The sequence below is a fragment of the Xenopus laevis genome, chromosome 5L, assembly GCF_017654675.1.
Source record: "Xenopus laevis strain J_2021 chromosome 5L, Xenopus_laevis_v10.1, whole genome shotgun sequence".
Classification (NCBI taxonomy): Eukaryota; Metazoa; Chordata; class Amphibia; order Anura; family Pipidae; genus Xenopus; species Xenopus laevis.
Window position 1 is genome coordinate 54,633,154 of NC_054379.1, and position 113,725 is coordinate 54,746,878.

The following is a 113,725-nucleotide window of genomic DNA, read 5'->3' on the forward strand; positions in this document are numbered from 1 at the left end:
CGTACTCCAAATAAGAGGAAATATTTGGAAGGAATGCAGTAAATACCAGTGACACATATTTAAATGTACACATATTTATTGATGTATCAATGTTTTTTGTTGTTTATTAAAACAAATAAAACATAACCTTTAAAAAAAAAAGATGGCAATGCCTTTGTTCAGGAATGGAGTTATTTATCAGTTATATGGCTGATCTGGGGTTGTATGTTATGTCCTTCATTATTGCTTCAATATCTGTGGCTAATCTAACAAAATCATCTCAAACTTTTGACCCCAGTTGTACATACTTTATAGTCCTCAAATAGTCCCTCAATATACTCGTCATAGGTGGATTTGTTTCACCAAGACTTCAGAATATGAATTTTAAAGGGATTCTGTCATCGGAAAACATGTTTTTTTCAAAACGCATCAATTAATAGTGCTACTCCAGCAGAATTCTGCACTGAAATCCATTTCTCAAAAGAGCAAACAGATTTTTATATATTTAATTTTGAAATCTGACATGGGGCTAGACATTTTGTCAATTTCCCAGCTGCCCCTGGTCATGTGACTTGTGCCTGCACTTTAGGAGAGAAATGCTTTCTGGCAGGTTGCTGTTTTTCCTTCTCAATGTAACTGAGTCTCAGTGGGACATGGGTTTTTACTATTGAGTGCTGTTCTTAGATCTACCATGCAGCTGTTATCTTGTGTTAGGGAGCTGCTATCTGGTTACCTTCCCATTGTTCTTTTGTTTGGCTGCTGGGGGGGGAGGAAGGGAGGGGGTGATATCACTCTAACTTGCAGTACAGCAGTAAAGAGTGATTGAAGTTTATCAGAGCACAAGTCACATGACTTGGGGCAGCTGGGAAATTTACAATATGTCTAGCCCCATGTCAGATTTCAAAATTGAATATAAAAAAATCTGTTTGCTCTTTTGAGAAATGGATTCATTTTGAAAAAAAATGTTTTCCCCATGACAGTATCCCTTTAAAACTCAAACTGTTTCAGAAGTTGTGGTCAAATGTGGTCTTTTGCTGTTTTAACAAGAGCATTTGATCTATCTGCCCTTCCTATCTGGTCAGTCTATAAGGCTGGAACTACACAATGCATCTTCATCAGATTCGACAGGATGAGAGGAAACGGGTGCGATGAGACGGATGCAACAAAAATAAGGTAAGTAATAGAAATGTCGGACCTTGTCACTGTGTGCATCCGACACAACAGTCGGAAGCGAACACTGCACGATGCGCCTTCATCCAACAGTCGTGTCGGATGTACCTTATTTCCGTTGCATCTGTCTCGTCGCATCCGTTTCCTCTCATTGCGTCGGATCTGATGAAGACACATCGTGTAGTTCCAGTCTTATGTGGGGAGGACATGATTAGATGCAGTGGGGGCTCATTTATAAACACTGTGCAAATCTGCACCTGGGAAGCAACCCATGGCAACCAATCAAATGTTCAACCAGTAGCTGCCTATAAAATGCCAGTCACTGATTGGCTGCTATGGTTTACTGCCCACGTGCAAATTTGCCTATTGTTTATAAATATGCCCCGGTGTGTGCAAAGAGTTAATGAATCTGGTTACCAGATAGCATTACAACATTAATACTAAGGAATAATTTATAGAATGGGAACAAACTCTGCATCACACTGGAAATATTCCCCAACATGTGACGTAACAGAAATGTAGTGTGCAGGTCACATCAACTTGCCAGGCAAAAAAAATAGAGATGGCCTAATAGTGATTCCCCCAATCTCAACAAAAAGTCCTGAAATGTGAATGCACTACCCTTTACAGTTGAATGAGTATTAACATATCAGGGAAGATGATATATAGGGATGTAATTAACAGCTATTATGTAAGTAGTAAGGATGGGAGTCTTGGAGAAAGGGTATGGAGACCAAACCTGAGAGGGCACAGGGTCTATTCTTGTCTGATTAATGTGTGATATTTTCACGTAATGTAATGGGATAAACACTTTTAATTGCTATGGTGTGCCGAGAAGAGACCAATGGCTTGACAAACCCAATCATATAATCTGCTTCAATTAATTTTCTTATCACTTACAGAATATAGTCCTGATTTAGCCGGTGTCTGCCTCCCCAAACCAAGATTTGTATAGCATTTCATAGGAATATTATTTATTAGATTTATGCTGCTAACTTTTTTTTCATGCACTCAGTCTGTCCTCTCAATCTGCCAAAGTTTCACATTCATGCACCAATCATATAGATTTATTCCAATGATGTTGCTGGTTACTGCGAGGGTTGCGCTGGCATGTCAGTGGACAAGACCAAATTTTAGGACTATTGGGAGAGGGTTTTGTCTGTAAAATGCAAAGACTGTCTAACAAGCCGACTAAAGCACAAAGACACTGCATGGATGGCTATCCAAGGTAGCACCTTCATGCATGAATGTAACCTGTGCAGGTACCAGTTATTGGCCATGGTACATCATTAATGAACAGTTTTGTACAAATTTTGGGAGTACCCATTTGCACATGCCCTGCTTAATGCACTGGAAAATGAACTCAAATACTGGGCCCTAGAACTTTCTCACTTACTATGCGATATTCTATGAAATGTTTCAGGGCACCCATATGGAAGGAGCAATCCTGGCACTTAGGAACTGTGTTAAGAACATTTTGTGGTTTTCCAGGTAATTCAAAGGAGAGAATGACAATCCAAGACTGCCACAGGCTTCTTGTGAATGAAAAGGACGTACCACCCTGTGCTTCTGCCATACTTCCCTTGTTGTGTGTTTATTTAGAAATATAGCTGCGGGATGGTGAACTGCAATATCCCTTCGTTACTTAGCTCTCCCCATTCACTACCCATCCCTCTAGCTTTATTTTGTCTACAACATTGTACAGTGGAGTAGAACTGCAACACAAAAGTATTTGTAATGTCTTATCTATATATCTATAACACATTTTTTTTTTCAATAAAGAATAAAATGCATGGGAAAAAAGGAAATTAAATATGACAGACATCATGACTTTAATGCCGTGATACAGGGATATTTATAAAGCTGTATAATAAAAGCTTAACTTGGGGAGTAAAAAACAACATACTTATATAAATCAGCCCTACTTTGCTTCTCATGGAGTAATCATGTGGCTTTTGTTTCTTTTTTTACTAAACCCGCTCAGTTCCTTTTCTTATTGTTGATTATTTCACTGCACTCCAACAAACAGACAAATTATAATACGGCATTAGCCATTTTATCTTCTCCCGTCATACCACCCGCATTCGCCTTGCCCTTTACAAAGATGGCGGAAGCATATACCCACAATACTTGTTTTTATGCATGGGTGCCACCATGTAACCGAGCTTGCTATTATCTCCGATTTTATACTCAGTCTTAGATTAAATAAATCAGTCTACGGCGATTTGAGTGGCGTACAGCGAGTCTGGTTACGCAATAAGATAAATATATAAAATGCGGGTACTTTTCGAGAACTTTTAGTAAAGGAACGCCAGAATAAATAATTCGTAGCACTTGCCGTTTAATAGAGAAACCTAATAAACTCCTTACAAGAATGTACGTAGGCATTCCATATACAGTAAGTACGCGAAGCCGAGCTAAGCGGAGTCCATTATGCTCCCAGTATCATGAGAGCTTTTCCCCCTCCTCTGTGCGGCGTCACGTTCCCTTGCTCTTCCTTCTCCCTCCCCCTCCATCCTCCTCTCACCGCCACTTCCCCCAAACAACACGGCGATTCTACATTAGCCGACAACATGGATGCCGTCAAAACCTTTAACACCGAGGTCTGTATCCGCACACTTTGCTCATATTCTACTAATTAATTGATCAGAAGTTGCCGCCTTAAAGAGCTAAATTCTAATTTTTTTTTGTAGCGACGTGAGGCTTCATTTCCTCACCGAGCCTTTCCTCTCCTGCTCTATCCTCCTGACCGTGGCACTGCGTTTGAGCTGTTTAATAGGCGCCCGTGCAGCGTCTTGGAGCAAAATAGCCATTAGGATAAATGTATATTTTTCTAAATTTGCGCATTTTCTTAACGTGTTAGCTCATCCTTCTCAGCAAAAAGCGGTCTAGAATTGAAAGGTGTAGTAATACTAGACTTTTTGTCCTCTAGAGGTCTGGACTATTTTGATCAGGCCTATGGGCTGTACTGGGAAATGATATGACATGGCTCATTTCATTAAATCAAGGCAAAGTTTAAACTTGAGGGATTTTCTTTCAGTTTCTAGCAAAGAGAGAGAGAGAGAGAGATAGTATTTAGAAAGTTGCTGTATAAAAATAAATATATTTCTATCATTAATAGGCAACATAAAGTGACATATTCAAAATGCTTCTTTTGAGACAACAGGGCAACTATATGATCAGTTGTAGGTCCTACTAAACGTTAACATAATAAGTGTGCTGTTTCTCATAATTAGCCCCCTGCTAAGCATACACTAATGGCCCTTCTTCATATAACAGCTACATATAGAAACGGATCCGCACACACTCAAGTTAATGCAGTCGGGGAGTATCCCCTTTTATTTAGCCACCAAACATTCAACGTTTCCCTCAGGTCCTGATGAAGGGAGGGAGGGTGTTCCCCCCCGAAACGTTGAATGTTTGGTGGCTAAATAAAAGTGGATACTCTCCGACTGCATTAACTTGAGTGTGTGCGGATCCGTTTCTATACGCATGCGTTGCTAGGGGACCCAGCCGGGAAAAACTACATTGTATTACCGTATTCATATAAAGCACCAACACATGAAAGAATGCTGTACAAAAGAGGGGTGTATACAGCAGAAAAAATGTAGTGGGTAGTGGCAGATTAGTCGCCCAGGATAACGGTTTTAGCAGAGGTAATTCTCAGCATTGTCTATGGCAGGGTATTTTCTGGCATTGTAGTTGCTACTAGTAGCTCTGTGTGTCTTAGGGTGGTGGCAGATAGGGAATTTCCTCGTGAGGCAACTTCAGAAATCTGAAGCGATTTGTATGCCATCCCGCTGGCGACTCGTATTCTTGCCAGTGGGAAGGCATTTCAGGGAGATTAGTCGCCACAGAAAAGAAGATGTGTCGCTGGGAGACTTAAAGAAATCAACTCTTTAAGAAAAAATCCCGTACCCCCCATCCCACGGAGACCCCCATCTCTCCTGCCCCCCCCCAGGGAAATGCCCCATACTTTATACTTACCCCTCCGCGCAGATTCTGGTATCGGAGTTCCACTCAGCCATCTTCCAGGTCTTCGGGAAGCTGAGTGGGAGATCACATGTTGACGCATGCACAGTTGGAGTAGTTTGGCTGTCTGCAACAACTGCGCATGCGCCGAAACTCATGAAAATTGCCGAAGCCCTGGAAGAAGACACGAAGACCCGGAACATGGCTGCGTGTAACTCCGATGCCAGAATCTGCGCCAAGGGCTAAGTATAAAGTATGGGGCACTTTCCCCGGGGGGGGCAGTTAGGCTGGGGGGAGGAGGGAGAGGGGGTTTAGGTGGGGTGGGGGGTTAAAAGTTTTTTTCTTAAAGGGTTGACTTCTCATTTAAGGGTGATGGCAAACTGTCGTCCGTGGGAAATCTGCAGATATCACGGTTGACAAATCATTTGTACCTCTGCACCCAGAACATTGTAAATCACTGTGGGTAAATCTTATCTTGGCCATACACGGGCAGATTAAACGGTCCTTTAGACCGATTCGGCAGTTTATCTGCCTGTGTGGGGGCGTTCCAACTGGTCTCTCTGATCGATATCAGACTAAAAATCGGGCAGATACCGATCAGGCAGGTTTGATTTTTTTTTTTGCTAATCAAGGGCCGCATCGGCTAGTTGATGCAGTCCTCATCCCGTTGGCGCCCATTTCCTTAGTTGTAATTCGATTGTTCGGCCCTAGGGCTGCACGATCGGATTAACCCAATATTGCCCTGCCTCTGGTGGGCATATCGGGTTAAGATCTGCTTGTTTGGCGTCAATCTTATTGTGTATAGCCACCTTTAGTTTGATTTATTTAATAAGGCAATCCGTGCAAAGTTTCTAATTAGGGCAACTTTGAATGATTAACAAATGGATGTTTTACTCAGGCAGTTTCCATTGTTCTTCAGTAGATCTGTTGCTCCTACGGTAACATGTTTCTTGTGCGCAACAAATGTCCTGTGTAGCATCACCCTAATGTGTTTATTTTCAACAAGGAAAATGTCCTTTTTGAGCACTGGAGACCAAAACTGTACAGCATATTCTAGATGGGGCCTTACCAGTGCTCTATACAGTAGAAGAATGACCACTTCCTACTGTGAATCTATGCCCCTTTTAATACAGTTCAAGACCATATTTGCCTTTGATGCTGCTAACTAGCATTGCTTGCTACAGCCAAGTTTATCATCTACAAGGACTCCAAGGTCCTTTTCCATAATGGATTTACTTAGTGCAGTCCCATTGGATATTTTTACATCCCAGGTGCATGAATTTATCAACATTGATAAATGTTGATATTGCCAGGTGTGTCATCTGCAAACACTACTTACAATGCCCTCCCCATAGTCATTAATGAACATGTTCAATAAAACCGCACCCAATACCCAGCCCTGAGGGACCTCACTAAGAACCTTACTCTGAATAGAGAATGTACCATTAACAAACCACCCTCTGTAACTGATCCTGTAGCCAGTTTCCTATCCATGTACAAAAGACTTCATTAAGCCCAACAGACCTTAGTTTAGTTGTTTGTGGGGCACAGTATCAAACGCTTTGGCGAAATCCAAATAGATCACATCTACTGCCCCCCCCACTGTCCAGCATCTTACCTCATCATAAAAAAATTGTCTGATATGACATAAAGCCATGCTGATTTCTGCCCATAATGCTATTCACTAGAACAAAACGTTGAATCTGATCAAGCCTTCAAATAATTTGCCCACCACAAATGTCAAACTTACTGGCCTATAATTGCCAGGCTGTGATCGTAATACCCTTTTACATATTGGAATGACATCCGCTTTTCTCCAGTCCATAGGTACCATACCAGATGAAAGCAAATCGGAGAAAATAAGAAATAGGGGCCGGTCTAAAACGGAACTAAGCTCTCTTAGAACCTGGGGGTGTATGCCATCTGGCCCTGGCGCCTTGTTTACATTAATTTGTATTAAAGCTTTATGAATCATAACCTGAGTCAGCCACTGACTAGATTGTGCTGAGCCATCAGTGCAGCTATGAAGTGAGCCTGGGAACTCTTCTTGACTCCTCTATTGTATACACTGAAGAAAAGAACTGATTTAGCCTTTTCTGTAGCTGTTACAACAATACTGATACCATTATTTAAAGAAACTCTAAACCTGCATCTTTTTACTATTAATATACTTAAAAAACTTTGTGGGGTTAGTCTTAGCCAAGACTAACCTAGAAAAGTTGGTTCAGCGAGGCACTGAAACCTGCTGAAAAAGGCAGAATCTTTGCCGAATCCTGGATTTGGTGCATCCCTAATTCCCAGTAAACATAGTTAGCATAAATAAAATATTTGGTACATTTTTAAAGAAAATCATGACTAGAAATATCAGGAATTTGTAGTGGTGTATCTGTAGTAAAAGCATAACATAGTTGATACATAAACATGCAGATGAAATCAAAGGGATAGAAATCAAAACAAGAGGTAATGTTCAACTGAAACCCAATGGAAGTAACTTCAGAGATGCTATACAAAAGGTCCTAGGGATGAGTAAAGTTTGTGAAAAATAATTTGATGCTAGTTTACATATGTAAAGTTGTGGTGGAATAATAGGTTGCTTTCCAAACTGAAGTAATTTATACTATATGGTAGAAGGGATCAGGTGTAAAGCCAGATACTGATAATGAACGATGAAGGGTTGGTGTGTTATGGCAACCATCTAGTTGAATTGTGGCTGAGGAGTGTTAATTTCATGGCATTTGTGATAAAAAATGTATTCAGAGGTGTTATAACCCAGTGACCAATTATTCACACAATTTGCCCGATATAGTCCTTTAGTCCTATGAAATATCACAACGATCATTACAAAATGTTTAGAAAATTATTTAGAAAGGTTTGTTGTTTTTTTAACACCTGTCTTACCTCAGCAACATTATTTTAGTAAAATGGACAGATTAAGAGAACTACAGCCTAAAAAGGAATATGACGAAACGCATTGAAGTCAATGGGTGTCAAAATTATTTTGACGCGCGTAAATTTTGTCCAAATGCATTAAAGTCAACGGGCATCCAAAAATTTTTGACGCGTGACATTTTTATGCGCACAACTTTTCTGATGAGTTTTGCGAATTTATTTGCTGGCGTGAAACAAGGAAATTCGCTGCGAATTTGCGACTGGCGAATATATTCGCCCATCACTACTAGTGTATAATAAGTTACCAAAACAGTAGCAGAATGTAAAGTTGATGGATGATGTGACCAGTGCTAATAATGCTAATATGTATTTATAAAGCACCCAACATATTCAGCAGTGCTGTACAATTAATGGGTATATACATAGAACATACAGAATTGGATACAAAGCAACCAATGACTGATTCAAGAGGTGAACAGAGCTCTTCCAAAATAGCTTGCAATCTAAAAAGTCGACTCTTGATATATAGTTTTCATGCTCTTGTAAAGTGAATACTACATGAGCATGGGCTGTAAATCATGAGCAGAAAGGAAGGAGAGCTAGTATGGGCATCTTTAAAAGCATAAACATAAAGTGGTGAATTTTCAGCTCTTATTGTTATTTAATTTATAAAGCACCAACATATCCTTTAATGCTGTACAATAGAAGGAGGGATACATAACGATCAGATCCTAACGATGCCCAAACGGGCGGTCGGATCGCGGGACCGCATCAATGAATAGATGCGGCCGCGATCCGACGGGATTATCAGTCCCATCCGATCGAGACGGCCAGATCTCGATTGGTGAAGCCCGTCGGGGGGCCCCATACACGGGCCAATAAACTGCCGACACGGTCTGTCGGCAGCTTTTATCGGCCCGTGTATAGCCACCTTTAGAGGAGTGAATCTGCTCCATGCCCCACTTAATTTGCACCTCATTGCCTTGCATGCTTATTGCCATAATTGCACTTTGTAAAAGATATTACAAACCTACATGTAAAGAAGACTTTTTGTTTTTATATATATATAGTTTTTAATATCAATTTAAAGGAGTAGTTTTTTAAGATCAACAATCAATAATATTGAACCCTAATTGTTAATATAAGTTGCTGACTTGGTCTGAAGAGAATAAATCAGCAGCTTAATCGTCCTGGGAATGGCCACATTTAAGAGTGGATAATTTAAAGGAGAACAAAACCCACCACCCTTTGGCCACATAGTCAAGTTTTCCATGGTGTCCATTGCAAAGCAATGTGTGTATGCTACTACTAAGCTGCTGCTAGGGAACCTGACTCCAGGGGGCACATTTACTTAGCTAGATTGAAGGATTAGAATAAAAAATACTTCGAATTTCAAAGTATTTTTTTGGCTACTTCGACCTTCGACTTCGAATCGAACGAATCGAACTAAAAATCGTTCAACTATTCGACCATTCGATAGTCGAAGTACTGTCTCTTTAAAAAAAACTTCGACCACCTACTTCGCCACCTAAAACCTACCGAGCACCAATGTTTTCCTAGCTTTTTTTGATTGAAGGAAAATCGTTCGATCGATGGATTAAAATCCTTCGTATCATTCGATTCGAAGGATTTAATCGTTCGATCGATGGAAATGCGGTAAATCCTTCGACGAAGGATTCTACTTCGACGGTCGAATATTGAAGGTTAATTAACCCTCGATATTCGACCACTAGTAAATGTGCCCCCAGATGTTATTTGGCCGACAATGGTGGCTTTTGTCCATTTTGTACAGTTTTGCATTTGGAAACCAGGTACAGGGCACATGTGGAGGTTTAATCAATGGCAGACATGTTGTTGGGAAGGGGGGCTAACACTTGAAAAAGAGAAAAAAATGCGGGGGTTATTATTCCTTTAAAGGGTAGGTTCACTTTTAAATTAACTTTTAGTATAATGTAGAGATTAATGTTTTAAGAGCATTTCCAGTTGGTTTACAAAAGACAAATAATTCAAAAACTATTTTTAAAAAATGAAGACCAGTTGAAGAGTTGCTAAAAATAGGATATTCTATAACATACTAATAGTTAACAACCCCTTTGAGACTAATTACACACTGTTTTCTGCTGGCATGAAGCTGATACTTTTCACTCATGCAGGCTCACAATAAATTCCATGGCAACTGCAGTTTGATTGTATACATTGGGTCAATTTTCATTTGAAACTGTACACAAGCAATTTTGGGTCAAACTCTGCCCATGTATGCAGTCACAGGCTGTTTCTGTCAATGGCTGCCTGTATGGGTGACTTAGTGTTTAATTGCCAGTGGAGACAATTCTGTGTTTGACATTATTCTAAACCAGTGATCCCCAACCAGTAGCTCATGAGCAACATGTTGCTTACCAACCACTTGTCTGTTGCACCCAGTGGCCTCAAAGCAGGTGCATAATATTGAATTCTTGGCTTGGAGGCAAGTTTTTGTTTCATAAAACCAAATGTTCGACCAAACAGAGCCTCGTGTAGGCTGCCAGTACACATAGGGTCTAAGAAATAGCCAATCACACCCCTTATTTGGCACCTCCAGGAATTTTTTTCATGCTTGTGTTTCCCCCAACTCTTTCTACAATTGAATGTGGCTCAATGGTGAAAAAGGTTGGGGACGCCTCTTCTAAGCTGCATGGCAATGACAATATAGGAACATGATAGCTGTAGAAAAAAAGACAAGAGCACACTAGTTCAGTCGTACAAAAACCCTGTTTATTTCAATCTCGAAGAACTGGAACATAATAGTGAGTTCTGTCATCAGCTTTTATTTGGACTTTGTGCCTACGTTATATTAGCATATAAATGATACAGATACGTTTCTGTAACAAATTAAACATGTCAGTATTACCTGTAATAAATCACAGCATTGTTCTTTTTTAGACACCTGCCCCCAACCCAGCACTATTTACCCTTCACATTTCTCACCCAGTGATGAGAAATTATTCTGTAAGTCTCTCTAGGCTGAAGGCAGTGTGATCTTTGAATAAAAGCACATGCGTATAATGTGCATGTCTCGGCATTCGCTCATCATACGTCTACCCCAACATGGCCACTTGTACTGGGCGTGCCCTCCCTGTGCTGATGGCATAGCACTGGTAGGGGGAATTTAAAAATAACTTTATATTGATTACACAGTAGTGTTTTTCAGTAATTTTCAATGAAAAATTATTATTGGTAAGTAACTGAATAAGTACAGAAGAAAGTATGAGATAATAGATTTATGTACAATATGTTTAAAGGGATACTGTCATGGGAAAAACATTTTTTGTCATAATGAATCAGTTAATAGTGCTGCTCCAGCAGAATTCTGCACTGAAATCCATTTCTCAAAAGAGCAAACAGATTTTTTTATATTCAATTTTGAAATCTGACATGGGGCTAGACATATTGTCAATTTCGCAGCTGCCCCAAGTCATGTGACTTGTACTCTGATAAACTTCAATCACTCTTTACTGCTGTACTGCAAGTTATAGTGATATCACCCACCTCCCTTTTTCCCCCCAGCAGCCAAACAAAAGAACAATGGGAAGGTAACCAGATTGCAGCTCCCTAACACAAGATAACAGCTGCCTGGTAGATCTAAGAACAACACTCAATAGTAAAAACCCATGTCCCACTGAGACACATTCAGTTACATTGAGAAGGAAAAACAGCAGCCTGCCAGAAAGCATTTCTCTCCTAAAGTGCAGGCACAAGTCACATGACTGGGGGCAGCTGGGAAATTGACAAAATGTCTAGCCCCATGTCCGATTTCAAAATTGAATATAAAAAAATCAGTTTGCTCTTTTGAGAAATGGATTTCAGTGCAGAATTCTGCTGGACTGATGCGTTTTGAAAAAAACATGTTTTCTGATGACAGGATCCCTTTAAACTAATTTGAGAGTCAGCAAGTCTTTCAACAATGTTATTAAATCAGGAAAGAAATGTGCTTGTTTAAGTGAACAGTTTCAATGTCTAATCAAATGTGTCATTTTTTCTAGGGTCGACATCAGGGTATAGAAGTGCCCCTTTATCGTACTAGTCAGGTTTGAATATTTAATAAGAAACCTGTGACTTTAATGATTACTGCATGTCATGTTTTGTGAAGATTTCATAAAACAGTAATGTGATGTTATTAACCAGTTACATTTTAGAAGGTCTTATCATTATATCATTATAGTGTGCTGTAGGCTTCTTTTGTTTTTGGTGCTGAATTGGTTTCACCGGTTTCCATTAGAAGGTATTCGGAAATAAGCACATATATTCGTGATTGTTAAATACTTTTGTATTATTATTTTTTTTATTCTTTTTTGGAAGCTGTAAGTGTCGGATACATTTTGGAATGATTGTTGCTATTAGAAGTTATTTGGAATATAACTGAAATTGTGTTTTATGTTGTGCTACCAATATGTTTTTTCTTGTTATGAAAACTTGAGAATCATCTTACTAGTGGTCAAAGATGAGTTTAGGTTTATGCTATTTTCAATTTAAAGAAAGTATGTGCAATGAAACAACCACTGTGCCTAAGTAAAATTGAAATATGTTGCTGTTTTTAGGATTGGTACCGCCTTAGTGTTTCCATGTGCTTTTGCCATACAGCTGTATAGTCAAACCGCAACCTCAGGGTATCTGTAGTTAAACCAAAACTGACCAGGCAGTGATTTTGGGTTATCCGCTGCTCTGGTTTGCAGGTTGTTGGGCACCAAATCATAGATGAATCGCAAAAAGTGAAAGGCAACAACTGTGTTGTTGAATACGTATTTCTCTTACTGTCTAAAATGTTCAATTGCTTTTCTCAATTGGAAATCAAAACACTATAATCCAATGAGGGCAGATCTATATTTTACACTGTATACTAACAATATCTCTTAGGCCATTGTCTGTTCTAAATAAGCCAGTGGTGTTTTTGTGCCTTCTTTCTTTAGTTTTCCTTGAATTCAGATGGAGTAGTATCATTTCTGCATTATGCAGCAGCAGTTAATACAAGTTGTTCTGTGGTCTTGCCATCCCGATTCTGATGTTTTAGTTGCAAATGAAACATTTTTCAATATCTGAAGTGGCGTGGACAGCCATGGGTTATTTTAAAATTAGCAAGATTTGTGCACTCTATATGCTTCTAGGATTTAGATTTGTGTTGTTATGAATTCTAACTAAAGCTGGTTGTTATTTGATGCTGACTCTTTAACAGCAAATTCTTGAATTATTTTGCAGCTTATTGGCTCATTTAAGGGGCTAAAATTATGGCCACTCCTGTTATATAATTGGGGTTTGGCCAGATATTTATTCAGAAGGCTGGACCCATGAGACCATTGATGGCAATTGTCTTGAGACTTGCAAAGGCTTCCTGTGGGATATTGTCCATTTTCAGTTTATTTTCCCAACACTTAGAAGAAATTCCATTGGACAGCACTCAAACATGATTTATAAAAGTGTCTATTTTTTTATTTAGTCTTACAGCAGATAAAAGTGCCTATTTTTAGTGGAAAGGACATGGGACATTTCAAGCCTACATGGCTCTGTATAGTGCTTGATAAGAGCCATATAAGCTTAAACTGCTGCTTTTCTGTTCAATTTCACTCAGTCTGGGCACTTCATATATTTCATTTTTGGAGTGTTTTTCTTTGGAAATTCTTTGGAAAAACACTTTGTTGATGTGGCGACATCAGAGACAAGCATCAATGTAATTAGCTAGTGAAGGTGTGCATGTGGGTGAGCCAGACAGGCAAGCAAGTGACTCTACATAGGTATGTAAGTAGGGATGCACCGAATACAGGATTCTGCCTTTTCCAGCAGGATTCGGATTCTGCCGAATCCTACTGCCCGGCTGAACTGAATCCAAATGGGTGTTTTGCTAGCTAACAAAAAGGTTATTTTGCACGGGCAAAAAAAAGTCCAGTTTGCTGTTAGTCTAAGGGTGAGGGCATGCACGGCACAGTCTTAGCTTCTCTCCACCCGAGTTTTTTCTGCAGGTGGAGAGCAGCCTGTCCGCTCCCATCTGCTCAGCTGTTCTTCTGCACTGACAGACACAGCATTGGCCTGCAGCAGACACACTGAGCGCATATCAACACAGGAATGTGGAACTAAGTAAATTTGCTCTCCGTGCTCTTCTGAGCACTTTTGCAATTTATTTTAATTTCCTTTTTAAATTATAGGACCTTGGGCTCAGCAGTTCTCAGTCTGGGATGTTGGACTGGCAGTCCCAGAGTTAATCCAATATGGAGACAAAGTCTCCAATGGGATGACACTATCCATACAGCCATCTGTATGTGCTGTGCTAGCAGACAGAGGAAAGTAGCTGCAACTCTTCAGTACAGCACAATTCCCAAGTTGCCTATTTGCTAAGTATATGGTTTTGTCAGATATCTGACATTAACCTGGATTAATTTGCTAACTTATCTTGGGAAAAGTATTTTTTTTCTTGGGTAAGTACATGAGTGCAGTGAGCCATCTGCAGAACTAATCAGCGACATAACCTGCACATTCAACTGATCCCAGGATGTCAACCACTCTGAAAAAGAACTCCTTAATTTAGTAATCTAATTTAGTAGAATAAAAATGCTAATAACAGCCCAATAAAAAAAAAAAATGTATTTCAATTGTTAAATGCTTTGAAGAGTACTCTAATGGGCATAGTTATTAATATTGGAGACAAACATCACCTGTGATATTGCCTATAGCCACCAATCAGCATTTAGATTTGAACAGTCACCTACAAGTTAAAAAAAACAGAAGCAAAGATGTGATTAGTTGCTATGGGCAAGATCACCGATGCTGTTTGTCTCCAATATTAATAACTATGCCCCTTAAATTATTCTTCAAAGCATTTAACAATTTAAATACATTTTTTTGCTTTAAGCTGTTATTAGCAATTTAGATATTGTGTCATAGATATGAGGAAGTGTGAATTAAGGGTGTGTATATCATGCTGTGTAAAAAGTGGAGTGAAGCATTACTGGTGATGTTGCACAGAACAACCAATCAGCAATTTAGATTTCAACAAACAAGAGCAAAGATCTGATTAGTTGCTATGAGCAACATCACCGGTAATGTTTCACTCCACTTTTTAGACAGCATGATAAATTTACCCCTTAGGGTCAGTCCACACGAGCAGATTCGGGGACATTTAGTCGCCTGGCGACTAATCGCTTCTTCTTTTGGGCGACAATCTCCCCGAACTGCCTTTGCGTGTCTTCCAGTCCCCTATGATGAAAAGTCGGCTACGCTAAAGCACAGGTGGCGCTTCGTTTTCCGAAGTTGCTTCACGAGGAAACTTCAGACAACTTCGGAAAATGAAGCGCTGCATGTGCTTTAGCGCAGGTGACTTTTCATTATAGCAGACGGGAAGACACGTGAAGGCCGTTCAGGGAGATTGTTGTAAGTATTGATATTGGCCAAGGACAATTTCCATCAGTTTTTTCTTATTTCCACCATAGGTCTATATGACACATAATACAATGTCTACATTTAATTGTTGTCAGAATGGGCCCTCTGTAAAGCTTCTCTGCTCTGTTCTATTCCATGTTGCCAGCTTAGCGAATAAGGGGAATGGTCTCCTTTAGTATATTAATTTGTTTCAAAAGAACTCTGAACAATCTAACAATCTGGGTGTAAAAGGGATACTGTTTTTTTCAAAATGAATCAGTTAATAGTGCTGCTCCAGCAGAATTCTGCACTGAAATCCATTTCTCAAAAGAGCAAACAGATTTTTTTATATTCAATTTTGAAATCTGACATGGGGCTAGACATATTGTCACTTTCCCAGCTGCCCCAAGTCATGTGACTTGTGCTCTGATTAACTTCAATTACTCTTTACTGCTGTACTGCAAGTTGGAGTGATATCACCCCCCTCCCTTTTCCCCCCCAGCAGCCAAACAACAGAACAATGGGAAGGTAACCAGATAACAGCTCCCTAACACAAGATAACAGCTGCCTGGTAGATCTAAGAACAACACGCAATAGTAAAAACCCATGTCTCACTGAGACACATTCAGTTACATTGAGAAGGAAGCCTGCCAGAAAGCATTTCTCTCCTGAAGTGCAGGCACAAGTAACATGACTGGGGGCAGCTGGGAAATTGACAAAATGTCTAGCCCCATTTCAGATTTCAAAATTGAATATAAAAAAATCTGTTTGCTCTTTTGAGAAATGGATTCCAGTGCAGAATTCTGCTGGAGCAGCACTATTAACTGATTCATTTTGAAAAATGTTTTTTTTTCCCATGACAGTATCCCTTTAATATTAGCCTTTTTTAGGCTTTGTAGCTAATTGTGAAATATTTGTATAAGTTTAAATTAATTTTGGCAAATATGACGTGGATTTAAATTAAAACATGGGAATGACCTACTTATAGTTCTTCATGGGGCTCATTTACTAAGTGGAAGGAAGGGTGCATAAAATGAGCTCAGTCTGTCACTCCCTCTTGCCCCCCTACTTGTCCCCTAACTTACTAGAAACACTAGATTGAGAGAGACAGTAGGCATGGCCGGATTTACATAGCAGGAACCCCAAGCCCGCTATTGTTTGTTGCCTCATCCCCTCCCTTTTATTCAATCAAATTTTCTTCATCGGGACCAGAGCAATGGGGATTTGTTCACAGGAAATTTTAAAAACTATTTTATCTCCTGCGCCTCCCCAGTGTTTCTAAACCAATGTGTGTGTGGTTGGGCAGCATGCTGCCCCCTAAAATCCTTCCGCCCTAGGCCCGGGCCCTGGTGGCCTCTCCACAAATCCTGGCCTGGCAGCGGGCACAGGCTCCGCACATTGAATTTGTTTCCATGCATGAGCACCAAGGGGCACCCACTTGAGTTCTTGCACTTGTGCCCTCTTTTTAAATGATCCCTTAAATGTTTAAGGAAGCAGAATTTGTTTTTCTTTTCCCTCCGAGTTACAATCTATGTATTTTTTTTGTTTGGGTATTAATACTGCTATGTGCTACCACAGCTTTACAGGGACAATATGTTCTCCTTTTCTGAGGCATCCTCTTCATACTACAAGCAGTATTTTGCTGGCCTAAGCTGTCGCTAACTGGCAATGAACTGCAACAGTTAAGTTATAAGTACATTTACTTATTTAAGGGTATAGTAGCCCACATATTTTATAACCTAAAGGTGACCCCTCCCCTGGATGCTAGATCAACCACACTGGCAGGGAGAGATCATTATGGCCACCTCATGGGGGAGTTTTTTGGGGGGAAACAAAATCAATGGCTTCCCCTAACTGCTGTATTTGTCTGCACCTCCAGTGGGGGAAACAGTTTTGGGGTGACAGTTACCCTTTAAATAGATTTTTGTGCATGTTGAAAAAAAAAATACAAGCAACTTCTGAAAATACATTTTTAGTAGTGTTAAAGGTAATAAATAATAATTATTAATTTGTGGATCTCCTCCAGGTGTGTCAATAAAAATTTTAACATTTTAAGTTGGCCAAAACGTTATAGTCACAGTTCTATCACACAATATCTAAATCCTGCAAAAAGTGCTGGTCAAGCCTTGAATAAAGTACTGAATTCAATGTACCCCTGGTAAATAGCTATTTATTTTTAAGCTCAAAATGTCCATAAAACCATATATTACCGTATATACTCGTGTATAAGCCGACCCGTGTATAAGCCGAGGTACCTAATTTTACCTACAAAAACTGGGAAAACTTATTGACTCGCGTATAAGCCTAGGGGTGAGAAATGCATCACAGGGTGAACAGCGCAAAGCAGGGTGCCGGGACGCACATGGGCAGAGAGTGCAGCCTCATACCCCCTTAATGGACACACAAGTTGTAGTGACTATAGAATGAGAATTGAGGGGACAATGGTGATAATATGACAGTGTTTTTCTGGGCTGCTCTGCAGGACTTTACTTTTATATGTAAAACTACAGGTCAAGTAGTGGCAATTAGTAAGGAGCCCATTCACATGCCAGCCACTGGCACAGCATAAATGCAGGCACATGAGCTTGCCCAGTCAGCTTGCAATCCTGCAACGTGTGTAGCCCATTATTACAGGAATGCTCTCTCCCAGCATCTTCCCTCCTGCTTGTCTCTTCTCCCTTCCTCCTTCTCTTCTCCCTCCCTCCCTGCTGCTCTTCTCCCTTTCTCCTGCTCGTCTCTTCTCCCTCCAGCTCATAATCTTTTAGTTGGGCAGGAGCCAGGGTGTACCCCTCCCCCAGTACCTGATCGTGTAGTTGGGCATGGTGCCAGACACACAGACAGGGAGGTGGACTTGTCGAACACCGCTGTCCATCTCCAGCTCGGACTGCAGCTCATCAGGGGCTTCCCCGGGGCGTTGAGGAGCCACACGGAGCAGAACATGGGAAGTGCCTCCCCCAGACTCCCTCCAGCAGGCGGCCGACTGTGCGGTTCAGCAGCAACTCTTCTTAGTGAGCCACCGCTGGAGCAGTGCTGCCGAACAGCAAAAGGAATACGCAACTCTCCTGTGCTGCAGCCGCCAGCTCTGATTTTAGGTAGTCCCGCAGGAAGGCATCGGGCTCCATGGGCCAGAGGGGGGTGAGAGAGGGGTTCAGGACGGCAGCGGTATAGCAGGAGGACACCGGAAGTTGTCATTTGTTCTGCACTTCCGCCTCCAGCAACGCGGCACCTGGCTGGCCCTTTTGGAAGTTCGTTTGGGATGCGAAAGCAGGTATTTCCAAACGCGTTTAGCCTCGCACTGCGTGCTGCCCTTGTTTTGGAGTCAGAGTCCTCAGCAACCTCGACTCCAACAAAAGATATTTTCCCGGTGCCCTTGTAGCGCTGCCATTGACCCGCCTATAAGCCGAGGTAGAATTTTTCAGCACATTTTGGGTGCTGAAAATCTCGGCTTATACGCGAGTATATACGGTAATACATAATAAAACCTTTCTCAGATACTCAGATTCTTCATAATTATGTAACATGTTGAAAGGAAACTCATATCCAATTCTGTTTCTTTCATACAGATATATACTTTACCTTCCAAAATGTTAAAGAATGTTAAGAACAGTAATAAAAATAATTTAGTGTGTTATAGATGGACCTGTTTTAAGCAAATTTTCAAATGGTCATTATGTATTGTTTCTGTAATATCGGGATCCCTGTTTTGCCTTTTCCCAGGCATAAAGTTTTATTATTATTCTGATTTGTATTGCTTCCATCTCAGTCCTTCTCCTATTAATCTTCCATTTCATGACTTATGTGCTGTTGCTGATTTGCTATTCTAATTGAAACCCCAACAACCAAATACAGTTGTAATTCCAAAACAGAATTGAAAAAATAAATGATTTAAACCCCCCACCACCCAAAAACAATGAAGATTATTTGCAAATTGCCTTTGAATACTGCGTTCTATTTCATACCTAAGTTGATATTAAGGTGAACTGCTTGCATTTGCTTGAGCCTACTGTAGATATCCATTCAAAACATCTTAATGTGGCCCCACACATAACAAACTATGGTACACCCAGCTGATCCATTGCCTGATCTTGATTAGATCAGGCAAATTAGTATGCTGTAGAGCAGTGGTCCCCAACCAGTAGCTCGTGAGCAACATGTTGCTCTCCAACCCCTTGGATGTTGCTCCCAGTGGCCTCAAAGAAGGTGCTTATTTTTGAATTCCAGGCTTGGAGGAAACTTTTGGTTGCATAAGAACTAGGTTCACTGCCATACAGAGTCTCAATGTCTGTTGACAATCCACATAGGGGCTACTAAATGGACAATCACAGCACTTATTTGGCACCCCAAGAACATTTTTCATGGTAGTGTTGCTCCCCAACTCCTTTTACTTCTGAATGTTGCTCATGGGTTCAAAAGGTTGGGGATCCCTGCTGTAGAGGGTGGTATTTTGAGACAATTTGTATTACTTGTAGTTTTTGAGTTATTTAGGTTTTAATTCAGCAGCTGTCCAGTTTGTAATTTCAGCAATCTAGTTGCTAGGGTCCAAAGTACTGTAGCAACTATGCATTGATTTGAATAAGAGACTGGAATATGGATAGGAGAGAGCCGGAATAGAAAGACAAGTAATAAATAGTAGCAATAAAAAAAAAAAAAAAAGCCTTACAAAGCATTTGTTTTTTTGTTTTTTTAAAGATTTTATTTTTTCAATTTTCAAAACATTAAGTTACAATAACAAGAAAAGAGACGTAAGAGAAGATTGAAACGGTTCCAATTAATTAGTGACTAGGTATTACTCAAGTTTCATCATATATTTTGTAGGTTCAGCCAGGTCCTCCATATAGCTTCAAATATCTTTGGGCTGCTAAAAGCTGCCGACAGTGTGGCTCCCCCGATCAATATCTGGCTGAAAGCAGGGTTAAAAATCCCGTCTGATCGCGGCCGCATCTGGTTCATTGATCCGACTACCCGTAGTGCATATATTATAATCCAATTGTTGGGCCCTAGGGCCCACGATCTGATCAGCCTGATATCGCCCACCTCAATGTAGGCATATTGAGGAGAGATCCACAGATCTCTGTGTATGGCCACCAGTGATACTGACACTAAATATTTGAAAATTTTAATCTACATTAAAAGTTACCTATAGATCATTTTTTTGCTGATAGTTCTACTTTTGCATGTAATTGTTATTCGAAGTTCCTAAGACTGTTTTGCCAACCTGACTGTCCCTTCTTAGCTTGTCAGAGTTTCTAATGCTAACAGACCACTGCTGCACAAATATGACAGCCCCCTCATAGAGGAACAGGGTAGTAAGAAATGTAATGTAAAAGCATCAAGCCAATACTTTTATGGCAAAATTATGAATAGAATTCAAAGCAATGTTATGATAGATATTAAAGGGGAACTCTTTGTTCCAAACCAAAATTTGTTATAAAGGGCCCATATAACACAGAAACCCCTAATATAGCCATCACAGTTACCTGTTTCTACAAAAAGTATGAATAAATGCCATTGCCAGCAGGAAAGTAGGGGGCTAGGCTTAGGTTATTGTTCCAAACCATTAAAAACATGAAAAATCTGCATATTTTTTAATTTATGTATATTGCAAAGTTGTTTGAAATTATGTTTACTTTTTAAAAAGCTTAAGTTACATTTTTGTGGAATTCCCCTTTAAAAACAGTTATTTTCTGATGTCAGTATCTCTTTAAGTGAGTTTCTGAGGGAGGGAATCGTTCACCAATTTCCTCCACAACTAGAGAGAGGGGGCATCAACGGATTTCCAACACATTAGGATTGCCTTCTTTGCATAATATAGCAATTATAGGTAGCACAATTAGTTTAACTAGAGTTAGACTGGAGCTGTAGGTCCCCTGGTAGACCCAAAAGACAGAGCTCTGGGGAGCATGTATTTGGGAGAGCAGATATTTGGCAGAGCAAGTTTATATACTGGAGAATGTTACTCCAGAATCCCTGTATTATCGGGCAGTTTCAAGATACATGAAACAAAGAGCCCACCTCAACTCTGCATTTAGGACATTGATCAGAAACATTTTCATCGATTTTTGCTAAACAGTAGGGGGTTAAATATACTCTGTTTAAAAGCTTGATTTGCACATACCTATCCTTCATAGAAATGAATAGCTCTGGGACCAACTTCAGAGCAGCCTTCCACATCTCCTCGTCTAGCTCATGGATATCCCTTTGCCATTTCACCCTAGTTTTTTCTAAGGGTGCTGGGCCCAATGTGGCCAGTATAGTGTACGGCAAGGTTTGGTCAGGTCTTGTCTGTGTAGATATACCTCAAGTGTTGTTTCCACTAAATTTACGGGCCTTGTGGGGAATCGTACAGAGAAGGCATGTCATATCTGCAGATATCGTAGCCTCTCTGGAGGTGGGCGGATCTCTGTTCTCCATTAGAAGTATTGTCCCCTAGAATTTTAATTCCCATCTGGGACCATCTAGAAATATCTTGTGTGGACTGGAAGTGTGGGAGATGGTTATTGTCCCATAAGGGGTTGGGGGGGGACGTTCATCTGAGACATGTAAAAGGCCTGTACAACCGTTGTCATAGGAGTAACATCATAATGAGAGTAGGCTCCACGGTAGGGGAGTTTTGCGAGGGCTTCAAAGGAACCTACTAAGCAACTGAAGTACTTTAAAATGTAACCGCGGATGCTCCCCTGCCCATAAGAAGACCCTAATTATTCTTTCTATTCCAGCAAACCACTGTACCCGAGGGGTAATGGTGGCGTTGTGCAGGACATTAGGGATGTACCGAATCCAGGATTTGGTTCGGGATTCGGCCTTTTTCAGCTGGATTCGGATTCAGCCGAATCCTTCTGCCAGGCCGAACCGAATCCTAATTTGCATAGGCAAATTAGGGGCGGGAGGGAAATCACGTGACTTTTTGGCACAAAACAAGGAAGTACATTTTTTTCCCGCTTCCCACTCCTAATTTGAATATGCAATTAGGATTTGGTTTGGTATTCAGCCGAATCTTTCACGGAGGATTCGGTGGGTCGGCTGAATCCAAAATAGTGGATTCGGTGCATCCCTACAGGACATACAAAAACTTTAGCAAGAAGATCATCTTAGAGATGTTTATCCTGCCAGGAAGAGTGAGTGGCAGATCTTGCCAGATTGAAACTTTATTGTTTAGTGAAAACTTCAATTTCAGGCAGGCACCACTCCAGAACACCAAAGTCAATGAGTTTGTAGAATCCAGGAGACCAAAATTTAAATAATACAAACCTTTATTTCACATTATGTATAAAACAAAAGCCTTGCGTGTTTTGTGTCCTCCAAGGACACTAATCAAATAATTATTGCTTAGTGCCTGCACAACAGTTTAGCTGTTTATATCTATAAAGGTCCATGTGAATCATTATGCCCAGATATTTGAAATAATTCAAAAACTATAAAAAAAAAAAAAGCCAATTAAAACGTTGCTTAGAAATTACCATTCTATAACATACTAAATGCTAACTTAAAGGTGAATCAACCATTTAAAGGGAAACACTTGAGAACAAAAATGTAATAAAAGCTTCATATATGAAAATAAGCACCTTTAATTTTGTGTGCCATGCTTTAGGTTTTATTACATTATTTTTAGCTAACCGAATTTGAAGATCATATATCTTAGTTATTTATATTATTCTTGGATTTTGTACAAATTAGGCACATATTTTTCCACCCTTCCCCTCTATTAATGCCACACAGCTTCCTCAAACATACTCTATAGAAGATTAAAACAGTTTTCCACTTCTTGTCCTCAGACTCTGGAATATACACATACATAGATGAATATAGCAACGTGCATCTAAAGCTGGCCATAGATGCAAAGATCCGATCGTACGAATCATCGTACGATCGGACTTTCCCATCTCCCGACCCGCCACTACCAATTCAGATCAAAGTCTTACCAGTCAGATTAGTTAAAGAACAGATCAGCAATGTTCTGCCCCTGACAGCAATCGTACGATATCTATGTCCAACCAAAGCTAGTGACAGTCTCCCACTTGTAAATCGTACGATCGGCAATACACGCAGAGATATTATCGACAGCTGACAGAAATTTTCTAACCTGTCCGATCGACCAAACGACCGATCTCCGCCGGACGAAAAATGTCGGGACTCTCCACACACGGTTTGAAAATCGTACGAATCCTCGATTCGTACGATCAGATCTTTGCGTCTATGGCCAGCTTAATACAAGACTTTGTAGAAGTAGACAGTTGGAGATAAATATTAGTGGTGCTGTTTCCTATAGTTTTTTTTTTTTTTTTTTACAAATGGAATTTTTCAGGTATTCCTCCTCAGACCCTGATAAAATACACACACATATACAGTATTTTCTCCAGAAAAAAGTAACTGAGCTGCAGGGGATATCATTTTTCCTTTCCTCTTCTAAAACAATAACTAATAGGACTACACAGTTCAGTAAATATAACACACAGTCCTAGTTGCTTCTGTAAGAAAATTTCTCTGGCTCATTATGTGGGTTCTGGAATGGGACCAGTTGATGTGCCTGGGAAAAACATTGCATATGAATATATTGATGAGTATATTAATACTCAAATACTCTGCACAGAAGGAAACTAGTTGTCTTTAGCATTCCTTAAATAATAATATAACCAAACAAAGTAATGCACCATTCTAATTCATTGTACTTGAACATGTTGGCAATACACTCAATACTGTGTGATTTGTCATTGTAAGATCACTGAAAGAGAGCTTTACAAATTAAATTTATTTATGATAGACCTGTTTACTCATTCCCCTCCCCCCCAAAAATACAGAGTGCCAGAAAATGTGGTTGTTTAGTTAATGAAGTTTAATTTTCGCTCTTAGCTCCCTGCTTTTAAGTCTCAGCCAGATATGGTTGCCAGTCATAGGGTTCTTGTCTATTTGCACTCAAACCATAAAAGGCATAGCATACCCAAGAAACAAACTCTACTTGCAGATCAACTAAATTAATCTGTTACAGTCACATCACATGTGCTGTGTGCATAATCTAGTGGCTGCATCTACGTAATACATCTATTAGGATTTCAAAATATTTTAGATCTATTTTGTCTTAAAGGAGAACTCAACCTGTGGGGATAAAAACCCGTACCCCCCCTGTGTAATTCCGCGCATGCACAGTTGTCGCATACCGGCAAAGTGCTCAAACTGCGCATGCACAGAAATACCGATCTCCCAGTCAGCTTACAGCGGAGCCGGAAGATGGATGCATGCAATTCCGCTGTACGCAACTGTGTTATTTCCAGCTATAAACATATCTTGGTTTCTAAAAATGCTACTTTTGCTTTGTTAACTTTTAGATAGAAAGCTCTGTTGGGCAGGGCCCTCTTCGTTGTATAATCAGTGTATAAACCCATTTATTGTAAAGCGCTGCAGAATATGTTGGTGATTTATAAATACATAATAATAAGTAAGAATAATAATCCCTTTAAAACAGACTCACTCAGAATCAGAAGTGGAGTTATACTGTGTGCATGTGGGCTATCATAAATAACCAACTCCATCCATTTAAAGGAGCAGTAAATCTACCTTAAAATTTTAAATATACTAAACAGTGTTTTAAATCCCTGTTATTTTTTTTACCATCACAGTGTTTAATGTTAGCTTAGTTAATATCGAGTACAATTAAAAGTATAGGATCTATTATCTGGAATGCTTGGCACCAGGGGGGGGTCTCTGCATAAGGGATCTTTATGTAATTTGAAGCACCATCCGTTAAAGGGGACCCGTCGCCCAAAATAATTATTCAAAAACCTATTTTATCACATTAGTCAAGCAAAATGAACTTTAATTACACTATATAAATTATTTGAATCTTGTTTCTTTCAGTCTGGGAATTCATAATTATAGCAAGCAGGCGGCAGCCATTTTGTTGACACTGTTATTAAGGCAAGTCTTGTATCATCTCAGAATCTTGTTTGTGCACCAGAATGGGGGACCAGATGTCCATCCCCATGCCCTGGCTACACACTTAAATGGTAAAGAGTACGGGGGAATGTGGGGAGAGCAGTGACATCTAGGGAGTGCTGAATGGAAAGTGAAAGTAATTGTCTGCCCCGCCTCTATGCCCATGGCATAGAGGAGGGGTAGACAATATTTGATTGACAGCTGAGATTTTTACAGCTATGAATGCTGGTCCACTTTAAAGGGGTTGTTCACCTTCCAAACGCTTTTTCAGTTGAGTTGTTTTCAGATTGTTCTGCAGAAATAAAGACTTTTCAATTGCTTTCCATTTTTTAAAATTTTTCCCAAAATCTAAGTTTAAAGTTTGAGGTTCCTGTTTGGTTTTTCAGTATCGCAGCTCAGTAATTCAGGCGCAGACTCTAAACTGTTACAATTTTGCAACATTTAGTTGATACATTTTGAGCAGCATCTCTGGAGTAATAGCAACTATTGTATCAATTATAACCACTATGTATATACTAAATGTATCAATGTAGAACAGTTTACAGTAGGTGTGTCCATACTTTACTAAGGTCTACTTTTAGTGATGTTGTCCCATTATGATCTACATTCATAAAAGCATTGTTAGAATTTTGTTCCATGGAAAATATTACTTAAATATTAAATTGATGTATGAGAGAATTTATATTACTATATTTAACAACTATTTCTTATTTAACATTAACATAAGAAATATCTGAATGAAAAGCATGAATAGGAGGGTGATTTAGACAAGCTGTTTGTTGACATTGTCTTTAGATCACCAATTAAAGGTCTGCTGGTAGATCCTGATCTACCTTTTGTAGATCCCAGAGATGATTTAGAAGGTGGAAAATTACACTTTACACTTTGATATTATAAAAACGGTCACACATAGAAAAATAGAGTAATTGGAAAAGGCTTAATTTCTGGTGAATAATCTGAAACCAACTGAACTGAAAAAGTGTTGGAAGGTGAACAACCCCTTTAAGTCTGCTAAAACTATTTAAACATTAAATAAACCCAGTAGGATTGCTTTGCCACCAATAAGAATTTGTGCTGTCTAGTTAGGATCAAGTAAAATGTAATGTTTTATTATTACAGAGAAAGATTAAATCATTTTTAAAAATTAGAATTGTTTGCTTAAAATGGACTCTATGGGAGATAGCCTTCCCATAATTCCAAACTTTCTGTGTAATGGGTGTAAGGAATCCTATACATTTTCTGTCTAATCATTACAGCGATAAAACAAATATGGGAAAATGAAGAATCACTGCCATGCATGGGGTGAATGCTTAAAGGAGAAGGAAGGCTACGGAGGCATTTTATTGCCAATAGATTAGCTGCAATAGTGCAAGCTAGAATGCTATATTTATTCAGTAGACTGTTTACCATACCTGAGTAAAAAGTTCTAGAAGCTCCCTGTTTGTTTAGGATAGCAGCTGCAGTATTAGCTTGGTTTGACATCACTTCCTGCCTGAGTTTCTCCCTGATTGCTTATAGCTCTGGGCTCAAATTACAGCAGAGAAGGGGGGGGGGGAGAAGAGCAAACTGAGCATGCTCACACCCGGGGCAAGGAAGTTTAAGCTGAAGGCAAGTAATCTGATACAGAAGCCCATGTGTACACAATAAAAGGAAAGAAATGCAGTGTTTCTTTTGACAGAGCAGCACTACCTTTAGGGTTTACTGGTGTATTTATATTTACCTTTCTGATAAAGCTTACTTAATTTTAGCTTTCCTTCTCCTTTAATATGATATGATGACTTGTTTTCACTTTAGAACTCCCATGTCACGATAGAAGGGGAAATGAAGGTACAAAGTAGAGACGTTTTAAGCATTTTTTTTAGGACCCCAGTCCTTCAGTATGAATGGTAGAAAAGATTGATTCAGGGACCAGGCCCTGGTAAAGTTGTCTCCACACCCCTGCTCAGTTTGTCATGAGTTTATAGGATGCCTTAAATTCTTAATAACTGTGTGTCCCACAGGATAGTACATACAGAGTAAACAATGGACCCCCTCTAGTCAAATCCCACCCTCTGCATATGGTAATATTAAGGACACCTAGGGACACTATTAACCAAGTATCCTCCTTAGTGGCCAGGGGATGAGGAATGAACAATCTATTATTTAGTGGGGTTATTTTATTACTTTGAGAATTGATAAGAAATAGAGCAAATCATGATACTCATTTACATACTCATTTGATTTCATGGTAAAAAAACATTTGAAGAATCTAGACCTGGGCCACAGGGCATTGCTAAATTTCTTCTGATAAATGGATTAATGAACGAACTGACAAATTCAGACAGGTGACATATTTCAAGATGATCTTGTGTAAATATTAATATTTTGATAGTAATCTGGTTTGAGAGTAATCTGCCAAGTAATTATTTGTTTGTTTTTCCGCACCAGCTCAGTTTTTTTCCCAACCTCCCATTTTTTTTCTGAGAACATTGAGCTGAATGCCCAGGGCATTTTTAAAGGAATTGTTCCGTATAAAATTAAAAACTGGGTAAATAGGCTGTGCAAGGTAAAAAATGTCTTCAATATAGTTAGTCAAAAATTGAATCTATAAAAATAGAGTGAATGGTTGTCTAACCTACTAGCCAGAACCCAACTTGCTGCTTTACATAGTTAACATAGTTAAGTTGGGTTTTAAAAAAACCAAAGCCCATCAAGTTCAATCCCTCCAAGTGAATCCCAGTGCACATACCAACACACACCAACTGAAACTATATATACAAATATCTGTAATAATTGTAGATTTTTAGTATCACTATAGCTTTGGAGAGTATGCTTGTCCAAGAAATCATCCAAACCTCTCTTAAGGGTATTAACAGCATCAGCCCTCACAGCATAATTCGGCAGGGAATTCCACAACCTCACTGCCCTCACTGTGAAGAACCACCTATGCTATTTCAAATAAAAGTTCTTTGCCTCTAGTCTAAAGGGATGGCCTCTGGCCCAATGATCATTTTATAGAAAAATAGATCTCCCTCTAGCGGTCTATAATGCTCTCTAATGTACTTATAAAGAGTTATCATGTCCCCTCGCAATAGTCTTTTCTCCAGAGAAAACAACCCCAATCTTGAGAATCTACCCTCATAATTTCTATCTTCCATCCCCTTAACCAGTTTAGTTGCACGTCTCACTCTCCAGTCCATTTATATCCTTTTTAAGTGCCGGAGACCAAAACTGCACTGCATACTCCAGGTGTCCCTTAAAAGGGACCTATAAAGAGGCAAAATTATGTTTCATTCCTTTAGTTAATGCCTTTCTTTTATGCAAGACAGCACTATTAGCTTTAGTAGCCAAATAATGACACTGCCTGGAATTAGACAACTTGTTATCTACAAAAATCCCTAGATCCTTCTCAATTAAAGGACCAGTAACATCACATTTTTTTTTACAAAAATTCATTAGTAAACATCAAAAAATAAACACCAACACAAATTAAACTTTTAAACTGTAAAGCCTTTATTAAAAAATAACTTACTGAAACTCCACTTCCGTTCTTCTTGAGAAAAGGCGAAAGGGCGACCATCCATCCTGCAGCAGTTGATTTCTCCTCCCTGGCTATCTCTCCCGGCCGCTCTGCTCTGCCGGCAAGATGGGGCAGCACTTCTAAGCGATACACAGACATGTATCCTCCAGCCGACGTCGCCATTGCCTGCCAGTTGCTCCACACCACTTTGCCTGCCAGTTGGTCCACACCCTGACTTTTTTTTTCTTTGCAGCTTCTTGCCTTGCTTCTCAACAAGTTGCGCACACCCGTGTCAGTAGATGCTGTGCGCACTCGCACCATGACTAGTGCGTGTTCTAAGTTCTGACTCTTGCCAATCATACCTGGCATCTTTGTGTTTCGTTAGGGGTGGGGGATATTTATTCAGAGGCAAATTCGCAGAAGGTACAGAGGTAGAAATGTAGTGTTTGTACTGAAAGCGCAGTTTAAAAAAAAGTTCCCTCGGCGATCCTCTTCTGACTTTTCACTTCAGCAGCCTCTGCGGACAGATGAGCAAATGTCAGGGCTGCAGCTCTCTCCTGGAGGCGGAGCCGGGCTTGTCGAGCAGCAAGGCAAGAAGCTGCAAGGTGCGAAGGAAAAAAGAAAGTCAGGGTGAGACGGAGGAGCAATACTGTGTAGAGGTGTGGAGCATCTGGCAGGCAATGGCGACGTCGGCTGGAGGATACATGTCTGTGTATCGCTTAGAAGTGCTGCCCCATCTTGCCGGCAGAGCAGAGCGGCGGGGGGAGATAGCCAGGGAGGAGAAATCAACTGCTGCAAAATGGATGGTCGCCCTTTCGCCTTTTCTCTAGAAGAACGGAAGTGGAGTTTCAGTAAGTTATTTTTTAATAAAGGCTTTACAATTTGAAAGTTTAATTTGTGTTGGTGTTTATTTTTTGATGTTTACTAATGAATTTTTGTAAAAAAAAATTTGATGTTACTGGTCCTTTAAGGAAACCCGAACAAACAAATTTTTCAGCTTGCTGCCCAGTTTTCTAATCTAGTAAAATCACTCTGCAAAGTGGCAACATCTTGCATGGAACTTATAGTTCTGCACAATTTAGTATGTTCAGCAAAAATAGAAATAATACTAACAATGCCCATCTCCAGGTCATTACTAAACAAGTTGAAAAGCAAAGGACCAAGTACAGACCCCTGCAGTACTCCACTGATTTGTTTGGTAAGATCAGTTATGCATAAAATCATCCTGGCACAAACTCATAGTATTATGATTTGCAATGAAGTCAACTATTTTACCCCTTAATACACCTTTGAAAAGCTTTCCTACCACTGGCGTTAGACTAACAGACCTATAGTTTTGAGGCTGAGAACTGGACCTCTTTTTGAATAGTGGCACCATATAAGCAATTCTCTGGTATCTCTGCACCATGCTTTGCAGCAATCTTGGTTTCCACTGATTGGTTACCAGGCAGCAACCAATCCGTTTTTTTGGGGGGAGGGGCGACATGGGTCCTAACTGTTTGCTTTTGAATCTGACCTGCATGCTAAGGATCAATCACTGACTTAAGGTGGCCATACACGGAGAGATCTGCTCGTTTGGAGATGTCGCCAAATGAACGGATCTCTCCCCGATATGCCCACCTTTAGGTGCGCAATAACGGGCTGATCCTATCGTGGGCCCTAGGGCCCAATGATCGAATCCTAACGAATGGTAAAGGGCAGTCGGATCGCGGGACCACATCAACGAACAGATGCGGCTGCGATCCGACGGGATTTTTAATCTCGATCGGGGAAGCCCGTCGGGGGCCCCATACACTGGCCAATAAGCTGCCGACTCGGTCTGTCGCTTTTATCGGCCCGTGTATGGCCACCTTAACTCAGAGTTAGAGAGCTGAAAAGCAGGAAGTTGGGTTCTGTTATGTTAAGATAGCCATAGACTCAAAGATATAGTCGTAAGAATCAGAATTCCATATGATTTTCAGACCGTATGTGGATTGTACTGACATTTTTCATACCATGGCGATCAGTCCTTTAGTTGACCGGACAGGTTAAAAGCCCGTCGGGGGGCCCCATACACGGGCCAATAAGCTGCCGACTCGGTCTGTCTGCAGCTTTTATCAGCCTGTGTATGGCCACCTTAACTCAGAGTTAGAGAGCTGAAAAGCAGGAAGTTGGGTTTTGTTATGTTAAGATAGCCATAGACTCAAAGATATAGTCGTAAGAATCAGAATTCCATATGATTTTCATACCGTATGTGGATTGTCCTGACATTTTTCGTACCATGGCGATCAGTCCTTTAGTTGACTGGACAGGTTAAAAGATTTCTGTCGGCTAACAATAATTACTCTGCATGTATTGCCTATCTGATGATATCATCAGAGTTAGTTATTTTATTAGTTTATTTAATCTGAATGGTTAGTGGTAGGTCGGAAGATTGGGAAGTCTGATCTTTCGTCAAATACAAAGGTAAAATCTGCATGTCTATGGCCAGCTTTAGACTTTCGCTCACTCCAGCCTTTATAGATTACATTTTTGCCTAACTAACCATATCAGGAAATTTTTTTTAATTTTGCACAGCCTATTAATTTAAACAGTTTTTATTTTTACCCTGAACTGTTCCTTTAAGCCGTTTCTCTTCGATTCACATTGTTGAAAACAGGAGGGAGCAACCATACTGGCCTGATGGCCGAGTCGATTGTTGCTTATGCACCAGGGTTCCTCCTGTCTGAAACTCTTTGTGTGGTGGTTATATATAAAGGTGTTACCATTGCTGGAAGGTTAAAGGGAACAGATGGAGATGGCAGAGCACTGCTATAAGATGGAATGTAGAACTAACCCAACCCCAACTAAATAGGAATATATATAAATATATTCAAATAAAATTATATTTGATCAGAGTGATAAACTGGGGAAATCCTTGCTTGATTAACAAAATCTAGAAACTCTGAACCCTAGAATTAGATGGACATGGGTAATTGGTTACTGAACATGAGGATATACCATATGCAGTGGCTGACTGCTATCAAAGTATTTATAGCTCCTGATGCTTCTGTTTTACTTCTGGCTACCAATGATCTGCTGTATACTCCACACTGATCCATTGATTCAGTACCCCTTGAGAGTTAAACCATGGACATAGACATGCTTCCTCTCTATCTACAAAGCAGTCTTAGTCAGATAGGTAGGGTTAGTATGGACACAAGGGGTTTACACTCATATTACTTAATCAACTTGGAGGTCAAAGTGTTAGCCAAAATTATTGACAACGACCTGGCCGTAGTGAAGTGGGACTCATTTTTAAACTCTGGGCAGATATGCACCTGCGCAGTAGCCCATAGCAACCAACCATATTTTTTATATCATTGTTTTACTTGCAGCTGAATAAACAATGCTAATCACTGACTGTTTGCTATAGACTATTGCCCAGGTACACATTTACCCAGAGTTGATAAATAAGTCACACTTATTCAGTAATATTCTGTAATGACAACTGTACTGCTATCTCAGTCAAGTTCATAACCACATCCCAATTAACCATCGTAGTGACTTTGAACTTGGCTAAGGCTACATGAAATGGCCCAATCTATGGGCTGTGATGTCATGTTTTGGATTCAATCCAACTTTACTAGATACTTTACTAGGTAGATCAGACTCCTATACAAAACAAATTGCATATTTTTGCCTTTTTACAGCAAAATCCACTCTGTATGTATATACACAGGCTGATGGTGTGCCTGTCAATGAAGAAGCAGATGGAAGTGCATTTCATTTTCTTTTCTTAAAGGAGAAGGAAACCTCCAGGGCGAAAAACCCCTCCCCTGTGTTGCCCCTCCTCCACCCTGGCCTACCTGTCCCCCTGGGCAAATGCCCCTAACTTGTTACTCACCCCTCTGCGCAGGTCCTGTCCACGGAGTTCACAGTCGCCATCTTCTCCCACGCGTGTCTTCTTCCTGCTTTGACCGGCGTCTTCTGGCGCCTGCGCAGTAGGAACAGTTACCGGTACGGATCTACTGTGCATGCGCCAAATGTCACAAAGTTTTCCAATTTCACTTCGTGACATTCGGCGCATGCACAGTAGATCCGTACCGGTAACGACTGTGAACTCCGTGGACAGGACCTGCGCAGAGGGGTGAGTAACAAGTTAGGCGCATTTGCCCAGGGGGACAGGTAGGCCAGGGGGGAGGAGGGAGGGGGGCAACACAGGGGAGGGGGGGAGGGGTTTTGCGCCCAGGGGGTTTCCTTCTCCTTTAACCCCCTAGAGAACACTCTAGCCCTCTATGTTCAGTTATATCCCACTATTTCCAGGGTTGGACTGGGGTGTTGGGGCCCACCAGGACTTCACCTTCAAGGGCCTCCTCTCGGTGTCCCCCTTTAAGTACGCCACTTATTTCCATCCTTGTGTTTGTGATCTGGGGAGAGGGGACAGAGCGGCAAGGGGTGTGGGTCTCAGTTGGTGAGGCCCATAAAGGCTGGGTCCCACCAGGTATTTTCATGGTGTCCCGCCAAACCAGTCCGATACAGGCTACTTCTACTCCCTTTTTTTGTATGGAATAGTGCCTATAAACTGGCAGGTACAAGCACTTCACTCCTTTTCCCTTATTTTTCACTGTGGTGGAATTCAAACCTTCTCCACTTCTTCAGCCTGCAAGATATCCACTATTGTAGCACTGGGTTTCATTGGAGGAAGTGCAAATTAGTTTGCAAGTTCTCCCTGTAGTTGCTTGGGTTTCCCCAGGTACCCCACTTACCTCTATAAGATCTCTGTGAAGCCATGCAGAATATACAAACACTATATACAGTAGAGTAATAAAAATGGGTCAAACCCCTGCCACAGGTGCAGAAATGGTGACTCACATTTTAGTTATATGTTATAGGAATGTCCATCAAGTTCTACGTATTTGCACCAAATAATAAGATACTTAAATTACCTTCCCTGGAGAGTATAAGCTGTCTGTTATTGTTAGTGGATAGTACACAAAACCATAGTGTTAGTTAGCTCAATGCCATGCTGCTGCCAAGAAATAGATTATTATGAGATGGCTTTAAATCCAGCCATCAACAGTAGGCACATGCTTGATTGTCCTTAAAGGAAAATGATACCCCTAAAATGAATACTTGAGCAACAGATAGTTTATATCAAATTAAGTGGCATATTAAAGAATCTTCTCAAACTGGAATATATATGTATTTCAGTTAATATTGCCATTTTACATCTCTTGCCTTGAACCACCAATTTGTGCTGCCTCAGAGATCACCTTACCAGAAATACTTCAACTCTAACTGTAACAGGAAGCAAAAGACAGAACTCTGTCTGTTAATTGGCTCGTGTGACCTAACAAGTATAGTTTCTTTGGTATGTTTGTGTGCACAGTGAATCATACAATCCCAGGGGGCTGCCCTTATTTTTTTAAAACGGCAGTTTTCTATTTATGATTTCCCAATGGCACATACAACTAAAAAAAGTATATTATTATGAAAATGGTTTATTTACGTAAAGACCTACATTGTTTGAGGGGGGTATAGTTTTCCGTTAATCATATATTGTTTGAATTACTAGACGAGTTTCGTAGACTTTTTTTTAGAGGTCTCTCTGCATTTCTGCTTGCAGAAGGGAACAGTCCTACCTGCTTTTGTAAGGTGAGCAAAGTTGGGCATTCCCCACCACCACCAGGTTACATTTTAAGCCCATTTTCTTAACAAGTTTGCTACATATGGTTATTATCCCTTATTGCTTAGCAAGTCTGCTACATAGGGTTCCTTGAGCAAAACTGTCAAAAAAAAAAAACTTTCAAAACCAATTTTTTTGAATTGAAGGTATCCCTTTCTGCATATTTACTTTATTTTTAATTAATCTTTAATATGTGATCAAACTGAGCCGTTATTTCATGCTCAAGTATATAGATAACATTATAGATACTGGTTATGCTGAACTGTTTAACAAGCTATCTATAAAAATTAGCAGATTTTATAGAGTGGCAAGCAATATTATACCTACCTTCTGAGGAATGTCACATTTTGCATAAAACATTTTGGCAACGATGGATTAGTAAGTCTAAGTAGTAGGGTGCTTGTTTTGGTGATTTTTCAGTAGAAAACTATGGCAAGAAATGTATTATTTTCTTATGCTACAAACATTTATGGTGCTTTGTGACCATGGTTTGAGACCTACAGTAAAACTGCCGAACATGAAATATCCAGATTGTGGGTCAAATCAGACTTGCTGGGGCAATAGCATTTGACTGTCCATGTATAGGTGATCATATGGCAGCTGTCCATTCAATGCAGGGGTCAATAAGTCAAATACTTTGAAGGGTTAGCTAGATATGGGGACTTAAGGGTAAGGCCACACGAGGAGATTCGGGGAGATTTTGTCTCCTGGCAACTAATCGGCACGTCTTTTGCGCGACTATCTGCCCGAACTGCCTCTGCTTTTTTCCCCAAAGGCTATAACGCAGAGTCGCCTGCGCTAATGCACATGCGGCGATGCGTTTTCTGTTGCCTCACTGAGGTTACCCAACCCTAAAGTTGTTTATGTAAATATGGCAGTCTGTCTTTTGCACACTTTTTAGAATGTTGTCAGCTTCACCCTTGTACATTATGTTTCACCTTTCATAGCCAATTAAAGTGGATGTAAACCCCAAAAAAATCAATTGATTTTAGACTTTTCCCCTAATCTCTTTTGCAATTTTTTTTTTTTGCAATTTGAAAAGTCCTTATTTTTTTGTTAATACCCTAGGATTAACCGATTACATGGAGAACAAAGAAAGAGCATAGATAGTTAGGGTCGCTAGACCCTGGAACTCCAAAAGGCTGTTGAGCTAAAACCTGTTAATATAAAACTGTACATTAGAATTAAATGTAAATTAATGTAAATTGCAAAGGTGCCGAGAGGACCACTCTGAATAAGTTAAAATTTATTTTGGGGGGTATAGATCCCTCCTTGCTATTCTGTCTTTCGTCTTCTCTTATTATGACTCATTTTCTCCTTGTTTCCCAATTTATCTTTTCTTATTCTTTTAGGAAATGTTGCATCTACAGCTCTTTGACCTACAAAAATAAAATCAGGAGAAACTGCTGAGTTACTTTTTCTGCAGATCTCTCTAAATTGTTGGCAAAACTGAAGCATTTCAGACAAATATGCAAATATTTTATAATTAGAATATTTGCCTTTTTATGAAAATATACTGTTTACCTGACCACAGGATTGTAAACTGTTTTCTATTTATTTATTGAATTTTTAATTCAAACAGTAACAACTGAATCAAGTACATGTATGGGACCGTTACCCAGAATGCTCGGGTTCTGGAGTTTTCCAGATAACAGGTGTTTACCGTACTTTCTGTAATTTGGATCTTCATAAGTTATATCTACTAGATAATCATTTAATCATAAAATAAACCGATAGGCTGGTTTTGCTTCCAATAAGGATTCATCTTAGTTTGGATCAAGTACAAGGTACTGTTTCATTATTAAAATGAAAAAGGAAATAATTTTAAAAAATTAACATTGTTTGGATAAAAATGGATTCTATGAAAGACTGCCTTTCCATAATTTGGAGCTTTCTGGATAACAGGTTTCCTTATAAAAGTCCCCATACCTGTATTTGATTTTTCATGTTATGTTAGATTTAATATTTAACCTAGATTTTAATTTTTAATATAGCTGGACAAAATAGTTACAACTAAGTAAACAATGCATAGTTTATCAAAGTTGTGAAAATTGGTTGCTCATCTAAATAAGGCATGCTGGCTTTCTCTCAAGTTTTTATCTGTAAAACAAGCTAGGAGTTGTTAAAATACAAAATGTTCAGTTTATGTTCCATAAGACTTTATAGAGGGTATGCTCGAACACTAGCATAGAAAATTTCCTGGAGTCCGCAGGAGTAAAAGAAATTACCCGGCCAGCTCCCCAGAATGGGATTAAGACTGAATTGGGCAGAGTATTGCTTTGGAACCCCATTTTTCCAAGTTCAAAAAGCCCCCATAAGTATGTAGGCTTCTTGTACACAGGGTACAATGATTTTGCACAAAAAGTTGTTGTCCTCTGTTTTTGGGCATACCGTGCTGGCACATATCAGTAGTGGCCTGGCATAGTGAAGCACAAAAATGAAATCTGGGGCAGGTAGCAGAAATCGTATTTCCTTGAGGTCCGTTAATCTGCTGATGCCTTCTACGTTGTTTCAGGAGTATCAGACGGTCAAAGATTCTGTCTTCAATAGCAAATGCATTTACAAATAATTTAACTGCTTAAAATACATAATATATATTGGAAAGTTTCTAAAATATATGTCCTTTAAATATGTATACACTTTTTGAACATACTAAAGTTTTAAGTTTAATACATAATACCTAAAACAAAAGGGGAAAAATCAATGTCAGATTTGTAACTTTACATGCAGCTAGCCAACTTTTATTGGTTGCCTTTTTACAATATATGTGACTTAATTCTAAGTTTGATTGTATTCTGTTTTGTTATTGTATAAGCATCTGTCAGTAGCTAATGATCATTTTATATATTTAGATCTGGGGTTGTGTGATTCTTCAAAAGTGCACTTAATCACTTTGCTTACCATGATTCTGAAAATTCTGTGTATGTTCAGGGTAGAGGTATATGGTATATGGCCAAAATTAACCAGACACTCCAGCTAAAAAAACTAAAAGTTGGAACACTCACTGCTGGGTTTCAGACTGTATCAGTAAAAGAATATTAGGAAGCATTGGTTTTTATGGGTCAGTAGAGGCCAATAAATCTAACCGTGTGTAATGCTATACATCAATAACACCTGGAACAGTACAAACTCATTGTCTTGATGGTGGTATGCCACCACCTGGCAGTGAAGGAAAAGTCTGAGTTTGGCAGATGCTAGGAAAACACTTCTACCTGTTTACTTAATTCAATGGTACAGTTTGGTGGAGGAGGTATCATGGTCTGGGGCTGTTTTTCAAGGTCTGTGCTAGGGCCTCTGGTTCTGCTGAAAGCAAACCTTATCACTACAGTGTACAACAACATTCTTGGCAATAATAGTTGCTTACATGTAACAAAACCCTCTTGATTCACAAACTATTATGTGAAATACTATGATGGAATTTTTTGATTTTTGTGACTAGTTTTAAAAAAAAAAAAAAAAAAAAAAAAAAAAATGCCATGTATTATTTGATGATCACATTTCAGTGGATGGAAACTTGATAGACTTGCCACTCACACCATGACTTAGATTAGAGGTTCTTATAATTACTATAATATTATACTTAAGATTTTAGTTGTTTATAAATATTATCGTTACATGCATTTTTCATTGTTTTCACATTGTTTCTACTAAAAATATTTAACCGCAACAATTGGAATACAGAAACAAAGAATAAAGTAATTTCAGATTTAAGGTTTTCAATGTGATTGCAGGAACAAACTGTTTTAAAAAAAAAGCAAAATAGCTTAATTATTAAAAGATATACCTCCCACTGACTTAGATAGAAGCTCACCAGGTTTTAGATGGCAATTTTCTTTTTTTAATACAAATGTTGAGTTGGGGTGAAAAAAAACACCAAAAAATGTGTGATCATTTTTTTTCACTGCAGTTTTGTCATGCAAATTTTAATCATAGGCCCCAATAATTCCTCAACACTGGGCAGAAGTGGCAGATGTGCTCCCAGTGTTATTTTACTATCTGCTGAGCATTGATTCTAGGGCAGAGGCAAACATTGGGATTTCATCACACTTCTTAAACACCAGAAACCATTTTCACTTCTAGTGAATAGGAAAAGAGCATGGTATGTTGTGAGCAAGTACTGAGAGAGAACATTGGCCTATGCTAAGAATGTCTGTACAATACTTTTACATGATTTAAAATTTCATTTTATTTTGTCTACAGCTATATTCACTGAATGACTACAAGCCACCTATATCTAAAGCCAAAATGACCCAGATAACCAAGGCTGCTATTAAAGCCATTAAGGTAATTTTTCTTTATTAAATAATATCCTTCATAATTTCACATTGCAACTATGTATTCAGTAATTTTATTTGGTATTCTTTTTCTTTTTAGTTTTACAAGCACGTTGTTCAGAGCGTTGAAAAATTCGTCCAGAAGGTAAGCTTCCTACTAGGTCTGGTGAATGTGTCCACCAGAACTCTGGCCTCCTTTTTCTTCCCCAGATAGTTTTTTTTTTTTTAATAATATAGAATTAGTCTGCAGATTATTTTCCTGCATGGTTTGGATTTTAGATTTGCACATTTAGAGTGAGATGAAAAATAAACTTGAAAATAAACTTTTGCCTTATGAAGGGAATTTTACCTCTATGCTATTTTCTAATATGCATTTATTACAAATTGTAAATGTTTTTAATGTTATTTGTAAGTACAATTGCTGTTCAAAGCACTATTTGTCCATCTCTGTTTTCTGCCCTTGAGGCTCTTGCTTTTGAAACAATTTAACAGCTGTAGCTGGAGGAGAGCTGATTTTTTCAACATTGTGTCTGAGCTTAGAGAACGGATAAGCATTGAGTCTGAGCTTAGAGAACGCATAAGCAAATATTGCTTTAAAGGAGACATAGGATACATGAAAAACCCTAATTTTGTAGGCAATTATGAGTAATATATGGTGTTGCTTTTACATAGTGCTAAAAATTAACATTACCTTTAAAAATAGCCCATTTATTGGAGCTCCCTATAGAGGTTCACTGGTCCATTTTTCAAATGAGGGGTGGGTGTGTCCTGACGGTCCCTGCCAGAAGCACAGTAGGAGGGGGGACAGCCAATCACAGCCCTGCAGTCACACAAGCAAAGACAGGCTTCAGTTCCCTGTCAGGTCCTGCTAGTTGCCGATTGGTTCCTGTCCTACAATTCAGTGTGCTTAGAGCAACCGGCTCCCCTGCACAGCCTGGGAATTCAGGGAGTGGGAAGTTGAAGAAAAGGGAGGTATTATTAGGGTTTTTGCAGAAATATTGTAATAAATTAGCCTAAACCACTACTTTTTTAATCACAATTCTTCTATATCTAAATGTTGTTTTTTGAGATTTATAATTAAAATAGAACTAAAGCTTAACTAAAGAAATAGGGCAGAAATGTTGTACATTGTGTTTTGGGGTTGTGTATCAGTCCAAGGCAACCACAGCCCTTTAACAGTGAAGATCTGTGCCTCCAAAGATGACCCAGTAGCTCTGCTGTCTTTTACCTGAGCTTAAAGGGGAAGGAAACCTAGTCCGCGCAAACCCCCCTCCCGTTTGTTGCCCAACCTCCCTCCTCCCCCCTGGCCTACCCGTCCCGCTGGGCAAATGCCCCTAACTTGTTACTTACCCTTCTGCGCAGTTCCAGTACAGGGAGTTCACCGACAACATCTTCTTCCACGCGATCTTCTTCCTGCTGTGAACGGCGTTTTGGCGCATGCGCAGTAGGATCATTTCGCCGGTACGGATCTACTGCGCATGCGCCAAAAGTCACGCGCATGCGCAGTAGATCATACCGGCTAAATGATCCTACTGCGCATGCGCCGTTCAAAGCAGGAAGAAGATCTCGTGGAAGAAGACGTCGTCGGTGAACTCCCTGGACTGGACCTGCGCAGAAGGGTAAGTAACAAGTTAAGGGCATTTGCCCAGCGGGACAGGTAGGCCAGGGGGGGTGGGGGGTTTGCGCCGACTAGGTTTCCTTCCCCTTTAAGGACCAACTCAAAAATATAGAAACTAAATGTCATGATATAAGGCTTATTAGTAATTAGTTTAAGATTATTAGTGCATGGCAAGTTTGAAATCAATGCAGTTAGCGTGAGAATTTTATAATCTACTCTGTACCATCATCTTATACAGTATGAAATGCTAGCCTCATTTTCTGCTTGATGGTTTGCGATGACCCCTAAAGCTTAGCTTTTCACAGGACATTTAGAATGTGTGTTTCACAGACAGTTCTAACAGAATCCAAGATGGGAAACTCCTGATACAAATTTAAAGGCTTGGATCATTACTTTTATAGATACCGAACCATGACAGGATCCGGTGATTCTGGTAGATCAATAATTATCGGTCTGAATGGCCTCCTTGACTAACCATACATGCCCAGATGGTCAGGCTGTAAGTTTGAATTTTTCCAAACTGCCTGACCAAATCTGGCTATGTATGGCCAGCTGTATTAATAATGCATGTGACAAGCAGCAAATCTTTTATTTGAGCAATTAATAACTTTTACCAGCCTTTGGAATATTTTAGCTGTAGTAGTATGTGTGCAGGGCCATACATAACAAAAAGTATGTACATTTAATATTTAACTCCGCTTTTCTTACAATTTTGTGTTTTGCTTTCTTTTTATTTCTCCTTCAAATTTAGTGCAAGCCAGAATATAAGGTTTCTGGGTTGTATGTCATTGATTCAATTGTCCGTCAATCCAGACATCAGTTCGGTCAAGACAAGGATCTTTTTGCACCTCGTTTTAGCAATAATATAATTAATACTTTTCAGAATCTGTACCGTTGTCCTGCTGATGAGAAGGTATGTTTTATCAATGTGTTCCAAATTGTATTATTTATTTAGATTTAAATTTAAATGACTTCAACCCTCCTTGTAAATGACTTCAACCCTCCTTTGCAGTCATTGTCATAGCCTAGATCCTGATGGTTCTCTCCCGAGTCAGACAGTTATTGCTTGGAAATGCTTACTGCCATAATTTCAACAGATGCCCGACTTATTTATGCATTGGCAGGGTCCAAACTTTTAGAATTCGGGCAGAACATTTTACAACTAATGCTGAACTGGGGACCTTGGGATATGTGTGGATATCAAACTGTGTAATTCCAGGCAGTGTCATTCAGTTTAGTAAAGCAAATAAAGTACAGTCTTGCATAAAAAAGGGCATTTATTTGAGGCATGAAAACACTATTTTGCCTCTTTATATATCCCTGATAAGACCTCTCGTGAATATGCATTGAAGTTTTGGGCTCCAATCCTTAAGGAGGGTTTTAATGAGCTGGAGAGTGGTGTTGCTTACATTTTAGGTTTTTAAGTGCTGTTACTTATTTTTAAAGCTGAATTTTAAATTTAAAGTTTCCCACTGATTGAACTCTGCTCAGCTTCCTTATTTGCTTCAACAGCTTTATGCTATATCTGTAGCTCTCTTGGTCTCATCTGAAACCCTTTTCTGCACTGCAGCTGGTCACTGTCATGCTTTTTGGCAAACTTTTACCTTTCTTCCAAATTATTCTTTTTGTTGTTGTTATTCTGCATTCTTGAAATGGTTGACACATTTCTACATCATCATGCTGTGGGGTTTAGTGATGTGTGGTCCAGCCCGATACCCACAGGACTCGCCAGTCGAGTGGGTTTGGCCTTAGACTGCAGCTTTTGGCTTCCTGTATAGACTCTTGCCTGCCCCGCCCATTTTGTGACATCATTGGTGGGGCGGCGTGGATCTATAAATGGAGGGGGGAAGGCTGGTGCACATCACTAGTGGGGTTACTTTTCATCAGCCATCTATCTGCATCTTGCCTGTAAATGGACAATAAACCTTGCTGTATTTTTTAATATAACAATTAAGTCTTGTGTCTGTATAGTTGTGCACTTCAGAACTCATTTAAGGAAATGCTGTTTTTTTAGCCATTGAATTATTTTTCTCTCTGTATTTTTCTAATATGTATTTCCTTACTTTTTCTTATTCAGAGCAAAATTGTAAGAGTTCTGAATCTCTGGCAGAAGAATAATGTATTTAAAAGTGAAATTATTCAGCCACTTCTTGATATGGCTGCTGGGATCCCTCCTCCAGTTGTCACACCAGTCTTACCCAGTACTACTGCTGCAATGAGCAACACTCCAGGTATTTTAATTGAATACTCAACACAGTTCGTTTTTAACATCTGTTTTAATGTTTTTTATGGCTAAAACTATTTTTGGTTGGCTTATGTTGGTGTTTCTGTAGCTATGACGCAAGTCACATGTTTGATCTTCGTATTGCAAGGGCCACTATGAGATAGAACAGCGTTAAATACAGGATTGTGCAATGTATTTTTATTCAGTGCCTTTTTAATGTTTGGCCCTAACCATCAGTCATTCTTCAAACTAAATTCAGTGTCCTGTCTGCCCCTTTGAAGTGAATTGCATGAGAAGGATAGTAAGCTGTTCAGTGATCAATACTAGGCCCACTTCCTGCATTCTCTAGCCACTTTTTCTACCTGCATTGGTACAGCATCAGAGAGCAGTAAAGATGGGAATTTTGGTGAGAGTGCAACACTCTGTTACCAATGTGATATGGGAAGTCATAGCAGGTATTTCTGTGAGCAATAATGTATGCACAAAAATGTAAATACTTTTTTATGTTAAAAAAATAGAAAGGCACAAGAGAGTTGTGGAATATGAGTGAATGTTTTTCTGCTTGAGGAAAGCAGCTGTTTCTTAATGTTTTGAGGTAATTTTGAACTAAGAAAAGCAGCAGAAATAAAAAAAAAAGACTAAACACAGAAATCAAGTTATAACCACAGAAACTGCAGTCAGAAAAGATTGAGAGCGAGGGAAGGCTCTAGTGAGGTAATGGGAAAGCATTTATCAAAACAGAGATTGAAGGGGTTGTTCACCTTCCAAACACGTTTTTTAGTTCAGTTGTTTTAAGAGTGTTCACCAGAAATAAAGATTTATTTCAATTGCTTTCAATTTTTTATTTTTTTTAGCAGTTTTCCAAAATTGAAGTTAAAATTTGAATTTTCCTGTCTCTGGTGTTTGTCTGGCAGCTCAGTAATCCAGAAGCAGATTTTGAAAGGTGTTTTTCACTTTAAAATTAAGATTGTGTGATTTTATTATTTGCAGTGTTTGAGTTATTTAGCTTTTTATTCAGCAGCTATCCAGTTTTTAATTTCAGCAATCTAGCTCTTAGGGTCCAAATTACTCGAGCAACCACAAGAGACTGAAATATTAATAGGAGATTCTGAATTGAAAGATGAGTAATAAAACGTAGCAATAACTATATATTTGTAGCCTTAAGATGACCATAGACATGCAGATTATAGCCTATGTTCGACACGATCGTCTGTGCCAATCTTTCGACCTGCAACTAGCAATTCAGAGTAGTAAAGAGAACAAATTAGACAGGTTAGAATGGTCAGGCCATTAGTTGACAGCATTCGTATGAAAGTTATGTCAGAAAAATAGTGACAATCTCCCATTGATATCTTCAGATATTGCCTATCTCTGCATGTATGGGCAATACATGCAGAGATCTTATCGGTAGCTGATATAAATCTCTTAAAGGGATTCTGTCATGATTTTTATGATTTCGTTTTTATTTCTAAATTAAACTGATGGAACTGCTTTCTGGCAGGCTGTTGTTTCTCCTACTCAATGTAACTGAATGTGTCTCAGTGGGACCTGGATTTAACTATTGAATGCTGTTCTTATATCTACCAGACAGCTGTTATCTTGTGTTAGGGAGCTGTTATCTGGTTACTTTCCCATTGTTCTGTTGTTAGGCTGCTTGGGGGAAAGGAAGGGGGTGGTATCACTCCAACTTACAGTACAGTAGTAAAGAGTGACTGAAGTTTATCAGAGCACAAGTCACATGACTGGGGGCAGCTGGGAAACTGACAATATATCTAGCCCCATGTCAGATTTTTATGAAACGGAATTCAGTGCAGAATTCTACTAGGACAGCACTATAACTGATGTGTTTTGAGAAAAAACATTTTTTTCCATGACAGTAACTTGTCTGATCGACCGATCGCCATGGTTGGAAAAATGAAACTCAGGAATTCTGCTCAGCAGGAAAAAAAAAGCAAACAATTGTATCAACTATTGTATACATTTAGCACAGTTTACAGAGTTGGTGACCCCCTCTCAGAGCTGCTTCAGAAAGACATAAGAAAGTGAAACAATATTAGAAAAAACTGTCACAAATAGAAAATAGAAAGTAACTGAAAAAAGTAAACAACGATGAACAACTGAAAACTAAAAAACGATTGGAAGGTGAACAAACCCTTTAAAGGAGAGTTCAACCCATCGAAGTTCACAGGTGCCATCCTCATTATGAAGAGAAGAAACCGGCATGTTGGCACATCCACAATTGGAGCAATTTTCTGTTTTGCGACAACTGTGCATGCACCAAAACTCAAACTAAATGCCGGTCGAAGACTACCGAAACGGCTGAAGTTGGCGTCTGTGAACTCCGATCCCTGAATCTGCACAGAGGGGTAAGTAAAACGTTAGGGATATTTGCCCAGGATAACACTTAGGCTGGGGGGAGGAGGGAGGGGGGTCTGTGTAGGGTAGGTGTTTTTTAAGTTTAGGGTTGAATTCTCCTTTAAGCATCTGCCCATAGATACAATCGTAAAGCAAAATTTAGGAAGTAAATTCGAAGTTTAAAGCCACTCTCTGGTTAAATCTTTTACTCGTACCATATTATTTTAATGGCAGCACCATGATCAGTAAAGAAAAATCAAGTTCTTTCTAAGGGTCTGGCCATACGGGCAGATTCGGGGAGATTAGTCGCCAGGCCACAAATCTCCTCTTCTTCGCGGCGACTAATCTCCCCGATCTGCCTTTCCCTGCCTTCCGCCGTCTAAAATTAAAATCGCCTGGGGGCAGGTACTCGGAGCACTTCGTTTTCGTCAATTACCGGCGACTTCGGAAAACGGAAAAGGAATCGCTCCAAGGCGATTTTAATTTTAGCCGGCGGAAGGCAGGGGAAAGCAGATCGGGGAGATTAGTCGCCTCGAAGAAGAGAAGTTTTGTCGCCTGGCAACTAATCTCCCTGAATCTGCCCGTGTGGCTAGACCCTAAGTGTCAGCTCATGAACACTGTTGGGGAGGACTTAAACTTCCTAGAGGTAAACTGTATTATAGAAGCTGCCATCTATTTTGGAAAATGTACTATTTAGCCGTAATTAGTCAAGAGACTGTATAAGCAGTTTAGCAGTGCAATTTTTCTTGTCAAAGAATGTAATGAACCACATTTAACCACATGTAACATGTTAAATACATGAAGGGACTTGTACACTTTGCTTGATATTATCTGCTGGGAGGGAGGGGAAGATGGGGTTTGACCTCCCTCCAACTTTCAGTGCAGTAAAGAGACTGGAGCGCATAAGAGGACAAATGTAATGGCCTTGCCTTATGGTAAAATTAAAAATCAGTCCTCTATTTTTGTCGTGACAGACCACAAAACTTCTTTGGGGGATACCTCGTCAAATTGCAATAAAGCACTTTATTTTTAACTAAAAAGAAAAAGTTAGTACAGGCATGGGATCCGTTATCCGGAAACCCATTATCCAAAAATCTCCAAAATACAGCCAACTCCCATAGACTATACACTTAATTTTATCCAAATACTGTAATCCATATTTTCGAAAAAGGTTTCTTTTTTCTCTGTAATAATAAAACAGTACCTTGTACTTGATCCAAACTCGGATATAATAAATCCAAAAACAGCCTATTGGAATTGGATTTATTCAATGTTTACATGATTTTCTAGTAGACTAAGGGGGTTATTTATCAAAATTTATCTCCATATTTTCGGGAAAAAACCCTGACCAAATCCGCACTGATTTTTTTGCCATATTTATTAATACGGCAAAACTCAACAAGCAGACGGCACTTCTGGGGTAAGGTTTATTGGGGTTACTGCTGTAAACACCTAACGCGTTTCGGGAGTATATCCCTTAGTCATGTATTTATTAATACACTTTCCCGAAAATTTTGTTTGCAAGACAAAGCGGAAAAATCGTGAAAAATAAGAATTGTACATATGTTTTGGATTTTTCACCCGTAAACTCTGCTTTTTTCTGATTTTTGCCCAAAAACCCCAAAATCTTCGGATTATTGCACGAAACCCAGCACAGATCAAAAAATCTTTGGTATTTCTCCCGTTGACTTATATGCAAACCTGGAGGTCTGAGAAGCCGGATTTTTGGATTGACTTTTTCCATCCGCTGGGTATAATAAATCCCCAAAAATGCTAGCCTACGGAAGACTTGCACTGCCCCAGCCCTAAGTAGCTGTTCAGCTGGAGGTGAAAGCATTAAGAAGTATTTATAAATATTTGCAAAATATTTGGGGGGTAATAACACAAAATATCATCATTTATGTAAAAAAAAAATTGTGCATACAGTTGGGAGTGACATGCATTCATGATATTGGCCAGAACCTTTTATGGTTGGAGTCACTTGGACTTATTTACTTATAACAAAGTAAAAATCTGTACCTGGGCAGTAACGGATAGCAACAAATCAGAGATAAACTATGTTCAGCCAGCTGCATCAAAATTAACATAGTCAAAAATTGGTTGAATTACTACAAATGTATCCATGGTTCGTTAAAGGGCTCCACTATCTCATCTGACAGGCATCAGTCTCATCCATGAACTCATTATTTTCTGTATTGTATTATTTATAACTGAATTAATTTTTGCACAATGGAATCCTACAAAAATACTTAATTTTTTTTTTTTAAAATTTACATTTGATTAGGAACACCAGTAACCCCAGTTACACCAGCAAATATTGTTCAGGGAATACCTGATCCGTGGATTGCACAGATAAACAACACAGATACCCTTGCTGCTGTGGCACAGATTCTGCAGAGCCCTCAGGGACAACAGGTAAAACATTGTATTTCTTTTTCCAAAATTATTATTCAAACATGTTTATAAACAAAAAGATATATTAAACTGAACTCTTCTCCTGTATTCCAAAAACAAACTGTGAGAGTAATTGGCTAATAACAAAATGTGCACTTTGTAAGCCTCTATGTGATGCAAAGAAAACTTTTATTTTTTGTACATAGTTCTTCAGTAAGTAGGAAACTGTGTATGTAGGGATTTGGTTGCCCCCTGACTTATAAAATCCCTTTTGACACTTTTCTAATGGGGTGCTATGAGGTATAAACACGATGTAGGTGAGGGTTTACTTTGTTATTCCTTGTGCATAAGGTTCATCACACAGAGCCAGGCTGTCATACATTCACAAATCAACAGTATCACTCAGGAGAACCAAATCAGCCAAACTGTGATCCTTTTATTTAGAAAATCTCATTGTATGTTTCGGATCAAAGATCTCAACATAAGCACCTCAGGAAGGATCTTTGATCCGAAACATGTAGTGCGATTTTCTAAATAGTGTGATGTTGTTGATTAATGAGCTATGAGACTTGGAGTGGCAGCATTAGCCTAGATGCTCACGTTCACGCTTCATCTTCTCTCTTCCTTTTCTTACTCAGTAAAAAACTGTAATAATACAGTACATTGTTGACATGGTTGCGATTTATAGTTCAGAAGCCTAGATTAACAGGTTAGATAGATAAAAGTTAAAGTTTTTGAAAGTAGTTATATCACCACCACGGACAGTTCACTAACAGTTTTATTACCATGTTATTTCAGTTTGTCACATTATGCATGCATAATATTTGTTGCACTATTGTTGTGTTTATACCACATACTGTGTCTCATGCACAAATGTTATGCTAACATTATAAATATTTTGTCCCTCTACTAGGGGTTGAATTTGGTTGTGTTTTTTGCACTTTGAGAAAGGCTGTAACAGCCAAAACATTAGCTTTGCATTAAATTCAACATTTTGACCAAGATAACGCCTGTGAGTGCAGGTTTCCTTCAGCACATGGAAAAATGAATGGAATTGCTTTTTCCTTTGTAGCTCCAACAGCTTGTACAGTCTTTGCACATCCAACAGCAGAAGCCTCAACCTTCTCTCCTACAAGCACTGGATGCTGGTCTTGTGGTTCAACTGCAGGCACTTACAGCTCAACTTACAGCAGCGGCTGCTACTTCTAATCCTCTCAACCAACTAGAACAAAGTGTTTCTCTTAGCAAGGTAATACTTAATACTGGTACAATATGCATCCCCCCACAATGCTTTGTGATCTATATAGCAGAATTATATTACATAACACATGTTTGCTGTGTAGTGTAACATAGATTGTGTCACATCAATCCCACATATAAATTCAAGTATGTAAAGAGCCTTACAGGGTATATACCCACTAAACAACTTAATGTAAAATTGCTTATAGTGCTCTTTTGAACATTTTGTAGGGCCAACCAACACCATTAAAATAGCCAATGCTTTATTAGCTCATTGATTCAGTTGAAAATGGGTTGATATTTTTTGCAAAAAAGGGGATATTTATTTCTGATTAAAAAAAATCCTCCTTATATCAACCTCAGAAATAAATACTGTTCAGTATTAGGAGATGTTGTCTGAGTCAAAAATAATGGAATCACAAAGAGTAAAGCTATGTTAATAGTAACTTGCAGTGTGCTGTTATACTGCATATATGTTACATTCCATATTATGTCAGCAAGTAGTTTAGTCAGCAAAATCCATGAATTCAGCTTTAACTTCAATTTGGTACAAGTCATACAATGTCCACTTCACACTGTTCTCTTAAACCAGTAAGCTCACAGACAGCACCAGGCACAGGATTCTTTAGTTTAAAACACCTTTATTGGAACATGGGCTCTGACCCAGATATTCAGCAATTAGGCTCCATGAATTCAGCTTTAGCTCCAATTTGGTGCAAGTCATACAATGTCCACTTCAAACTGTTCTCTTGAACCCGTATACTCACAGATAGCACCAGCCACAGGATTCTGTGTTGTGTAAATGCACTATTAGAGGCCACTGTGTTTTAATGAATAAGTCATAAGTGACTATGATTTACCCAATTATCTCATTCTCCCACTTATTTTACCAATTGTAAAGGAGGTCAATTGAACTTAACATTTTCAGTGAAAATAGCTGGGTGCTCCTGTTAGGGACACAGAAAACTTGAGACTTGGTTTGTAAGCTCTCTTGACCTATTCTTATTCTGTAGCTCTTGTTAGTTAAATTATTGAAAGACCCCTGTTTGTTATAACATAATGTGTGGAATCTGCTTCAACTATATAAATAATCATGATAATAATCAGTCTAATTGTGTTGAGTGTATAAAATCACTTAGCCAGGAACACAAATGTATTAGCAAGGTAGGTATCAATATTACACAAAAAATGTGTTTTATTGAAACAAAAACCATAAGACATATTGCTTTAGTTAGACAAATGTTTCTAAAACAAATATTCAATTTTTTCCCCTCACAGAAATTAATGGATAGGTTTGATTTTGGAGATGACTCTAACCAGCCAGAAGATCCCAAAAAGGAGACCCAACAAATGTAAGATATACATTTTCATTTTAAAACATAAAAGCTAAAATAGTAAACACACCTCATATTTCCTATGGGAATGTAAACACCCACGTGACTTTATGTACAAAGATAAAACATCATATATATGAAAGCCAGGGTCCTCAACAGTTTAAAGGGATACTGAAATTTTATTTTCAAAATATTAATCTACATGAAAAGTTACCTACAGGTTATGTTGATTGTTTTTCACTGATAGTTCTGCTTTTGTAAGTAATATTTACTTGAAGTTCCTAAACTTGACTATTTTGTCAACCTGTTAACCGACTACTGCTCCACAAATATGGCAGCCCCCTCATAGTGAAAAAAGGGGTGAGAAAGGTAATGTAAAAGCACCAGGCAGATACTTTTATGGCAACATTATAAATAGCATTCAAAGATAATGTTATGATAGATATTAAGAAAGTTTATTTTCTGGTGTCCGTATATCTTTAATTCCCTTAATGCATAGGATTACCTAAGTGTTTGGCATGCTGAGTCCACAAAATTAAAATAGCACAAGTTCTCATTGGCTACTTCAAACAAAACACACTGCCTACATTTTATGTAACATTAAGGGGCAGATTTATCAAGGGTCGACGTAAAAATTCGAATTCTTTAGTTTTTTATGGCCAAAACTGTCAAATTCGACTAGGAAATTGTTAAAATTCGATTTGAGTTTTTTCATACACTGGCCTTTTAAGAAATCAAATTCGACTATTCGCCACCTTAAACCTGCCAAATTGCTGTTTTAGCCTATGGGGGATGTCTTGGGATTCATTTGGAGTATTTTTGCTGCCTTCCTGAAAATCAAGTTTTTTTTTTTGAGAAAAAAATTGAATCGAATTCGTTTCAAGTTTGCGGGTTGATCCTATTTACCCGAGTACCCGATTTTTTTTTTTCAATAAATTGTAGTTGGTCGAATTTCGAGTTCATGGCAGTTTGAAATAACTCCCATGAACTTGAGATTCGAACCTTGATAAATCTGCCCCTAAATTTAATGAAACAAGAAATATATGTTTAGAAAGTATACATTCTGATGAGTAAATGGGTAAATGGGTAAATATGTATTTCTACTTTAAACTGCAGATCTTTACTACAATTTACAGTTTTTAAGCAGTATCTAAAAATCACTTCAAATCTTGCACTTTACAGCAACTTATCATCTACATGTTTTTAGGTATAAATATAAATTATCATACAGTTAAATGCCAGGGATCTTCTGAACAGTTTATGTCCAATAAGCATAGGATTACCAAGGTATATTGCATGTAGAGACCCCAAAATGAACATATGTCACAATAAATTTTATAGTCAAAAACAAGTGCAATTGTTATTTTTTCTGTGCAGCGGTATAAAAAATGCAACTTAAAAATGCAACTATTACTTTATTCTTTACTTTATTCCAAATTAGCCCTCTGATTCCTGAATCTGTGAATAACTCAATTTTCCATCAACTTGCGGAACATTTGCAGCAACAAAATCTTGAGCATCTTCGCCAGCAATTACTGGAGCAGCAGCAGCATTCTACAAAGGTAATATACGACCATTGTAGAGGATACGACCATTTATGTAGAGGATCATCCATATCAATATAGCAGCGATATAATGCTCAAACCTTGGGACAGATTTGTGAAAGTTTAAAATTAGAGCTCACCACAGAAACAATCACTTACTTTCTATTCATTCCTATGGGATTTGGGTGAAAGTTAGATTACACCATTTGATAAATATGCTTCTAAATATACCATAAGAATGAATATAAAAGTGGATGAGTTTTCGGTGAGCTCTAATTTCACACTTTAATAAATCTGCCTCATATAGATATGGGGGCAGATAGAATTAAAATATAGAATGACCCTTATTTCAGTAACACGGCTCCTAAGCATTTTTGCTAATAGAATCCTTATCATTATCTTAAAGTTTTGTGTTATCACAAAATATATATATATAAATTATTTACATTGTAATTCTTATTCAGGTAACAGCTCAGGAAAATCAGGACTTCATGTCTGAATCTGAGAACTCTGCGACACCTTCCCAGGATGACAGCCAACAACCATTTTTGGAGTCTGAATCACAAATGCATACCTCCATGAACATGCAACAAGAAGTAAGAGAAAAATGTTGTTTGCTTGCATTAGCAGAGGATTAAACTCAAACTTGTGTGTTGTTAATATAGGGAATACTGTACCTCAAATGTAAAATATAAAGATTTCAGAATTCACCAAGAACCTCTAATAACCATAAAAATTAACAAGGCTAAAGCAAATTGTTTTTATACTGGTCATGGAACTCCATATATTTCTACAAGGGGTAGATTATTTTTAATAATACTAAGAAATAGATTTACATACCTTTGTCTAGCCATGGACAGGCAACCAAACAATTTTGTTCATGATCTCACTTACTGTCCACAAGGGGCTTTGGCAAAAACAAAAAGCTCCCCACCTAAAACCTTGCAAGTTTGTCAAAAAAACAGCTGGGGGGGGGAGCAGATCAGGAACTCGCTATTTTTTCATCAGTAGCAAACAAAATGGTAAGGGGTACACTCTCAATTCGATCAATGCACTGGAGAAGGTAAAGTTTTTTTCCAACATAACCATTTTATTGAGAAAAAAAACTAACAAAATCCAAACTATGAGCAAAATAACACAAGGGAAATCAATTTTCTACAGTGAACATACTGGGGCTCATTTACCAACATTAGGCAAATTTACCTGTGCAGTAACCCACAACAATCAATCAGTCATTTTCGGCTAGCTGCAGGTATGATTAAAAGCAAAAATTGTATTGGTTGCCATAGTTTTTAGTTTATGTGCAGATTTGCTCCGGTGCTTTTTAACAGTTTGTTAATGATTTAAATCAAGATGCCATATTGTAAGACACAAAAACCAGAAGTTTGGTAATGTAAGTTTTGGTTAAGTAGGTCACACAGGGAAATTAGTAGCTGCTGTCTGTAGCTGTCTAAAACAGGTTTAATTAGATTCTTATGGGAGTGGCCAGCTAAAATTAGCAGTAACCAATATGCCTTGTACAGAGACTAGTTAGAATTGACTGCACTAGGAATATGAGGGAGACATGGTGACGTCTGCAGATCTTTCTAAGCAGCTGGAGGGGCTATATGATAGACTCACTAAAACGATCACAGACAGCATAAAGTCTACTGTTACTGAGTTACAGAAGGACATCAGGGACCTGGGGGAGCGTACGGATCAAGTAGAGAAAGCCTCTGATGCGCTACTGCAGCGACAAACTTTCCTTGAGGAGGAAAACGCTGAGCTCAGGGAGGAGGTTCATAAACTACAAAACATGCATGAAGATCTGGAAAATAGAGAATGGAGGCAAAATCTACGCATAAGAGGGATCCCAAATAATGTCTCTGCAGCTGATCTGAGGACATGATTACTGAAAGATAAAAGCCAGCGCCAAAAGGCACGGGAGACAAACACAGAGAGAAAGATATAGGGTAATATTGTTTTACAAAGTTGCCACCTCTTGTGCACAGCAAAATCCAATATCTTTTACCATCTAGGTGTTTCTCTCATGTAATATTCTCCACCACCAGAATAAAATTTAAACACTTTCCTTAAAAAAATTTTTTGTGTATAGGTGGGTACTCACAAACACATATTTTTCAACTTGCATATAGTAGTTCGACGAAAAGAACCTTCGAATCGATAAAGCGGATGCTTAACAGCTCACATGCAATAGATCTTGAGGAATATCCGGGTATATACTGTGAATTAACATGCAGCAGCGATAGTGTAAAATCTTTTTTAATTTAGAATAAAACAATTAAAATGCACTCACATGGCAAACAATGTTAAAAAAGCATATCTATGCATCACCGTCTTGAAGGCTTCCCTTGTGCAAAAAAACGTCCACCCACTGAGTCCACCAGGAATCTTTAAGATGGTAAAAGTACAAACGCTGGCGTTTTTTCGCCGGCTTGTTTTCACTGGCGTTTCTTTCTCCTCGTGTACAGGACGGGGCGCACTTCAATGACGTCACCTGCCTAACGCGTTTCGTCGTGCGACTTCTTCAGAGGCCTTAACTTCACTGCGCATGTCCCAATCTTTTATAGCGTCTTCCTGTGTGTCTCCCCAACCAAGCCTCGTTTTGGTTACTCTTGGTTGCTATGGGGACGCGTGATCCTTCAGTTCACTCCTTCATTCATTTTTAAACCCTAAATAAATTATATATACTCCTCTTTCATGGCTCCAAACACCTTCTTATCACTTTGGGCATTAAATAAAAACATGTTATAAATGTCCAGCAGATTTTTCTAATTATTAACATATATTGTAATTTAAACTTCTAATTGACATGGACACTTTCTATTGTTCCTTATATTTATGCAACTACTGGCAACTCCAGGTATTACATACATGGAGCAAATACATACATGGAATAGATACATTGTTATAAAAGCAAACACATTCCTCTCTACCACATATTTAATTCTAGGGAAGGAGGGGGGGGGGAGGAGGAGAGAGATAGGAAAGTGTATGTCTCCATAGGGGCATTTTGGGGGGCCTATATTTCCCTTCGCATATTAAAGAAATGCTCTTAGATTTATGTCTATATTTAACCCCTTCGGTATGCTTGTTTCCATTCTGTAAATCCATTTACTTTCTATTTGTAATGTTTTATTTATCAAATTTCCCCCTCTCCAACTCCTTTCTATCTGTTCCATACCCCAAAATTTTAATCCTTTAGGGTTCTTCTCATGTGCAACTTTAAAGTGCCTGGAAACACTATGTGTGTCCAAGCCTTTTTCTATGTTTCTTATGTGTTCTCTTATTCTATCTCGTAGTGGTCTATTTGTTTTTCCGATATACTGTAATCCACATGGACATTCTAAGCAATAGATTACGTTTTGTGTGGAACATTTTATACATTGCTTAATTTTGTGTATTTCTTTAGTGGTATTTGACATAAATTGTTTTTTCTTTATGCCAAAAAAAATAGATTTAGAGAAAGGGGTTATAATAAAACTTTAGTTAACCAGACCTTGAATAAAGTGCAAAAAATCCCAAGGACCACACTTCTAGCAGGGAACACAAAAAAACCAAACGAAGAGAAACAATTAGTGTTCTCAACTACATACAATCCTATAGCGAGAGAGGTGGGGAAAATTATTAAAAAACATTGGGATATATTGAAAGGCGATACAGAACTACAACAAGCACTCCCCCTACAGCCAAAGATAGTGTTCAAGAGATCTAGAAATTTTGGGCAGGTTCTAACAAAAAATCATTTAATGACTAAAAGTATTAAACCCAGAAAAGTGGATGAATCATGGTTGGGTTTCTTCCCATGTGCAACTTGCAAGGCGTGTAAATATGGCATAAAGAAAAAACAATTTATGTCAAATACCACTAAAGAAATACACAAAATTAAGCAATGTATAAAATGTTCCACACAAAACGTAATCTATTGCTTAGAATGTCCATGTGGATTACAGTATATCGGAAAAACAAATAGACCACTACGAGATAGAATAAGAGAACACATAAGAAACATAGAAAAAGGCTTGGACACACATAGTGTTTCCAGGCACTTTAAAGTTGCACATGAGAAGAACCCTAAAGGATTAAAATTTTGGGGTATGGAACAGATAGAAAGGAGTTGGAGAGGGGGAAATTTGATAAATAAAACATTACAAATAGAAAGTAAATGGATTTACAGAATGGAAACAAGCATACCGAAGGGGTTAAATATAGACATAAATCTAAGAGCATTTCTTTAATATGCGAAGGGAAATATAGGCCCCCAAAATGCCCCTATGGAGACATACACTTTCCTATCTCTCTCCTCCTCCCCCCCCCCTTCCCTAGAATTAAATATGTGGTAGAGAGGAATGTGTTTGCTTTTATAACAATGTATCTATTCCATGTATGTATTTGCTCCATGTATGTAATACCTGGAGTTGCCAGTAGTTGCATAAATATAAGGAACAATAGAAAGTGTCCATGTCAATTAGAAGTTTAAATTACAATATATGTTAATAATTAGAAAAATCTGCTGGACATTTATAACATGTTTTTATTTAATGCCCAAAGTGATAAGAAGGTGTTTGGAGCCATGAAAGAGGAGTATATATAATTTATTTAGGGTTTAAAAATGAATGAAGGAGTGAACTGAAGGATCACGCGTCCCCATAGCAACCAAGAGTAACCAAAACGAGGCTTGGTTGGGGAGACACACAGGAAGACGCTATAAAAGATTGGGACATGCGCAGTGAAGTTAAGGCCTCTGAAGAAGTCGCACGACGAAACGCGTTAGGCAGGTGACGTCATTGAAGTGCGCCCCGTCCTGTACACGAGGAGAAAGAAACGCCAGTGAAAACAAGCCGGCGAAAAAACGCCAGCGTTTGTACTTTTACCATCTTAAAGATTCCTGGTGGACTCAGTGGGTGGACGTTTTTTTGCACAAGGGAAGCCTTCAAGACGGTGATGCATAGATATGCTTTTTTAACATTGTTTGCCATGTGAGTGCATTTTAATTGTTTTATTCTAAATTAAAAAAGATTTTACACTATCGCTGCTGCATGTTAATTCACAGTATATACCCGGATATTCCTCAAGATCTATTGCATGTGAGCTGTTAAGCATCCGCTTTATCGATTCGAAGGTTCTTTTCGTCGAACTACTATATGCAAGTTGAAAAATATGTGTTTGTGAGTACCCACCTATACACAAAAAATTTTTTAAGGAAAGTGTTTAAATTTTATTCTGGTGGTGGAGAATATTACATGAGAGAAACACCTAGATGGTAAAAGATATTGGATTTTGCTGTGCACAAGAGGTGGCAACTTTGTAAAACAATATTACCCTATATCTTTCTCTCTGTGTTTGTCTCCCGTGCCTTTTGGCGCTGGCTTTTATCTTTCAGTAATCATTTTTTCGGACTTGGAGGGATACAAGTAAAAAAAGCCGGCTGGGAATAGTGGACTCAATTGGACATTGGTCATTCTTTCCTTTTTAGGATTTTTTTGTGATCTGAGGACATACCTAAGATCCCTCTTCTCAATGATTAATCCTAATCTACCCCCTGAGGCCTGGCGCATGGACAGAGCACACCAGGCCGAAGGCCCAGCTACACCAATTAACAACACATCCAAGGATGTAATCTATAGACTCCACTACTACGAAAGTAAGGAATCGATTATTATTAATCTGCGTAATCAATCCTCCTACTCTTTCCCGGGACATAAGTTGCAAGTCTTCAACGATCTGTCTCCAATGATGTTGGCTAAGAGACAAGCTATGCGTCCAATTACACAAAAGCTGAGAGATGCGCAGATCCCTTACAGGTGGGGTTACCCCTTCACGCTGATTGTGATCCGGAATGGACAACAATTTATTCTCAGGGACTCAGGCCTAGGGCTTCAATTTCTTGCCCAATTGGGTATTCCAGCACAGACGGCTGAAGCATCCCCGACGCAACCCCCAAGGAGACCGGACCAGACGCCCCTCTGGACAGAGGTACCATCCAAAGATAGGAGCTTACCCAGCACACCTACCGTGAAGTCTGCTTCTCCACAGGGAAGCCCACATCCATCTCCGAATAGTTGAGCATCATGTGGTTTCGAGCTTCATCTTTTGCCAAGACTGAGGTCTCAGACTTTGGTCTGCATATTGTAGAATGATTCTACGGTTCACAAGTGTCTCACGGCTCCTCATTTAGATTCAATACTTAATCTATGGACTTCAGAGGCACCATTCTTGATTGGACAAGGTCCTTAGTCACCCCATACTCTCTGTAGTAAGGGGATTGACCCCTACATTGGACTTCTCCAGGTTTGGGTGGGAAGCCGTAAGTTGTTTGTTTTTTCTTTTACTGCACCTCCACGTTGGAGTATATGGTAAATTACTTATGCAAAGTTGTTTAATGTTATCTACTATGCATGACCTGTCTTTAGAACTACTAGGCTGCTGCCCCCAGTGTTATATGGAGCGATACCCTACAAGTCACTGTTCCTATATTAGAGATCATGACGGCAAACCTAGCACACTAATAGAATTGGGAGGGAGCCCTGGAATTGGGATGGTTCATTTTGGACCTTGGGGTGATATCATTGACATGCTTATCTATTTCTCACAATGGTTAAAATTATTTCTATGAATGTGAATGGGTTGAACTCCCCCCTTAAGAGGCAACTTTTAATGAAGGAAATGCATACCCTCAAATCGGAAATTGTGTTATTACAAGAAACAGATCATAGGAGAGGGGATCCCTGGCGTTTATACCATAAGTTTTTTTCCTACCCATATTTTTGCCTCTGGTCCCAACAGGAAGGCCGGAGTGGCAATACTGCTCTGTAGAGACTCCAGATTTAAATGTGAGAACGTAGTACGGGATCCGAATGGTCGTTATATACTTGCCCGGGGACAGATAGACGAGATTCCTGATAGCTAATATTTATGTACCGAACAAGCGTTCTATAGCATTTCTCACAAAATGCTTTCATAAAATTGAGTCTCTCCATTATTCCAATGTGATTTTAGGGGGAGATTTTAATATGGTGTTATCCCAAGTTAAGGACAGGGCTCAGATGGAACGTAGTAGGATAATCCCAAGTAGCGAACAAATGTCTATTAAGTTTAAGGATCTGTTAAAAGCCCATGCTTTCATCGATGTCTGGAGGGTAGGACATTCTAATGACCGAGAATTCACTCATTATTCCCATGTTCATAAAGTACACACAAGAATTGATTATGTCCTGCTATCCTCACAATTATGTACTATGCAGCACTCCTCCAAAATCCATTCTATCACCTGGTCGGACCACGCCCCCATAGAATTGACCATAGGGCTATTGAAAACCCAGAGGGATAGAAATACTTGGCGATTGAATGAATCACTATTGAAAATTCCAACTATACGAGAAAAGATTGGGGAGGCACTCGTGGATTATTTTGTGCTTAATGAAGGGTCAGTAACCTCTCAGGGGATATTATGGGAGGCCCATAAACCGGTAATATGGGGTCATTGCATTTCGTTGGGCGCAGCACTTAGGAAGTCTACCCACTTGGCTATCCAATCGAATGAGATCTTTTTGAAGGAGGCCGAGGAAATACAGGCTAAGTTCCCTACTAGAACTAGACTGGCTAAAATTTTACAACTGCGGAACCAAATTAAAGATTTAAAAATTCACCAAGAGGAAAGAAGTTTGACATCTTTGAAACAAATATATTATAAGAGGGCTAATTCCTCCCATACATTATTAGCATGAAAGCTGCGTCAGCGAAAGGCAATGAACACTGCGCAAGTGCTTCACACTCCTGTGGGCCCTGCCTCTGACCCACATAGAATTATGGAAGAGTTCAGTACCTATTACCATAACTTATACAACCTGGATCGGACAGGAACACAGAAAGCCCCACATATAAATGGGATTCGATCCTACTTAGAGGACTCACATTTACCAACTCTGACAGCCGAGGAGTTGGACACCCTTAATATGGATATAGATGAGGACGAATTCTGGGAAGCGCTGAAAACAATGCCCTCCTCTAAAACCCCGGGACCTGATGGCCTTGCCTATAGCTATTATAAGACCTACAAACAGATCCTGACCCCGCATTTGTTACGTATGTTCAACAGTTTTCTGAGGGGAGAAAGGGTCCCCCCTACATTTAAGGAATCATATATCACACTTATTCCAAAAGAGGGCAAGGATTTGACCAGATGTAGTAACTATCGCCCTATTTCCCTACTTAATTCCGACTATAAAATTTTAACAAAAATTCTCTCAGTAAGGTTAAATAGCTTACTTCCTAAACTAATCCATATGGATCAAGTGGGTTTTATAAAGGGCAGGAAGGCTGGGGATAATACACGGAGGATCATAGATCTGGTTGATATAGCTAACAAAAGACGGGATTCCATGCTACTCCTGAGCCTAGACGCGGAGCAAGCGTTTGATCGCCTGGACTGGGATTTTATGTTTCTCACTTTACAACGTATGGGTTTTTCGGGTGAATTTCTGGTAATTTTACACTCCCTATATAAAGATTTGGGAACAAAATTTAAAATCTTGGAGAGAGTGTCCCCATCAATACCCATCAATAATGGCACAAGACAGGGCTGCCCTCTCTCCCCATTATTATTTGCGATTAGCATAGAACCGCTAGCTCAAAAAATTAGGGAAAACACTGACATACATGGCCTAATGGTTAAGGGGACGCAATACAAAATTGCTATGTATGCGGATGACGTTTTTCTGTCCATCACTCGTCCCCAGACGTCCCTTCCAAATCTACATGTCACACTAGACAGATATGGGAAGTTATCTGGGTATAAAATAAACGAGTCCAAGTCAGAGGCCCTACCTATTAATATTTCAGATCCACAGATTAAAGTTTTGAAATTGAACTTCCAATATAATTGGCAACTCAAATCCATCACATATTTGGGAATTAGATTAACCCCTACTCATAGTTCATTATATGCAGCCAACTACCCTAGGTTAATGGATGTACTGAAAAAAGACTTGCTTGAATGGAATCGGTACAATTTGTCATGGTTTGGGCGCATTGCGTCTATTAAAATGAATTTGCTTCCCCGTCTATTGTACCTCTATGATACCTTACCTGTAGCGGTTCCTAGGCGGAACATAGAGGACCTCCAAAGAGCAATCGACATTATGCTTTAACTGTATTTCCGGCGGCACGACTCCCACAGAAACACCCTGTTATTGCATTATGTAAACTCTCCCCTACACAAAAGGGTCTGATTACGAAGTGGTATCTGGCTATTAATGATCCGGATATAGAGAAGCATCCTCATAAATATATGGTACGGTGGGAGTATATGCTGGGAACTGAGATCCCCCTCTCCACATGGGACAAAATTTGGGAAAACTCTAGGGCGACCTCGTTATGTGCTACCATTAAAGAAAATATATATAAAATTATAATGTGTTGGTATCATACCCCACAACTCTTACATAAACTGTTTCCTGATTCCACTGATTCTTGCTGCTGGAGATGTGGGGATGTCGGGGACTCGCTCCTACATATGTTTTGGACCTGTCATAAACTAAAACGGTTTTGGGATATGGTCAGAGTTTGGGTTGAGAGGGTAACTATGATAGTAGTGCCACTGGATCCCTTGGTGTATGTGCTTGGTAATAAAATCCCTAAATCACGGAATCCTATACAAAAAATGGTTAATTGCATACTCACAGCGGCTAGGGGATTTATAGAAAAAAAATGGAAGGCGTTGGCTCCCCCATCAGAAAAGGAATTCCTGGAAAGAATCAGATATGTTCGGAGGATGGATTATCTAACGGCACTCAAACATAATAAGGTGGATCAGTTTAATAAGACCTGGGGTAGTTGGGATGCTATTGAGGCCATGTCACACTCTTGAGCTATTGCTGGGTGATGGTGAAATAAGGGATGAGGGTATATCAAATAAAGTCAATAAAGATGCCCTGGTATGACGGTTGGGGGTACGATATGTCTGTATGGTGGGGAGTGGGAGGATGGTGACTTGCCGGTATCACTGGGACAAAAAGTTTGAAGTCATGCATAGGAAAAGTTCTGTTTTCTATGTGTTTGTATTGCTGAAATTCACCTCAAGCTGTTTCTTTTGTAAATGTAGAATATGTCATGGCCCATTGAGGGCAAACTGTTCGCTGTTTATGTAAAAACTTGAATAAATAATAAAAATTTTCTTTAAAAAAATAAATAAAGAATTGACTGCACTAGGTACCCAATCATTTTAAGAAACATGTTCTATACAAATTTCTTATTGACAACTTATGGTGTTTTGGTTATGTTTTGTAGTTAATGTGTTATGTGTATATGGTATGCAGCTGCTAATATTTTCTTTTCCTCAATCTTTGTCACATACTCACATGCAAGTACTTGCATCTAAATTAATAAGTATGCATGTTGCTGTTTTGCTTTTCGCAGGATATGGACATTGAAGAAACAATGGATGGAAATGAAGAGATATTTGAAAAAGAAGATAAGAAAATAATGAAAGAAGAAAGACCTAGGACACGTTCAAAGTCTCGCTCAAGGTTTTCTACCCTAGATTTTGTGCATTATCAGTTGCAGTCAAATAATTTGTTTTTGTGTTAATACTTCTGATTCATAGCTGAAATTAATAGCTGAAATTAAAATGCTGCAACATTCTTAAAAGCATGTGTGTGGAAACTTTATTCTATGGGTATTCTGTACTTTTCTGACAAATAAAAAGTAGACAAGTAGTTTTATTTTGCCACACAGAGGGACCTTCTGACTCCAGCATGGCTATTGGATCAGTTGCTGAAATAAATACGAGCTTGTCTTTCATATTGCAATCTTTTTGAAATGTGAGCCTACTAGCCCTGTATGTGTCATAAAACATTCATTTGTATTTTTTTAAAATTATTTTAATGCCCTGTTAATGATCTTTTTTGAACTACTTAATTCATAATAAACACAATAAAAATAATAACTTTTGGTGAACAAGAGCTCAGAACTTCTATATTATAAAGAAGCATAAGTATATATCACTACTTTGATTTTATAACCATTTGATCCCAGAAAATAGATGCCCGCTCAGCCTTCAGGTTAACATTGTTTGCTATGGCTAGTTCTTTATCTACAAGAACAATAGCATAAATAATACCATGAATTTTTATATACCAAGTGGCAAATATGTCATTTTCACCGTAATAACAAAGTAACACAGACAAGATGTGTATAACTGTGAATTAACATTACTAAATTTTTTTTCCAAGGTCACCGAGGAAAAGACGATCGCGATCAAGGTCTGGCTCCAGGAAGCGCAAACATAGAAAACGCTCACGGTCACGGTCAAGGGAGAGAAAACGCAAAACATCCCGCTCATATTCAAGTGAAAGAAGGGCAAGAGAGCGAGAGAAAGAACGACAGAAAAAAGGACTTCCTCCTATCAGATCTAAAACTCTTAGTGGTATGTATGCTAAATGAATGTTGTATGCATATTTAAATATAAGTGAATTTGCTTTGTTTTTCTAGTTTGACTGCAAACATAGCAAATGTATTTTTTTCTTTTTACAGTCTGCAGCACCACACTCTGGGTTGGTCAGGTTGACAAAAAAGCCACACAGCAGGATTTGACCAATGTATTTGAAGAATTTGGACAGATTGAATCAATAAATGTAAGGAGTCACAGGTGTATCATTTATTTACAAATTGAAGTGACTTATTTAACTAATTGCATCCTGTAAATTCACAAATACTTGAAATTTCCAAATATATAGGGGTGTGAGATAATGATAATCGGCAATAAGAAACCAACTTGCATATGTATCTTATGGCTGTACAGCGCTGCATACATAAGTAGCTCTATATAAATAAAAATATGCATACATACATGGATGTATATAGACCTTTTATGGAAAGAGCAAGCAACCTGTACAAGAAATTATTGTACAACTGCCAATAACTGTGTTCACCTGAATAAGTGAAACAACCCTTATCATTTTATCCTGACAGATGATTCCCCCAAGGGGCTGCGCATATGTCTGCATGGTTCATAGACAAGATTCCTATCGAGCACTTCAGAAACTTAGTTCTAGCTCTTGTAAAATTGGATCCAAAATCATCAAGGTATGTTATATGTTTATTAGGTGTCAGTACTTTCTTCATAGTACAGTCATTGGATTTTTCATCTGGGGACCAGTTTTGCTTGTGTGGTGGTGTGGCACATAGAAAATGATTATTAATACAAATATAAATTTGTGTGTCTGGTGATCTGGACAGGGGTTGCTTTATATTATTTAATAACCTTAGAGTTAGTTATTTAGAAACTGAACTGTGCAGTTGTCATGAAGAGTATGCACTGTATCATGAGTATGAAACCAGTATCTTAAATTCTTCTCCCTGCGGCACTTCAGCATATTCAGAAACAAAAATGTTTACAATGCTTTTTTTCAACCAAAATATATTTAATTCTCGGTTGTATTTATTATTCTTTTTGTATTTTAATTTTTCTAGATTGCTTGGGCTTTGAACAAAGGCGTAAAAACTGAATATAAGCAATTTTGGGATGTTGATCTTGGTGTAACATATATACCTTGGGAAAAGGTCAAGGTGGATGACTTAGAAGGATTTGCTGAAGGTGGAATGATTGATCAGGAAAGTGTGAATAATGGTAAGAAAAAAATTACAGAAAACAGTTGTTATTGTAATTTTTTCAGTTGCCATTCCATGACTTTAAAAAGAAAACCTGTAAAATGCACATTTTCTGCTGTACTGTTGTCTGAAGCAGTTTCAGATGTATGATTTATTCATATTTGTTTAGTCTTGGCATTTAGTCCATTAGTAAGACCGTTTAAATGAAAAATGCACAAATTCACTAAGATTGACATTATATTTGTGTATGTGGCCTAAAGTGATATTATGGATATGTTTTGATGACTTAATATTTTGATACTGCTTGGTCTGTATTTAAAAGTAAGTGAGTCCCTATTTCTTGTATTTTAGAGTGGAAAGCGCAGAAAAGTTCTGCAGCAGTAGGTGCTAAAGAGTCCACACCTCATATTGTCACAGAAGCCCCCACTACCATTGTCGCCTCTGCTCCCACTCCAGTTGTCACCACAACAACCCAGTCTACAGTTGTTCAGAAGAATTCTGCTGTATCCTCACAGCCTGAGGCATATACTCAGCCTGTTGCAGTTCTTCAGGTATGATTTATGGGAATTAAGTTTTTTTGTGTGAATTTTCATAAAGGTGAACTAAACCCATATTGTTTCCGTCCAAAACTCTCCCTCCTTCCACGCTGCACTATTGGTGACCTAAACCCTCACTAAACTTCCCCATCTGCTGTACCTGGTTTTAAAAAGCAGGTAGTGCAGTGGGCTTGGCAGGCACCACTTGAGGTCCTCTTCTTTCTAATCGGCAACACCAGGCATGCACTGTAGAAGCTAGGTCCAAATTGGCTTAAACTGCATACCGTGATTGGAAGATTGCAGAGAAGAGGTTATAACAATACTTAGAACTACTTTCTGCAACTACGCATGCCCACTGTTCCTAGCCATTGTTCTCAAACCCCTGATATTCCTCCTGAGATCAAAATTATACTTAAAGTAAAACTATACCCCCAAAATAAATATTTAAGAAACATATAGTGTGTATCATATTAAGTGGAATATTAAAGAATCTTACCAAACTGAAATATATATTTAAGTATATATTGCACTTTTACATCTTATACCTTGAGCCTCTGTGATCGTCTGTGTGCTGTCTCAGAGATCCCCTAACCAGAAACACTGCAGCTCTAACTGTAACAGGAAGACGCAAAAGCGATAACTCTGTGTGTTAATTGGCTCATGTGACGTAGCGTATGGATTGTTTCTTTTTTTTGTGTGCACCGTGAATCTTAGGATACCAGAGGGCAGCCCTTATTTTTTTAAATGGCAATTTTCTATTTAGAATTATCCAATGGCACAACATACTACTAAAAAAAGTATATTATTATGGATTCTTTTAAACTTAAAAGTTGCAGCCTTCAAATTAAAAATACATGCTGGAATTCATAGTTTTTAAAACAAAAATTAGCAAAATGTTTGTGGGACAAAAGGCATAATGTTTTAAATGTTTTTAAATAAAAAACACATTTTGTTAGAGACAAGGCCAGCCTGTGTAGATAGATTAGAGCATTCTTATACCTGTTTTGCAGAAATAAAAAAACAAGTTTGAAATTCGAAAAAACTTCCTTACAGAAAACAGGGGCGATGTTTAATGGTTTACCACACACTTGCATTGACCCATTTGCATTTTTACAGTCATGTACTTAATGCTTAAAATTTTTAAGCTTGTGCAGGGCTTTCTTGTAGATTATATTGTTTTAGTAATTATTTTTTATTGAAAACAGATCCCAGTTGCTCCAGCTGTAAACCTAGTTCCACCAGCATATCCTGTCTCAATGACTGTACCTCCACCAGGCTATTCTGCACTTCCACCACCTCCTTTCATGAGGGCTTCTTTTAATCCTTCGCAGCCACCACCAGGTAAGTTCTTATTTGGTATATTTTAACTGTTATTTACAGTTTTCCAATTTAGTTAAAAATGTAATGTCACTTGCTGGTGCTATTTAAATTAGGGATGCACCGAATCCAGGATTCTGCCCGGCCGAACCGAATCCTAATTTTCATATGCAAATTAGGGGTGAGGCGGAAAATCGCGTGACTTTTTGTCACAAAACAAGGAAGTAAAAAAAATGTTCCCAGTAACGGAAGCCGGGCCCGCCCCCACCCTCGTCTGTGTGATTTTTCTCTGTGGCTGCAGCCGAATCCAGCCGGCTGCAGCGCGCGCGATCTGCCAGGGGGGCCCTGCGTGGGTGCGGGCCCTGGCCCAGTTACGTCCCTGAATGTTCCCCTTCCAACCCCGGTTCAGTATTCGGCCGAATCTTTCGCAAAGGATTCGGGGGTTCGGACGAATCCAAAATAGTGGATTCGGTGCATCCCTAATTTAAATACATGATTATAACTATATAAGAAGAGGATCTTATTGTTCGCAGTGCAGTTTTAACTGTTTTCTACTTCACATGCAAAAGCGTAATTGCTTGCCTAAATTACCACAGACAGTGGGTTAAGGACAAAAACATATTCCTAATACTTTCTACACTTTGAAAAAAACAACTGAAATTACATTCTACAATTCATTTTCAATGAAAAACAGCTTTGAAATTTGAAAATACAACTCCTATTGACTTCTACATGAATTAGTCAGATTTTTTTTATTCCAGATGGAGTGTGGGTAATAAATCTGGAAAATTTGAGTTATTGAATTTGTGATTTTTGCGCAAAAAAACTTGCTTATAAGAATGCTGATTGAGTTTGTTTGAAGCATTAGCTTAAACTGCATATTTCTACCAGTAGCCTAAACAAAGTTACATAAATAATATAATTTTGATCACAACTGTTTTTAATCTGTAAAATCCAAGTTAGATTTAAACTTTTTGACAGTGCACCCTTTAACATTTTATTTTACCATCTTGCAGGTTTTATTCCACCACCTCTTCCTCCACCTGCTATTCCTCCTCCAGCTATTAGCTCAGCACTTCCAGCAGGTATGAGATACACATTGTTTCCTTGGCGATGAATGGGTGAAAGCTTGATAATAATGCTTTATATTGCACTGTTCAGTTTGCTATTAAAATATTAAATATACAGTAGAATATAAATCTCATAAACTTCTTAACGGAGAACTAAAGCTTAAATAAAGAAGCAGGGCAGAAATATTATACATTATGTTCTACACCAGCCTAAGGCTGGCCTCTTAGGATACCCCAAGTAGCTCCCCATCTTCTTTTCTGCTGATTCACTACACATACTCTGCTGCTGTCAGTTACTGAGTTTAGGGACAGGTGCACAAAATATAAATGTCATAATATAAGGGTGATTAGTTAATTATTCAGATTATTGGTACATGGCAGCTCGGAAACCAGCAAAATTAAAATCAGAATTTAATAATCAGCCGTGTACCATCAGCTCATATGACAGGCAAACCTCATTTTCTGCTTGATGATTTGCAATTGGCCCAAAAGTTGTTTCTTGCTTAAAAGAGAAGGAAAGGCAAAATTACAAAACTATCCCAAAATGTTGAGAGCTTCTGTTACCATAGCGATGTTCTAAACTCCCATGCCACTTACAAGATAGTGTTGCGAACAGCGGAGGAAGGGGGAGGAAAGGCTCAGTGTTTTGTCTGACTGAGGTCTGAAATCAGTATTGCATTTATTCATGTTATTAACCAACAATTTTCCAAGCACAAAGTTTAAATAGAACCGAAAAAGCATTGATAGTGATGACTTTTGGGTCATATTACCCTGCACAGGGAAAGCATTCAATTTAACTGCGCATGCCCAGGGCACAGGGGAATGGTTGTGCGCATGTGCATTGCTTGAGATGGGGATTTTTATTAAGAGTAGGATGTGATATACTTTCAATCTACTTGGCAATAATTTGGAATTTAATTTCAGAATAATTTTACAAGGAAACTCACTTGTAGAAAAGCTTCTGGTAAGCAGATCTTAACATACTGGCCAATACTTTGAGCTGTATTTGTATTTTAACTTTAGTTCTCCTTTAAACACACTGAGCATGTGCATGTCACAGACACTCCTAACAAAATCCAAGGTGGGAAACTCCTGCGTTATTTCTACTATAGAGATGCTAAACCTATGAGTGCATTCCTGGAATGGGGCAAGAAGCAGTGTGTTTAATTTTTCCTTTGTCGTTGATGCATAGTTTGACAATAACGTTTAAATATGTGTTGTATCCGTTTTCTTATCATACCGTTAAACAATTTTCCAATCATTAGGTTGGAATACCTAAAGCATATAGAGAAATTCTCTAATGTTTTTCCTGCTATGGGTCATACACAGCCACCCCAGTGTTATAACCAACTGCCACAGTACAGCATTTCTAGTGGTTATGCCCCTTCATCAAGTTCACCGTGGAGTCTATCCCTAGTCTAGTGTTGTTCTTATCTTTTCCTTTCTTCCTTGGGCATTTTATAAGCCACTGCCATTCCAAACCACTCCACATTCTCTAATAATGCCTTTGCCTTTGTATATATCACCCCATTGCAATGGTCTTACTTTTTACAATACTATGTCCTTACTGACTATGAAGATTTTCATTCATCCAGGTCATGGTATATCTAGTATAGGTAAATCTAAAAACAACTGGACTTGCTGAGTAATCAATGAAGACGTTTCACTACTCATCCGGGACATTGTTACAATGGGCCATTGTGATTAGTGGAAGAGTTTATATGCCGAGAAGTTCCCACACCATTCAGTTGAACTGAAGAAGCTGCTCGGATGAGTAGTGAAACGTCTTCATTGATTACTCAGCAAGTCCAGTTGTTTTTAGATTTACCTATACTATATATATGTCCTTACTGGTATCATCCTATTGGTATTAGTTTATTGGTACTTGTCTTGTTGGGTTCTTGCTTTAATTCATCGTTAGTGTTTCTCTGTTCCTGGAAAGGGGAAGAAGGGGGTAACTTAATTTCTGAAGTGTTTGGGTGCCAACCTATATAAGAATTGGATCATTTATGCTTGACAATACTATCAAGACTACCCCAAAAATTGACATTCCAAAACATTGAGATACACTTTTCAGAATGAAAATGTTTTCCATAAATTTGTCAGTAAAATTTTTCTATGCCTGTTTAAATCATCTAACATAGTCTGTACTTATTGGAAGGTCAGTAGTCTTAACATACCAGGATACTTATCTACAGCTTCCCTATGTGCTTATGACTGTGGCTTTAACAATCAATCAATTTGTTTTCTCTTGGGAGTAGGAGAGTGTCTTTCTTTGCAGATAAAGTTTATATGGTACTCAGCAAAGTTGATTGCTGTTTACCCAAGAGACCAACCAATAAAGCGATGTTCTCACTTGGTGGTAACTTTGCTATTTGGTGAAAAGCTATTATGTAATAAATATTGGTGTCTCTATGCACTGGTTCTTGAAACAGGTGTTTATGAAATGTTTATATTTAAACTTCTTATCGCACATATTTAATATGAAACCGTTAATAAATTTGAAATGTTATTTATTCTTGTTTCACTTTCAGCCACTCAAAGTACAGTGACCAGCAACACTGGGATATTAGCTGTGCAACCGCCATCACCTATTATAGCAAGCTTGCCTCATGTAAACATCCCTACTCGAATGACGGGTATGCCTTTGTTAGATGTTCAAGGGTTACTTTCACAGACAGCATCAGCAAGATTTACTTTGTTACATCCAGGGATACCTCCACTTCCACCACCACCAAGGAGTATGCTCCCTCCAGGACTGATTGACCCGAATATTCATCCATTGCCTTTCCCTCTAGGGGATATTGTTTCACTTCCTGACAGATCTTTTGGAGTTCAAGGCAGATTAGATTCTGATACTGTTAATCTAAAAGAAAAGAGGCAGTCTCTGCCAGGCAATAGTATTCAGGAGGGGGATCAAGATTACCGTTTTCCTCCAGTTGAAAATCGTCAAAACTCATGTAAACCATCTACAGAAAAACATGAAAGCAAGACAATGCCAAGTACAGGTAACAAAGAAATGCAAGGTGTAAGGGGTACAGATGAAAATGTTCAAGCAAGAAATGCAGATGATGACCATGAGCCACAAGACATGGCCGTTGTAGATTCCTCTGAAAGCCAAGTAAAATCTATGGAAGAGACTTGTGTAGCTCATTTATCTAGTGATGATTTAAATGAGGATGAAAGGAAGCCTGAAGCAGATGCCTTTGAAAGTTTAAGACGACCGGTTCAACAAGAATATGACTATAAGGGAACAAATATTTTAGATGCTCATGATGGCCAAGTCAGGCAACCAATAAATGACAAAAAACTGTTTAGAGGCCCAACAATAGACATACTGCCACCATTTCAAAGGTATCCAGGTGATAGAGAGATGTTTGTTCGGCCAGCTTTAGGGATAAGAGATCCCTTTGGAATGCCATATTTAGAGACACATGATCATTTTGGCAGGCCTTCTTTGGAGAATCCTTTTAAACACCCTCTTTTAGATGGCAGAAACCATTATGGGAGGCCACCAATGGATGGTAGAGAGCATTTTGGAAGACCACAACCAGATATAAGAGAGAACCATGGAAGAATTGATAGTACTGGGAAGCAATTACATTTCCCATTAGAAAAACCATGGGGGCATCAGGAAGATTTTGATGAAAGAGCCCACCACTCTTTCACTGGTTTTCAAGGACTAAAAGGTTTTCATGATGAAAGGCATCATCATGCAAACTTTAGGCAGGAGCATCGAAATACTCCAAATTGGAACAGAGGGTTTGAACAAGCTACACATAGGGATTTTGATGACCGTCGACACTCATGGGAAAGACAGGTTGATAGGGATGAACGAGATTTTGATTTCCGTAGAGAAGTTAATGGTAAAACTTTTGGAAGAGAGAGAGAGTCAGACAACTGGGTGCCTCCACAGCCTCAGCCAAATGTTTTTGAGTATTTCCCAGAGGCTACTTCTACTCAAAACAGTAGCAAACCTCAAGTTAATGGAGAAAATACAGAGACTAGCAATGAAAAAGAAACTGTAAGCAAATCTGATGATCCTGAACTCTGTGAACAGAAAGAAACATCAGTTAAAGAAAGTGAAGAGAATGACATCAAGGAAACTGAGACAGAAAGTCAATTTGTGGTTGAAAGCACAGAGACTGAAGGGACATAATCATCACTCAGTAGGTAAAGATACCTTTTGTAAAGTTGTTGCATCTCTGTCATAGATTAATGGCTGATTGGACCTTATTAGTTTGCTTATTGTCAGCCATACCTAAATTAATCTGAAGTTACTATTAAACTCTCAGTTAAACTGACTTGTATAGGCTGCTCTTAATCAAAAAATGATAGTTTTTTAATTTGCAAAATAGAAATCACAGTTATTGGCCCACTTGCTTTTAGCCATAAATAGGTCTTTAATAACCTGTCAAGCAAAGAGACTTCCTATGGAAGATTTTTTTTTCTTATTTTTACTTTTTTTTTTTCTTCTGCCATTGGGTTGGATATTGTAACTAATTTAGGCTGCTCTTGAATTTTAAAATGTAGACAAAGCTGTGATTGATAATACGTTACTTAAAAATTGCTCTGGCAATCTTTGCAGATCGCAGTACCAAGACACAAAAATGTTTTTTTTTGTTTGTTTTTTTTTGTAAAATCTACTTTACAACTCATGTAATTATCCAAAGTTTCTGTGTTTGTGATTTTGTTTCTTGTACTGCAGTGAGTAAAAAAGTAATATGGAAAGTATGTTTCAATGTTGGGTGCATTATGTTTTTAGATTCCAATAAAACATTTGTTTGATAACAGTGGTCAAGGTAGTGTATTATTTGACCTTGCAATATGTTTGTTTATTGCACTTGTGTATTTAAGGACAACTTAAAGGTGACCATAGACGAAAAGATCCGCTCGTTTGGCGACATTGCCAAACGAGCCGATCTTTCCCAAATATGCCACTAACAGGCATGGCTATATCTGGGGTAATCTGAATGTTCAGCCCTATGGCCGGACGATCAGATTATGATGAGAGCGCAATGGGCTCTGGCGGGATCGGTCGGGACAAAATCAAACCTTTCCGATCGACCAAACGACCGATCTCTGCCGGACAAAAAATGTCGGGACTCTCCACACACAGTCCGAAAATCATACAAATCCTCGATTCGTACGATAGGATCTTTGCGTCTATGGCCACCTTAAGCCTCACAGAGGATTAGGCTAAAGATGATGTACCTTATCTGTAGGGATGCACTGAATCCACTATTTTAGGATTTGGCCGAATCTGATCCCTAATTTGCATATGTAAACTGGGGAAACGAGGAAGAAAAAGAACCACATGGGTAGTGTATGACCAGAAAATGTGTTTCTTCCTTGTTTGTGTGATGAAAAGTCGTGGGGTTTTTTTTTTGGATTTGGTTTGGCCAGGCAGTTGGATTCAGCAGAATCCAAATTCTACTGATACAGGCAGAATCCCAAACAAAATCCTGGATTCGTGCATCCCTACTTATCTATAAACTTACTTAAACAAATATGCTGTTTACGTTTTCTGAGGTCATTTGTGAAAGAATATATAATACTTCAAAATAGGACCATGTTCTTTTGGTATTTTAGATATTGCCTTGTTTAGAAGCAAATATATAGACTTATAGTAGATTTACACTCATTAGCCGCACTTTTTTGTATAGCCAGACGTTGTGTTTCCCTGGAAGCTCCGTCCCTGGCCTACTCTTATAAATCACAGTTTTGTCGAAGTATGGGAATCGCACGCTGTAGGCAGAATAACTGCATTTAAGATTTATTTAAATTTCCACACAACATGTTTCGGGCACAAAGGGCCTTGGTGCCCAAAACATGTTGTGTGGAAATTTAAATAAATCTTAAATGCAGTTATTCTGCCTACAGCGTGTGATTCCCATACTTCGACAAAACTGTGAAATATATAGACTTACTGTCACCTAAATGTTCTTGTGAATATTTAAAATTAGCAACCTAGTCATTCTATTATCATTTTTTGATTGAGTGGGGTGCAATTGTGTGTGTGTGTGTGTGTGTGTCTGAAGATTTGATCCTTAAATGTTTTGATGGGTATATTCATGAACTACTCCATCAATTGTAAGACACCAGTGGGGAATAACCCTAGTGTGCCTTGAGCCTAATTTGCCTTCCTTTTATACAGGCTTTTTATTTTCTTAGCTAGCTTGTTACTTAAATTATATTGTGCCAAAGAACTGAAGGGTGGCATTAATTCTGGTTAAGTTGACATCTGCATGTGGGAACATATTTAAAACATTACTTAGATTAAGATTTAGTATTCCAATTTTCATTTTAAATTCAGGTTACACGTAGTTGCACAAACAAGTTTCTGAGATGATACAAGGCTTGCCTTAATAACAGTATCCAAATAATGGCTCCTGCCTGCTTGCTATAATTATGAATTCCCAGACTGAAGAAAACAAGATTCAAATAATTTATATAGTGTAATTAAAGTTCATTTTGCTTGATTCGTGGGATTTTGAATAATTTTTTTGGGTGATGGGTCCCCTTTAAGCCTAGTGGGAGCAAGGCAAGCAGCATCCAAGGGGTTTGAGAGCAACATGTTGCTCACAAGCCACTGGTTGGGGATCACTGATCTAAAAACTATACAAATTCTGCAAATGTCCAATATATATGTTTAATGGTTTCAGTTAATCTAGTATTGGAAGCAGTATGAGGTTCTGACTCATAAAACAATATAACAGACCTTTCTTGAGAGTGATATCCACCTTCTCAGTCTGTTATTTCTATGTTTGTTTTAGGGCCAACTTTTTTTTTAAGGGAAATATACACCATTTTAAACGTGACATTTTTTAAAAAAGTTTTGTTAAAAAAGTGCATACACCCCCTTCAGTTGTAACCATATTTACATATTTGAGGAAATAATTGCCTCCCCCCCCGACTCCCCCCAACAAGCAATTTCCCTACCTCTAGCAGGCAGGTATAATGTCTCAAGAAAACTATAACCGTTTCCATATGCATGGAAAAAAACATGAATTTAACTTATTAAAAGTGTAATTCATTTATGAAAGAGAGGACCTGTGCTTTTTTTTTTTTTTTTAATAATCACGCTTATATTAAAAAATACGTATATATTTATTTCCCATTTTATTGGGTTAATAACAACTAAGTCAAAAACAATATGTTCTACTTGCCTGGTAACCCAGATTAATTGGTGGATTGGGCATTAGAGTGGTAGGTGTATTCTAGACATTATATATATATATATATATATATATATATATATATATATATATATATATATATATATATATATATATATATATATATATACACATATTATATATTATATATATTATACATTATATATATATATATATATATATATAATGTATAATATATATTTATATTATATATATATATATATATATATACACTTTGACAAAGGCTGATGTTGCAGCCGAAACGTTAGTGTGTTTAATACATTTATTACTATGCAATAAGTCCTGAGTTGTGCGGCTTCTTCTTGAGAGGATTATATATATATATATATATATATATATATATATATATATATATATATATATATATATATATATATATATATATATATATATATATATATATATATATATATATATATATATATTTGCCTGGTAACCCAGATTAATTGGTGGATTGGGCATTAGAGTGGTTGGTGTATTCATTAATTATGTCCAAACTAGATATTAAGCCCGTTAAATTAACAGGCGCTAGAAATATGTAGTCAAACATTTATAAAAACAGACGGACACAGGGACTGGACGAATTCGCCAGAGTCGGTCCGTGGGGCACATGCGCAGTAGAGCAATCCCACGGACACAGGGACTGGACGCAGAGACAATTCAACTTTATTATATAGGATGATGAGTCATGTCTGACCCTCTTTTACAATTCCTCTTTAGTTCCATCCACTGTGTAAGGTTGATCCTTCTCTGCCTGTGAAGATATTCAGCTCTCTGTCATATATACAAGCAAAGGCCCCACAAGTTACCTCAGACATCGCCAGAATTGCAAACAGTGTTTGTTCGAGACCCACTGGCTCCCGGTATAACAGCACTGAATATTGTTACAGGCAGCCAAGAGTGTCTCCTGTAGAGAATGGGAAAGTCATAAAGAATTTCACTTTTAAGAAGAACGTAAAGGGCATAACATTTGAAAGATATAGAGTAAATGGGTCAGGGGAAAAGACAGAAATGAGTGGAGAAGTAATGTCACAACATGAATTTGCAGTTCATCTTAGTTAAAGATACAATAAAAACATTAATATGGATTTAAAGAGACACCGGAAAAGGAGCGGACAGTTAAAAATACTTGGCGCAGGCATGTGATCCGTTATCCAGAAAGCTCCGAATTCCTGTCTCCCATAGACATTTTATCCAAATTATTCAAAATAATTTCCCCCTTTCTCTGTAATAATATAACAGTATATTGTACTTGATCCCAGCTAAGATATAATTAAACCTTATTGGAAGCAAAACCAGCCTATTGGGTTTATTTAATGTTTACATGATTTTCTAGTAGACTTAGGGTAATGTCACACCTGGAGATTCGGGGAGATTTAGTTGCAACTTCGGGCAACTTCGGAAAATGAAGCACCGCGAGTGCCATGCCGAAGGCATTTTTTCATTATAGCAGACTAAATCTTCCTGAATCTCCAGGTGTGACCTTACCCTTAAGGTATGAAGATCCAAATTACTGGTAATATGCCTTTGTAGCAAAATCAAAGAAACACTGCATTTAGGGTTAAATCTCAGAAAGATAAGAAAAGGTACATACTTTGTTTCCGTATCTCTTCTAATCGCCTATTCATCTTGACAGAGACCTAACTACTTGAAGGAAATAGATAGGCTCTTGTGTAACAGGTACAAAACACTCACTCAATTCCTGATAGGTACAGATTTTGTCATGTGAGTGCATCCTGGTAGTGGCAGTATGGGACTCTTAATCTGGAAACCCATTAGGGTGGTGAAAAACGGGGTGATTTTCCTATATATTATAGGAATATTATAGGAATATTCCTATACATGTGGTAAAGTAGATAGATTGTATGGATATCCATTGATGAGCATTTCCTCCCTCGTAGTCTGCAGATTCCAAACATGGAGCATAGGGCATCAGTCAGTATTAAACACTAATGGGGCTATGTAATAGATTGCACTAAAGGTGGCCATACACGGAGAGAACCGCTCGTTTGGCAATGTCGCCAAACTAGCAGATCTCTCCCTGATATGCTCAACTTGAGGTGGGCAATATCGGGTTGATCCGATCGTGTGCCCTCGGATTGCGGGACCGCATCATCGGACAGATGCGGGCACGATCCAACGGCATTTTTAGTCCCTTCCGATCGACATTGGCCCGACTTTCGTCCAGATATCGATTGGGGAAGCCCGTCGGAGGGCCCCATACACGGGCCAATAAGCTGCCGACTCAGTCTGTCGGCAGCTTTTATCGGCCCGTGTATGGCCACCTTAAGTTTGCCCAGGTGCAGTAACCCATAGCAACCAATTAGCAGGTGATCACTTGTTTAAAAACAGACATCTTATTGGTTGCTATGGATTACTGCTCCTGGGCAAACTTAGTGCCTTTTATTACTTATTACTTTTTAAACCAATATTATATTGTACAATTATGATAACAAGGAAAAATAAGAAGTACACAACAGGCTTTGTTCAAATAGTATTTTCAGATCATATTGGGTAGGAGCATCAAAAGATGACATCAGTTGCAATTTATGACAACCCAAAGAAAAAAAGGAGAACATTTTTGTTCAGAAGAAGGAGGAAATCAACATCAGAGCCAAGCAATACCTGAAACTATCAATATCCACATTTCCAACAACATTGATTGTTATTGTTAACATAAAGACAAACTGAGATGACTGTGTGGCAGAGCCTTTGGAAGGGCACTATAAAACCTTTATAAAAATCATTTCTTAAACTGAGCAGATTGACTAATTCCTTCAATAAAAATCTCTTGAATGGACACTCCTGGCCCATTGTCCTCTGCTTGGACAATCCTGCTTAGGGTAATTAAATTAAATCCAGGATTTGGTTGAAATTTATGCCGTTTTTGCAGTATTTGGATTCCGCCAAATCCATTTAGTCATTTATGTAAATTTCACATGTAGAAACCAAATCCCAAATTTTTGGATCTAGCCAAATACCGAGCCCTCCACTAAATATTCTGCTCAACCAAATCGAAGCGGAAGTCCTTCCAAAATTTGTTATACTGTATGTGAAAAAATCGTTTATCAGGTACTTTAAAGAGGAACTAAAGTCTAAAATATAGTGATACTAAAAATTCTGTATTTTGTATACTAAACATAAACTTATTGCACCAAAAGCCTATTTAAACAAATGATTTAAGTCGGCGTCAGGGGGTCACCATCTTGTAACTTTGTTAAACTACTTTGCAAGACCAAGATCATGCACATGCTCTGTGTGGTCTGGGAATCGTCATAAATTATCAAAACCACACAAATCAAATAATATCTGCCATAGAAGCCAATACAGCAAGACTGATGAATAATCAGAATATGCACTGGGTCTGCGGATACAAATCTCTACACAGTCGCCGGCTTCTTATAGGGGAACAAACAAAGTTGCTTGAGTTCTGGGAAGTAAGTTGGGGGGGACAGGGCCATGTCGTTTGAAAGTATGATCGATTCCCTGCAGAGAAATTAGGGACCCTCTGAAGTTTCCTATCTGCAGCTGTCAGAGCAAGTTAAACAAAGGGGGAATTTCACTGCATACAGTCAGGTTTATCATAAAAACGGTACACATTTTTTAAATAAAGTATATTGGAGATAGATTTCTTTTTCATTAAAGAAACTAAAAATGGGATTTTATTTTTTGCCTTTACATCCCCTTTAAAGTCACATGAATTTTACAGTTTAGATTTGCTTATCCTAAGAACTAATGTAATACAGTAATGGGGGTAGAGCTACACCAAATCCAGCGCCAATTCCAGGGCTGCTGCTGCCTTGCAAATCCAGATTTGTTTGTTTTTTTATCATGTTAATAGGGGGGTTGGCAGCAACGGAACTAGTAGTTCCTGGGCCCACTTTCCGAACAAATTTTTATGCTGGATTTGTTCCAGCTAGATGGTCAGATGGGCCCACATTCACTCGCACCTGACATACCGCCAATAGTTTCATCCCTTGGTCTGCAAATATGAACTTTGGGTCAATAAATGTCACAAGTGGTGACATGCCGCATGGAGAGATTTAGGGTACTTGACCGTAGAAACATTACAGGCCTATTTATCAGGCTGTGTAAAAAGTGGAGTGAAGCATTACTGGTGATGTTGCCCATAGCAACCAATTAGCAATTTCAACAGTTAGAAAACAAAAGCAAAGATCTGTTTGGTTGCAATGAACAACATCACCAGTAATGTTTCAATCCACATGATAAATAGACCCCTACATGTCCCATAGGCAGGGCTGGATAAAGGACATGTGTTCTTATGCAGTTCTCTCGCTTTTACACGCAAAGTATAAATCTATTCATCAGTTTCAGTTTTGCACACTCCTTGTTCATGGCACTGCCAGGTGATGAAAAAAATAATCAAATGAGAACAACATAGAATACCTGTGTACAGTGGTCTTTATATCAGTATTCTGTATGTGTTGTGAATTGGTATTTTGTTTACTGTTTACATGGAAGGAAATGTAATTCACATAGCAGGGACATAACAATAGCATACCTTTCAAATTCAGATAAAAAATTGGATTATTTTAGGCCGTGCCTCTGATCCTTGCCCATGCCAGGTTTGGCCACACATGAGTATGCCTGGGCAAACATGGCATGGGTGAGTTTAAAATAAGGACAGTTGTGGATATGCAATAGTGACCTACAGCACTAAGTAAAGACTGGGGTGGGCAGTCATAACAGTCCATGCAGGAAGATCCGCTTCTGCCATAAAGCAAGGTCGAGAACCTTGCCTCAGGCGACAGTTTACCAGTGGCGACAACACACTGTTAGTGATAGGCGAATTTCTCCCGTTTTGCTAAGCCGGAAAATCGTGAAATCGGAAAGTTACACAAAAGTTTGGATATATGGCTCTGAACTATTAGGCTGTATCTGTGCTATAAACCAGTGGTTCTGGATGCATAGTTGGCCAAAGGGACATAAAGGAGTGATTTGCATGTCTCCGCCCATGATGCCTTATGGGAGAATCAAAACTCTTATTTTGGTATGTAGCCAGTGCTGTGTGTATGGCATGAGACAAGTAAATACCTTCTAATTTCAGAAGGCTTCACTTTACAAAAAATAGTGAAATTCTGACATTTTCACGAAAAAATCATGAAAATCGGAAATTGACGTGAATTTGTGGCAGGCAAATTTATTCATCCATCACTACACACTGCCTCTTGTAACCCTATGAGACAAATTTCTGTTTTTTAAAAGGGTTGTTTACCTTCCAAACATTATATTTTTTAAGTTCATCTGAGTTCACCAAAAATGAACAGTTTTTCCCAAAATTTAAGCTTAAAGTTTAATGTTCGTATCTCTGGTGTTTCAGTCTGGCAGCTCAGTAATCCAGAAGCAGATTCTGAACTGTTACAATTTGCTACATTAGTGGATACATTTCTGTGGAATATTAGCAACTATTGTATAAATGCTAAAAGCTGCCTTTAATGACACTCAGGGATTCTGCTAAGCAGGGCCAACGATAAAGCTGGCCATAGATGCAAAGATCCGATCGTACGAATCATCGTACAATCGGACTTTCCCATCTCCCGACCCGCCACTAACCATTCAGATCAAAGTCTTACCAGTCAGATTAGTTAAAGAACAGATCAGCAATGTTCTGCCCCTGACAGCAATTGTACGATATCTACAGTATGTCCAACCACAGCTAGTGACAGTCTCCCACTGAAAATGGTACGATCGGCAATACACCCAGAGATATTATCGGCAGCCGACAGAAGTTTTCTAACCTGTCCGATCGACCAAACGACCGATCTCCGCCGGACGAAAAATGTCGGGACTCTCCACACACGGTTCGAAAATCGTACGAATCCTCAATTCGTACGATCAGATCTTTGCGTCTATAGCCAGCTTTAGAAATGTATCAACTATAAATGTATCAAGTTAGAACAGTTTATAGAGTTGGTGATTTCCCTCCCCAGAGCTGGGAACTTGCATGTGCCCAGCCACCCATTCCATGAATACAGCACTGACGAACACCAGAAACCAATGTATTCATCGCCCTCACCATCTCACTTCCTCTCAGAATGTAAACTCTCTCAAGCAGGGTCATCCCAAATTGCTCTCTAACAATATCCAGTTGTAACTTTCAATCGATACTGGTGAAATGTTTGTCTGTATATGTAAACTGCTAGGTCTTGCATATGTATCCCTTACTCCAGGGGTGGCCAGAAGGTAGATCGGGATCTACCAGTAGACCCTAAGGGTAAGGGCACACCTGGAGATTCGGGGAGATTAAGTCGCCAGGCGACTAAATGCCTCTTCTTTGGTGCGACTAATCTCCCTGAACGGCTTTCGCCTGCTTCAATGAAAAAAGCTTACGGCAATGCACTCTCTGTGCTTCGATTTCCGGAAGCGACTTAGGAAATCGAAGCTCCACGAGTGCATCGGCGCAGTTATATTGTCTCAATATTATGCTCTACACCAGCGGCCCCCGACCTTTTTTGGACTGGGGACCGGTGCAAATAAATATTATTTTTGCAAGGGTCGGGGTGGGGTCGGCGCGGAGTTGGGTTGGCAGCAAGTTTGGACGTGCCGCGTCCAATTTGGGCGCACCGGCATTTTTGTGGGCTGGGCTCGGAGGTCCAGTGCAGGAGCGTCAGCGGTTGGGGACCCCTGCTCTACACTATACTAAAAGTTAACTCATACGTGAACAACCGCTTTAACCAACCAGTGCAGTTTAGTGGATTTTATATTAAAGCAACAATTATCTTTTTAAACATATCCAGTTGTAACAAAACTGCCATTTTAAAGGAACAGCTCAGTGTGAAAATAAAAACTATGTAGATAGGCTGTGCAAAATAAAAAATGTTTCTAATATAGTTAGTTAGGCAAAAATGTAATGTATAAAGGCTGGAGTGACTGAATGTCTAACATAATAGCCAGAACACTACTTGCTGAATAACTCTGAGCTAGTCAGCGACTTGAAGGGGGGCCATATGGTACATATCTGTTCAGTGAGTTTGCATCCATCCTTTATACATAAAATTTTTGGCTAACTAACTATATTAGAAACATTTTTTATTTTGTACAGCCTATCTATTTAGCCAGTTTTTTTTTTTACACTGAACAATTCCTTTAAATACTACTGTGGACTTCTTGTCTATGTTTTGTTAAGCTCTTTCAGTTTCTTTGCTAATTCATGTGGGGCAAAGAGGATCTTGAGGCACTGCGGGTTGAATGTGCTGTTATAAAGATAATTGGACTTTTATAATTTGATTGCAATTCGTGTCCAAGTACTAAAATGACAAACTTTTTCAAAATGTAAGTATATCAGTAAAACAACACATAGGGCTGAATAAAAAAAAAACTGGTGCTTCTCTAGGACACTTGCAACCCCTTCCCCCCACCTCACACACCCCCACCCTCTTGCATCCCCTCAACTACTCTCCGCTTCTGCTGGTGCTATACCACCGTGGCCAGCACTGCCAGGAACTGGGCGGCAGATTCAAGCAACTGTCAAAATATCTCAGTCAGACCCAGGTTCAGATGCAACCAGCAGCAGCATGCCACCCCCAATCTTTGCCTCCCTATGCCTGCCCACAAATCTGGGCCTGACAACACAAAATAATACATTATTTGTTGTTTTCAGTCACAAATACATGTCTTTTTATTACAATCCCTTTTTACTTTTTTTTGCTTTAATGAAAACACGGTGATGTTACATCTCAGTATAGATACATTTGGGGGCTGATTTATTAAGGGTCAAAGTGAATTCGAAGTGAATATTCAAATTGAAAAACTTCGAATTTCAAAGTATTTTTGGGTACTTCGACGATCAAATAGGCCAAATTCGACTTTGTTTCGAAGAGAAAATGCTTTGACTATTCAACCATTCAATATTCGAAGTACTGTCTCTTTAAAAAACTTTGACTACGCCACCTTAAACCTGCCGAATTGCTATGTTAGCCTATGTTGACCTCCTAGAACAGTGCTGTCCAAGTTCTGTGGTACTGAGGGCCAACATTTTACTGGCCTATGTGGAGGAGGGCCGATAATGGAAGTCAGTGTTGGCCATTCCCCCTTTTAAACCACACCCACAGTAAACCACACCCACATTACCACAATAACTTTTAAGATAATATCCATATTAACGGTGGTAGCACACCAAAAAAACAAATGGTTGGTGCTCACTGCAGGGAAATCCCTCATCACTCATACGTGAAAAATTTAAGTCATGTTAAAAACATACCCTTAAATCCATATGCCTCATCCTCCCCTGTGGATAATACAACAACCCCCCAACACATGATTAAACAACAATTTCCAAATGCTAACAAATCCCAAGAACAAACCCCTAACAGGCTTACATTCCACAGGTAGCGTAGGGCAAGCAGAGAATGGCACAAACACGCAGCACTGGGCAAGCAGAGAATGGCACACACAAGCAGCACTGGGCAAGCAGAGAATGGCACACAGGGAGGCAGGGCTGGGCCAAGGTATTTTTGCATCCTAGGCAAAGGCTTCAATCAGTGCCCCCCCCACCCAGTCCTGCATTACCATTTCCCACCTTACCAGTCATATAGCCCCTGTACCTGTACCAGCACCTATCATATTGCCTCCATTTGTATCTATGCCAATGGCAGTCAATCCCCAAGATTGCCCCCAGGCCCCAATCTGTACCATAAGACAAAACATCCATCATATTTTTACCCCTAATCTGTACCTATGTCAGCGGCAACCAAAATAATCCATCATATTGCCCCAATTTGTATCTGTTCCAGTAGTAGCCAAAAATCCATCATATTGCCCTCAAACATCTGTGTACCTGTGCCAGCAGCCACCATATTGCCTCATGTACCTGAGCAAGCAGCAGCCAAACCCTTATATTGCTCCCAATCTGAACCTGTGCCAGCATCAGCCAAAAATACACACTATTGCCTCCATATATGTACTTGTGCCAGCAGCAGCCAAATATCCATCATATCATCTGTTTACCTGTGCAAGTAGCAGCCAAGATATTGCCCACAAATATGTACCTGTGCCAGCAGCTGCCAAAAGGGAGCTGGGAATTGATTCTGTCTGGAACAGGGGGTTTATAAAGTTGAAAAACTATTAAAGGCCAAGCAAATCAGGGTTTAAAAAAGAAAGAAAGGAAATTTCTCTTAAAAGTGTGCCCCCCCATGATTGCACCCTAGGTGGGCACCTACTCTGCCTGCCCCTAGTTCCAGCCCTACAGGGAGGGAAGGCAGAACAGAGCAGGAGACAAGGAAAGCTATCATTCTAATACTGTATGTACTACATACAGTGACACAGTGCTGGTGCCCCATTAGCATTTTGTATAAAGTGTGAACAGGTGAACAATGTGGGCAGTTTCAGTCTGGGTCTCAGGTGGAACAGTACAGGCCTTTCAGATATAAACAATAGAGGTGTCACAAGTGTGAACAATGCAGGAGGATCACAGGTGTGAACAATACATGGGATTAGAGTCTGAATATGAGGTTTAAACAATGCAGGGTGAAGTTTATCTCTACAGTGATACCTTTTAAAGTTTACATATGGTAAACAGACACAGCATCTGGGGGGCCAAAGAAGGGGGGGTCGCGGGCCGCCAGTTCGACAGCCTTGTCCTAGAACATATAGCCAACATTTGGCTAAATTTTTAGAAGTCGAAGTGAAATGGTACGATCGTACGATTAAATCGTTCGATTCGAAGTACGCTACGATCGTACGGTGTTAAAAATCCTACGAATTCTACTTCGAATATCGAACTAGCCTATTCGATGGTTGAATTTCGACGTTTTTTGCACTTTGAAATTCGACCCTTGATAAATCTGCCCCTTCATATTGTATTCAAGTATCCGTAAAAAATAAATATAAATAATACAAAAATTAAAATATAAGCTTAGCCAACTTGTTATAGCACTTTCCTTATCATGACACAGCGTACTGAAAGAATCTTGAACACAGTGGCCCATGTTCGAGTGGTATTGAAATGGAAATCAAAATAACAGTGATTCACCCAGAGTTCCTAGAACATCTAGAGAATCAGATGTGTGTTCACCCCCAAATGTCACGCTTAATGACCTTCAAGCTGGGTTTAGGTATATCTAGAACAAAAAATTAGATTCTCCCCAAAGCTCACCCAAACTGGCTTGGCTCTCCCTAAAAGTGTCCCAAATCCTTCCAGGGGATCCAAACCCATAATCTGGCCCAAACCCATAATCTGGCAACCATAGTGATTCAAATCATTGCTACATGAAAGCTCAAAAAACAATTTGTATCCGAATTAATTAATCAGCCCTGTAGCATTAGCTTATGTGACAGGCCAACCTCATTTTTTAATGATTTGCAAAGACCCCCTAACTTTAACTTCTCAAAAGCTGCTCAAAAAACACTGAGCCTATGCATGTCACAGACCCTCCTAACAAAATCCAAGATGGGGAACTCCTGTGACAATTTGTAAGGCCTGGATCATTACTACTATATGGATGCAGAACCTGTAGCCTGGTTCAATAAGTTCAGTATATAAAATATGGCATTTCTAGCCATATTCATTTTTAGGTTTTAGTCCTTTAAAGGAAAACTGTACACCTCAAAATTAATACTTAAAAGACCAGTAACATCAAAAAATGAAATTGTTTTAAAGGAATTGTTCAGTGTAAAAATAAAAACTGGGTAAATAGGATGTGCAAAATTAAAAATGTTTCTAATATATTTAGTTGGGCAAAAATGTTATGTATAAAGGCTGGAGTGACTGGATGTGTAACACAATAGCCAATACACTACTTCCTGCTTTTCAGCTCTCTTAGTATACACTGACTGGTTACACATCAGAGATTTGAGGGGGGGGGGCGCACATGGGTTCATATCTGTTGCTTTTGAATCTGAGCTGAATGCTGAGGATCAATTGCAAACTCACTGAACAGATATGTCCCATGTGGGCCTCCTTAAAGTCGCTGACTAGCTCAGAGTTATAGGGCTGAAAATCAGGAAGTAGTATTTGCTTCAGAAACACTACTATTGTTTATATAAATAAGCTGCTGTGTAGCCATCGGGGCAGCTATTCAAAGGAGAAAGATACACAGCAGATAGCAGATAAGCTCTGTAGAACATAATGGTGTTATCTATTATCCATTATTTATCCTGTGCAATATAGCCTTTTTCAATTTCCGACATTGCTACAAAGCAGCTTGTTTATATGAACTATATTAGTGTTTCTGAAGCAAACACATCCATTTTACCAGTGCAGGGCAACACTACATGATAATTTCATTACTTTAAAACACTTAAATTTTTTGGTGTTACTGTTCTTTTAAACAACAAATAGTTTATATCAAGTTAAGTGACATATTAAAGAATCTTACCAAACTGGAATATATATTTAAGTAAATATTGTCCTTTTACATCTCTTGCCTTGAACCACCATTTCATAATGGTCTCTGCGTTACCTCAGAGATAACCTGCCCAGAAATACTACAGCTCTAACTGTAACAGGAAGAAATGTGGAAGCAAAAGACTCTGTCTGGATCCCTTATTTTTTAAAATAGTAATTTTCTATTTATGATTACCCAATGGCGCATACTACTAAAAAAGTATATTATTATGAAAATGGTTTATTTACATGAAGCAAGGTTTTACATATGAGCTGTTATTTTATTATGGAATATATTTTTATAGAGACCTTCATTGTTCGGGGGTAATAGTTTTCCTATAACGCACCCCGGGTTCATGTAGCTTAGTACAGCAGGGGAGGGTGGATTTGAAACAGCAGATTACACTGGAAGAATACAGTGCTGTCCCATACCATGTACAGTATGAGGCAGGTTTGATACAGTGTACAGGGTCCCATCCTATGTTTGTATACATTACCCACCAAAACCACTTTGTCACCATCATTGTCACCTTTGCCAAGTGGGCCACAAATGATCTTACTTCTCCTACCAGTTACAGTATGCATATGTTTCAGTTTTAAAGTACCTCAGCTGTTTAGTGGTGAGTTATGGAGTGCAATTTGAGCATTGCCATAAATTTCCAGCAGCAATCATATAAAAAATAAAGCACATGATAGCATTATATTCATGATATTCATTCAATAGCCTACCTTCCATAAACTAATCTGGTTCAAAAATTAGCAATTTAAATCTTTGCTATAATTTCAAAAAGCAAGAGGCTATTTATCCAAGGGCAGATTTTAGTGGTTTGAGAGGTTTTTGAAACCAGGACTAAACTCATGGGGGCAAATTCACTAAGATTCGTAGTTGCGCCAGGCGTAACTTCGCCGCACTTCGCCACACTTCGCCAGGCGTAGTTTCGCCAGCGTTTCGTAAATTCACTAAAATCCGAAGTTGCGTTCAGGGGTAGCGTAAGGTTGCGAAGTTGCGCTAGCGTTGATTCGCTAAGTAAAGCGAAGTTACGCTAGCGAAGGCTAATTTGCAAACGGCGCAAAATTCAAATTTCAATGGAGGAATACGGATCTGCACTACAAATGGCTAGAAAATCTTCAAATCATCAAATAAAATTTTTATTTTGCCCTACACATGTGCCCACTGTCTAGGTAAGTTGCCATGAGTCAGGAAATGTAGGGGGGAAGGAGGGGAGCCCCAAAAAAATTTTCGATCTTTTTCAGCCTATCATCCATAATGTAGAAAACACGCCAGCGTTTTTTGAGACTTAGAAAATTTTTTGACTTTTTTTGAAACAATCCCTATCTACTCAATTGCGCTTCGCCAGGTCTGAGGTGGCGAAGGAAGTCTAGCGTAAAAGGTAGCGTTCAGTACACTGCGCGCGTTAGTGAATTTGCGTAATTATGTCGCTAGCGAAACTTCGCCAGGCGTAAGGGTGCGAAGTAACACTAGCGAAACTACGCCAGCGTTTGTTAGTGAATTTGCGTAGTAACGAAAATGACAAACGCTAGCGAAGTAACGCTAGCGTTCGGCGCTTCGGCGCTTAGTGAATTTGCCCCACAGAGTCTAAAACTATACATGTCGTGGAATTTATTAAAATATCCCAATAAAAAAGTACAATTGGAAAATTATTTTTCGCATAATTCCTTGTGAAAAAAAAAATTTGATTTAAAAGGTCCAAGAGGATCGACAACTTTTACCTGGCAAAGTTTGGCAAAAAGTGGTTTTCTTGGTTTTAACACTTAATAAATCTCACTTAATAAATCTCAAAATTTTTAGAGCTTTTTAAAAAGAATAGGAAAACCACACATTTTTAGAGATTACTGGAAAAATTGAAATGCGATTGTAAGTAAATGGGCCCCCAAGGGTTATTCTCCTTTGTGTCTGGATCATTTTTGATTTTGCTTAAAAATTATACATTTATGAACACAAAAGATGTGATATAGCTCAATTTAAGTTGCACCAATTCTTATTTATACCAATCTTTTGTGACATATTACATTATGTGCATTTTCTGGATGTAAACTTGGAAGCAGAATAATCTTTGTAGTTCCTATTTCTCAGCAGACATCACAGCAGTATTTTTCATTATTTATATAATTAATTAAATTAAATAAACGTTTTAATCTACCAACTGTTGGAGACTGAGGGGATTTTGAAAGGCGTATTTATCAATGGGTGAAAGTGAAATTTCACCCTTTGATAAATACGCCTTTAAAAACCCTATAGAAATGAATGGGAAGTGGTGGAATTTCAAACTAGTGGCGGAACTTCACTATTAACTTCACTCTTTGATAAATATACCCCTATGTTTCAATTTAAAAAGTACAGGTCAGTAAATGAATGCCAGACTGCCACAGTGAATGATTTTAGTTGCAGGCTTGCAGCCAGCCTAATTCTCAAGCACAGCACTCCGTTTGGGGGGCTCTTGTCCTGTGTGCTGGCGCCTGTTGCGCTCAACTTGCACTGTGCATACATCACAGGCACGGCTCACGTGATGTCACACGCTCAGTAAGAGTCGCAGCTCCCCCTCCCTACTCCTCTTATCCTATTCCGTCTGAGAGTGGTGCTATGCCTGCGCCGAGAGAGGCTTGCGCAATCATGTGATGGGGTGACGTCACCGCGCACAGTGCATACTGAACCGGAAGAGATCCCCACTGACACACAGGACAGGCACACAAGCACAGCAATGTGGGGGCCGGGGGTGGGTGGTTCGGACTGTTTTGGAATTGGGATTTTTTTTTACTGTGGGTTATAGAGAATGTTAGGGGGCGCCTCCTTGCGCCCCTAACATCTTGCCGGCCTAGGGGGCCTTTCCCTAAATCCGGGCCTGCATTTCTTAGAAAAGCCATAGGAATGTATCAGTATTATTAAAGTGTTGCGACATAAAAAGCCAAAAGTCCCACAAAGCCCAACCCAGTAGCACTTAACCCGAGCAGTTCATGCTGAACTACACAAAATAAAGAACACTTTCTTCATTGCAAGTGGATTACAATTTTTTGGCTTACTTTCCATTCATTCCTCCTCACTGAAGACTTGTACACTTCTGATAGGAACCTTTTAGACAACCTTTGTTAAGGACCACAACAAACTTGTATTACTGAAAGCAAACTGATAAGCTATTACTATATCTATGGAAAGAATTCAGTCAGTTCTCTCAGAGATTTGGAGAATTCTGATCTATTAATAGTCCAGGGTTCCACAAAGCAGAATTCTTTTATCTGACTTAAAAAGCTTCACAATGGGCTGCTCCCATCCTGGGTAAGACGTTGCAACCTTTTAATACACAAAAAGAATCCTAGACCTAATAAAGTAGTGGGCTAAGCCGGCTGTGCGTCCTAGGCAAGCCCCACATGTAGGGGCGTAACTATAGAGGAAGCAGACCCTGTGGCTGCAGGGGTCTTGGAAGTATAGGGGCCCCACAAGGCCCTAGTTTATATACAATTTCAACAAATATTGGTAAAACGGGTCAAACTCTAGACATTCTGGAGGACTGAAAAATAATTTGCTATGGGGCCCAGTAAGATCTAGCATGTTAACAACAAGCGGTCAGTGCAGTGGGTGGAGCAGAACCGTGACTAGGTATAGGTGCAGGAAGAGGTACATGCCTAGTTCCCCACCACCAAAGTTGCACTCTAGACACAGGCCTCTTCTTCCTACTCCTAGTTCCAACCCTGACCTAAGAAGTTACCAAGCTGAACAGACTTAATTCATTATTGTAGCAACCAGAAGTTTGCTTCTTCTCTAGCCTCAAATTCTGTTCTTCCAGTTCTAGATTTCTTATTATATGAGGTTAACTTAAGGTTAGCAGTTTTCACCTTAAGAGCATACAGTTCTATGTCAGCTTTACTATATCCATATATTGCTAAACACAAACTCTACATCTGATCTACTTCTTTCATATTTCTTACCCTTGTTTATGTCCCCTTTGTAATTCTTCAAATGAGCCTAGAACCTGTGCTTCAAGGTTTGTAGAGGGCTTGTCTGAGAACAGAGAGACCTTCCACCATGTCACGTTTAGTCTGGTGGCAAGATAATACAGATGTAAGATGTTTGGGACAGCTAGGCCACCCACATCTGTCAGCAGCTGTTCAGACTAATAATACTGAGGAGTGTATTGGAAGAGGAGGGCTCTCACTTTAAAGGAACAGTAATACCAAAAAATGAAAGTGTTTTAAATTAATGAAAATATCATGTAGCGTTGCCCTGCATTGGTAAAACTGATCTGTTTGCTTCAGAAACACTACTATATATAAACAAGCTGCTGAGTAGCAATGGAGGAAATTGAAAAAAGGCTATATGGCACAGGAAAAACAATGGATAACAGATAAAATTATGTTCTCCAGAGCTTATCTACTATCTGCTGTGTAACTTGAGCTTTTTCACTCTAGAGGGTATTTTAACTGGAGATTGTTGTAACTTAGGTTTTTACGCCCATATATGTAAATGGAGACCCAGATCTTGATTTACTTTTTGAGGATATATATTCATGGTTAAAGGTTCAATTCTAATATAAATCAATTCGATTTATATTTAAATGTATGTTAATACCCAATATTTGCACGTTTAAGTCAACCATAGACCCTCTCCTAGAGATGGAAAGGAGTCTATGGGGGGGGGGGGCGTATTCCTTCCCGTTGATTTCCAGGACTAGGGTTTAGAGTATATTAAGTTATAATGGATAGGGCTGCTTGTAAATCCATGTCAGGATTGGCCAGGTAGAGAAGTGTGTTTTTAGAAACAATTAGATTTGTTCAATTCATTTAATGTCTTCAGACTGGCATATCAGGAATGCTAATGATTTTATTGCAATAGCAAATAGTGGTCAGAGGGGCACCCCTGTGGAAAGGGCACTGAGATATTGTGGTTAGTGCTTACTATGCCTTCAGGGAGTTTGTACAGGGCTTGGACCATATGAAATTTGGTCCAAAGCTTAGATATCCCAATATGACCCACAAAAAGGACCATTCATCCACATGATAAAGCCTATTATCCAGAGCAGCCACGACTCTGAAACCAGGGTTATCATGGGTTAACAGAGTTAGGTTAGGTTTACAGACAACTATCAGTTCTGTGGTTTATTACACTTGTTAATCGGTAACACCTCAAGGTCACAATTGATGATGTATGGGTCGAGCAGGTTCAGGTTGACAAAAAGTTGACTCCCACATCACTAGTCACAATATTGTCATCATGGGTCTTAAGCTGGCCATAGATGTTGAGATTTTTAAAAGATCAGATCCTGATCGTGAGACCACGATCTTCTCAGAACGATCCTCGTACGAATTGACCATCAACTAAAAAGACCAATTTGCCAGGAAAACAAAGGGGAGCTGCCTGCTTGGCCCTGCAAACATAGATAGATTGCACTGGGTCCGACAAAGATTTTTTGACCTGGCCGATCAATTTCCTGACAGATGTCGGCCGAAAAATCGTAATATGTACCATCGTTCGAATCCCACTAACCGCACGATAATTTCGAAGGATCGGTCGGGCTTCCCTAAAATCGGCAAGTAGAATCGTCGCGTCTATGGGGAGCTTGACTGAAACATCTATTAACAATTTAGTTAATTGTTAATTTACATTTAGTAAATCTGAAGCCATTTATTACAATAAATACACCATAGTCCATAGAATCAGTATTACCATTCATATTTGTTCAATGGTGGGGATGTGGGCAGGGGCCTCCATCCAAAACTCTGATTCCCACTAGGTGGACCCATCCAACGCATGATTATATTTTTTTTGGAGTAGAATTGTAGCGCAGGGGCCTTATTCTTGCATAGTTGGTGGCAACAAGGTCTTTAATTATACCCAGGAGACAGGTGGGAGGAGACTGTCTGTGGGAGTTCAAGCACTGAGGTATGTCATTTATCACCTGGAACCAGAAGTTTCATTATATAACCTGGATACAAGTTTTTGGTCGTCATCTGAAGCAAGGGTATCATGTTTCTTGAGGGTAGACAGGGTGGGTGGCAGTGTACCAAATTGCACTTTGAACAGATGATGCAGTTGTAAGTATATAAAATAAGGGAGCCATTGTGTTTTACATTTGGCTTTGAGGTCAGCATAGGAAATAATAGTTGAAGTTGCATTAGATCTTCCAGGTACTAAACCCTTGTAGGGGCCAGTATAAGAAATCCAGTAACATGTTTTGACATGTGGCACTTTCTCTGGCAGTGCAAAAAAAAAAACTCTGAAGGTGCTTTCTGGAGATTGCATTAGTGTTTTCTTTGTTGGATGAGAAAATGCTGTATGTGACATAGTCCTTAGGGGGAATCATGCCTTTTGTCAGTGGTTCTTATCCTACATCTTTTTTTTGCTTGAGTTCCAGGGTGATGTACAGGCTCATTGTACTACTGTCCAGAATGCAAGTGCCAAAAACACAATGCGCAGGTTATTTGCATCTGGGACTCAAGGGAGCCCTGTACTTATGGCAGTAATAATACATGTTTTCCTTGAGCCTGACAGCGCCTTCTAGCATGTCTGAGAGATGGTCAAGCTAAGGAGTAAATGGGTTGCCAGTGCCCTAATACCACCATAAATGTATGTACAATGCTGGTGCTGCTGGCACTGTATAAAGAACACTGTTTCAAATTGCACTCAGATATGGAGAGTGCAACGAGTTCCACATTTGGGTCCAAGATAGAAATGCCATAGGTTCAAGGTGCAAAAAAAGACACACTTTATGCATTTTTTTTTAGAATTTTGCCCCTTGCTTTGCAATATTTAATGCGACACTGTTCTTTTATTATATTGTTACTAACAGTATTAGTTCTACAGATAGACTGTTATAAATAAGAGGACATTGCTTCTTTGGTTAACAGGTTTATCTGGTTGCTTCTCAGATAATTTTTTTATCTATTCCTTTCCTTTCTTTGGTCCAGGAAATCTTTATATGTATTAATTAATTTTTTTCACTGATAAATTCTTTATGGTTTTTTTATGGTCTCCTTTTTTCATTGCCTTTCAGATTATACACGGTTATTTGAAAAGACTGTTATTCACCATGGTCCCTGTAAAATAATCTACTTCCTGGTTCAGAACTTGTATCAATGAAGTCTGTCAGGGGGCAAGAGCATGTTTTCTCTGCTTATTGAGCTGCAATAACCCCCACCTCCCCCAAGAATTCTGAACACATAAGTGAAAATAAAGTTTTTCCAGCATATGCTCTATAAAGTTGCCAACAAACCCATCAGTTGTTGTTCAGTGGGAATGCTTTGTGTAGAATAATATTTGTTTGCAGGGCATAGTTTACGGCAAACCCTTATATAAAGGACATGTAGGACCCCTGACTTTCACTTCTTTCTGGCAAATTTTTGTTCAGTCATCCACACTGATTTTTCTGTTTTTATGGTTCAGCCAAGTCCATTTGGATACAAAATAAGTACTTCTTTGGTATGTGGCGGAGTGTTTAAATTCATAGGAAGAATTTGACTGATTACTCAAAATACACATATATTTAGACTGGTCAAAGTAGGAACAAAACCAGTTTGCGAATAAACATTTTATGCTTAAAGGGATACTGGCATGGCAAAAAGTTTCCCCCCCCCCCCAAAAAACGCAGTTAATTGTGCTGCTACAGCAGAATTCTGTACTGAAATTTGTTTCTCAAAAAAGAAAACAGACTTTTAATATTTCATTTTGAAATCTGACATAGGGCTTGACGTATTGGCAGTTTCCTAGCTGCCCCCAGTCATATGACTTGTGCTCTGATAAACTTAAAGGGATACTGTCATGGGAAAAAAAAATTCTTCTCAAAAGAGCAAACAGATTTTTTTATATTCAATTTTGAAATCTTACATGGGGCTAGACATTTTGCCTGCACTTTAGGAGAGAAATGCTTTCTGGCAGGCTGCTGTTTTTCCTTCTCAATGTAACTGAATGTGTCTCAGTGTTGTTCTTAGATCTTCCAGGCAGCTGTTATCTTAGGGAGCTGCTATCTGGTTACCTTCCCATTGTTCTTTTGTTTGGCTGCTGGGGGGGGAAAAGGGAGGGGCGATATCACTCCAACTTGCAGTACAGCAGTAAAGTGTGTTTGAAGTTTATCAGTGCACAAGTCACATGACTTGGGGCAGCTGGGAAATTGACAATATGTCTAGCCCCATGTCAGATTTCAAAATTGAATATAAAAAAATCTGTTTGCTATTTTGAGAAATGGATTTCAGCGCAAAATTCTGCTGGAGCAGCACTATTAACCGATTCATTTTGAAAAAAATGTTTTTTCCCATAACAGTATCCCTTTAAGACTACTGCACTGCAAGTTGGAGTGATATCACCCCCCTTCTTTCCCCCCCACAGCAGCCTAATAACAGAACAGTGGGAAGGTAACCAGATAACAGCTCCCTTAAGCTGGCCATAGACGCAAAGATCCGATCGTACGAATCGTGGATTCGTACGATTTTCGGACCATGTGTGGAGAGTCCCGACATTTTTCGTCCGTCGGAGATCGGTCGTTTGGTCGATCGGACAGGTTAGAAAATTTCTGTCGGCTGCCGATAATATCTCTGCGTGTATTGCCGATCGTATGATTTTCAGAGGGAGACTGTCACTAGTGTTGTCAGACATAAGTATCGTACGATTGCCGTCAGGGGCAGAACATTGGGTGATCTGTTCTTATTTGATCGGAATGGTAAAGACTTTGATCTGAATGGTTAGTGGAGGGTCGGGAGATGGGAAAGTCCGATCGTACGTTGATTCGTATGATCGGATCTTTGCGTCTATGGCCAGCTTAACACAAGATAACAGCTCCCTGGTAGATCTAAGATCATAACTCAATAGTAAAAGCTAGGTCCCACTGTGACACATTCAGTTACATTGAGCAGGAGAAACAATAGTCTGCCAGACAGTAGTTCCTTCCTAAAGTGCTGGCTTTTTATAAAAACACATGACCAGGCAAAATTATGGCTGCCTACACACCAATAGTACAACTAACAAAATACACTTGCTGGTTCAGGAATGAAATGTTATTTTGTAGAGTGAATTATTTGTATTCAAAGACACCCAATTTAAATTTTCCAGCAGCCTGATTGACGAGCTGACCGTTATCCAAGTCTTCTGCCGATATTGGTCGGCTCATCTCCCACCATACACACTCTGAATATCGAACGAATATTTGTTTTGTACGATATTATCTGTGCGTCTATGGCATACCTCCCAACTGTTTTTAGAGGGACAGTCCCTCTTTTGACAGCTCAACCTGCAGTCCCTCATTTGTACTGGAAAGTCCCATTTTTCTGTACACTGAACAGTAAGAAAAAGAAACAAAGTTTCTAACTTAATTGGCTTTTGACAGAGAGCCCAGAACAGCCACAGCAGAAGATAAGATACTTTTGTAACAATTTCGAGATAAGCAAATAAGTAATTGTAACAATATAAGATAACAGGTCCCTTGGGAAAAGTTAGACTCACATCTTAAAGGGAAATTCACCTTCATTAGCAAAACTTTAATAACTGAAAGAAAAATACTTTCATACTTTCATAACCTGCCAAATTTTGTAAAATGAACTTGGTAATTAGGGGATGTGGCCACAAACATGGGCATGGTCAAAATATTTGATGCGCTACGCGTGCCAACTTTTTTGCTATGGCCACCTTTAGTCTCTCCATTTAAATGAGAATGTTAGGAGATATGATGTTGCCTTTAGATTTCAGGTTTATTGCAGTGACCTTTTACAGAAATATTTCCTTTTGTGGAAACCCTGGCATCTAATACCTTAAATTGCTCCTCAATTGGTGTTTCTTATAAGTTTCTACCAGTGTCTGAGATATTTTTCCCACACATCCTTGCAGAATGTTTTCAACTGTGCAATTGTATTGAGGGTTTCTTGCACGTACAGTCCGTTCAGATTCACCCACAGCATCTTAATTAGATTTATATCCAGACTTTGAAGTGGCCATTCCAGAACCCTCCATTTCTTTTTTTTAACGTCTGTGGCCCCTTAACAGTGGCATAACTACATCTTGCTGGACCCCATGTGAAAGTGTATACTTTGGGAATTATCAGCCATTAGTTTTGTTGTCTGTGTTGTTGCACCCATGGACAGTATTGGAGACTGCACTAGCAGCACTGTATTGAATTAAGAGCTTAGTGTCTTTAAAGGGAAGGTAATTCTCCAATTTTAGAAGTATCCTCTTTAAACCAAAAGGCGTCATCACTAATCTATTAAGCTGGTGTTATAGATTCTGTAGTTCCTGGTTGCCTTTTGATCTGTGCCTGCAAGATCTCAAGGCATTGTCAGCAAATAAATTAAGGGCATAGACATTCGCTTCATTTTCCGAAGTTGCCTCACGAGGAAGCGATCCAAGGGCCATCCCGCCCTTTCAGGGAGAATAGTCGCCCAAAGAAGAAGCGATTTGTCAATGGGCGACTAATCTCCCTAAAGGGGAATGGGTAGAGGTATTCAATACAAATACTGTAATCTGAATCAGCTGCCACATACAAACAACCGGTAAGTTTGTTGCATATCGGTCTCAACTGAAAGCAACCAAGTTCCTGGAGTATGGCAGCCAAAACATTCTGTCTATGGTAAGGTGCATGTACTTTTTATCGCATTTTACATTTTTATGCAGTCAGACATGCCAGCAGCATGCACAGAGCTGGGCCAGAGCCAAACAATTTTCAACATACAAAATATTGTAGCCCCTTCTGCTCTTCTGTCACACCAGCTTGAATACAACAAGAAAACCTGTTGAAATGGCATTAGTTTCTGTGCTGTTGGTGACAGGTTGCCATTTAGATGGCATGGAAATCAAGGCAACAGTATCATATAAATGCGCAAATGTGGGCGTAACAAAACAGGCAGCTTGAGAGTATAGCACTTCAAGTCAAAATTAGTGATGGGCAAATAAATTCGTCAGGTATTGATCAGCTGTGAATTTCTGCTTTCGCCACCCGAAAATAAATGTTCGAAACCGTTGAAAATTAGCTGGCGAAAAATTTGCCACAAAAATAAAAAAAATTTGCACCAATCAAAATTGTCACCTGCATAAAAATTGTCCAGTTTCAAAATTATTCGGCACCCATTGACTTTAATGCATTTGGACAAAATAGTTGGGCGTATAAGATTTGTCTCGTGTCAAAATTGACGTGCATCAGAATTATTTTGACACCCATTGACTTCAATGCATCTCTATCATTTTTCGCCTTTTCGCCATTTTTTTACGCCATTTCACTAATTTTTCAGAGAAACAGGACAGATTCGCCCATCACTACTCAAAATGGGTGCAACAAAACACTGGTATGAACCCATGATGCACTCTTAAATATTATATAATAAAATACGTATGTGCACAAAGTTGCATTGCTTGCTATTCATAAACACTCAGGGCACAGGCTTGTAAGTATTTGAACGTACTCGTACAAGAGACAATTCAATTCTCCTTCTCCATTTTCCTGCCCTTCCTTTCTCTCCTGCCTTTGACCTTCTTTTTCATCTTATGTTTATAACCATCTTTTTTTTGTCTTTTTTATGAAAGCTTTGAATCACATTTATAACCTTACTTTTTGTTTTATTGGCAATACAAAAGGCAATTTACCCCTTAAAAACATTGCCATGAGCATGAGCTGAACTTAGGTAAAACATGTTAAACTGAAAAACCAGATATAAATTGTAACCGAGCAGAGTGACTTACAAGGGACTTAGAACGGACTTTAGGAGCAAGTTACCTCATCTAGACGTTAGACAGGAGCTGCAAATGAAATATGGATTCCCCTCTTGTTCCTCTTTGCAGTCAGTGTTGTGTAGTTCACAAGCAAGCCACCTTTCTCTGTTGGGAAACTAGGGAAATTAGCATAGCACTAAGGCTGCTGATTAAGTTGTCAGAAAGAAGAAACAGTGGGAGCTGGTAGGCTCTGGCATACTCATGATGGGGTTCTCTTTTGCACACGTAGTTCCCATATACAAGGATTCAGGTTAGCAAGCTGATATGTCATACCGGTACCACAGCAACACATAATTATCTACTTTTCACTGCTACAAACAAAGGGATTCTGTCAAGATTTTATGATGTTTTTATTTCTAAACTACACAGTTTAAACTGCAAATAATTCATTCTATATAAAATTTCATTCCTGAACCAGTGTATTTTTTTAGTTGTAATATTGGTGTGTAGGCAACAATCTCAGGTGGTTTTGCCTGGCCATGTGCTTTCAGAAAGAGACAGAACTTGAGGATGGAACTGCTTTCTGGCAAGCTGTTGTTTCTCCTACTCAATGTATTTGAATGTGTTGCAGTGGGACCTGGATTTTACTATTTAGTGCTGTTCTTAGATCTACCAGGCAACTGTTATCTTGTTACCTTCCCATTGTTCTGTTGTTAGGCTGCTGGGGGGGGTGGGGATGGGTTGATATCACTCCAACTTGCAGTACAGCAGTAAAGAGTGACTGAAGTTTATCAGAGCACAATTCACATGACTGGGGGCAGCTGGGAAACTGACAATGTCTAGCCCTGTGTCAGATTTAAAAATTAAATATAAAAAAATCTGTTTGCTATTTTGAGAAATGGATTTCAGTGCAGAATTCAGCTGGAGCAGTACTATTAACTTATGTGTTTTGAAAATGAATTTTTTTCTCATGACAGTATTGCTTTAAGTTTAAAGGACCAGTTACAGCAAAAAAATTCTAAAAAAAAATCAGTTTGTATGCTACGAAAAAAAGATGCCAACACATATTAAACTTTAAAATCGCTAAGTCTTTATTAAGAAATAACTAACCAAAACTCAGATTGCACTCTTCAGAAATGGCAACTGGGCTACGATCCACTGTGCAGCGCTCGATTTCTCCTCCCTGGCTATATCCTATAAGAAAGGCATAGAGGAGAAATGGAGCGCTGCCCAATAAATTTTACAGTGTCAAATACAGAGAAATTGTCAGTAGCCCTAATTACTTAGAGAGATCGGGCTGTCTTTGCTGGACCATTATTTAAAATTTTCTGAGACTTCCTCTTATCTTATATGGTACTTAGGAATTTGTGGAAAGTTGATGGGTTATTATAAACCTCTGAGTTTGATATCTGTAGCAAGGAAGATTGAGAGTTTTTAAGAGTTTATATTATAGGACATGTTTTAGGAAATGCTATAAAAAGCATCAAACAAATTTCCGTACTTTTTATGATATATTAAAGTGGACCTGACACCCATACACAAAAAGCTGTATAATAAAAGTCCTTTTCAAATTAAACATGAAATCCAATTTCTATTTTTATTAAAGCATTCATATCTGTTGTAAACTCATTTAAAAATTTCAGCTGTCAATCAAATATTGTCTGCCCCTCCTCTATGTCTAGGCATAGACGCAGGGTAGACAATTACTTTCACTTTCCATTCTGCACTTTCTAGATGTCACCGCTCTCCCCACAGTCCCCCTCACTCTTTACCATCTAATTGTGTTACCAGTGCATGGGGATGGACATCAGGTCCCCCATTCTGGTGCACATACAAGATTTTGAGATGATGCAAGACTTGCCTTAAAAACAGTGTCCACAAAATGGCTCCTGCATGCTTGTTATAATTATGAATTCCCAGACTGAAGGAAAAAAGATTCAAATTATTTATACAGTGTAATAAGAGTTCATTTTGCTTGACTAATGTGATAAAACAGGATTTTGAATAATTTTTTTGGGTGAAAGGTCCCCTTTAAGGAAGGTAGTCGATGCAGGGTCGAAATGGCCCCACCGGCCCAGACTTGCTCCCTGCACAAATCACGGGGGAGGGGAGGGTGTGTTGGGATAAATGAGGGTTGCAGCAGGAGGCCTGGACCCCCAGTTGACCCTGGCCTGATGCAGTAGTAAATGTTTCTTGTGTTTGCCCATGCTCCTGGTATTGTAGGTCATAAACATGCTTAAACACGTCAAGAAATGCAGTACAACTTATCCACTGTAATTTTGGCAATGGCTTTAATACAATACCCAGTAAACTAAGGGCAGTCTTGGAAATGCTGTTTTTACATTAATATTGAACCAGCAGGCTCAAGTACAGACAATTATTAGTAGTGTATCCTCTTACTGGACTACACTGACTACTATTGGGTGACTGAGACTTGATTCTTTCGGTTGTATCAGTTTTTCAGAGTTGTATGAAGTACAAGTGTAGGACCTGTTATGCAGAATGCTTGGGACCTGGGGTTTTCCAGATAAGAGCTATTTCTGTAATTTGGATCTCCATACCTTAAGTCTATTAAAAAAAATAGTTAAACATTCATTAAACCCATTGGTTTTGCCTTCCATAAGGATTAATCATGTCTTAGTTGGGATTAAATACAATGTACTGTTTTATTATTACAGAGAAAAAGGAAATCATTTTTAAAAATTCAAATTATTTGATTAAAATGGAGTCTTTGGGAGATGGACAACTTTTTGGATAACAGGTTTCCATGGATCCCTTTATAAAGATGTAAGCAACTAAAAGGCACATGAGATTCAATGCAAAAACAAAAAATATATTTAGGACCATCAGCATAGTTAAGGGATTATACAACATTCATATGAGTCCATCTTGCATTTACGTACACTATGGTCCAATGGAACAGGAACAAATGAACCTGTCTGTACGTTTTTCCAGTGTGTATGGAGGAAACCCAGAAAGAACTGGGAGAACATAAAAAACTGTCTGGAATTAAACCTAGAACATCAACAATGTTTAGCTGTACTACAATAAGATATTGTTATTTCAATAAATACACAACATGCAAAAGGACATTGGATGTCTCAAGTAAAAAGCTTTCCCATAGACAATAATGTGAATCGCGGGTTGGACAACACATGTGTTGCTCCAGTTTCCGAAAATCGCTTGAAGTTTCCTCTTGTAGCGATTTTGGGAGACTGGAGCGACACGTGTTTTACCACCCACGATTCACAATATTGTCTATGGGAAAGCTTTTTACTGGAGAGTGCAGGAGATTAGTTGCCCAGAGAAGCAGCGATTTATCGCTAGTGATTATTCTCCTGGTGTGTCATTGCCCTTAAAGCAACACGAGGCAACTAATAAAGAGGTTAAACAGTCAATGTCCAAGTTGATGTCCAAAATTGAAGTTATTAACAGGGATAGACAGACACTTTACTGGATATATAGTAAACACCACACAAACTACAGCCTCAAAAAACATTTTAGAATTTAATCAGCACCTGACAGGACCACCATTTGGAAAACACTTGTATCCAAGTATACAGACAGCATTGTGGTCTAGTGCAGTGCTGTCCAACTAGCAGCCTGCAACCCCCCTTTGTGAAAGTCTGTCTGCTGTGACTGCTCACCTTATGCAAAATTTAAAAGGTATCAGTACTGAGATTAACTGTATTTTTCATTGATCCTTCTAAATTTCCCTGTCTCCTGTTGTTTTCTGCCTGCACTGCGTTCTATACTCTGCCTTCCCTATGCTTCCTGTATTCCATGCTCTGCCTGCCCTATGTTCACTGTGTGTGCCATACTCTGCCTGCCATATGCTCCCTGTGTGTGCCATATTCTGCCTGCCCTATGCTCCCTGTGTGTGCCATACTCTGCCTGCCCTATGCTCCCTGTGTGTGCCATACTCTGCCTGCCTTATGCTCCCTCTGTGTGCCATACTTTGCCTGCCCTATGCTCCCTGTGTGTGCCATACTCTGCCTGCCCTATGCTCCCTGTATGTGCCATACTCTGCCTGCCCTATGCTCTCTGTGTGTGCCATACTCTGCCTGTCCTATGCTCCCTGTATGTGCCATACTCTGCCTGCCCTATGCTCCCTCTGTGTACCATACTCTGCCTGCCCTATGCTCCCTGTGTGTGCCAGACTCTGCCTTCCCTATGCTCCCTGTGTGTGCCATACTCTGCCTGCCCTATGCTCACTGTGTGTGCCATACTCTGCCTGCCCTATGCTCCCTGTATGTGCCATACTCTGCTTGCCCTGTGCTCCCTCTGTGTACCATACTCTGCCTGCCCTATGCTCCCTGTGTGTGCCATACTCTGCCTGCCCTATGCTCCCTGTATGTGCCATACTCTGCTTGCCCTGTGCTCCCTCTGTGTACCATACTCTGCCTGCCCTATGCTCCCTGTGTGTGCCATACTCTGCCTGCCCTATGCTCTCTGTGTGTGCCATACTCTGCCTGCCCTATGTTGCTAGTGTGTGCCATACTCTACGTGCCCTATGCTCCCTGTTTGTGCCATACTCTGTCTGCCCTATGCTTCTTGTGTGTGCGCCATACTCTGTATGCCCTATGCTCCCTGTGTGAGCCATACTCAGCCTGCCCTATGCTCTCTGTGTGTGCCATACTCTGCCTGCCCTATGTTGCTAGTGTGTGCCATACTCTACGTGCCCTATGCTCCCTGTTTGTGCCATACTCTGTCTGCCCTATGCTTCTTGTGTGTGCGCCATACTCTGTATGCCCTATGCTCCCTGTGTGTGAGCCATACTCAGCCTGCCCTATGCTCCCTGTGTGTGCCCTACTCTGCCTGCCCTATGTTCCCTGTGTGTGCCATACTCTGCCAGCCCTATGCTCCTTGCAGGGGCGTATCTAAAGAGGAAGCAGACCGTGTGGCTGTATATTTGGGGGCCCTAAAATTAATTTGCTGTGGGGCCCAATAACATCTAGTTACGCCACTGGCTCCTTGAGTGTGCCATACTCTTCCTGCCCTATGTTCTTTGTATGTGCCATACTCTGCCTGGCTTATGCTCCGTGTATGAGCCATACTCTGCCTGCCCTATGCTGCCTGTGTGTGTTATACTCTGTCTATGTGTGCCATGATCTGCCTGCGTGAACCTGGTGGGGGGGTTGTTAGCCTTTGGAAATACTTGTTTAGGGGGTCCCCAAGGTGTTTAATCATGTGCCGAGGGTTGCTGTGCTATTCACAGGGGAAGATGAGGTAAATTAATTTAAGGGTATGTCTTAAAATGGTTTAATAAACTTGTTTCACATATGAGTGATATCTCTGCAGTGAGCACCAACCATTTGGTTTTTGGTGTGCTACCACTATTAATGTGGATATAGTCTTAAAATGTTTTTGTGGTAACATGGTTGTGGTTTAAAGTGGGCGTGGTTTAAAACAGGGAGTGATCAACACTGGCTTCTATTATCGGCCCTCTACCACGTATGGCCCTCGGTACCACAGAAGTTGGAAGCACTGGTCTAGTGAGTCATTTCATACCATTCTCCAGAAGAGCCAATCACATGATAGGCCAGACGAGCTTTTATAGGGACCAATCTGGCCCTGAGTTGTAATGGTGCCAATCACAGCTACTGTAATACTGCCAGGCCAATGGGGTGCCATTTGGTGAGCATGCCAGACAATACACAGCTCTTGCAGGTGTTCTTGGGGCCAACTATGTGTATTGAGTTACAGAGGATTCTGGTCACAGTTGGGGGTCAACTCCCTGGGGATAACAGGAATACTTGCTAGCTATACAACATTAAACACATAGAGCAAAAGCTATCAGTTATATAACGTTTGGTGCGGCGGTGCAGGAGGTGCTGTTGGAATACATTTAAACATTGGCATCATTTTACAGATTTCTGGCTAGAGTAAGAAGTTGGTTTGTCACCCCCATTATCCAGAAAGTTCAGAATTATGGAAAGGCCATCTCACATAAACTTAATTTTAATCAAATAATTAAATTATTTTTTAATTATTTCCTTTTTTCCTGTAATAATAAAACAGTACCTTGTACTTGGGCCAGACTAAGATATAATTAAACGTAATTGCTGGCAAAACAATTCTACTAAGTTTAATCATTGTTTAAATAGTTTTTTGTAGACAAGGAATGGGGATCCAAATTACGGAAAGACCCCTAAACCAGGAAAACACCAGGTCCCATGCATTCTGGATAACAGGTCTCATACTTGTACACAAGTTTCAGTGAATCATATCACAAAAATCACATCATCAAGCACCGATTATAACTGATGATATTACTAAGCATTGTTTATTAGGAAATAATTTACAAGATATTCATGGCTCTTGTGTTTTAAATATTGATATAGTATATTCGTAGGTGCATCCACTGCCTTCATTTGTATGTATTTATATGTATGTATACAGTATATAAACAGTATGTACTTAAGTATATATGTGCTTAATGATGGAAGTTTACATTTCTAGGTATGTAATGTAGGCTGGTAATAATGTCACAGAGAATAGTGCTACCAAGCTGATGGGTCAGGGTATAAGAGGGGTGAACTTGTTTTTGATTTATGTTATGGTTACGTATTATATCCATAATGGCAGCAACCCATAGGGTGGATCTGACTAAGATTCATCCTAAAGCTTAGAAAATAATGGAAGAAGATGAGGTACTGAATTTGGACTCTTTAAAATGTGTTAGACAGAAGGGACCTGTTATAACCTGCTTCAGAGATGAAGATAAAAAAGACTGCTAAATCAGACATTTCAGTGTTTGGTAAATAATTCTGGATGATCATAAACTGGCCACATATATTTTATTCATTGCTAATTAACATTAAATATTAGCATTTTCATAAGTATTGTTTTCATTATTTTTATTTTTCATGTGAAAAGTGTCCCTATCTTTGTACCTCCTAAAAAAATGCAGTTTTGTACAGCCGGGTTGATAAGTGCCATTTAATGCTGCTTCTGATTCCCTTCTGTCAGAGTTCGCTAGCTGGAGCATGTCCAGTTAAAGGAGAAGGGAAGTCATCTTGCACTTGGGGGTGCCAAATTTTAGGCACCCCCAAATGATTGTATTGACTTACCTGAAACCCCAGGCCGGTGCTCCTATCAGCAGAAAACTGCACCGGCCAGGGGTTATTCCAGCGAGCCCCACGAATCGATCCTCTTCCGGCTTCTTCTTTCTTCAAATTTCCTGGGGCAGATGCATGCACAGTCGAACAAATTAGCCGACTTTTTAGTTAAAGTTAGGATTTTGTTCTACTGTGCATGCACAGCCACGCGAAGAAAGAGGAAGACGGATGAGAATCGCTCTGTGGAGCTCACTGGTATAACCCCAGGCCGGTGCAGTTTTCTGCTGATAGGAGCACCGGCCTGGGGTTTCAGGTAAGTCAATAAAATCACTTTGGGGTGCCTAACATTTGGCACCCCCAAGTGCAAGAAGACTTTCCTTCTCCTTTAAATCCAGGGCTGGATTGGTGGAGGAGGTAGTGTTGTTTGGCTCTATGCCATACCCTCTTGTGTGAGATTTATTTGGCAAAGGGAGAATGATCCTAAGCATATTTCGACACTATGCCGGAACTCACTCCCACACCTTGTGTCTCATTCCTTTCCCCTTTTAGATTGTAAGATTTTGCAAAAAGGCCTTCCTTTTTTTACTGTACTGGTCTTTATGTATGTCACTCTTTATGTTCTATGTATTTAATTGATATGATTTCTTTGTAAAAACACATTTATTTTACAGTGCTGCACAATATGTTGGCCTGTTAAAGGACATGTAAACCCACCCCCATCCCCACAAACATTTAACTCTTTGAAATCTTTAGATACCTGCCATTCTGGTTGTTAAAAAGTTGTTAACAGTAAGGCTGCAGCATCCCCATAATCACTTAGAATTCCTTCTCTTCCTCTAACTCATTCTGCCCCCTTCCTTTAGGAATTTACTTTGGATGTTGGCTCATGAGCATGCTCAGTTCTTCTCAGCTCAGATTAGTAAACAGACCCTCCAGTCTAACAGCCAATGAAGAGATAGCATTGCTCGTTCACATAGAAACTCTAGCTGCCTGATCCTATATTTTCTCCTTACCACCTCACCTGAGCTCAGCTTAAAGAGATACCGACTGACACCAGAAATTAAACCTTTTTTACATCTTTTTTACATGCTATCTGCCATAAAATTATTTGCAGATGTTTTTACATTACCCATCTGATCCCCCATGTTTCTCTATGAGGGGGCTGCAATATTTGTGCAGCAGTGGTCTGTTAGCATTAGAAACTCTAACTGACTTGTTGATAAGGGACAGTCAGGTTGGCAAAACAGTCTGGTTTAGAAACTTCAAGTAACAATTACTTACAAAAGCAGACCTATCAGTGCAAAGCGATCAACATGAGCTATAGGTAACTTTTAATGTACATTAATATTTTAAAGAATCATTTTTTAGTGTTAGTATCACTTCAACCATAAGTGCTCAACCCCAGCAGAACTTTTTATCAAGTATGTTGTGCCTGTGTAAACCAGCATTCTGCATTGCATGAACTTTACAGCATACATGTCCAGTTTGCAGATGTCAATGTTACTGATGAAAATGGCCGCCGGGTGAAAGCTGCTATTTGTTTTAGGAAAATATGATGGCGCTGGCAAATGGAGGGGTATATGCAGTACAAATGATGTGGCTTGTGTGGGGAAGATATGCCCAATTTATATACATAGTAGGAAAATGTAGTCTTTACATGTCCTTTATTAATAATAATAAAAATAATAATAATAATCTGAAGAAGAAAAGCTGAATACCATGACATGACCTGCCCAGTCACCTGACCTTAATCCCACTGAGCTGATTTGGAAGAAATTGGATAGAAAGCTCAGGGCTAAACAGCCAACAAGTGCAGATCATTTGGGGGCAGCAGCACTGGAGAGAACTTTTAGACAAATACAGATATGGGACCTATTATCCAGAATGCTCGGGACCCAGGGTTTTCTGGATAAGGGATCTTTCCATAACGTATATATTTTTTAATTCTTTATTTATGGTTTTTCACAAAAAGAGAAAAAAAGGGGGGGGATACAGAAGAAAAAAAACAGAATAGGATCCAAATAAGAACAATTACAAGGTATATTTTTATGAACAACCTTCAAAAGCTCATTGTTAGTTATCTTGTATATTGTCACAATAATATTTATGTAACACTATGCAGTTATGCAATAGGTATGACCATACACACAATATGTCAAGAAGAAGAAAAAAAAAAGGAAGGAAAAAGTGGGGTCAGGGTATATATATATATATATATATATATATATATATATATATATATATATATATATATATATAAAATCAGGACCAGTCTAATATGTACTACATACAGTGACACAGTGCTGGTACTACATTAGGATTTTGAATAACGTGTGAACAGGTGAACAATGTTGGCAGTTTCAGTCTGGGTCTCAGGTGTGAACAGTACAGGGATTTAGGGGTGTGAACAATAGAGGTGTTACAAGTGTGAACAATACAGGGGGATTACATGTGTGAACAATGCAGAGGGGATTACAGTCTGAATTAGATTAAACAATGCAGGGGAAATAAATCTCTGTATTGATACCTTTTAAAGTTTACACATGGTAAACAGACACTGCCGCATGTGGCCCATGGGCCGCCAGTTGGACAGCCCTCATCTATTGAATGCCACAAATGCTCTCTTTCTCTGAGTTTACCAGTGTGCATGTGTTTCTTTTAGGTCGTTATAGAGACCATGGGTTTGCACAGGGATAAATCCAGTGTCGTTTTGGAAATTTTTAATGGTTACATTTGTCTGTATAGAGAAACAACAGTATATGATTCTTTGTAGTATTTCTAATTGGATCTATTATTCTATTGCAGCTGGTAATGAGCATCCTGAACTGTTTGGAAGTTGAGAGATGAAGAAGCAAGGCTGTCGGGATATAGGCTGCTGAACTTACATTTCCTGATGACGGGTTTAAAACCAGTGGGGTAAAACCATGCAGGTGAAAATTCAGTTGCACAAATTTGTTAACATGACAAGTAAATTGTGTAAAGTTTCATTGTGGTCACAGGTATGATGCTATATTTTTTTGTTTTATTATTTACCTGACTTTTAAAGGAATACTAAAGCCCTAAACAATTTATTATTGTTACTTTTTTTTGTTAGAAATCTGTACATATTACAGCTAATGGCACAGTTTTACAATCTCTCTCGCCATAATTACTGTAAACTAATAATGCATTCAGACTGCCAAATGGCAAACACATATATTTCTGATGGCGGTAAAAAAAACATCAAACAATGCAGGACAGTGCATTTTTTTGACATTGACTGTAATTTAACCACACATGGTTAAATATGCTGCATTTCCAAGATGGCATCAGAAATTCTCACGAGAATGTGTCACTGCTTCATCTGCTTCATCTGGAGCATTAACTTGATACTAGTGGTGACCTACTAATTACGCCAACATAATGATGCACTGTGTCATGGGTAAAGAGAAGTTAGTGATAATGACAATGTAGTATGGAAAAGTTAAAAGAAAATACCTGCCCAAATATGTTCACATTTATGCATTGAAGTAATTACAATCCTCAGAGATTATTTAAAATCCAACATGTGCCATTAGCCTAAGTACTAAGCAAGACGAGATATGGTGAGACTAATTTACTAACACAAATTAAATATTTGCTTTTATGCTTTTACTTGAAGTGGGCCGAATAAAGCTAATCACTGATTGGGTGTCATGGTCAGGGGTGTGCGCAGAAAATTTTCCAGGGGGAAAAAGCAACCTATTTTTTAGACTAAGCTTGTATATACTTATGTCAGGTTTCAAGAATGTAAATCATGAAAATGTGCAGCACTATACAAAACAAAATAATAGATAATATTATTTGGCAAGACAGGTACACATATGGGACATATTATCCAAAATACTTGGGATCTGGGGTTTTCTGGATAATGGATCTACAAAAAATGATTTGAAGATTATATAAACCCAATGGGGTTGTTTAGAATCCAATAAGGATTAAGTATATCTTAGTTGGATTCAAGTACAGGCTACTGTTTTACAGAGAAAAAGAAAATATGTTTTCAAATGTTGAATTTATTGGATTAATTAGAACATTTAGGATAACAATAGGTTTCCAGATAATGCATCCCATACCTGTACTATCCTTATGCCATAGTGCTGTTTTTCATGGGTTTTCAATTTCAATACCCATATCAGGTACATATGTAAGATAAGATATATTATCCCAAAATCTAAGTGCAATGAATTACAAATTCTGACCCGTTTCTGAAATAATTAAGATAACCTTCACTCTCCCCATTCTTCTCTTCATTCACGCTTCATGCACTAGTTGGAAGCCTGATTTTGAATGACATATATGTCTAATGCAGTCTTTGGGGGCTTCTATTTCATAGAAGATGTATTAGAACTCACATTGTTAAAATCACCAGATTTTGCAGGATTTGTGCCAAAGTCAGTTATTTTGTTAGATATTTGTTTGTGCTGGAATCCGTTATTTGAGTAAGCTCTAACATATCTGCTAGATAATGGAGTACCCCCTAAAAGATTTATTGGATATAACTGTCAATCAAAATCTGACACCCAACTCCTGCAAGAAGACAGAATGAAGAGAGGCAGATGCTGAGAGTGAAGATGTAAAGATAAACTTGATAATTTCAGAAACACAATTTTAATTGATTATGTTAAGAAAGTTCCTTATTTCCTTATGATGAAATAAGTCTTAAAAATTCATTTTAATAATTGAATAAACACAAAAGGATAGTTTAGCCACCAATATGGATTCATGCAGATTCGTTTGGATTGAGTATAAGGTACTGTTTTATTATTATGGAGAAAAGGGAAATCATTTTTAAAACTCAGAATTATTTGCTAAAAATGGATTGTGTTGGAAATGGCTTTCCCATAACGCAGAGCTTTCTGGATAACGAGTTTATTATTGTTATTACTGAAAATGATGATGACTATTGATGACATTAGCCTGCACCACTGGCAATGGAACCTCCTAAAGCCTTCTATTACCTGTAAAATGTCTAAATTACTACATGTAGGTTTAGCCATCTGCTTAAATAATTGCTATCTAGCTTCTATCTGATCCAGAGAGAGACAGAGAGGCAATCCAGAATAGCCAGTTTATATCAAGATGTATGTAAATACTTAGCTTATGATATACCATCTTATTCTTCAGTAAAATATGCATTTATTTATAACGGAAATATATCCACATTCTATGCCATTAAAATCAGCAACCTCAAGGTCAGTGCCTTTCAAAAATATTGATTATTTCCTCTGCATCATTGTACATATTGCTAATGATATTGGCTCTCAGTGGTTGCTGATAAGGAGTTCTGTACACTGTACTAGTACTGTGGATAAGTTGGTAAATCAAAGATTGAGCTGGCAGTTTGTCTTATTTTGCCAGAAAATACTAAAATTATTGTTCTCCTTTGGAGAACTCGGTAATCAGTAAGTTTAGCTGATTGCACGCTTGAAACTTGGTTGATTTTAGGATATCTAACCTGTCAGAACAAAGCGGGTTCATTTTTTGAACACTGGGAAATTTGCACATAGGCAGAGTTTCCCCCTCCAAGTCCCCCAGGTTCCCATAAGGGCCATAACAGACAAGGAGTATTTGAGTATCCAAGTATGTGAGTACCAGAGTATGTGAGGATGAGTATGTGGGTATGTATCTGTTTGCAAGTTATAGAATATGCAAGTATGTGGGTATGTGAGTACCAGAGCATGTGAGTACCAGCATATGTGGGCATCCAAGTATATGAGTATCCCAGTATGTATGTGAGTATCCGAGTATGAATGAGGATATGTATCAGAATATGTGAGTACCAGAGTATGGCAGTATTAGTGTATGTTAGTTTATGAGTATCCAGGTATGTGAGAATTAGAGTATCAGAGTATGAGCATGGGAGTACCAAAGTATGTGACTATCCGAGTATGAGAGAATGTACTAGAGTATGTGCGTAAGGGACTTTTCACGCCGACCCCCTCAATAGACTTTTTGGTGGGGGGGGCTTAACACCAATGAAAGTTCTATTCATTAACAGCGAAACTATATGTGGGATATTGTAGGGTGGTGCTGGATGGAAACACACCTTCTGACTTTATCTGATCCCTCTTACATCACAGCTGTTAGAGTCAGATTTTGTAGGATCCTACAAAGTGGCAGCATCCTGCATGGAACGTATAGTTCTACACAATTTAGTAATATCAGCAAAAATAGAAAAAGTACTTAAAGGGATTGTTCACCTTAACGTAATTTAACATTTAATATGTTATAGAATGGCAAATTCTAAGCAACTTTTCAATTGGTTGTCATTATTTATTTTTTTATAGTTTTTGAATTATCTGCCTTCTGACTCTTTCCAGTTTTCAAAGGGGGCACTGACCCCATTTCTGCAAGGATACAAATGTACTGTTATTGCTACATTTTATTAGGGCCTCTCCCATTTATATTCCAGTTTCATATTCAAATCAATGCATGGTTGCTAGGGTAATTTGGACCCTAGCAACAAGATTGCTGAAATTGCAAACTGGAGAGCTGCTGAATAAAAAATGAAAGAACTCAAAACCCACAACTAATAAAATATGAAAACCAATTGCAAATTGTCAGAATATCACTCTCTACATCATACTAAAAGTTAACTTAAAGGTGCGCTGCGTTTTCATCCGACAGTCGGATAAATGTAGTTCTTACAGTACATGCGATTCCCCTTCACAACATCCGACACGTCGCATGCGTTTCGTCGCATGGCGACGTGTCGGCACCAAACGGATCGTGGACTTCCTCACTAAATGCCCACTTCAAGGTCATTAATAAACAAGTTAAAAAGTAAAGGACCAAGGACAGACCCTGCAGCACTCCACTAACATTACTAGTCCATTTAGAAAATGCTCCATTTACCATCCATTTACCTTTGTAATCTATACTGTTTTCTGTCCAAGTACAAATATTATGTTCCAGTACAATATTCCTTAATTTAAGCAGTGACCTGACGGGTGGTACAGGTATGGGACCCATTATACAGAAAATGACCCATTATCCGGAAAACTCAGACTTACAGGAAAGCCATAGACTCAATTTTAAGAAAATAAAAGTTTTGGGACCTGTTATCCAGAATGCTGGGGACCTGGGGTTTTCCAGATAAGGAGTCTTTCGGTAATTGGATCTCCATTCAATGTCTACTGAAAAATAATTTCAACAGTAATTAAAGGAGAAGGAAAGTATTTTACCACTTGGTGCCAAATGTTAGGCACCCCCTAGTGAATGTATTTACTTACCCGAAACCCCGGGCCACTGCTCCTATCAGCAGAAAACTGCACCAGCTCTTCCAGTTTCGTCTTTCTTGTCGCTGCTGCGCATGGGCATTAAAGTGAAAAGCCGAACTTTTTCATTCTACTGCGCATGCGTCTGCCCTGGGAAATTTGAAGAAAGAAGAAGCTGGAAGAGGAGCGATCCATCGTGCTCGCTGGAATAACCCTGGGCCGGTGCAGTTTTCTGCTGATGGGACCACTGGCCTGGGGTTTCAAGTAAGCAAATACATTCACTTGGGGGTGCCTAACATTTGGCACACCCAAGTGGTAAACGACTTTCCTTCTCCTTTAAACTCAATAGGTAGGTTTGCCTCTTGTTTTTATTAATTATATCTTAGTTTGGATCAAGGTATTGTTTTATAATTACAGAGAAAGGAAATTAAGTTTAAAATGTAGAATTATTTGATAAAAAGTGGAGTCTATGGTAGATGGCATTCCTGTAATGTGGAGCTTTCTGGGTGACGACTTTCCAGATAATGGATCCCATAACTGTAATACTAATTTTAAAAAAAAATGATTTCCTTTTTTTTTCTGTATAAGAACAAAACAGAACCTGTAATTGATCCCAACTAAGCTGCATGAATCCATATTGTTGGTGAAATAATCCTATTGGGTTTATTTAATGTTTAAATGATTTTTATCTGACTTAACATATGGAGATCCAAATTATTTTAAGATCCCTTATCCGGAGAACCCCAGGTCCCAATCATTGTGCATAATAGATGCTATACCTGTACTGAATCAAATGTTTTGGCAAATTCTAAGTAGATTAAAGTAAGATCATCATGACTTTTATTTTATTTGCTCTTAGCTATTCTACATTGTAATTTATTCATAGGATTAAGAGAATACCAATATATTTGGGCTCCGGGAAACAAGTCTTCAACTGCCTCTTCATAGGCTGAAAAAGTAGAAAAGGCACAAGATATACAACAGATAAAAGATAAGCTAAATTTACATGTAAAGTTTTCATTGTGATGACACGTCACAGTGTTTTTCCATATCAGGAACTTTATTATGAGCTCAATAGCTTTTTCTGCAATGAAAAGGATTATTAAGTGGTCTCTTTATTCTCTAAATGTTTACTTCTGTCCAATCTCATCTCCTAAAAGAAACAAATTATTGGAAGTTTTTTGCATTTGTTTGGTCAGTCTGGGTGAGGTATATAAGATTCTTGGTGCAATGTTTAATTGCCTTTATTATTCTATTGCAGCTACGAAGATGTGCCGGTGCATATAAATTTATATCATATGGAATAAAATGTGAGAAATAATGTGAGAAATTCTGGAAGCTTTGACCACCTATCAAGTCCAAAAAGTATATATTCATAGCAGTCAGTATAGCTGTAACCTCTTCTGGACCAGACCCTCTATTCCAATTGTATTGGCTGTTATTTCCTTTTGTATATAATCTGTACATTCATTGTATACACCCATTTAATGTACAACTGCTGCAAATTATGTTGGTAACACGTGTTAATAGTAATATTAATAAAAAAAGGCATTTAAGATTTTCTCCTGTATGATTTATTGGGATCTTAGTTCTTCTTAAATACTCTTTAAAGGGATACTGTCACGGGAAAACCTTTTCTCAAAACACATAAGTTAATAGTGCTGCTCTAGCTAAATTCTGCACAGAAATCCCTTTCTCAAAAGAGCAAACAGATTTTTTTTTATATCTAATTTTGAAATCTGACATGGGGCTAGACATATTGTCAGTTTCCCAGCTGCCCACAGTCATGTGACTTGTGCTCTGATAAACTTCAGTCAATCTTTACTGCTGTACTGCAAGTTGGAGTGATATCACCCCTCCCTTTCCCCCCAGCAGCCTAACAACAGAACAATGAGAAGGTAACCAGATAACAGCTCCCTGATACAAGATAACAGCTGCCTGGTAGATCTGAGAACAACACTCAATAGTAAAAAGCCCCACTGAGACACATTCAATAACATTGAGTTGGAGAAACAACAGCCTGCCAGAAAGCAGTTCCATCCTAAAGTGTTGGCTCTTTCTGAAAGCAAAATGATCTAAGATGGCTGCCTACACACCAATATTATACATTGAAAAAAAAATACACTTGCTGGTGCAGGAATTAAATTTTACATGGAGAATTATTTGCAGTGTAAACAGTGTAATTTAGAAATAAAAACTACATCATAAAAATCACAACCGAATCCCTTTAAACTTACTTTTAGTATCCGGAAACAAAAGAAACTGTTTGTT

At 38.9% G+C, this 113,725-nt stretch overlaps 1 protein-coding gene across 1 annotated transcript; it reads left to right on the forward strand.

Moving 5' to 3' along the window:
- Positions 1 to 3,559: 3,559 nt before the first annotated feature.
- scaf8.L (SR-related CTD associated factor 8 L homeolog) lies at positions 3,560 to 71,765 on the forward strand (the record flags this gene model as incomplete). Its single annotated transcript, NM_001095790.1, is given in 19 exon segments — positions 3,560 to 3,752; positions 38,664 to 38,747; positions 38,838 to 38,882; positions 41,107 to 41,268; positions 42,433 to 42,586; positions 47,219 to 47,349; positions 48,401 to 48,577; positions 49,846 to 49,919; positions 51,343 to 51,463; positions 51,910 to 52,041; positions 61,862 to 61,971; positions 62,677 to 62,870; positions 62,978 to 63,078; positions 63,416 to 63,529; positions 63,917 to 64,073; positions 64,406 to 64,605; positions 65,796 to 65,931; positions 66,924 to 66,992; positions 69,512 to 71,765. Coding segments are annotated over 19 exon segments (3,816 nt in total). The 3' UTR covers positions 71,137 to 71,765.
- Positions 71,766 to 113,725: the final 41,960 nt, after the last annotated feature.